The sequence below is a fragment of the Thalia democratica genome, chromosome 4, assembly GCF_965202585.1.
Source record: "Thalia democratica chromosome 4, ktThaDemo2.hap1.1, whole genome shotgun sequence".
In the NCBI taxonomy this organism is placed as follows: Eukaryota; Metazoa; Chordata; class Thaliacea; order Salpida; family Salpidae; genus Thalia; species Thalia democratica.
The window spans coordinates 40399608-40543786 of NC_139168.1; the positions used below are offsets into that span (position 1 = coordinate 40399608).

A 144179-nucleotide genomic window follows, 5' to 3' on the forward strand; every position below is an offset into this window, starting at 1 on the left:
TCTAGGAACTATGGCTTTTATATAAACTTTTTAATATTATTATGTAAGTTGACTTTTATAGTTCAATATTTGACAGAACAACTAAGTATCACATTAAATTCTTCTCTGCATTGATATTAAAATTACTGTACATTAAACAAAAAAAATAGTTAAAAAAAAAACAAAGTTGCTCTATATGACATACTACTTGTAACAACTAAAAATACTAAATGTTAAAACAAAAGTACTACAAGGTTCCTAATAAAACTTCAAAACAAAATCGAGAGATATCCATGGAAAAATAGCAAACTTCTAGGGAAACTATCAAAAAAAATTGTAAGATAAGTACATAGTAACAGAGAACAACTATATAAAGCTACTTTAAGGTCTGGATTGTGGTACACTTAATTTATTAGTACTACTCATCATAATTAAATTTTACCTTTTTTAAAAACTATCTAATAAATACTAGATTCTATTTGAGACTACTTTATATAAATCATATAAGACAGTTTGGGTGATGTATCTATTATAGAAAAGAACCACAAAACACTATTTTAACAACACTATTTTAAAAATAAGTTACCTTTATATATAACTTAGAATAAAAAAAAATTTTAATTATTTAAGTTTAAGTGAAAAATACTTTAAAACTTTAACAAATGTGAACTATAAAATGTTCAAAAACTTTAAAACAATTAAATATTGGTCAAATAATAATTATTTTACTTAAACCACAAAAATACACTAACAAATTTACATGCAGTTATATCTATACAATATTCCAATTCAAATTTTAAATTCTTTTAACAATACAATGTTTTACTTGCTTGAACCTAATCAAACGAGATCATCAGTTGAATAATATAAGTAAAAAAATTTTCATAAAAATTCAAGAAGACATTAGGCTAAACTTTGAATAAAAAACTAAAATAAAAAACTAAATAAATTTTATAGTTTGAACCTATAAATTTGGGAAAATCATAATGTTATCAGGTTAGTTTATGTTAATGTTTGATAAATGTAAGCTAATCAATAATATTATAATTTATATATATATATATACATAAATAATAATATTTAATATAAAAAGTACACTATACAATATGTGTCTAATTTTCAGTCTATAGGTCTTATACACCACACTAACTCATTGTAATATTTTAGTTCAATTACACGCTTCATTGGTTAGCTTATTTTGTAAAATTCAACAATCAATATTTAAACAATTAACATTAAAACAACGGAAGAGCAATATGAAAGACGCATTCCATTACACCACTTTTCATAATCTAGTGTCATAATCAAATGTCATAAATATCCAGCATTTGGATCTAGAACAACACAGTAAGATTTCTATCTCAACAAGTTTAAATATATGTATTTATGTGGGAACCAGTCACTTGCACAAGGGGAAACTTTTGCACAAGTGTCACTTTAGCATGAGGAGACACTTTTGCACACAGGGTCAAGTTTTTACAAGTGGACAATTTTGCAAAGCAACTATTTTGCACAAGCGCCACTTTAGCACAGAGTATCATTTTTCACAAGACTAAAATAAATATATAAAATAAAAAGAAAAAAAGTTACCAACCTAGGGTAAGGGTTAGTGGTAACAGTGATAGTAAAAATAAAGAAGAAGAAAGAAAAAACTACAAAATAAAACAAAATTAAAAAACAAGAAAAAATAAAACACAATAAACTAACAAAAAAACAAAATAGAAAAAAAATTACTGACCAAGGGTAAGAGTTACAGGGTTCGTGCGCGAAATTTTTTTCATTTAGCCTGACTGAGACCAATTTAGCCTGACATTTTTTAAAAGTAAGGAAAATCCCCTTTAAAAGTAATTTTAGGTATAAGGGGTTTTGATTAGTAGTATTGTAGTCTCCGACTTCAACCAGCTTTATCTCAAAAATTTTATGAGCTTTAAAAATCTGCAAAAAACAACTCATAGCTTACAATTACAAATCAATAAAATAAGACTAAATTGTGAAAAAGGTGATTGATTTGAACATAACAAATTCAGTGATAAGTTTTAAAATAAAAGTTATATCTAATCTATTACTAATGTAAAAATTTAAATTAATTACCATTAAATAATTATTAAAAAATATATTACTAAACACAACAGTTCAATTTAATTAAGCACTAAGTAAAACATTATAACCAGAATATTTATAATAAAACAACGCGCATTGTTGTGTTTTATTGAAATTTGAAATGAAACGCTTCACAAGTATTAAAACTCCAAGTAAAAAATGTTTATTATAGTATTTTGACTAATACTTAAAATTGATACATAATGATAAATCCTATGTTCTAAATAAATACAGTGATTGTTGATGTCATATCAGATTTAAATAGCTTACACTTAAATTCAAAAAAAGCTTTAATACTTGTTCTTGTAAAGAAAAGTGAATTGTACCTAAAACGTGTACTCCCACAAAACTTAGTACTAATATCTTAAAGCTAAGTTTTAGTGTTGTGAATATCTCTAATAACTTAAAACAAACCTTAAAATATATAAGAAAACTGCGAAGAGTTTTAATCTAAAAGTATTTATTTGGTATTAAGCCCTTAAATTAGAAATTGAAACAGTTCAACCAACTAAGCTCTTAAAACATAGCTGATGTAAACAAATTCAAACAAACAGCTAAGTATATAATCTACTAAAACAAAATTATTTAAATTCTTAAGATTTTTTTAGAGGTTCAACAAAAGGTTAAAAGCATTTATTTTTATAAACACTGACTGATTTTGTCTTTAATAAGTAAATTTATATTTAGAAATCAATTCACATCTCAACTTGATCTTAAAAAGATTTCTCAATTTTTTTTACCAAAAATCTTCAAGCATTTGAACTGAGAAAAACTGAGATTCAAATTTTGACCTCAAATTTTTAAATAAAAAAACTGATTTAGCCTGAAATTTTTCAACTTTTTTCAAAAAAACTGATTTAGCCTGACTTAGCCTGATTTAGCCTGAAGCGCACGAACCCTGGAGTTAGGAGTAACAATGATAGAAAAAAAATATTATATACCTAATAAAAATTACTAATAAAAAACAGGAAAATAAAAATATATATAAAAAAAAAATTATATAAACAAATATAAAAAAATACTGCTCTAGGGTAACAGGTAATAGTGATAGCAAAAAAAATTAAAGTTTATAAAAAATTTTCAACCTGTGCAAAAGTGACCCTCAGTGCTAAAGTGACACTGTGCAAAAGAGTCACCTCAAAAGTGACACCCAACCCATTTAATGTATCTAGAATTAGTTTTATTTTTATTTCAATACCATAAGATCCTTTGGTTATATAATGAAAAATCACATACCTATCATAGTGGTATTTTTTGACTTTTGAATTTTCTAAAACTATTTAATTGTGTCTCTCAAATGTTTACTAAAAATTATTCATGTCTTAGTCTACTATCAAAGTTTTATTGAAATCTTTATTTCAGTCAACATTTTTTAAATTATGGATAAAAAAGGAATTGTTTAATTGATTTTAGGAGACAACTAAAAAGAAGCAGATGAGAAGGCTGGACAAAAAAATTACTGTCCACTTTATCAATCAAAGTGTCCATTCTCTAACAGTAAAGACATGCAGAAAACAAATGACCTCTTAGCATACTAATGTTGTCAACAAAACACTTAACCAGAAGTATGTTACAACTTTTTAACTCTATCATTTTTTTGTTAAAAAATGATAAAGCACTATCAAAAACCCTCTTAACCTTTCAGAAAAAGTTTCAATATAAATTTTACTGTTTATGGTGTAATTTGTTAAATTGAACTTGAACTATGTTTAAGCTTGTTTTTTAATTTTTATCTGTTTTAATTGTTTGGTTTATTGAAGCAAAAGAAAATATACAAACTTAATGCGTGTTTTATTATGTGCATTGCACAACTGAAAAAAAAAGGATACTGTTTATCAAAATACATTTTTTGTTCTTATCCTGCCAATGGCCAACTCTACAAAAAAAAGCTTGCCCAACATGGTCAGATTAGTTGGGATGAACTGTACAAGTAAAAAATAACCTTGTGAGTAAAAAATAAATTCAAATTAAAAAACATCCCTAATAGTACAAAATTATTGAAAAGATACTGAAATGCTACTTTAAATGCCTTTTATATTAAATAAAACTCTGAATAATATTTTTTTGTTGTATTTACAATTGCTCTTATCTTTGATATATTTTGATATATAAAATTTGTTCCATATTCCAGGTTGATATAATTTGTAACTCCAGATTTTTCCTGGTATTTTTATAAATTTAGTTTAATTTTTTTTTTCTTTAATTTAAGTTCAAGGTTTTTTAATATTTTCAGATAAAAATGATTACCTTGTCTTATATAGTTGTTCCTTAGTTTTTTGACACTTTTACGATTTAGAAAAGCAATCAACTTTTGAGATAATAGCAATAAAAATTGGTGAGCTCAACAGGTTCTCTATGAAAGTTTCAAACTAAAAAGGAATAAAGACTATAATACTAAAATCCTAGACTTTTTTATTAAAATACAGCTTTTTCTAAACCATACTTTTATCTTTAACCAAGTTATTGCATATACAGTTATGAAAATTTTTATATTTTCTTCTATTGAAAACCTTTATGTTGAATTTTTTAAATATGAAGTCAATGCATTAGTATGAAGTAAGTAATCTTGATGTCGTAATACCATAAAAATAAATTTTAAAAACTGACACTTTTTTTTTTTTTTGATTAAGTTAATTGTTAAATATTATAACATAATGGTCTGCATAGTAGTAAGTAGTATGTATGGTTGCCACAGATCAAGCTGAGAAAAATTTCTATACTTTTCCTAACTTTTTCCTGACTTTTCTAAACCTAAACTCTTAAGTTAAACTCATTTTTAAATACATAATCAAACACTTGAAATTATATAAATCTTCTAATCTTATTTTTCTACAGGTTAAAACAACAGTTTTTTTGATGATTTCAATCATCTAACTTCCATTACATCACTTGAACCATATGTGTATGATAGATGTATTTGCAATAAACTTGCTTTGGAAATTAAATAATTTTGTAAATTTCTAGAAAAGTTTTGCAATTTTAGTCTGACTTTAAAGGATTTTTAATTAATTTTTCACTATTTGAAGGCTTTGGAAAATAAGGAAATTGTAAATTAATCTGACAAAATCTGACCTTTTTTTTTTTTGTCAGATTTCCTGACATTTTTACAAAAACCCTAATTTTTTCCTGACTTATGTCATTTTTTTTAGTTTTTCCTGACTTTTCCTGATTTCTTGACCGTGTGGCAACCCTGAGTATGTAAAAAAAATTTTAATTTAGATGTGTGGTTAATTTTGAAATATTAAAGTTCCAATCTAAAAGCAAGTATTTGTTACAATGTCATAATTACTGATATTTATGTATTCAATCTTTAAAGCCCAGTTTATGCAAGCAGAAAAAGTTTGTTTACCAAACTAGACTTTTTAAATCCTTATATTAGTAATTTTAACGTAATTAGTTTCTTGTTTAACTTTATTTTTAAGCATAGTTTTAATTTAAAATTTTTTCGCTTTTTTATTTAGATTGTTTTAGTTCTACCGAGTTTTATTAGTATACCAAATTTGTTTAACATTAGCACTTACTTAATTTTAACTTTTGATTATTACGTCATTTTATATCTTAAAACTTTAAACTTCAGTATAATTTTATTTCAATTTGTATTCATTCAAATTCAATAGGAAACAATTTCTGACGAGGCCTATTTGAAAGTACTTAAATAAATTTAAAATGAAATGTGTTCTGTTATATATTTTTAGTAAGTTATGCACCGGGAAAAAGCTCTTCAATTACTGATAGGTTGACTTTAATTTTTTATAATGTTACAAAATAGAGTTTAACAGTATGTAAAAAGTTAGCTTAACTATATGTGAAGTGCAGTAGTTTTTACAAAAATAAGTTTATTAATTAGAACTGTACTCTGATTAGAAGTATAAAAAATACATGTTCTTCATTTATAAACCTTTTTTTTAGTTATATGTTAACTGAATAATATTTAAACAATTCACCTAAAAAAAATTATCTTACTTTTCTTTTGTTTTTTATCTCAAGTTTTAATTATCTTTAAAAGGTTAATTTTTGTTAGTTTACAAATTAATTAATTTATTTTTGTTTATGTGTGCTGTTGGGTATTTTGAAATTCTAGTATGTTTCAAATGACTTGGATAAAAGTGGTCCTATTATTATTAGTTTATTGAACAACAAAAAAAGAAGCTCAAAATATTTGTTCCTAGGATCTGGTGCACTAAAAACCTTTTGGATACCTTTTAACGTCTTGTCCACAACATTTTGATGTACTATTTTGATGTAGAAGCATGGTATTCATTAAGCTGCTGAATTTTGCAACATAATCACTGAAATTATTGACTTGAGCGTCCCAGTATGTTTTTCCTGAATTTTGCAGAGAATGTTTTCTATTGGTAAGAAGTTAGAAGTTGATTCTAAGATGGAAAATTATGTAACTTTGTAACTATTGTTGGATCTCACAGATAATTGAAAGTATAAATGATGAAATAGTTATACTGGGACCAGTGTACATATTTTGTCATAAAAATTGTAATAAAAACTATTGAGGAACATCAAATTTCAATTTCATCCATTAAAAAAATTATACATCTTAAGTAAATTTTTTAAATGTTAAATTTTTGGTTTTAATATAACAATTAATAAGCAGATTGACTTGAAATGTTAACAATATAATACAAAAGTCTCCAATAGCATGTATAGAAATTAACAAAACTTTTTTTTTTATGTCCAGTAACTTTACCAAGATAAGGTTCTAGTTGAAAACAAGAACTATCTTATAATAGGAATATGTAGATTTTTAGTATTTGTTTTAATTTTCAAAAAAGCTTACAATGAAAAAACTAATTAAGCCTATGTTGAAAACTTATCATAAATATAACAAAATCTCAAAGGTAAATTAAAAATTTTACATAATCCAAATAGTTATTCATAGTTCATACTTTATTCTTTCAATTGACAGCCAACAATTATTAATTTTAAAAAAGGTTGGCCTTTAACTTTAAACTATACTTAAACTTAAACTTTTGCCCTGATAGTGTTTAGATATCATTTAACAGTGAAACTGTGTTTATTACTACTTGAAACAAAAAATAAACAAACAGCTGATTTTCACTACAGTCATGTCTTTACTATTAAGATACTTAATATAAAGAATAATCAAAATATTTTTTAAACATTTGTCTTACTCTTCCCTCTAGAACAATAAACATTTTTTAAACAATTAAGCAATAATATAATAATGAAAAGTTTAAAACAACATTTTTGTAAGTGTGTAGGATCCCTTTTTAACACAACTTTTTTTTATGCCAGGTCAATTTACATAAGTGTGAGCTTTCAAGTTTGTTGATCTTACTTTAACAAAGCTTTGCTTATATAGATTTAGGTACATTAAATATTTTGTAATCACAACATAGTTATGAAGAATTAAAAAATACAATTAAAAAAAAAAACCTGTTTTTTTTTTTAAGTACTACAATTTAAGCTTCCATGTAACTAGAATTAATGGGTACAGTAAGTACAATAAGTGAGAGAACTAATATACATTTTGTTTTATCTAAAAATAGTAAACAAAACTGGGTAATTTTTTCATTCATACAGATATAACTAACATTTGAAATTCTGAACGTTTAAAATAAACTAAATTACCAACGCGGAGTTACCTGATAATATCTTTAAGATTTATTTTTTTACTAAATTTTAATTTGGCTTAAATTATTAAATTAAAGATATTTACCTTATATTTAATTTTTGATATCAAATTTATCAATAATTAACGTCATAGACAAGAAGTCAAAAGGTATCCGTATTCCGTGGTGTGCGATTCGATAACTGAAATGTTCTTCGTGCACCAGGTCCTAGAATCAAATATTTTGAGCCTTTTGTTTTGTTCAATAAGCTAATAAAATCTAGACAATTAAGACCTGTCAGAAAATCAAACCAACCGAACTGTATTAAATACGTTTTTTTTATAAATGGTTTCCTTCTACAGTACTTTATATGTTTACAATTATAATGTAAAGTTTACAAATTAACATTTAGCTACGATTTACAGCAAAATGTTAATTTGTCACGAAAACTATTTACAAATGAAGTTTTTAGAAATATGGTAGACTAATACTACTTTAAGTGAATATTTTGTCAATGTTAGACATCTAAGGATATAATTTTCAAAAGCATTAAAAAGTAGTACTTTAAACAGCTATATTTAATTAAGTTTTGTTTTACCACTAAATGTTACACAAAAAATAGTACCATTGTTTTAAGAACACAAATTCACACTAAAACAAGTAAAAAAAATTAAACAGTTACTAATAATTTAGCTGATACTTTAATAAACAGAAAAGAGTTCCTCTACTTTTTTTTGCATTTATTGTAATTGTATTGTCGTGGTGTATAACAATTATATCCTTAAACTTCTAGTCTTGAATTTACTTATTTTTTATTCATTGTTTATCGTCAAAAATTGTTTATTTTCTGTTATTAAAATTTGTTTTTTTATTTATTTAGAATTTTTCAGTGTTACTGTAAATTAATTTGTTCTGGACAATGTTCTTAAACTGTATCCAAGTGGTGTACGACTCGATAACCAAAAGGTTCCTACGTACACCAGGATACTAGAAAAAAGTATTTTGAACGCTTTTTTTGTCCTTCAATAAATAATACATTCTAGTGAAAAATATAAATAAAAATAGAAGTAGAAAACTACTTTGGAATTTAGACGAATCCTTATAGATTTTAAAAAGTTGCTAGTTAGGGTATATTACATTCTTCACAATCACCTTAGCTGCCACTTTAACTTCTGCTCTTCAAAGCTTGAAGCTAGATAACATGTCTGTGAGGAAAGGTCAGTTTCCAATTAATAAGCAAATGTTACTAACACAAATATTTTTCAGATTTAATAACATTATATATTTAAAAATCGTGCCTAGAAATAAAAAGTTAAAGTTTTTGATTTTTTCATATGTAATATGTATGATTGCTATATATATAAAAAGTATTACTTATTATTTAAATATATTATTATTATAATAATATAATAATTATTATATATACATTATTATTATTATTATACTTATTATTTAAATAGTATTATTTAAATTAAAGACAGCTTTTATTTTACATTCATTATATTCTTAAAGTACTTTCAACTTCTCCTCAGCAAGCAAGTTGAATATAAAATGAAGTATAATGTATAAAGAAAAGAGTATTTTTTTAATGGTAACAAAACTATTTGACTAAATAAATATTTACTAATTACTAAGATTTTTAAAAACATATAAATATTTTAGAGACACAAATTTGTATATATAGACTTTTACTTATTTTACACTTTTAATAACTTGTTACTATAGTTTACTTAACAAGTATAATTGAACAATAAGTTTGTTCTAAAAAAAATAATTTCAAGCTCTAACTACTTTTCTAAAATCTTTAACTTGTTAAAATATGAAAATAATTCTTTTTTTTAATGTTTTTTTACATGAAGAAAACTGTTTAAACACTGGTCTTTATTGCATGTATTATGTAAGAAGTACAAATATTTTTTAACTTTCTCAGAAATTCTATAAGTATTTTAAAAATTTTATTATAATTTTTTATACTGTAAAGTCTTTAAATATATTTTTTTATCACTAAAAATATTATTAGTAATGGTAACTTTTGTATATATGATATTTATTAAAAGCTTAAAGTAAATTGTTTTTACAAGGCTGAAGTTTTATACAAATTCATATTACGGAAGCACAACCATATTGTCATTTTTTATATTATAAGTATGGATGACTGTTTCATCTCTTTAAAATCGTCTTATTTACATTGAAACAATGAAAATTTGAAACGTTGTTCTATGTTATCCATAGAACTAACTGATCTAAAAGATTTAACTCTCAATTTTAAAAGATAAAATAGTTAAGGTATTCTTAAAAACTTAAAAAAAATATTTAATGTTTAGTTTTCCGAGGTAACAACTAAAACAATTACTGTTACACCTCTTTAAAATCGCCCTTGTTACATTAAAGCAATGATTTTTTTACATATTGTTCTATAAGTGGTGAACTAACTGATCTAAATGGTGAATCTCTCAATTTTAAAAGATAAATTAATTAAATTGTTTATAAAAAATGTAAAATAAATTTAATGTTTAGTTTTCAGAGGTATACACTACAACAATGACTGTTACACCTCCTTGAAATCGCCTTAGTTTCATGAAACTTTGACATGTTGTAGAACTAACTAATCTAAAAAAATTAAATCTTAATTAAAAAAAAGATAAAATGGTTATAACTGTTCAAAATTTAGGTTTAATTGTTTGTTAACAAAAGATCCTAGTGAAGTAACTTCACTGGAATATAAATAAAAACAAATTATACAGTAATCTTCCTTTATTCTACCAACATATGTTTCTGTGTGTCAACGAATCAACACACTTCAACTGGGTTCTGTAAAAAATAATTACTGTAATGAGAGAATAGAAGCATAGAATAAAGTAGGTGTATACATGTTTTCATTAAATTAGGATATTTTCTACAGATAATAGTTATTAATAGGTGAAATACTTAATATTAAATCCGACTGTTATAAAACTATATGATATTTGTGATTATTTAGTCTAAAATAAGTAAAGTAAGCTAAATTACACAACAAAACATAACATAACCAAACAACTCACGTTAATAGGAAAGATAACTAATTCAAAATTTACTGTTGTTAACTAACAAAAAAAATACATTTGTTACAACTAATAATTTTGTCACAATGTAAATGAGGTTATTTAAACTATTTAATTTGTATTGTAAAGAACATTGATTTTGTTTTTATGTAATCTATTTTGAACAAAAATTAAACATCAACCATTAGTCAGTGAATCAACAAAAATTAATAAAATAAAACTTAACAACGCTGAATGCAATAAAAGTCACAGAAACTTGATGTAACATGTATATTATATATTGAATGTTTGTAATGATTGAATCAAAGTTATATAGAATTATGAAGCAGATTCAGTTCAAATGCAAAAATCAAAAATGAAAAAATTAAACTTTAAGGAAAAAATTAAACTTTAAAGACAAAACAAAACACAAAAACATAATTGTCATTGGGCTTACAATGTACTGACCGATAACTAATTTACAGCGAACACACATAAAATCATAATGACCTAAATTAAATATATATTGTATTCTATAATTAATAAAATAATTAATTGGTAAAGTAGGAGTCGGCTGTTTAATTTAGATATCCCATACAGGTATTTTTTATATTTAATAAGCAAACTGTGTCATATATGAAAGTTAAAATGCAAAACAACAAGGTAGTCATATGCTAAGTATAAACCTGTAGTAAAAAACCTACTAGCTCTCTTGGGCGTAGTAGGTAAAAAAGCACGGTTTATCTGTGATTTGAATACAGGCTTCCAATTAAACTTGGAACTTAGCATATAAAGTGTGAAGAATTATAGTCGGAGGGTAAAGTGAATATATGAAATTTCAGAGAATAGTTATAATGTTTATGAAAAATGTAATTTAAAAATAAGTTTAGTGTTTAGTTTTGGAAAACATGTTTAAAAGTAGAAAATTAGGAGATGATTGTATTTCCGTAATATGAATTTATATAAAACTTCAGCCTTGTATTGTTTTTTATAAAACTAACTAAAAAGTATTTTGTTTATAGCTTGTTTACCTGCTTAATACAAACACTTTAAAAAATACTTATTTTTGTATCTATAGAAGTTATAAATATATGATTAAATATAAATTTACTTGAGTGATTAAAAACATTTTATAAAAGTATTATTTAACATCTAATAAAATAATTTTAGTTTTTATAAATGTACTTAGATTAAAAAAATGTCAACATTGTTATTTTTTCCATATCTTCTTTTTTTTTCTTTCAAAGATGTTTTAGTTTATTAAAAATTATAGGAATTTTTATTGTTTCTGCTAAAAGAACTCCATTTGGAGCTTTTGGAGGAGCTTTGAAAGATGTTTCAGCAACAGAACTACAAGTAATTGCTAACAAAGCTGCTATTGAATCTGCTGGAATTAAGCCTGAAAATGTGGACTCAGTTTTTGTTGGAAATGTCATGCAAGTTAGAAATAATAGTAATCTTTGTAAAAATCTAACAGTTGTTTTTACTTAATACACACACCTATTTGAGATAAAAAGGCTTGATTTATTACATTATCATTTTTTTTACATAAATTTTTTAAATATTAGAGTTTAGGTTTAGTAAGCTATTTAAAGCTTTATTTAATTCGATTTACAATAAAAAATATTTATTTATTTGATGAGCTTTTGCTTTAAAACATAAAAATAGTAGTCCTTTTCATTGGTTTTCATATAAAATTTTTAAAATGTATGAACAAATTGTTATACAATCTGAATGAGTTAAATTGAGTATACAACTTTATTTAAGTTTACTATAAAAAGAAAACTTTAAGAATTTGTTAATTAATTTTTCCATCTACTCTTGTATGCATATCATATAACCTCTGGTTATAAATTGGTTGTATTTAATTACTTAAGGTTTTCATTGTATTTTTTAAGTTTATAAAAAGTATTTTTAATTTTGTTTCTCATATAGGAGTCTTTTTCCATGACTAAAGCAAAAAATTAAATTATGACCAAAAAATAATGAAAGTAAAATATTCAGAGCTCAGCAGATGCAGCTTATGTGGCTCGTCATTCTGCATTGAAAGCTGGAGTGCCTCAAAATGTTGCTGCTTTGACTGTGAATAGATTGTGTGGTTCAGGATTTCAATCTGTCATATCAGGACTTCAGGATCTTGAACTTGGTATTGGAGAAGTCTCGTTGTGTGGGGGCACTGAAAATATGAGTCAGGCACCTTATGCACTTAGAAATTCTAGGTTTGGCACTAAACTTGGAATGGATCTTAAGGTAGTTTATATATTGTATTCTGAACACCATAGTGCTGTTAATTTATAATACACAATAAAAATAACGATGCAAAACTGTTTAAGATTTTGTCAAGTTTTTCTGTATAAAACTCTGTAAATTTTATCTTGCTAGACAAAATGCTGACAATTTATATACAGTTTAATCAAGTTTTTTAAGGATACTAACCTTTTTTTCCTTTGCAATGTTAAAAATATTTTCAGTTACATTTTTGTTTAATTTGAAAAAGCTACATAGTTTTTTATTAGACTTATCATATTGTTAACATTTAAGACAGTTTTGTTTAAGTTGCTGTTCCTTGTTCTTTAAGAGTTGAAATATTTTCAAGGAACTGATTATGTTTTAAATTATTACATCTTTAACAATTTAACTTTGTATTCTTTAAAACTTTTTTAAGCATAGTAAACAACTAAGTTTAAGTTCGATTTGTTTTTATTTTATTTACCAACAAAGTTTATATAACAAATTAAATAAATAATTTATATAGAACTTGTTAAAACTTTTCTAATAAACTTTCCTATCTGAGTCATAAAGGAAATTATATGAAAAACAATCTTAGTGATTTAAACAAATTTGTTCAACTTTACAGTTAGAAGATACTCTGTGGGCAGGACTCACTGATATGTACATCAAGACTCCAATGGGTGTCACTGCTGAAAACTTAGCTGCAAAGTATGGGCTTACACGTGAAGATACAGATAGGTACGCACAGCAAACTCAACAACGTTGGGGTGCTGGTAAGTAAATTGCTATTACTGTTTGTTAAAAGTTAGCTCCATAATTTATCTTTTATATGTAGACTGGAATAAAGTAGAAGCTTTTTTTGAGTGGGGGCATATAAAATAAGTCCATTTTTAAAAAGTTACACTGTATAAACGTTTATTTTATGTGTTTTACTGTAAGCACTGATTTTTAATGTTTTGTTTTCACAATTCTAAGATTTGAGAAATCGCATTACTTAACAATGTTTTAAACTTTTTTAATCAATACAAAAAATATTTATTTTTGTTTCTGTCATTTTAAAATGTGTGATATTATTTCAAAGTAAAAGTTATAACTAATGAAATTAGAAATAGAAAGCTACATACAATTTTTTTGTTTTTTACTACTAATATTTGTGTTGTTCTTTGATTTTTAAATTTAACTAGAATTTAAACTTTGCCAAAAATTCAAACTTAGTATCATAATTTAACTTGTTTTGTTTTTAGGTAAAAATTTATTTTAACTATAAGCTTTCGTATAAAGCATTTGTGCAGGATTTTAAATTTTAATAGCGATTGAAAGCACAAGATTGTTCAAATTTTCAATAATTACGTCACAATTACAATAAGCTACACTAAATTCAATTAAATTTTAAGCTCACTTCATTAATTACACTTTTGCTTAAGCAATGTTTACTCTGTAAATTAACTAGAAGAAAAAAGAAAGCTACATACAGCTTTGATTATTATTATTATTATTGTTGTTATATTGATTTTAAAACTTAGCTAAAAATTTAAACTTCTACTAAAACTCAGTCTTAATATTAAAATTTGATTTGTTTAGTTTCCTAAGTAAAAATTTTCAGTAATAATTTGGTTTTATTTTAATTTAATTGTTTAAAAGCTATTTTCCATGACTGTCACATATCTTTTTTTAGATTTATTTAAGCACTGACGAGGTCTTTGACCGAAACTTAGTTTGTAAAATAAATTTTTGAAAGAATAATTATACTAATGAAATTAGTTTAACATTCTGAAGCTTTTGGTCATTATGTTGGTATTAAAGCCTTAAAAATTATCTCATTTTTTTATTTTTATGTTTATAAATATACTTTTTTTATATATCAATATGGTGACCTTAACCATAGTTTTATCATACTTTCAATTTGCGTCTATTTATTTCTTCAGATAATATTTATTTTACTTAGCTTATAATTAAATATTAAAGTAAATGTATAAAAGGTAAAATACTATAAGAATTAAAAAAAAAATTAGTAAGTTTACATTGTAATGACTTCAGTATTTTTTTGTATTACAAAATTTTTAATCCACTGCATATTTAATTTGTCACTTAAATATGTACAAATTTAAAACAAACTTCAATTTGTTTAGCTTTTTACTATTTTCGTTTTATATAACTTTACTATCTATACGAATGCTACTGTACTAAAAGTCTGAAAATTAAAAAAAAATTGATCAGTCTGTTAATAGTTGTATGTATACTGTAAATTTTTATCTAGATCATTTCCAAATCTAATTATTTGTCTTCTCATCGAACACATCTACACAATCCTAATCGATTCTCACACCTGCAACCATCCGAATTATCTCGCATTTGATCCTATCCAAATTTATTACCATAATTTTTTTTTTTATATAATTATGCCACTTTCAATAAAAATTAATTCAAACGTTTAAGAAGTTAAGTGGTATGTAAATGAATTGAAAAATTTATTTTGTATTAGAATTAAAAAAAGCAACTTTTCTTTTTTCAAGTCTTGTTCAATTGCATTAGTTGTACAAATGCTGTTTGGTTAGAAATGAAACTTACTTTCATATTTGGTTACCTGTGTTTAGAATATTCTTATTTCTATATTTTTTTAAAGTATGAAAGATTAAAAACACAATATATTATTAAATTCTAACCGAATGTATGCAAATCTTGGAAGCTTATTAAGGTAACTGTATTTTAATATTTGGAATCTAAAATACATAAGTCTTTAATTGAAGTTTGTCTAAGTAAGTTCAAAAATCTATAACTTGATTAAGAGCATAGAAGGGGTCAAACATTTATTTTTACAAAAACTAACATTGGCTCTTATTTGAAAGCATAGGAGTATATATTACAAGATGGTTTTCATACAACCGAAAAAATCCAATACAACCGTATGGAATCTAAAGTTTTCAAGTCCTATTTTCCTGGAATTTTGAAAAATTAATTAAAAATCTACCTTTTCTTCATTTTTTAAGCTATTGACTTCAAATCTTCAGAAAAATTATTTGCATTATATGAAAAAGTCCTATTGTAACGATTAAAAAAAAAAAAAAATTATGACTAAAAGAAAGAAAAAAAAAACAGTATTTTTTTTTAAATATTGTACTCGGAATTTTTAAAGCTCCCAAAATAGAATTATTTATCATTAAGTTGTGATTAAACTGAGAAAGTTTGAGAAAGATTGCTCAAAAACTGTAGGAGAGTAAGTAAGTGACACAATATATGCTTTACATCTAAAACTTTTCACAGCACAGAAAGCAGGGAAATTCGACAGTGAAATATGTCCCGTTGAAATAAAAACACGCAAAGGAGTGAAGCAGTTTCTAGTTGACGAGCATCCCAGACCGGATGTCACATTGGAACAACTGGCAAAACTTCCTCCTGTGTTCAAGAAGGGAGGCACTGTTTCTGCAGGAAATGCAAGCGTTAGTTTGTTACTTGTTTTTGAATATAAATACTTGAATATACAAAACATATTATGAAAAATATAATTATGAAAGGTTTACAAAACTGTAAAAACATTTTAAAACAATATAAAATTGTTTTTGTTTAGTTTGTTGATAATATAAGAGTATAACAAAATTATTGTTATTGTTTTAATTTGTAAAAACTTGTTATTATTAAAAAAATCTATTGTTTTACAAAATTTGTTTAAACTATTTTTTAAAACAACTAAATGTTGTTAAATATTTTCAGTTAAAACTACCTCTATTCTACTTAACATATAATACAAATTAATGTTAAATATACAAACTTGTGTAGTTGTTTACGAAATTGTAACTCATAATATTTGTGTATCAATCGCTTTTCTTAATTTTTAAAACTTAAAATAATTAAAAAATATTAAAAGCAACTAAATAACTAAAGAAGAATATTAAAGTGAAAATTTAATATAAAACAGATAATAAGTTCAAATATAGATCCAACATTTAGGTATATTATTTATTTTTATTAAACAAGTTTAGAAAAATTAAAATTCTTAAATAACATAGATTTTTTGTTCAAAGTAAAAAGTCTTGTTGTTATGTTATAACAAAGCTTTATCGTGTACTTATTTGTTTGCTTAACTTACGTTTGTTATAGTCTGAGTACAAAGGTTATTGATAAACAATAAATTTTAAAAGTATGTGTGTATTTTGATATATTTGTTTATTTGCAGTTTTGATTTTTTTTTAGATTATTTAAAATAAGTAAACTGCGAATAACTTAAAGAAACATTAAATGAAATAACTTTTTTAAATGTAGAAATAATTTTTGTGTCGGTAAATACTTATTTCTTCAGTAATAGTTGAATATATGTAAATTTAAAGTTTATAACTGTTTGATAAACTTACAAACAAGTTCTTTGTATATTATTATTTTAAAGGTTTACTTTAAAAGTTATCATTAACCTATTTAAAAGTTAGCTTTAAATAAGCAATATTAATCAAAATGTTAAGTGATTTGTTTGTTATAAAGTTGTATGATTTGTAGGGAGTTTGCGACGGAGCATCAGCAGTTATCATAGCAACTGAGGAAGCAGTTAACAAGCATGGGCTGACCCCGTTAGCAAGAGTTGTTTCCTACAACTCGGTGGGATGCGACCCAAGCATAATGGGTATTGGGCCAGTACCAGCAATTAACAATGCTTTGGAAGCTGCTGGAAAAAAAATAACAGACATGGATTTATGTGATGTAAGATTTGGAAAAATATTGGATAATCTTTAAAAAACAAACTTGTTTATTGAAAATGTTAACTTCGTTGTATAATATGAAAACTGTTCGTTGATTGACGACTGCAAGTTTTTCGGTTACGACTGACTGATGAATTTAAATAAAAACAAAACTTAGGTCTAAGTGTACCAAGAGCTTGTGGTCTGACGATTCAAGTGAATCTAACTAAACTTGTTTAAAAAAAATTGAATTTGGTTTTTCAAACATGCTCACCTGAAAAATATTTTTATAGGCAACAACATATAAGCAAATGCTGGTATTAAAAATTGGTACCAAACCTTATTTATATACATAAGTTAACCTTTTTCTTGTCTAACAATTAAGGTTTTTCAAAATGAAGTTCGTTTTTTGAACCTTAGGATATGCTTATCATTATTAACATCTTTGTTTTTATTTTCGAGTTTCAAATAACACATATTTGTGTAGAAAGTATACTATAACGAAAATAGCTTTAGTTAAGTATTATTTTTAACATGTACCAAATTTTACACATCAATAAATTAAGAAGTAACTTTGCAATCAATTTTTTTTTTACAAAGTTTAAATCATATTCAGCTGAAAAAAAACATAATAAATAGTTTGAATTCGATTAGGTTACGGCAACAATTTAAAACGTATATTACATTTATTGTTTTGTATCAAATATCTAAACATAATAAGATCTAAACATTAAAAAGTACTACTACAATATTTTCAAAAAACTTCTACTTTTATTTGACAGGTAAACGAAGCATTTGCGCCACAGTTTTTGTCAGTTCAGAAAGAATTAGGCCTCGATAACTCAATCACTAATGTTTGTGGTGGTGCGATTGCTCTTGGGCATCCTCTAGCGGCCAGTGGAAATAGAATAACTGCTCACCTTGCTCATATGATTAAGTAAGTTGTTTGGATCAGTGTTCAAAAATGACTTGGTTTTTTACCATTCAAAATTACACATTTCTAAAAGTTCAAAACTACTTGAAATCAATAGTTTTCAGAGTAACTATTTTGTTTACTTTGTTTTTATAGTCAAACGTATAACTAAATTTTTGAGTTTTTAGTTAGTGTATAAGCTTCATTAAAATGCTTTGTTTAATTCAATTCTCTAGTGCTATAGAATATATAGTTACTATTACAAAAAAAAAATTAGAATAAAATATTTCTTAGTCTACATTAGGGTTTCCCCAAAATTAATAAGCTAGCCCGTTTAGTGCGATGTTTAGTAACCTGGCGATTATTTTTAAAACTTCTGCCGAGAGAAGATTACAAAAATAAGTTTAGGAAACCCTGGTCTATATTTATTGGTTGCACTACTATTCAAATTCCGAAAATTTAAGTTTTTTAAAAACATCTTTGAAAATGCTTACGTAGGTCTAACTAATACCTACAATTTTTTATTTGCAAAATTTTAAGTATTTTTTGAGGTATTGAAAAATTAGTTTTACAGCACAGTAATTTTGATTAATTGTCAAAATATTTTTTTTATATGTTTTTTTTTAACTTTCATAATCTATCAATTAGACCTACGCAAACATTTTTATTCTTTCAAGTATATATTACCGTTTAAGTTGTGACTCTTTAAATATTAAAAGAAAATTGAATTGTGGGAATCAAATTATGTGTCGAATTAAAATTGTTACGTTATCATATTTATTCAGTTTCCAGAGTAAATAACTTGCTTTAGATATAAACAATAAATGTTAAGAATAATTACTAACATTATTTTTAATTTACATAATTCTTAAGTAAATTTCAAATACTATAAAGTTCTGTTCAAATATAAAATGTTTTGTAGTGAGCAAAAGTTGAAATATGCCGTCGGATCAGCATGCATAGGAGGTGGGCAGGGAATTGCCATTGTGCTGGAAGGATGCAAATAAATTCATTGTTTAGCTTAAATATTTAGTCAATTAATACCCTTATAATTCTTACAGTATACTTTTTGTTTTAAATTAATCATTGAATTGTTTTCTATAATATTCAATTGTAAAGTGTAGCAAAAAGTCTTAAATAATTAATTAACATTTTTTTTAGTCACTAAAAGTATAGTTTTATTTACAATATTTGTAGTTAAATTTTCATCAAGTATTCAGAATAAAATATTTTTTTATGAATTAGAGTTAGACTTTGATATATTTAGTATCATTAACATTTACAATTGATGTATCACTTGCTGGGATCATCTAAGTGTATATAGCTAGTTAATTCTCTATTTTTGTAGATTATAACACCTAAAATAGAATATTTTTTAAGATTACTTTTCATTTTCCAAATACTGTTTTCGGTGGTTTGGCGGCATTTTTACCACATGTATTTTTTATAAGTTGAATCAAGTAAAATGTTGTCTTTTTAACAATGAAAACTTTATATTTTACAGATACTATAATCTTAAACCTTCCACAAAAAAAAAAAAATTAGAAGTTTATTGAAAATTATAAAGAAACCAACGCTCAAAAGTTTTGGTCAAAGTAACTGTTGTATAAAACGAATTTTGTTCATCGAGCTACATACTAACTTTTTTTGTAATAAAACAAAGAAAAAATATTATTTAATATTAAAAACTTGTAGCGTTTTATATAAATAAAATATATAACAAGAATAAAAAATACATTAAAAGAGAAACAAAATCAATATGACAGTAAACTCAGAATAACTTAACACAAAAAAAAGTATAGAACATAAGAATTAAAAAAAACTATACATAAAGTTTGAATTTTCTTTTTATTAAGTCTTAATAATTTTATATTTATGACATTAATATTTAAGAATAATTACAAATACTGCTTGTACACAAAAAAAAAAAACTTAATTCCAGCTGAACATGCTTGAAGCCCACTCTTCTAAGGTAGTTTTTGTTGCTCCTAATGTTAGTACGCGCTGCCTCTCTGCTAAAAAATAATACTTATTATTTACTTAATTCTATCGAAAAAAATGTTAGATTTGTACTTGTAAATTGATACTAAAATGTTTTTAATATCTTAATTCCTAATAATCAGCTAGATATTATCTAAATTTGTCTTATCTAATCACGTTAGAAAAAAAGTTAATGGTAAAGACATAAATATTTCTTTAGTACGTACTTTGACGTTGGTAAAATTACAATGTGACAAATATAGTTTCAGTTTTTTTATTCTCAATTTTATTTTAGTCACCTGACTTCTATGATGACATTGATCAAGTCTAGATTGTTGCGAGTATTTATATGTTTTAATGTTGTACTTTGACTATTACTAGTATTTCTTTACACCTCCGAGTAAAGACAGGAAGAAAATATTTTCCCACGCGCTTAGATGTGGCGGCGTGAAAGCACACTCTTGGTTTACTGAAACAAATAGTAATGTTATTTGCAGTATTAATTTGTGAAATGCAAGTATTTAAAATATTTATTATTTTTTGATATAAAAATAGCTGCTTAGACTGTTAAAGACTTGCTTTAAACTTAAAAAAAAACGTTTATAGTTTGTTTTATGAAACTATTTTTTTAGTTTTTCTGAACATAACAGTTATTTTTTTAATTACAGAAACAACTAGAACATAACTGTTAATTATTTTTTAACAAAGAAAAATCTATTAGCCAGATGATTTTAGTTTCTTTCTTTACTGAGTTTTTTCAAAGCAGTTTTATTGGATTGGATACTTAGTTATAATGTTGAAGTGATAATTAATATGTAAATAAAAAAAGATGTTGTATTCTATGTAACTTAAGTTGTACATTGTATGTAAACATTAATTAATAAATCGTTTTATATTTAGTTGCTAAAACTTAAAAAGTAATTTTATAAGCGAAACGTTAAAACAGAAAAACTAAAAACCAAATAATACATTTTATTAGCTTGTATTGTCACGTATATTTGTAAAATATTAGTTTGTAACACAGACAAGAAAAAAAAATAATATGAAAAAGAAAACAATAATGATTTTAATAATAAAAACAGTATTTTAACAATTTTCTATGAACTTAACATGCAACTATTTATTTTTTTTGGCATTTTTATAACATTTCATCGCTTAATAGTTTAGCTTGAACAATTACTGTAAGGTTCACTGGGTAGTGCTAGAGGATAAACCTATAAAAATTTAGCTTTTTTTTTCAAAGTTATGGTAGCGTTTATCAAAAAGTACAAAAACTATTATTAACTTATAAATTTCTTTAACTTTTAAACTCTATTGTTGAGTGTTTTAATTTTCATAAAAACTTAATATTTTTAAAATATAACCCATTTAGAGATTTAAAAAACTTTTGCGCCACTTCTAACAATTTTCGCGAGAAAAACATCTCAAATTTTGTTATATTTACTTACGAATTTGAAAAACACTACGATCTTTTTTAGAAACATAACTTTAAGAGCTGAAAGTTTTTTTTTATGTTACCATAACTAGTAAATTCAAAAATAGTCTATACTTAGTTGGGTCGGTTCAGCTGCAGTAGTAAGGTTTTAGTTTTTTTTTTGAATTCATATTATTGTGCAACTGATGTACACTAATAACACAACAGTACATTAATAATATCAAAAATTAAAATGTGTTTGATTTGTTTAACTTTCGAACAAAATAAGTTAGGGATAGGGGTTTAGAATCTAAGCTTGTGTTTTACCTAATCAATTGTACCCATTTTTTTAATTGAGATCTTTAAAAACATGTAACAAAATAAGTCGATAAAAAACGATCTTAACACCTTTTTTTTAACACCTAATTTCAAAATTAAAAGAAGTCAAATTTAAGTCAATAAGAAGCGCTTTGATTTTGCTGCTGACCGTCCGTACTTTGTTTAGACGTTCTTAGTTTTCTTTTTATTTTGTAACTGTTCATTTTACTCTTCTAAATCTACCTATTTACTTCAGTACTTTATGGTTCAACGTAAATAGTTAGCTAAATATAGATTGTTTAAGTTTTCTCGATCAGGAGGGGCACGTTTTAGGTTTTTAAAGCGGAGTAGCATATTTTTTCTCGAAAACTACGTATTTTCTATATTAGCTAATAATAAAAAAATAAGAAACTGTTGTAAGTGTTTAGACAAATGCTATTTTTGATTTACAATATTATTGAGTATTCACAAAGTTGATCTTTAATTGTTAGTAGTCTTTTAAGTTTGTTTGTGTGCTTTTTTTTTCAAAAAGTTGTTTTATAAGCAGTATTTAAAACGTTAAGCGGTATCCAAATGGTGTACGACTCGATAACAAAAAAAATTTTTTGTGCACCAGGTCCTAGGACTAAATATTTTTAGCGTTTTTTTATCGTTTAATAAACAACATTGTGTCGCTTTTAATAAGCTAATCAGTATTAAACAATCGAAAATTAACATTATAGTCTCTAGTTTTAGAAACTAATGTAAGTAGACTTTGAAATAACACAAACTACTAGTTTAAACAAAATAAAAAAAAGTTTTAATTAACTTATATTTCTTAGGTGTGAACTTTGCAGATTAGGGTGCATCTGTTGCCCCTCAAAAATAAATAAATATTTGAGTAGCACAAAGAAACTTTTTTCAGCGTTTGTATCACATAAAAAAAACAACACAAAAAGTAGCTTGCTAGCTTTTACAACCGTGGCGCAATTTAAATTTTTCTGAAATCAACCCCTATGTAAATTGTTTGGAACCTTAAAAATTTAACTTTCAAAACTTTAGCTGCATATTTTTATACATGTAGCAATCATCACAAGAACAAATTCTTCGCGTTTAAAACGATTTAAAAAAAATTTAAAGGTAGAACTTATTGATTTTCTTAAAAAAAACTTAAAACTAATGAAAGATGATAAAAAAGTACAGAAAACTAAAAAAATGCCTCCATAAAAATTTCTTCAAAACGTCTTAAAACGCGTAGAATGTGTTTTTGTGATGATTGCTAATATGATGAAAATTTGCAGCTGAAAAATTGAAAGTCGAATTTTAAAGGTCCCGTAAAATTTACATAGGGGTTGTTTTCGAAAAAAGTGATTGCGCGACTGGTAAAGGCTAGGAAGCTAATATTTTTGTGTTGTTTGTTTGTGTGATTTCCCGCGCTAAAGATAGATTTCATTCGGAAACTCGAGGGTCGGGGCAACAGATGCACCCTGGTGCAAATGTTGTTAGTGTTTACTTATTGCTGGTTTAACAGTAAGTCAAAAAATTTATAAGTAGTTTACAAGAATTAAAAAGGTAAAAAGCTGAATAAATAATGTTTCTTTAATTTTAACAACACCTTTGGTATATTTTAACGAAAATTAAACAATTTTAAACAAATATTAAGTTGAAAAAAAAAACTAACCTTAGGTAACTTTAAGATAGTACATAATAACTTTTAAACAAAACTTTAAAGCTAAAATTACTAATTTCAAAAGGTCTAACTTAAGAAAAAAATAAATCTAACTTCGGAAAGTTACTATTTTAACCAAAAGTATTATTAAAGTGCTTTTAAACTATAAAACAACTTATAAAATTTTAAGTAAAAGCTAGTTTGTAGAAAGTGTTGAAATGTCACTATATTGATGTCGTGTAGTTAAAATGACGTGTTCAGTTTTTGTTAACTGTAAAATATAAAGTTGAAAAATTTGAAAAAAAAAAAAAAAAAAAAATTCTGCTAAATGATGGCTTAAATCTGTTCAAAATAGATTAAATTTAAGTTGTAACAAAGAAATATAACAAGAAATAACAAAAGTTTGATTTACAAAAATTATTCTCTACTAGTAAAAAAGTTTAGTTTGACACTTTAAATTTATGTAAATTGAACTAAAACTGGGCAAAGTAAGTGCAAAAACAATTTTTTTTAGTAATACACACAACGTTTTTAACTATAAATTCTGTAAAAGAGTTTTTACTTTTCACAAGCAGGCTTTAAAAAGTTATTGTTGTATTAGAATACTTATTATTTAAACTTATTTTAACTTTTTTCAAGTAGATTTGTCAAAAAGTTAATTGTTGTTATGCCACTTGTGCAATAAAGGATAATATCCTTAGTTTGTTTTGAATTAGAATTTTACAATAAAGTAATTAATGCATTTAGTTTTAACAAGCTTGTTTATGCCCCAGATCAAAAAAGTGAATTTTTTTTCACACAAACTGTTTACGTTTTGTCAGTTGTCACATTTATATAGTTTTTTAAATGTTATTCTTAGTATCAACACATAAAAGTTTAATATAAAAATAGAAACAAATATGATAAAGTAAGCAACAATTTGGATCAAATAACTTTTATATTGAATAAACTACTTTTTTTAATTTTTTTATCGGTCGCACAGGCACAGGAAACCTGTCTAACATGGAAAGTAAAGTAGAAGCGTAGTGAGTTTCAGGTTAGGTAAAATTCCCTTTTATATTGTTTACATAATTTTGATATTTATTTCCATGTTTACAAACTTATATTCAAATTGTATCTTTACCAGGGCCTAAATTGAAAGTGAAAATTTAATAATGTAGTTTATTAAACAACAAAAAAAAAACGCACAAAATTTTTGGTCCTAAGACGTGTTAAACGATACAAAGAACCTTTCGATTATTGAGCCTTGCACGACGGATATATTTTGTAAAATATAATAATTATTAGATAACTGTAATTATTATAATAATTATTATTATAAATTATATAATAATATATAATTAATAATAAATTATATATAAATTATAAAAGCTATTATAATAAATAAAATATATAATAATTTTTATATAACTGTAACTATTATACATTATAATAATATGCAAAATAAAATTAAAAAATAAATTGATTTATTAAACATTTAATTGCTTTAATAGTTTTTATAACATTGCATTTTAATGACTATAATATAACGAAAATTAAATATCTCAGTTTAATTTATAAATATTAAAACTTTAGCGGCATGCAACATTAAAACGTAAAATTAATATAAAATATTGCAATTTATATTATACAGTTTAAATTTAATTTGCTTATAATATAATATTAATATATATAAAAGAAATATACAAATTAAAGTATCTATGAAATGTATTTAATTGAATTTTTTTTTTACTTATTAAAATTTTACTATTTTTATGTAATGCGATTTAAATTTATAGTTTTAGAGAAATACATTAAAACTTTAGCTGCATAATACATTATATATTTGATTAAATTAAAATATTTCTGTTCAAAACTAATTTATTTAAAATATAGTGTTAATATGTATAAAAGATAAAAGTGAATTTAAATTTTACCTGGGGTACACCTTAATGAACAACTTACCATGAAAATAACAAATCAAAAATTAAAAACAACTTCCAATTAAAAACTCAGTGCAACTTTTCTAATTTTATCAAGAAAACAAAGTTTTTCACGTTTGCACTCAATCAAACGAAATCATCAGTGGAAAAAGTTATGTAGTTTTTTTTTTAATATAAACATGCAAGAAGGCATTAGGCTAAACTATTCATATAAAATATAAACCGTCAACCTTTGGTACAATATACTTTAACAAACTATATTTTATTGAAGTATATTAAAGGGGATAACATATACAAAGTACAATTAATACTATCTAAAAAATAAAGCTTAAATTATGTTTTTTAAAATTAAGTTCATAAAAGTCTTCACATGATGAAGATTACTTAAATGAAACTCAAACAACATTATTCAATGTATGATTCAATCTGGTACATTTACAGTGAATATATATTTACGTATTATACAATTTAATTCATATAAATCTTTAACTTTGAGTACACTATGTTTTAACCAAACTATATTTTGTTCAAGTTCTTTAAACATGACCACATTTATAAAAACAGTTAATATTATCAAAACTTTTGTTGTTGATGTTTCAGATAATTTCAAGTGTTTTTTAATGTGATCACTACTAATAAACTAAGTAAAACAAAAAGATTTCAAATTTTTTATAAAATATTTATCTTTTAAAGTTTTTTTTTTAATTCATGCTTTAAACCGAATTTATAATTATTAATTAAAATAAGGCATTAGTGATTTTAAAAGTTGTTCACAAAATGATAATAAATATAAACTAACTTATATTATTTGTATATTTAATAAAATATACTTATTTAAACTGCTTTATATAAACAGGGTTGCCACTCGTTTGAAAAAAAGAAATCCAGATTTTCCAAATTTCTTCAAGGTTTTTAAAAGTACACATTGTTGGGTCTATTTTTAGTTTTAAGCCAATTTCTTTATAAGAAACCGTGTTAAATAGTACAAAAATTTTGAAAAGATATTGTTAAGTTACTTTAAATGTGTTTTTTAATAAAACTTTTTTTTGATGATGTCAAAAAATCATATTTATATGATATATTTTTCGTGTCAAAGCGAAATTTTGCTACTGAAATTGTTAAAAATTCCAGGTTTTTCCAAATTATTTTTGCCTAAATTGTCGAATTCTAGGTTTTTCCAGGTAAAGTGGCAACCCTGTATAAATATTTTTTAATTGCAATATATCATAAAACATATGCTAAAATATCTAGTGAACAAAATTAAAAAAATTGAATTAAATTTATATTTATTATAACCTGTCTTTATTGATATTAAAAAATGTTTTAAAATAACAATTTGACGTAAACTAATTTACGTTATTTACTTATCAAATTTAAGATGTATGTTTAATATGCGTTGTATAATAATACTATATTGTTCGTTTCGTATTAACTTAAAGTGCAATATTGAGTTTTATTGCAATATGTTAATAGCAATACGATTATAAAACATTTGCAATTAAATATTTATTAGTTACATAAAATTGTATATTCATTTTGTATATAATTATTATGTTATTAGTATATTTTGTTTAAATTGCAACATTTTAGTATAATTAATTAGATAAAAAAACTAAACTTTCGTTCTATTTAAAGTGACAGAATTGAAATATGTAGTAAAAATTACGGGCAATTTAATTTTTAAAATAAGAACTTTAAATTGTTATTTCTTTTACATGTTAATATAATATAAAATATATTATACTAATATGTAAACTTTAATTTTAAATTTATGATTGGTATATAAATAATTTGAATATGAATTTGAAAAATTGAATATCAATATCAAAATGTAATATGTAACTATAAATTCTCCTTTGAAAAAGTTTTGATATTGAAAAAGCGTTTTTCTCTTAAGATGGCCATAAGATAGGGGTGTGGAGAAGGCTAATTTTAGCTTGATATTGATCAAAATCATTAATAATTCAGGAAATATTACCAATATTTTATATTTAAATGTAACAAAATTGTTTTTAATACGCTAAAATCTAAATTAATAGTTTACTTTCCACATATGATGATGTGACAAAACAGAGTGCTCGTATTCAAAAAATATTTTACACAACAAATAAGTTATGAACACAATGCAGCCTGAATTATCATGTAATAGTGTAAGGTAATCTAACTAAAAATTCCTTAGGATTAATTTTATTTTTGTACTACAAAATATAAATTTTTATACACTTTAATTATGATTGAAAATATATCAAGTATAATTTCAGCTTGATATTAGTTCAACATCATCCTAGCTAGGTAACTACTAATATTATAGTTTATAATCAATATAATTAATTCTGGTTATGGTTAACTTTAGGTGAGCACCAATACAAAATTGAAAATATAATACATTCAATGTCTAATTGAACCATAATTTTTGACTAAAATAATGATACTTTGTTTCAAACAATTTATATAAATACATAGAATGAAAACTAAAATAAAATATTATAGACTTAAATATTTGACTAATTTTGTTTAACAATATCATAATCAATATAAATTATGGGCTTTACACACGAATCGGGGCACACGCTTTTTAGCATTATTTGCAGGAACTTTTTTTCTAATTTATAAGATTATGCAATATACATTTACTAACAGGTCCAAATTTCTGTGATTTCAAAAAGTAAAGACGTCGTAAGGTACGCACTTTGAGAGGTACGCACCCGCGTAAGGTACGCACTATTAAAAAAAATTTTTTAGCTCTTCATAATTGGTTTGAGATACTTATTAAATGCTTAACATTTAAAAACTTTTTGCAATTACTATCAGAGACGAAGACAAACTCTTTAAAGCAAAGATAGAAAACTGTAACTACTAGTAACATTTCAACTACGTTTGACATTTTTATTATATCAAAATTTTATTGTTATTTTTATGAAACATGTAATTGACTTAAACCAAATAAATTTAAAAAAAAAAGTTTAGTAATATTTTTAGTGAAACCAACGTTTAGTCAAACTTGTACTAGAACTATTTTAAAAACAAAATTAATTTTTATTATCAGTAGATAAAAATAAGAATGCAACTATTGAAAATAAATTAAACTCTAAAATTTATCAACTTTTTTAAGTTTTAACTAACTAAGTTTAAATAACTTTTTAAGCTTAAACTACAGACCATTTTTTAAAATAAATATAAAAACAACTTGAAATTAACAATTAAAACTAATTAAGTATAACAAATATACTATATTTTTATAGTTAAGTTGCTACTTAAAGTTTTTGTTTAATTTTGTTTCTTTTTTCGTTTGCTTTGTTTGCCGAAAATTAAATTTTAAAAATATTAGATCGTTTTAAGAGTATTAAAATAGTTTCAAGTCAAGTTAGTTTTAAAATATTTGAACATTTCTTAAAAGTTAAACCTGGAAACTTCGAAATTATTTTTTCAAATATGATTATTTAAGTAAAGCTCAGCTATAAAAACCCGTTTCATGGCAATTAAGAGGCGACTGCTACGCTTTTTTTAGTTTTTTATTCGAAACAAAAGTAAAACATTGATGTTAACAATATTAAAAACGTGTATTAAAAAAAAGCCACTACAGAGATTGCTATTTTTTGCTTTATATAACAATAAAATTAGATTAACTTATTTTATTTTTTCTAAAAGTTTATGCATGCGTAAAATTTCTTGTTTATTTAAACTAAAACTTCGATAAATAGTTTAAACATTTAAAAAAAAACTATTGCACACAGTTTGTATGTGCTTAATAATACAATAAAACTTTCAATTTTACTTTCAAGCTATCAAGCTACTTTCATACTACTTTTAGTTTTTTAACTACTTTAGAATAAATATTATGTTTTGCTGAAGTCAAGTCAGTCAATATAGTAGTTACGCTTAAAATGTAAACTTAAGTTTCCAAAACAAGTATTTATGGACAGAAGCTGTTTTTAAACAAAAAAGGTTAAAGTTAATGTATTTTTAAGGCTAATTTTTTGATACAAGTAATAGTTCATTTTGAAATAAATAAAGATTTATATTTATAATCGTTTGTTAGTTTTTTACTTAGCTTAGAAATTCGGCTGAAGCTTATACTTTAATATATTGTTTACCTAACGTTATAAAACGCTTAAAAAACTTGGTCTAAATACCTGGAGTAAGATCAAACCTTTTGGTTATCGAGTCGTACACAACATGCTTACGTTTTTTAATCAACGGGCCGGATCTGGAAAAAATTAGACTTTTGCGGACCGGAGCATTTTAAACTAGCGAGTAACCGGATCCAATATCCGTATCCAGCCGAATAATGACTCGGGTTCTAATTTAAATATAAGTATTGGAACCGGCCGGAATCTAATTTTATGGAAACAGTTGATCGGTTTTTTTAATCCTTCATTTTTACAAAATTTCCCAAATCTAAGAACTTTAGATGTAGATTAAGACATGTCAGATTATAAATAATGTCTAAAAAATAGAACTGACATTGTAAATGACAAAGGTACGTATGTAAAATATTGTACTTAAAAAAAATGCTTAGGGTAATTTAACAAAAAGATATTCCAACTAAGTTAGAACAACATAAAATATTAGGACAAAATAGTGTAATTATTAGTACACATTAATTTATAAAATAATTTTTTAGCATATTTTTAAAGTGAGATTCTTATAATTTTGTTTTGTAAAAATATGACTCATATTTTTATAAAAACAATGTTATATTATTATTATATTGTAATATTATATTGTTAATGATTTAGTTAATATTTTGTTAATAAATTTGTTACACCCTTTTCGGGCCTGTCACTTCGCTCGCGGTCGCGGGTCGTTCATTTTCATTTGGGGCCGGATTCTAATTAAGCTTAAAAAACGGTCGGGGGCCGGTCATTTTCACTCTGCGGGCCGGATTCAGCTCGCGGGCTGTACGTTGCCCAACCCTATATTACGATATAATAAAATATTTTTTTTATCTTTAACGGATAGCACAAACAAAAATTCTGAATACTATATTTACTTGGTAAATTATAAACAAAATGTATACCAAAACTATTCTAACAACATTGAAATCAAATAAGAGTTAAAAAAACAGTCGTGCCCAAATAGGTGTATATATTGTTTGATTACAATAAACATGTGTACCCCGAATGAAGTCTTGATACAGATGTACAGTTAAATATGTTTAAGTTTACTGTTAACTGGTTTAAAACATATGTTAAACCTATTATAATAATTCTAAACAATTTATGGTATATGTCATTGTTTATTTTCACTTGTTTTACGATTCAGTGGTTAAAATTGTAAAACCTTAACTGTGTAAAAACATAAAACAACAACTGAACTCATTTGGTGTTAGTTTTTAAAATACTTATGTTAAATAAACTTGTGTTTCTATATTAGATCAGTTGTTGTATTATAGTTAAACTTGTACCGTTTTAATCAAGGTTATTTTCTGTCAGAAACTAATGAATCAAATTTGAAATTAAATTAAGTTGTTTATTTATTTAAAAAATGGTCTTTAGTTTAAACTTAAAAAGTTATTATATTTTATTCAAATTTGATAAATTTTAGAGTTTCATTTCTTTAAATATTTGCATTTTAGTCTACTGATAAATAAAAAAATTCTAATCTTAGACTAATTTAAACTTATTATCTTTTTTTTTTTTTTGTTTTTAATATAATACATGTTTAATGAAAGTAATAACATTTATTTATTTGACGATAAAGTTTTGATATAGTAAAAATGTCAAACGTAGTTGAAATGTTATTAGTAGTTACAGTTTTCTATCTTTGCTTTAAAGAGTTTGTCTTCGTCTCTGATAGTAATTGCAAAAAGTTTTTAAATGTTAAGCATTTAATAAGTATCTCAAACCAATTATGAAGAGCTAAAAAATTTTTTTTTATAGTGCGTACCTTACGCGGGTGCGTACCTCTCAAAGTGCGTACCTTACGACGTCTTTACTTTTTGAAATCACAGAAATTTGGACCTGTTAGTAAATGTATATTGCACAATCTTATAAATTAGAAAAAAAGTTCCTGCAAATAATGCTAAAAAGCGTGTGCCCCGATTCGTGTGTAAAACCAAATTATGTATTGATATAATCATTTTATATTGTAGAAAATAAGCAATTAAATATTTAAGTTTATTAGTTCATGATATATAAGTTTAACTTTATTCATGTATTTCTAAAAGATTAATTTTTAGCCTAAAATTGTGACTAAATAAGACATCAAATGTATTATAACTTCAGCTTGATATTGGTCTTCATCTAAAGTTAACCATAACCTTAACTCTTCCTATGTATTTATATAGCTTGTTTAAAACAAAGTACCTTTTAATATTAAACATCTAAGTCTAAAATTTTTAATTTTTAGATTGAAATTATGGTAAAAAAAGATATTGATTATTATTGAATTTCAGTTTAATATTGGTGCAACATAGTACTAGGCTAGGTAAATACTGGAAAATTTCCTAAAAAATTGATCTGTAACAAAACACTTTGAAAATAGTTACTCTGACCTGCAACAGTGTTACAAATATTTCTGTGAAAATTATTATTGATGTGTGGTCTGATGGCATAGGGGCCCTAATGACAACTTTAAAACTCTCTGAGTTGAACTGGAAAGTTGAAACCTAGTGGTTGACACATCTACAATAAAAAAATTTGTAGTATCTAATCTATTCAGAGAATTAAAGTGATTTTCAACTAATATCAAAACAAAATGTATATAACATTTGGTTATGCTCTTCAGGTCAGCACCAATATCAAAATGAAAATACATTTGATGTGTTATTTAACCATAGTTTTAGGCTAAAAAAACAATACTTTGTTTTAAACAAGCTATATAAATAAATAGAAAGAACTAAACTAATATATTATAAACTAAAATATTCAATCAATTATATTTTACAGTGTCATAATCAATATAAATTATTGAATTGATATAAACTAATTGTAATAATTAATTATAATAAATTGTAAAATAAATGCAATTAAATACTTTAGTTTATTAGTTTATGATATATAGATTAATTTTATTCATGTATTTACAAAAGATAAATTTTTATCCAAAAATTATGATTATATAAGACATCAAGTGTATTATAATTTCAGCTTGATATTGATAGTCAACATAAATTCTTGTATTGAAATAATCATTTAATAGTGTAAATTAAAAGCGATTAAACATTTAAGTTTTATTGGTTTAAGATAAATATGTTTAATTTTGTTTATTACTTTGCCTTAAATCATGCTTAAAAAACACATTGAACATAATACAATTTCAGATTGATATTGGTGAAACATCATTCTTGGTAATTACCAAACTGCAAATTAAAACCTAGTGGTTGACACATATACAAATAATTATTTAATTGTATCCTATTTCGAATTTGAAACAATTTTGTGTATGTAAGTGATAATTTAGAACACTTACATATGACTTATAGTAATATTACTATAACATTAGTAATAGTAAACATCACCATAACAGATAAAAAATTAGTAAAAACTAAACACAATATTCAAAACTCTTGTGTATAGCTATTTGTTTCTTATTTCTGTTTTTTTGTTAATTTCTAATTATTTGAATTTTGAGCACCTTTCTCTAGCTTGCATTTTTTCAACTGAAAGCGCAGTGTATTACTGACTAAAACTAAAAACAGACTGCGGGTACCCTTTAGTTGCCGTCTAAACATGCACCTGTTCTAGAGTCAAAATTCTAAAAACTAGTACAATTAAGGGTATTTTTATTTTTTGATTTTTGAGGGGTAGCTTTAAAATCTGCAAATAGAGTGCATATAATAGACTGAGATTTGACTTATATATATATTTTTATGATATTTTCATTTCAGATTATGAAATGTTTTAGTTTTTGATTTTTTGGTAAATGTTATAGTAATGTGGGTTAGGGATAAGGGTAAAGATTAAAAGAAAAAAAAATCTTGTTTTGATATATGCAAACTGTTTGCAGGTTTTTGAAGCTACCCCTAAAGTTATAGCAATTCAAAAATGCGCTATAGATGATGATAAAAACTTATAAAAAAAAATATTAAAAAATTTCTAAAAATAAAAGATAGTGTGTTAAAACTGATAAGTTTATATAGTTTATTTACAAAAAATAAGCTTATAAATTGACACTAAATACAATAAAACAAAAAAAGTATGCTTAAAAATAAATTAGATTTAAACAGGGTTTAAACTTGTTTGGCTAATTTCTTTTTAATTGGCCAAGTATGAACTTAAATGTTTAAAATTTCTAAAACATGTATAGAATCTGTTTATTTTGGAGCATATTGTAAAGTTGTAAATTTAGCATTTGGTTACATGATAATTCAAGTACAGTGCTTCCTCACTTATCCGATCCTCACTTATCCAGTTCCTGACTTACTGGTTCCTCACTTATCTGGCCAATTTTAGTCTAGAAATAAATCAATGTTAACTATAAATACATGTCTAATTTGATTTTAACAACTATGCAAGCAGTTTATAGTAACTTGTAAAAAAAACTTAATGTTGTAATTTAAATTTTTAGCCCTATACAAATTTAAGAATACCAAACCCAGGCTACTTTGAACATGCAGTTATTAATAGCAATGAAACCGGGTTGTATTTGAAAATGTTTCATTACTTTAGCATTGATACACATCTGGCTTTATAAAACAAAAACAGAAACTACACCAGAAAGTGTTTCACAACTTATCTGATTTGGTGAGTTTTATGCTAATAAACAAGAAAATAATGTAAGGCAAACCTTTATTCTTTCCTTTTTAAGAAAGAGTTCTAATATTAGTTAAACTGTTCAAGATGTAATTTGTTTTTGTTAAATTAGTTTTAAAATTTACAAAGTTTAGTTTTGCTTGTTTTTTGTTATTTATAATTCTTTGGTTTGTCAAAAAAGTTAAAATAAATTTAATTAACAGATTATTAAGTGTACGTTTTATTATATGCATTGTAAAATATTAATGAGATAGATTATTAAAAAAATATATTTTGTTCTTATTTGGCCAAATGTTTATCTAGCCTTATTTAAAAAAAAAAAAGCTTGACCAACATGGCCGGATAAGTAAGGAAGCACTGTTTAAACAAATCAAATATTTAAAAATAAATTATGGGCTAAACTCATAAAGTATTATATATATTCAAAAAAATGTATGTAGGTAGGTCTAACTATACCTACAAAAACTTTTTTTTATTAAAAAAGAATAAAAAATTTGCTTTATTTACAACTTATTAAAACCATACTTTGAAAAAAATTAAAAAAAATTAAAAGAATATGTTTGTAGGTATTAGTTAGGACTACATACACTTTTTTTTTCAAATTTACACTTCTTTCAGGGTAGCCACAAACCCTGAAAAAACCTTGAATTTGACAATTTAAGCTAAAAAACCTGAAATTTAAGAAATTTTGAAAAAAGCCACGAAAAACCTGGATTTTTAAACAATTTTTGCATGTTAAGTAGTAAAGTTTTGATTTGACACAAAAATATTTTTGTCATCATGAAGTTTTTATTTATCTAAAAACACATTGTAGTAGCTTTACAGTATCTCTTAAATGTTGTTATACTACTTAACACATTTTAAACTTAACTTTAAACAAAAGAGTAGAACCAAAATTAATACTTTCAAAAGTATGGAAGAAATTTCTCAAAAAAAAAGAAAGCATTTTAATTGTTTGAATTTATATAGTTGTGCACCTGGTATTTATAACTTTATTTATACTAAATATTAGAAAATGTCAGTTTTTGTCTGTTGAAATGCTCGAGAAGTTTCCAAAATAAATTATTTTTTTTAGTCTGAGTAGACCAATAAATTGTGAATTTCTTTTTAATAAGAACCTTATTTATGTAGTCAAATATGAATGCTTGCATAATTTCTTGAAAAAAGTTAGAACCTTTAGTTTCAAATAAATGACAAAAAAGATAGATTTTTAGTAAATTGACATTGATAGAATTTTTTTTACACAAATAGCAATATTGCCAAAGTTTGATTTTTTCCATGAAAAGTATTATAAAGTATAAAATTTTAGCTTTCATTTAAGGTCTAATGTAATAAGAATGTTAGATCCTCCTTAATGACCTTAATAACTGGGTTGCTACTCTTTAAGTCAAAGAAGTGTTCTGAGTTACCTTAAACTGTCCTGACTCCTGAATCATCCTGAGTTTTTTGAAATTCCTTTAAAAATTAATAAGTATTTATAAATCATTAAAAATTAAGCTCATCAACTAAATTTGTTGTAAATGAACAGAATATTGTAAATAACTAAATCTTATTTAAAATCTATAAAAAAAAACTTGCCTGAGATTTTCAGAAATATTGAAACTATCCTATTTTTTTAAACAAAACTACCCTGAGTCAGCTTGAGTTTAAAAAACTTCAAATTATTTAAATTTTATTGTTCTGAGTTATACAGGGATGCTACACACTCAGGATAACTCATAATATAATTTTTTACAAGTCTCAGGATAAATCAGTATATTTCAGAATAGCTCCGGATATTTTGAAATTATTTTATAAACTTAGGATGACTTAGATTAGTTTTGTTTTTTTCTATAAAAAAATTAGAATAGTTTTAAGATTTCTGAAAATATCAGGCCAGTTTTTCCAAGATTTTATATGAGATTTAGTTTCAGTATTTTGTTATTTTGTAATTAAGTTGTTAAAGAACTAGATATTTATTAGATTAGTAAAGTTAGATTTAATTAAGTATTTAAAAGAACTTGGGATGACTCAAAACAGTGTAACGTCACTCAGGACTTTTTTTTGGCAATTCAGGTCATACTGAGTCATCCTGAGATTTTCAATTTTTTTTAAATATCCTTCTTATGCTGAGTTTGTGGCAATCCTGTAATAATAGAAAGTCTCTGTGCACACCAAAGACTGAAGAAAAAATATTTAATTAAAAAAAAGCACTTATGTTATTATTTATTTATATTTTTGACCTGCCAAGGTAACTATCAGTAAAAGAACATTTAGAATAGATATAGATTAAAATATGGTTTTAAAATCTGGGCCTTCTATTAAATAAAATTTAAAATGTTTTATGCTGGGTTCTGTTTTCCAACACTTTGTTTTTGCACTTTGAGTGATAACCTTGTAAAATTGATTATACATTTTATGTTGATAAAATAAAGTAACTGTTTTGATACAAGTTTACTTACTAACTATTGTTTTGTGCAGTTTATATTTCAAAAGTAAACAGAATGGAAAAAAGAGAAGGGGAGAATAATACAAGTTATATTAATATGGTTAGTATTATATATTTAGGAATACTAAAAAATATACTACTAAGATTATTTTAGTTATTATAAAAAAAAAATTTAATATAATACTTTTTAAATTAAACTAAAATAGTTTCTCTTAAAAAAAAAAGTTTTAAGCAGTGTAAAAACAAAAAGTTGAGCTAATTAGTAGGGGTGGTGTGTAATGACATTTTAGGGACTGCTGAAAAGCATAAGGTATTATAGTTGTATTTCATATTTTAAATATTTTTGTGTTTTTAATATCAACTGATTTTTAAGTGTAAATACTGTATCATTTGAGATATATTATACCACTACTTTTGAAGTATTATCTGTTTATAGTTCAGCAAAGTATAACAGTAAACTTCTCATTTGCTTTCAGTTTTATTTAAACAGAGGGTAACTTTATTTAAAGATTAGTTTGCTTACCATAAAAATAAACATTCTACTAATATATTATTATTATTATAATCAATTCAAAATTTTAAATTTTATAACAAAACAATGTTTCACTCGCTTGAAGCAAATCGAACGAGATCATCAGTTTAATAAAATCTGTAATTTTTTTTACATAAACATGCAAGAAGACATTAGGCTAAACTTAAAATAAAAAACTAAGAAAAAAAAACAAATATAACTTATAGTTTAAAGCTATCAATTTAGGAAAATCATAATGTTTCCAGGTTAGTTTATGTTAATGTTTGAAAAATTTAAGCTACTTAATAATATTATAACTTTAAAACTTAAACAAATAAAAATACTTACATTTAGCAGGCTTGTATAATTTGTTAATTACAAAAAAAAAAAGAAAACAACTCTTGCAACTAAACCATTAGACTGAATTTACTGTTTAAAAAATTATTAACTATTGTATTGTGATGTAATTATAAATTATGCTTATAAAATCTAATGACATTATGAATTTAAAAGTTTGAAATTGGATTTTAATATTTGCTTGTACAAACCCAAATAGTGATTTATTTATCAAAAATTCTTAAGTTTTAAAATAAAGCCTTTTAAAATATACACATGAACATATTAATTCGTTCCTTTTATTTAAAGAAGCAATACTGTCAGCGTTTAATATTTTCATCTTCTAATATGTACAGGCCATGCAGATTCTCTGCGGATTCCTTATTTGGCCAATGTTGTGTAAAAATTTCCATTTAATGTTGTAATTAGTGTTATCATATTTTAATTTTCAAATATATTTGGATAGTTCGGTGCTGTTTTCCTTGTGGACTTTCATTTCTCTGATAGGGCCATACCACCTTGTTTTAAAAGGTTGCCAGTGCTTCCCACATATTCCTTTATTTCTTTTTTGTGGTAACCGTAGCTTTATAAGTTTTTGGTTAGGCATTTGTTTTTGAGTGGGCATAGGTTTTTGTTTCTGCAATTGGAGATTGACTCTTCTGTGTTAGTATTTTAAATTTTTCTATATTATTTTAAGTTTTTTATTATTTCCTTGAATTAACATTTTTATATTGCTCATGCAATTATACGACAACTTGCTATTGTTTTTATTTATTAACTTGTTTAGACTGTTGTTTTGTTGAAAATGCTTGTTTATTAAGGGCATAGGGGGGGGGGGGAGGGGGTAAACACCCTTTTTTGGTTTTTGATCTTATTTTATATAGTTTTTGCTAAGCTACAAGATGCTTTTTACAGATTTAAAAAATTCAAAATAATTTTTGAGATATAGCCGGTCAAAATCGGAGGCAACAATAGGAACCTTATGGGAGGCGCAAACTAAAATGGCAAATAACTAGAAATCACTAAAAATCTATCTCCTCCTACGTTTTTTGAGATTACTACCTCAAACTTTCAGGAAATGTTCCTTGCAATATTTAGAAAATTCTGTCTGAACAGAATTTAAAAAAAATAAAAAATAAAAATTTTATAACAAAAAAGCTAAAAAAAAACTGTTTTTTTAGTTTTTTTTTTATATAAAATTTTAATTTTTTGATTTTTTAAAACTTCCTTCTGACAGAATTTTCCAAATATATCAAGGAACATTTCCTGAAAATTTGAGGTAGTTATCTCAAAAAACGTAGGAGAAAATAGATTTTTAGTAAAATAGTCTATTTTTGCAGTTTTAGTTTGCGCCTCCCATAAGGAACCTGTTGCTGCCTCCGACTTTGACCGGCTATATCTCAAAAATTATTTTGAATTTGTAAAATCTGTAAAAAGCATCTTGTAGCTTAGTAAAAACTATATAAAATAAGATAAAAAACCAAAAAAGGGTGTTTAACCCCCCCCCCCCCCCCTATGCCCTTAATTTAATTTTTTTTCCTGCATTTGTCTTTACTGATTTGCAAAAGTGGATTGAAATGACTTACTTTTCTTGGTCTGTTTCTTTCCTTTTTTTGTTTCTTAAAATCTTCCTTATAAATCAGTTTGTGTATAAAATTTAATTTGACTAACGCGTTTTGGTATGTGCATATACTGTGGTCAAAAATATTTTAGTTTTTATATAATTTAATTAGTCTGTTTTCTATCATTGCTGGTAAGTTTTTAAAATGATTTTAGGATGATAGGAATTTCTATTGATGTATATAGTTTCTGTGTTTTCTTTTTTGTAAGGTTTAAATAAGTCGTTTGTGAAGTCCAATGTTATGTCTATAAAGTTGCATATAGTTGTATCAGTATCTATTGTTATTTTAAAACCAACTTATTATTATTAATATTATTATTATTGTTATTATCAGCATTATTATTGTTGTTATTAATATTACTATTATTATTTTTATTATTATTATTATTTAATAATGATTTTTGTCAACCTATAATGCTGAAATTTTATTGATAACACTGGCTGTAAAAATTTTACTTTTAAGGCCATATGGGAGTTTAAATCATTTTTTAAATAATTTGATGTTATTTCATTAAGTTTTAACTAAGTTACCAGTTGCTTTTTACAGATTTTTTAAATTCGTAATAGTTTTTGAGATACAGTCGGTCAAAGTCAAAGACTATAATAAGTTCAGTATGGGAGGTGCAAACAAAAAAGTCCAAAAAAAGACTATTTTACTAAAAATAATCTATATTTACCTATGTTTTTTTGGATAGTTACCATAAACTTTTAGGAAATGTTCCTTAAAATATTTAGAAAATTTTGTCGTAACAAAAAAAAAAAACATAAAAATAAAAATTTTATAACAAAAAAAGTTGTACAGCTTTTTTCCGGTGCATAACTTACTAAAAATATATAACAGAATACATTTCATTTTCTTTAAATTTATTTAAGTACTTTCAAGTAGGACTCGTCAGAAATAGTTTCCTACTGAATTGGAATGAATACAAATTGAAATAAAATTATACTGCAGTTTAAAGTTTTAAGATATAAAATGATGTAATAATCAAATGTTAAAAATTAAATAAGTGCTAATGCTAAACAAATTTGGTATACTAATAAAACTCGGTAGAATTAAAACAATCTAAATAAAGAAGCGATAAAAATTTTAAATAAAAACTATGCTTAAAAATAAAGTTTAACAAGAAACAAATTACTTTAAAATTACTAATATAAGAATTTAAAAAGTCTAGTTTGGTAAACGAACTTTTTCTGCTTACATAAAATTGGCCTTAAAGATTGAATACATAAGGCTTCCAGAATATGCAATTGAAAAGAGTTCTCCGCTCTCACTAAGACTGAAAAATTGTCCTTTTTATAATTTTTAACACACTCAGGATTGTCCAACAAATGTTGCCCAATTGCCGAGAAGTATTTTTTAGTTGGTTTCTCAGAACGGCCATCAAACCACTTTTTCAAGACTTTTGGAACATGTTGATCGATTTTTACATGAAACCTTTGAGATGTTTTTCCCACGTAGTCACTACCACAGTGACAACTAAATTTATAGATGATGTTACTTTTTTCATTGGTGGGAGAAACATCTTTGTAAATTCCACTTAGAGGTCGATCAGTATACAAAACTGTTCTTAAATGAACAGAGCTGAAAACTTGGCTTATTTCCTCTGAAATTTTCTTAGAAAACCTCTCAGAAATATTTCCAAGGTAAGGAAGTTTTAAGTATACTGGACACTTCTGAGGGCCAATCATTTTTAAAGCTGTTGAACTTCTAGCTCTTGTTATAACTTTCGAAACTAAGTTACCTGGATAACCAAGCGAAAGGAAAGTGTTTTGAAGTGTTTTCAAGTCGCCTTCAAGAAAGCAAGGAGAACAAAGTCTGGTGAAACGCTTCACCATACCCGTTAAAACTCCTTACTTCTGCTTGACTGGACCAAAAGATGCCCAATTTTAGAACGTTAATTACATTTGTATTTAAAACTTTAGTAGATAAATTTATAATGTTGCCAATTTTATCATTAGTCACACCAAATCTTTTCTTTTTCAAAAACCTTAACGATTTATCATGTTTATTTAACCTTTTCAACTTTTCTTTTTTATCAATATAACTTAAATGTCTCAGATATCTTAATTTATCTAGTAGAGAAATCCATAAATCAATATCAACAAGGTTTTGTTGGTATGAAAATTTAATGTTTTTAATTAGCTTTGAGTTTTTGTTGATTTCGTCATTTAAAAAGAACTTTTCTATTTTTGGGCTTATTTTAAGTTTAGATTTATCTATTCTAAATTTTATGAAAGAAGGAATTACCTTATTTTGAATGCATTTGTTAAGAAACTCATTTTGAAGAACTAGGTTTCGGATTTTTCTTCTTTTCTTTAGGAGTTCATCTAATTCTTTAAGATTTGGTGTGACTAATGATAATATTGGCAACATTTTAAATTTATCTACTAAAGTTTTAAATTGAATTTATCAAATGAAATTAACGTTCTAAAATTGGGTTTAAAGTTTTCAATACCAAAAAGAAACATAAGTCGTGAGGTAGTCTTTAGTAATTTTGAATCTTTGTCAGCACAGTTAAACCATCATAAGCCTGTAAGTACTGAAGCTCATAACAGTTTAGATGCCAAACTTTGTGATTTTGCACATAGTTATAGTGGTACACAAACTGATTTAGGTGATTTCAGAATGATTAAGAATTGCATAAAAGAGCTTAAACAACTTAAAAATGACAAAAACATTATTATCACAAAACCGGATAAAGGTTCTGGTGTTGTAATTTTAAATTCTTCTGATTATGTTAGTAAAATGGAAAATATATTAAACGATTGCACTAAATTCAAACATATAGGTTCTGTAAACTCTTTTAATTTCACAGCACGCATTGAACTTTCTTATCAAAGGAAAATGTTAGGTTGGTACAAAACTAAATTCATTAGTGAAATTACGTATAATTCAATCAGACCGGTAGGCTCACAACGTCCGAAACTGTATGGTCTTCCTAAAGTTCATAAAAATGATTGCCTTATAAGGCCAATTTTATCAATGATAGGTTCGCCAAAAAATGATTTGGCAAAATTCTTAGTAAAAACACTTGCACAAGTTTTACACAAATTTTCAAATTACTCTCTTAAAGATTCTTTCCAATTTATAGAAAAAATTAGTCTAATTCCTCGTTCCAAAGTCAAGAGTAGCTATATGATTTTATACGATATCAAAAGCTTGTTCACTAATATTCCAGTAGTGGAGGTTATTGAAATTTGCTTAAAGGTATTGTATCATTCCGATTTAAAACACCCTCAGATGCCGGAATTTGTGTGTAAAGAAATGTTACACATGGCTGTGTTAGGTGTTGAGTTTAGTTTTGATAGTAAAATGTATAAACAAATAGATGGGGTTGCAATGGGTTCACCTTTAGGTCCTATCTTGGCTAATATTTTTGTTGGTTACCTAGAAAGTAAGTTATTTTTGAACTGTAAAAGTCCTCTCATGTATAGTCGATACGTAGATGATACTTTTGTTATGTTTGAAAATAGACAAGAGAGCTCCAGTTTTCTTAATGATGTTAATAATCTTCACAAAAATCTCAGTTTTACAAAAGAAGAAGAACACAACAATTTGTTAAACTTTTTAGATGTTTGTGTTCAACGATCAGTTGAGGGGGAACTTTTAACTAAAATTCATCGTAAATTAAATTCAGAAGCATTATATGTTCCATGGGCATCTTTTGGTCCATTCAAGCAGAAGTAAGGAGTTTTAACGGGTATGGTGAAGCGTTTCACCAGACTTTGTTCTCCTTGCTTTCTTGAAGGCGACTTGAAAACACTTCAAAACACTTTCCTTTCGCTTGGTTATCCAGGTAACTTAGTTTCGAAAGTTATAACAAGAGCTAGAAGTTCAACAGCTTTAAAAATGATTGGCCCTCAGAAGTGTCCAGTATACTTAAAACTTCCTTACCTTGGAAATATTTCTGAGAGGTTTTCTAAGAAAATTTCAGAGGAAATAAGCCAAGTTTTCAGCTCTGTTCATTTAAGAACAGTTTTGTATACTGATCGACCTCTAAGTGGAATTTACAAAGATGTTTCTCCCACCAATGAAAAAAGTAACATCATCTATAAATTTAGTTGTCACTGTGGTAGTGACTACGTGGGAAAAACATCTCAAAGGTTTCATGTAAAAATCGATCAACATGTTCCAAAAGTCTTGAAAAAGTGGTTTGATGGCTGTTCTGAGAAACCAACTAAAAAATACTTCTCGGCGATTGGGCAACATTTGTTGGACAATCCTGAGTGTGTTAAAAATTATAAAAAGGACAATTTTTCAGTCTTAGTGAGAGCGGAGAACTCTTTTCAATTGCATATTCTGGAAGCCTTATGTATTCAATCTTTAAGGCCCATTTTATGTAAGCAGAAAAAGTTCGTTTACCAAACTAGACTTTTAAAATCCTTATATTAGTAATTTTAAAGTAATTTGTTTCTTGTTAAACTTTATTTTTAAGCATAGTTTTTATTTAAAATTTTTATCGCTTCTTTATTTAGATTGTTTTAATTCTACCGAGTTTTATTAGTATACCAAATTTGTTTAGCATTAGCACTTATTTAATTTTTAACATTTGATTATTACATCATTTTATATCTTAAAACTTTAAACTGCAGTATAATTTTATTTCAATTTGTATTCATTCCAATTCAGTAGGAAACTATTTCTGACGAGTCCTACTTGAAAGTACTTAAATAAATTTAAAGAAAATGAAATGTATTCTGTTATATATTTTTAGTAAAAAAAGTTGTATAAATTAACATAGTTTAGTGTAGGATAACACAGAATAGGTTTTTAGTAATTTCTAGTTATTCACCATTTTAACTTGCGCTTCCCATAAGGAACTTATTGTAGTCTTTGACCGGCTATATCTTAGAAATTATTTTTAATTTTTTTAAGCTGTAAAGAGCAACTTGTAGCTGAAGTTGAAACTGAACGAAATAAGATCAAACTGGTTAAAAATTGATTTTTCCCTCTATGCCCAAAACTGATTGAATATGTCTACAGAATTAGTATTATCTGAGATTTTGATATTAGAATTTATATTATTAATAGAAAGTTCAAACTAGGTTTTAAATGATATAATAAATAATTTCTTTTTATTTCACAAATTACAGCACGAAAGACCACCAGTAACAGATTTTGTCCTTGGTGATACATTCACTTTTCCATCATGTAAGTTTACCAATTCTATTAAATTGCCTTTTTACAAATAGTTATAAGTTTAGTTTAAAAAAATATTATCGAGAATATTTATCACAAAATCAAATATTTAGTTGTATTTTGTTTAGTTTTATGGTTTGATAGGAAAGTTTTTAATGATTAATTTTTTTGTCACAGATCAGCAATCGGAGGATGAATCCAGAAATGAGGTAAATACTTTTCTCTTTTAGTTCATTCAAGTAAAATGTTTAAAGATTTCATAATGTACAAATTTTTATAGAAGCTTTTGTTTAATTTCTTTTACCTATTTTAGCTCAAAACCTAGTTACAACATATATTTTAAAATTCAACAATCAAGCTGTGATTTTATTAAATATAAATTAATTAGATAAACTTTCTCTTTTATTTACTATAGTGATGTAAATACTTAAAAATATTATAGCAGTCTTAAAGTATTTGTTTTTAAGTTAAATGATACTAAATGTTACTTGATGATGTTGGTTTTTAATAATTGACTTAAATGTTTTATTCTGTTTTAGCAACTTTTAATTTTTTCTGTATTTGTTTACAAAAGATTAGTTGTTTTAACTGTATTTATAAAAAAAGAATATATAAATATTTTTAAGTTCAATTTAGTTTAGCTTTGCGGTTTTAAGAAAAACAAATTAGTTTTTGAAAGTTACTCTTTTTATTTTTTATTTTCACAAATGTATTCGAAATATTACTATATGTCTTATCAACTGATAACATTAAATTATCACTTAGTAGACAGTTTGAAAAAATGTGTTTAAGGTACTACGACATTTAAATATAAGACTTAAGATTTACAAAAATACAAACACTAACATGTTGTATTTGAAACTGAGTAAAAATATGTAAGTTAGTTAATTGTCAATAGTTTTGCTTTTTCATTTAATGTTATTTGTGTATTTAACTTGGGCCTTTCTTCCTTGATTAACATTGATTCCAGGTGGTACATTTTTACTCTTCTTACATTCTATAGACTTTGAAGTTTTGTACAATAACAGTGTTTTGGCAGTGTGTACAGTTAAACAGGTGGTTGAATATTGCGCTTTTTTTTTGTCTGTACCACAGTGGTCTGTAAACCGTCAGAAAACTTGTCTCTATGTCTATCCAGTTTAAGAGATACTCTGGTCTACGTAGCAGGTGCATCTATAAATCATCATTTGTGTCAAATATTTCCAAGCATATTATTTTGTTGCTTAAGAAGTCAGAAACTTTTTTGTCGGTGTAGACCGGTTTAATTACAACAACGTATCTTTGAAATATAGATAATGTACATTTTTGGAATTGTATTGTAAAATAAACAATGTGAACAAAGTGAAATAAGAGAAAATTTTGATATCTGACTTCTTTTTATTTTTCATGTTAATCTCTTATTTTTTTTTTGAGTATTGAACTGACGATTTTATGAACTTCAAAGAATTCGTTAACTTAAGACCCTATATGATTTTGTAGATTCTTGATTAATGTTTAAAAAATGGTAAAATGTAAGCATATATTTATTGTTATCAAACTTCTAAAATAAAATTTATTAAAAGTTTGTCAAACTAAGTTTCGAAGATTTTGGACAAATACTACTACTAGTTTATTGCATTACTAGGCCTGTGTCTATTGGTTTTCTATAAACATTTGTGTGTAATTGGCTTGATAGCTGCTTTACTTCAGTGTTTAGAAACCTTGAAACGGTTTAAATATTAGTAATGGACTTGGTGTAAACTTAAAAGAAGATTGCTTAAAAAATGAAAGAGAAGAAAGATTTTCATGTAAAACAGATTTTTTTCTAGTTTTGGTTTGCTCCTTCTATTAATGAACCTATTGAGTTCACTGCATTTGATCATTTATATCTCAAAGATACTTTGAGTTTTCTTAATCGGTTAAAATTTTCTGGTAGCAAAGATAGAACTCTACAAAAAAAGGTCAGCTTGTAAAAAACAAGTTTTGAACTTCAGATAAATTTTATTTCAAAAAGTTGTATCATAGACTAAAGTTTTCTTTGTTGTAAGATGAGTATTTTTTATTGTTTAAATAAAAATTACTTGATTTATATGAGTATGGTAAATCAGAAACAGTTTTTCTGTCAGTTTCTTTAAACAGATTTCAAATTAAACTGATTTTGCACCAGACGAGCAAGTTTTTCTGACTTTGTGGTGTTGGTTTTGCTCTATGTAGATGCTAATTCATTTTGAAATTTTTAACAAAAAAATTCAGAAAAAGTTTTCTATGCAGACAAACATTGAATATGTTTCACTTCTAACTTAGTCCAAAGTCAAAACTTTAAAGGTCTCATACTTAAATAATGTAATAGTTATGTTGTTTACATGTTCAAATGCTGATGCTCAAATAGATATACATTAGGGTGCTTATAAAAATACAACCTTTGAGTTTTCAGCTACCTTTTTACATATGGCAATTATCACAGTAACATCTTTTGCAAAACTTTAGCTGTTAAAAAAAACTTTAAGCAATTGCTTTTTGTTTTTCTAAAAACAACCCTAGTGCAAACTGTATATAACCAAAAAATGCTTTATTAGAGATTTTATCACAAAAACACTTTGTGCACATTTTAAGACAATTTGAATAGAGTTTTACAGAGGCCTTTTTTGATTTTTAGTTATTTTTTATCACTTTTTTTTTTTTTTTTTTTAAAATATAAGAAGTGCCTCTGTAAAACTTACTTCAAATTGTCTTAAGTTACGCACAATGCCTTTTTCTGATAATTGCCACATGTGGAGCATTTTATAACTAAAAACTCTTAAGGTCATATTTTTTAGGTCACATACAGTTTGCATTGGGGTTGTTTTCAGAAAGTCAAAAAGTGCTAGCATAAATTGAGCAGAAAACTCAAACGTCGCACTTTTTGTAAGCATCCTATTATACAGGTCAAACCTCCAGACACTGTTAGTAATGATAATCAGGGAACATGTTCCAAAAAAACTTTTGAATAATTTAAAATATTAACCAAAGTCCATTGAAATTACAACTAAAAATGCTCAAAAACAACATCAATAGCTGAGCACTTGATTAAAAACCCAATTTGTGCAAAGATTTACAGTGAAGCAAGTTTGAGTGTATTTAGAATTTTAATGCTTTTGATATATTTAATTTGAAACTATACTTAAACATTACAAGCCAACTTTATGCAAACAAAAATAATTCAATTATTCTATTTCTCTATTTATTAAGATATTTTGTTGTACTTTAATTTTAATTGTCTTATATATATATTTTTTGATTAATTTTCTTATGTTGTTGATTGTATTACAAAGCTGTATAAGTTAAAATTTATTTATTTTACTGAAATTATATACACTGATGGAAATTGTTGATATACATTTTTGTTGTTGGTAATTTTTTTGTTTTATCTTGTATCAATGTATTTGAATTGCAGATCTCTGTCAAAATTTTTCAATTTATGTTGTTTTGGATACTAACTTGTTTTCACTAACTTCTATTTTTTCTTGTAAATTCTTGAGTCAATGCTGACCCATTTTTATACAAATTATTTTGTTTCACTATTTATCACCTGAGTTGAATTTATTTAGAATTGTTTTCTAAAGTTGTTTTCTAAAAATCAAAGCATATAACATTTATCATCTGACTTTAAATTAGAGCTTAATTTTTATAAAGTTTTAAAAATCTTTGTAGTTTTTTCTCTTAATTATTTTAATATGGTTTGGTATATTTGCTTTTTAAGAGTTTTTATCTAATCGTGTGTAATCAATAAAATAAGTTATTAATTAATTGTTTATTATAAGTAGACATAGTGTTTCTCGCTGGTTTTAAATTTCTCTAATCCGGCTACCTTTAGGCTTTTAGAAAAAATTTGAGTTGTTTTATGTTGTTTTTAATTAAAGAGAACTAATGTTTTTTCATAGATGGAGTTTGTGCTAGAAAGAAGAAGAGAACCAGATCTAAACATTGGAAGGCTTCAGATGCCTGCGTATGACAGAACTATGTCGATTACATGGCAAGCACTCCGGAGTTTGAGACCCAACCGAAGGATTAGAGACGATGCATTAGAATTCTATATTCATCTCCTGTTAAAAAAACAAGTTATTTTTTGAATTTTTTGGTGAAATGCACAATGCTTCATACTTCATTTTTAGCAACTAGAATAAAATAATATTTTTTGATGACATCTAGTAAATGTTACAGTTTAAAAATAATCAACAACTTATTTTGGCAAGTTTTAAACACTGCCATATTTCCTCAAGTTTAAGAAACTGTTTGTTAAAATATACTTTAAATACTAAAGTAAAATGTTAGGTTCTTTTAAAGATTTTTTTGTTTCAATTTTTGAATTGAATTTTTTTTAAATTTAGTTCATTTGTATATCATATTGTGTTTAACTTTGTGTTTTCATTTAAATTATGTTTTTATATATATAATTAATCTTAAAGTGTTGAATATAAGTTTATTTTCTTTTTCTCTTTTTGTGTGTCCTGTTTAAGTGGCTCAGGTTTTGATGCCTGAGTCCAACATTGCACAATAATCAATATAATAATAATAATTAAATAATTTAAAAGGGTACAAGCTCTTTACAAAACTTAAAGGGTTTATAATAGATAATTAAAAAATATTCTTCAACAGAAAAAGCTGTGCTTTATGGACAACAATGTTGTGAAAATGATCCTGAATAATGATCAAGCAAAGTTCGATAGAACAACAATGAGAAAGGTATAAATAGTTTAAACCACCTTTTAAAAGTATAAAGTTTTCAGTAACCTGTCTAGAAAAAAATCAGCTATCTATGTCAATAAAACTTTAAATAGGTTATTTATAAACTCATAAGTTTTTCATACTTTTTACTAAAGACTATATTAAATATGCAAAGAATATGTAAAAGTTGCATAGATCTTTAGTAAAACTACTTAAGTAATTTTTTAGTAATTTTTTGTACCTGTTGAAATTAGAAACATAAAACTCATTTGTATATATTTTCTAATAAAAATTTTAATTTCAATATAGTTCTTAGTCAATTCTAGTTTAAGATAAGTTTTCAAAAATTAAAGTATTATTTTTATAAAGGTTTATTATTAAATTATAATTTTTATATTTTGTTTAGAAAAAACAGTTATTCAATCTTATATACTAATTTACAAATAAAACACAATTATTTATTTAATATTTTTAAAAATTTGTATACATAGGTTCAAAAAATTAGTTTTAAAATAAAATTTAAAACACTTACAAAAGTATTTAATTGAAGGTAAATTTCGACAATTATGAAGGTTGTTTGGGATTTGTCAATCTTACTGGTGATCATTGGACTTTGTTTGTAAGTAAACATATATGTTGTTGTTTTCAAATTGAAACTTTTATAAACAAATTTTTTGAATTATTTGTAAGTTTTAATTATAAACATAATATACTAAAAAAGTTTTAGTTTATAAATTCAAAGTAAAGTGATATATATTTCAAAAAACTATATATTAAGAAAATTACAATTTTAAGGATTATGTAAACAAATTAGTCAATAAGCAATTTTGAGTTTGCATGGAGTCTTATTTTACAAATCACCGCTAGATGATGAACCAAACACGCAAGAAAATCATGTTGTTGGATTCGTTGTACGTATTCAAAGACCAAGAGGTCGTTGCCGATCGTCTGAAAAAGTGGTTTCAGGTGAGAAATCAGAAGTTGGGCGGCAGGGACCCCCGTTGGACTGCAACCGATTGGAAGCTGGTCCACTGCCACAACAACCCGCAGCCGGACACTCACTCGTGCGGTGTATTTGTATGCATCGTTAGTTTGAAGTTTTTTAATTTTTTTTGTTACCTTGATGACATTAGAATCAGGAAAAATAATTATGTAGTCACATTTATATTGAAAACGTGCTGAATGACTGATTTTTAAGTTTTTTCAAAAGACTAAACTGTTTTATTTGTAATTTTTTTTTTCGGTGGTTGTTTAGAACTCAACTTATTGGTTTTAGCTCATTGATTATTTGATTTTTATTACTGTAACATATATATTTTTTAATTTGTTTATTTTTAAATATACAAAAAAAAATTTAAAGAGTAGATTCTGTAAGTTATTCTTAAAAATAATCATTACCTTCAAACTTTCTTTAAGTAATTTTCGAAAAAATGTATTTTTCAACTCTAATAACGTTTTATTTTTATTATATTTACGTACTATTTGTAGCGTTACTTTATTTAAAAGTAGTTATTTGAAAATATTAAATAAGAACTTTAATAATCTGTTTTTAAAATTTTACTTAATCTCGTGATATAGAAAAAATCAATTTATACTATTAAGCTTAAAGTTTTAAGTCATGTTTATTGATAAGAAAAATTTGAAGTGATAAAAGTACTATTTCAAAACTAATTTTGATTATGAAAAAATGTTTAACAATATTGTAATAATCAATAAAAAAAAGCTTGGAAAATGATACCAAACTATTAGAGTACAGTTTTACGACGTTGGGGATTTTATATGGTTATCTTATGATAGCACAAGCTTTTGTTTAATTTTATTTGTATGACGACGTTTTGCTGAAAAACAGCTCTTCAGATACAAAAAAAAAGTTGAAAATCAATACAGAGTGATGAAATAAAACTAAAAATGAAGTATAAAATTTAGTAAAGCAATAATATTTTGTTAAAAATAAGCTATAGTACTTTTAAAGTGAGAAATAATATACAAAAGCTATAATATTTTTTAAGTAACAAAAAAACTAAATTCAATGGTGAGTTGTAAAATTTTAAAAATTTATGTTATAAATGACAATTTTTACATAAAGTGACTTATGACTACCTTGTATTTAAAGACAAAGCTAATAAAGATAAATACCAAAACATAAAAAGTTATAAAAACAAGACACTTAACTATACAGGTGGCAAGATACATGTGCGATATATTTCCCAAGATTCCACGCAGCTTTCACTTCGACATGAGCCTCAACTCCATGATGGCCGCCAGACACGACTGCATCCTCAAGTGCCTCATGTGCTCTGGTTCGTTTTAAACTATGAACGAATCATTTTATAGCTACTTGTTTAACTTATCTTATTTATTCAAAGCAAGTTTTCCAACTTTACTTAGTTGTGTCTTCAGACTGACCGTTTTTCGTTATCAAAAATATTTTCCAAAGTATTACTAGTAGGAATTATTACAGATTTGTTAAATACTTAGTTATTTAATATTACTTAAAAAATTATACATTAAAATGAAGCTAATGTTTCAAAATTTTTGCATATATTAATTTCTGTTACATAGTATTGTATAAAGTCTAGAGCAGGGGTCGGCAGGCAGTTGGTGCTCGCGGGCCAAATTTCAAGTTTCAAAAAACTTCGCGGGCCGCAGTTTTAGTTTTAGTTACATTTAAATAATCTTCTGGTTTTAGTTTTAGTCACACTTTTAGTTAACTTTTATTAAGTTTATTATTTGGATTTGCTTTTATTTTTACATAGACAATATATTAAAAAAAAAAGGATTTACATTTACATTGACTATTATATTTAATTCTTAATAAACTATGTACTATTTTTTTCAGTTAATAGTTTAACTTAATATTTACTTAACTTTTTATAAAAACCAAGCTTGAATTACTTTATGAGTGACTTTTATACATTCTTTTATGTTATCAACTAATTTTTCATATAAAAAACTGTTAATTACTGAAAATAAATTTTAAGTTTTTAAAAATTTGCACTCTTTTAAAAATTCAGTAATTAGTTTACATCAAAATAAAACCTATTTTTATTGAAGAAACCTAAAACTGGTTTTTTACATAATTATTGCTCGAATTCTTTATTACTAATTAACTAGTTTATTACATAGTTGTCACTTTAACAACTAAAAATGTTTGAGTAATATAAAACCAGTCTAAGTTTACTAAAAGTTAAAAAAGCTTAAAAATAGCTGTTAATCAAGCTTAAATAACTAACTAAAATATTATCATTATTAAAAAGTACAAAATATGTACGTAGCCTAGAATAAATTACAATAAATAAATTACACTACAATCATAAAACTATTATGAGTATTGATAGATTTACTTAAAGTACTTGAAAAATAAATTTCACACAGACCTGAGTTTTCAACAATGTCTTAAACAGGTTTAATTTAGTCTGAGTACACAAATTTCTAAACTAGGCATTTTTTTTGCAATCCTGTTTATAACAAAGTTTACAAAAAAAACGAAGTTTATTAACAGATTAAATATAAACAAAAAAATAAACGTTATAAATCAGCTTGAATGTATATTTAAGTTTTTTAAATATTTATAACGAGAAAATGAAAAATTATTAACCCTTTAATAAAAAGAAGTTTTTTTTCAGCATTATAACAAATCTTTATCGCAATAAAAATTTTGCATTTATAAATAGTAAATGTGAAATATAAGACGAACTATAAAAATATAAAAACGTTGGTTAGGTTAGGAGTTATTGCAAGAAACGAAAAAATGCTTACTCCAGTTTTAACAAAGCGCATGATTATCTTCAGTAACTACAGACTGATCAGAAAATTTTTTCAAGGCATTTATAAAGTAGCAAAAGTAATTAATAAAAAGGAGATACCGTTTGAACTGAAAACATTTTAAAACATTTGTCTTAGCAACTTAACTTGGTACTACAAAAAAAAACAAGTTATCTATGAAATGTGGTGCCATATAATGACACTTGAAACAAAGTCAAAACTTTTGGAGTTTCAGATAAACAAACCTTTGAAACATAAAACTAATAACAGATTTTGACTTTTTAGATGCAAATAAAACCCACAAACTTTTTTTTTTCTAAAATTTTTTAACCTTCAATAGTTATAAATTAAATTTAGATTCTAAAAAACTTACACAAAAAAAATTAAGTTAAAGTCTAACGCACATTTACAATCAAAGTTTTCTGCGTGCAATAGCTTGATTGAAGTTGTTATTTTTTTTGTAAAATAAGTTGTATCCTAAGTTATCAAATAACGCAAAAAAAGGCAAAAGAATTAATAATGAAATTAATGAAGGGAAGGATCATTTGAATCACATGCGAAAAAATTATATTGTTCATTTCTGCATCTGTAGCTTTAAAAGAAAAAAAAACATTTAAAACTCTTTTTTCTTTATCTCAATTTCCAGGTTTTTGTAAGCAAATTGTCAAATTCAAGGTATTACGTCAACACTGATTGTTCACACTTATAAATTAATATAAATAATATTTCAAAGTATAGCAGCTGCAAGACTTAAAATATATTATAATCATAACAACAACTGTGAGTATAACAAAACATAAATCATAAGTTTGTTTGCCACTTTTCAAAGCAAAAAAGTTTTGAATGAGTGCCAAAAGCTAGCCTGATAACTTAGATTTAAATTTTAGAACAAAAAAAGCAATTCAAGGTAAATACTAAAAAAATGTCTAAATTAGCCTGAAATTTGAAAAACATTCAATGACTGACTTAGTCCAGTATTGTGGCAAAGTTAAGTTGCTTTATTGCTTGAATTTGAACTATTTTGATTAATAACTTTTAAATTTATTAAATTTACCATCACTAAATATAATATATCTTAAATACGTAGTTACAAAAAATAGCATATATGTATATTAGGGTGGAAAGCAAAGAAATAAATTCGATCTACCAAAAACTTTTGTTTGAAAAATGAAACTGTATACCTACCAATTTACATAACAAATAAATTTTTATTTTTGCATATATACTGTTTTAAAAGTGTTTGTAAACACTAAGATTTTCAAGTAGAAAAGAAATATATATATGATTAAACTTCACTTAATTTAACTTAAGTATTTATAAAAATGGTGTAAAAAATGGTTCTAAACATCTATGTACATTGGTGTTTATAGCAATTAATTTAAATTGCACACAATCCTTCTAAAATTTAATATGTTTTAAATGGAAAATAAAATAAACCTATTTATTATCATGCTATTTCAAATGTTTTTGTGCACACTTAAATATAAATTACTGTGATAAAACATTTATAAAAGAATTTAGGTACTAATTACATGTTAAACAAAATACCTGAACTATACAGAAAGAAATTTTAGTTAAGTACTGTGCATTACATGGAAAGCATTTGCGTTTAGTTTGTTATATAAATAACTAAATAAATGTTATATAAACAACCTACTGCATCCAAGCACTTCTTTTTTAAGCTAAAAATTTACAGATGCAATATGAAAGTTATTGTGAAACTGATAGAAAATCACTTGTCAAATGCTAATCTGTCTTTTTAACAATTTCAAGTAAAAGCAATATATTTTTTTAGTTGTTTTAAAATGTTATTCAGGGACTTAAAACGATATTAATCAATCTAAACCAAATTCCCGAAAAAAAATTCACCAAAATTTATTTTTGCTCAGCGGGCCATATTTAGTAGCTCGCGGGCCGCAGAAATTTCTCTCGCGGGCCGCATTCCATTCAAAAAAACAACGTGCTCGCGGGCCGCAGATTTACCCTTCGCGGGCCGCATTTGGCCCGCGGGCCGCAGTTTGCCGACCCCTGGTCTAGAGGCTCCCTATTTTTTCAAAAATTTTTGTAAATTGCGTTAAATTTTTAAGTAAATACTTTTGTATTAAAGAAATTTGTGTTAAGGTGGTTTAATAGTATTTGATAATATACAAATAACTAGAAGTTATTTTGAGCTACCAAGAAAAATCTTGAAAAAAAAGATTAGATTGAATTTTATTTTAAAGTTTTTAACTTTCAAATGTAAAAAAAATAATTGTATATTTTATTTTTAACCTAGCAAAATATATTTATCTGTATACTAAATGTGATAAAAACTTATAAAAATTATGATTAAGACCTCACTTAGTTGATTAACATGCCAATAATTTTCATTCTATCTTTAGTAGCAATCCTGTATTTTTTGGTATATAAGTGATGTTACCTTACTTCTACTAAATAATATCGATTAGCTTTATGTGTTGATTTTACGCGTATTTTTTTCATATGTAAGATAAACATTACAGATAGATATTTTGGCATGTAGAAAGGTAAAATTTAAAGTATAAACCAGCGATTCTTAACCTTGGGTAAACTTACCCCTTTAGGTAAATTCCGTTGTTTTAGGGGTATTTTTTTTTATTACAAGTTATGTAAATTATTGTTTTTTATAATTTTTTAGTTTATAGTAAGTATTTAAATGTAATTTTGTAAAATATTTTTTTTTAAATTTTAAATTTGTTTTTGGTCTGGAAATTTTTAATTTTCTCATAAGTGATTTTTTTCCAAAGCTCTTAAAATATTGTCTTTAAAACAGCCGTAGTCTTTGACATAAATATTCTTGTAAATTTTCAGTAGCCAAGCTCATTTTGAGTATTATTTCAGTAATTTCATAATTTAAACAGTTTTACTTTTAGAATAATGAATTTTAGTATAGTCAAGAACATAACAAAATTGTATATTATTTAGAACTTTATTTTTTTACAACATAAAGTAGCACTACAGTAAATTTTCAATAATTAAAATACATTTTACCTTAAATTTACTTTTTTAAGTAAAAAACAAGAAAAATTGTACTTTCAAAAACCTGAAAGAAGTTTTAGTTTATGTAATTTTTTTAAAGTTCACTAATATATCAAACTTCGAAATAATTCTAGATTATGTTATCATTTGTTTTGTTTTTGCTTTAAAATTTTATATTCATATTTTTTTAATGAATAAATAAATCACTATATATATTTTTTTTAAACTAAGAAATAAAAGTCATCAATTTTTCAGATCGCAAAGATACCTACTGCGTCTACTGTCATTCTGATATGGATCCTAAAGCGTCGGTGGTTAGTGGAATCTTTTTATTCTTTTTTAAGTAATTTATACTGAAGTTGCTTTTACTAGTCGTTAGTTCTATAAGTTTTCATTTCATTGCAAAACTAAATATTATAGCGCTTTAACAATGGTGTTTTATGATAACACGAACAACAATATCACAATGACAACATTATAAATAGATGAAATGCGAAGTGAGCTATTGCGGTAGAGTCTACAAAACAGAGTGCCTGAAAAATTATCAACCAGATAAGAATGAAGACAGTTATGAATGCGAGTTCTGCTTGAAGCCCACGCTTAAAAAAGTACGCTAAAGAACAGAGAGCTTTACAGGTAAGTAATTTGTTTGTATTTTCGTATTTTATTTATGTGGTTTTTATACTTTTACAATATTTTTGTTTGTTTTTCATAATTCAGATGTATATAGTTTTGTTTTCGTGCACTGTTTCATCACGAACTGATTTATCAAGTTATAAACAATAAAGTATAAAAAAAAGTTTTCAAAAAATGTTGAACTAGAAGAAAATAAAGTAAAAGTGTAACAGATATTTTTACCAAAAATTCATACAAACTACTTTCATTTAAAAATACTGAATAAAGTTAACAAAAAAAAAACTTGCCAAGTTTGTGTTTAGTTAAAACACAATTATTAAATTTTACTTATTGAATACATTTTATTCTACTTTTGAAAGTCTGTTAATGATTTTACAATTACGAAAATTAATAATAAGCAGTTTCATGTTTTAAATTATAATGTCGTTAATTATAGTTAGCAATGATTGTTTTGATTTATAATAAAAGTTCTTTAAACACAGGTAAAGGTGGAAAAGCTGCTGTTTTATTTTAAACAATTTATACTTTCTAAAATTCCCCCTTTTTTAAAGCTAAAATATTTTAGTATTACATTTAAAAGTTCGTTAATATTGATGAATGTTATGTGATTTAGGTAATACTTATCTTACTAAAAACTCTCTTTTTTTTTGTTTTTTTTTTCTAAAAATTGTAAATTTTAGTGCAGTTTTAGTCTTGTTTTCTATGAATTTCGTTTTATTAAAATGTAGTTAATACAAAATTTGTTAATAATAATAACTCATAAAATTAAAACTATAAGGAACTCATAGTTAAAAAAACTAAAATTGTTATAAAAAAATTTTTTTAATTTAATTTTTAATTGATGAGTAATGTGTTATCAATTAGTACAGGTATTATTTAAATATATGTAACTGCAAGTGACTTACTTGTATTATTTTTGATTTATTTATAAATTTTTACACCATAAATTTATTTGTTTGTTTACGGTAGTAATTTTGTTATTAAATATAAGTTCTAAGGAGATAACTATGCTAAAAAAATGTAGAACTAGAACATGTTGTAGTCAAACGATCTGTATACAAAAGTTTTGTAGGACTAAATTTAAAACATGCTTCTTTGCTAATTTTTAAATGTATTTTTTTGATGTATCAACTTTTTATTAAAATAAAACAATTGCGCTAAGCTTCAGTATATTAATGTATATTCATTTTCAATAAACTACCGGCTGTGTATCAAGATTTTATTTATTTTAATAATATAAAATGTTTAGCGTGGGATACCATTTATTTAATTTTTTAATAGCTGCGTATTTTTCATAATTGTATATGCTTGTTTTTTATTCAAACTTTGTCCTACTTTATGGTGAGTCAAATATGCATACACGAACTAAATAGACTTAAAATATTATAGTTATGCATTAAGGAATAATTCTCTGTAAACAGTAGAGGTTGACAGTTTTATAAATGTTCGTTTATAATTACTGCCTTAAAATTTGAAGTGAATATTTTTTTAGTTCTATTTTATCTACGTGAAAACTATTTATTTATTTTTTTTTACTTATGTGCGCAAGTTTTTTTAGTAAACAAGTTTTAGTTGGTACTATGTTTTTGAGCATATGAACTGCCATTTTTTTAGCATAAGCAAACCATGTAAGTTCTGTTGTATGTGCTGGTCTAAACAGAAAATAATATAACTTGTTTTATTTAAAGTTTTCGTTTTCTGCTATAATAGAGAAATTCAAAATTGCCGAACGCTTCTAGTTTTTACCAGTTTAACTGGTGGTTGATAATAATCTGAAAGTTTATTGATCTGCAAATTTTAATTAACATAGTTTTTTAATTAAGAAAAGTTTTCTTGGTATAAATAGGCAGTATTTTGTATTTTTACATTTTTAATAATAAGTAACTCAAAGTTAAATACCGGTTTTTTATTATAGAAAGTTTTATATAAACTTAGAAAACAAAAAAATAATGGCATTTTTTTAAAGAACCACCAGTTTTTTTAAGTTAAGAATTTAATTTTTTAGCTGCCTAACTTTTTTGTTATAAAATCTTTAGTAAGATATAGCTAAAAAGTAAAAGCATAGTATAACTTAAGATAACTTAAGTTTTTTCAACCCCAAAAAGGTAATTAAGTTTTTTAATGTTGTGAAAAACTCTTCTCTGATATATAAAAATATTCACAATTTTAAATGCATCTAATGCATGTGCAAGAATAGCGAAGGTACAAAAGTTTTTTTTTCAACTTGTTTTCATTAATTGTTAAAATAAGAATCATATAAGATATTTAATATACAAGAATAAGTTTCTTTTTGTAAAAATCATAGGATTAATATTGAACTATTTAACATAACAATTTTATAAAATTACTAAAAATTGTTTTTTGTAAGCAGCTTTTGTACCATGTTTTAATTATCCAGTTTTTGATAGTTTTTACAAAACTTGAAATAATTAAAAAGTACTTTACTATTTATTAAAGTGTGGAGTCAAAGTTACTAATTGACGCTTCTTGATTATTTTTAAATTCTAGAATTATTAATCAAAAAGATAAATTAAAACGCACAGCTACATAACACAATTTTTACCTACACTTAGCTCCAGTTCACTACGTGTTACTTTTAAAACAGTCTTTTATCTAGAAATAATTCGTCAAATTTTTTTTTTGTCTACATTATCAAATTACTTATGATTTTTTCAAATAGTTGTTTTTACTGCAACAACATTAAAGTTTTATTTAGTGTACGATAATCAAGAAAATACTAATAAGTGTTAACAATTTTGTTATAAAATATAAACAATTAGTATTTAAATCCTAAAATTTAATTAATTGATATTGTAAATAAAACTCTGACAGTAAGTTAGGTTCTATACTTAATTTAGTTTTTTTCAGAGATCTATAAAAACTAGTTTAATCCAAAAACTATTTGACTGAATCAAACTAGAAAATTAGGTAACAAGTTAGATATCAAAAATTAGTTACAAAATGTACTATTTAATGAAAAAAATTTTAAATATAACTTAGCTTTGATAAATTTTTAGTATTTAGCTCTGTTTATATTTATTACTCTAAGTAATTTTATATATCTAAAACTAAAAGCAAGATCTTTTTTAATTAAAAATATTAACCATAAGTACTTTTTGAGGAAATTGAAATGGAGCAAATTATTTCAAGCTACGTCCATAATTTTATAGCAACTGTTTTTAAGATAAAGAACCGATCAAAAGCATAATCAATTTGAAGCTTTTAAAACGTCTTTTGTGCTTTATAATGTATACAAGTTAAATTAAAGTGATATCTTAAAAGTTTTAAGGTCAATAAAATCAAGAACAGTAGAACCAAGGAAATTTTAAAGTATAGACTTTAAACGATTTTTATTAGTTAACAAAGAAATATGAGAGTCAAAAGAAACTAAAAGTATCAAAAACCAAACTTCTTGTTTTATATATACTTTAATTTTTTAACAAAAATAGTACTGCTTTGTATTCAAATAAACGACACAAACTTATTTTCTAATATTAAAACGTGCCACATACACATGCTGATTAATACATTATTCTATTTTAATGTAAGTTTAATAGTTTGTCGGATTAAAAAAATGTTGTGTGTTTTTTAAAGAGAGAGTATTTTTTTAGAATTTCAAACGTAGCAAACTTTTTTAAGTTTACGCTTTAAAACTTATTTTAAAAAGTGTTTATAATCTAGCGTAAACACACTACAACTGAGCACTGTAAAAAATAAATACCGTAAGGAAAGGATAGAAGCTAAAGTAGGCGTATATAAGTGTTTATTAGAATAAGAATAATAACTATAAATTTTTGTAGATCAATGGTTAATAATTGATACATAATGTTAAATCCAACTGTTGTAAAACTATAAAACATTTGTAATTACTAAATCTAAATTATGATAAAATACAGGAAAATACAAAATTAAAATAACAAATCAAAACATTAACCACTCACATGAAAGATGAAGAAATACTAATTCATAAGACTAGACAGTCCTTAAGTATTTGAAAAAACAATTAAAAATTACGTCAAAACATTATGCTCTAATACATTAACGTTAAAAAATTCATTTGATTTGTATTTCAAGATAATATTATGTATATATTATATGATGTTAATATTATATTTTATAGCTTAGTTAAACACAGCAGTAGTTGATAAGTGTGTTTTGAAAAATATTTTCTACTTAACAAAACATTGCAATGAATTTGTCGACCGGTTTTATTTTAAGATAATTAATTTATTCTTTATTTCGAAAAAAAAAACAGTCAGGCACTTTAATTCAAAAAACTAATACACAATTAGTTTAAATAAATATTAAGTAATCTATTTTAAACAAAAAGAAGTAAAACAACACACATTAATAACTGAATAAATAAATTGAAGTTGAATAGGCACGAAATATTATATACTTATCATTAAATTATAGTTTAAAGTAAAAAAATTTATAGAAGCTTTTATACTTCTAAAATGTTTATAATGATTAAAGCTAAATTACAACATAAGTAAAGTTAGATACAACTCAAAGTAACAAATTAAAAAATTAAAACACTTACACGCAGACCCGAAAGACACCAAAGCAAAAAACTAAAATTGTTATTAAACATTCAAAGCCCTGACCAATAATTAAGTTACAACACTGTACATAAAAACACCACAACTTAAATTGCATATACGTTACACATTAAGTAAAATAGTTAATTATTACTTAGAAAAGAACATTCGGGTGCTAAAATTAAATAAATCTTACAAAGATGTTTAACTATACAATAAATTACGAGTTTGTGTTTAATATGATCAATGTTTAATAAAATGTAAAATAACAAGGTAGTTATGTGCTAAGTATAAACCTGCAATAAAAAATCCTTTCACCGATCTATTGGGCGTAGTAGGTAACAAAGCACGGTTTATCTGTGATTTGATTACAGGATTCCAATCAAACTTGGAACTTAACACACAAAAGAACATGAAAAATATATAATTTAGTATGAGGCAAAAAAACAGGTTTGATAATGAATAGTGACATGAATAAAAATATATATGTATATAAAAAAAATAACCTTATTAAATATTATTATTTTTATTATCAAATTGAAAATATTAAACGCTTAATACTAATAACAAAATTATTCAATTAAAAAAAAAAGTTGTATTTGATAACCAAAAGGTTCTTTGTGCACCAGGTCCTAAAACCAAGTATTTTGAGCGTCTTTTTTTTTTGTTGTTCAATAAACTATAAACTACCTAACTTTACATATGTTTAAATTTAGATTTAACAATTGTAAACACTTTATAAATATATATAACCCAAAGCTTCTACAATTTTAATTAATTTGAAGCATAATTAAATGATATGTATACAAAATTTCGTGCCACTTTAATTTAAAACTTTTAATGAATTTATTAATTCAGTAATTAGTGTTTGTTATTTTACTTCTTTTTTTTTTACAATAGATTATATATTTAAAACAATTGTTTTGTTTTTTTTAATTGAAATGCCTGACTGTTTTTATAGGCATAAAAAATAAACAATGTATCTTGCAAGGCAAACTAAATGAGTGTTTTTATTATTAATTTATTAGAGCATAATATTTTGACGTAATTACTAAATATTTTTTCGAATATATAACGACAGTTTAGTCTTATGAATTAGTATTTCTTTAACTTTCATGTGAGTGGTTAACGTTTTGATTTGTTATTTTAATTTTGTATTTTCCTTTACTTTATCATAATTTAGATTTAGTAATTACAAATATTTTATAGTTGTATAATAGTCGGGTTTAATATTATGTATTGTATCTATTGTTAACCATTAATCTACAACTATCTATAGTAATTACTATTGTTCTAATAAACACGTATAAACGCATACTTTAGCTTTTATTCATTTCCTACAGTATTTATTTTTTTAAGAGCTCCGTTAAAGTGTGTTAACTTATTAACACACAGAAACAAGTGTTAGTTTAATAAATAAAAAAGTACTGCTTAAATTTGTTATATTATACATTCCAGTGAACTTGTTTTGCTTGGGTATTTATTAGCATAAGATTAACTTTAAATTTCGAAGAGGTAATGATATCTAAATTAACATTTTGCTTTTTGCTACAAAACATTTAAAATAAACTTAAGATTTAAGTTCAATGACACAGAAATAGTTGTATTTGTAAATAACTATAATTATTAAGCAAAATAAACTGGTCATTGTTGAAAGCAAAAATAAATTTTGTTTAAGAAACAAAAAAAGTTAAGTGTTTTTTTAATGTTATTTATCATCTATTTACCCAGAAATAAATTTTTTTATCATTAAGTTTTAAAACTTTTCAAAAAAGTATTAAGAACTAACTGTAGGCATTAAAACCATCACAAATATGTAAATAAGTTTAGTTTATAAACTATAGGTTTGATTCTTAGTTCTAGAAAAGATGTTAAAAACTATACAAGTGATGTGCGACTCGATAACCGAAATGTTTTATCGTGCACAAGGTCCTTGGACCAAATGTTTTGAGCGCTTTTATTTTTGTCTTTAAATAAACAATATGTCATATTATGCTAAAAATAAAAGTGTCTACTTCGTAAAAGGAGAACAAATATATTTTTTAATTTTTCAAAAATTTATTTTACAAACTTATATCGCCTAAATACTTCGTCAATACTTAAAACAAAACTATTTAAAAAATATATTTACATTTATCGAAAATAAATCATTGATTAAGTAATTAGTTAGAACATAAACAAATACAAAACTAGATAATTCAAACCAAACAAACTGTTATTTTGGAATACGGGTCAAATATGCACGAAGAGACACTTTTGCACGAAGGGAAATTTTTGCACGAAGAAACTTTTGTACGAAGGGTCACTTTTGTACGAGGGATAACTTTTGCACGAAGAGTCAATTTGCACGAGAGTAACAAAAAATAAATAAATAAAATAGTAATAAAAGTTAAAAAGATAATCTAAGAAAAGAAAAAAGTTACCGGCCGAGGGTAAGGGTTAGGGGTACCAGTGATAATAAAAATGAATTACAAAAGTAAAAATAAAATAAATAAAAACTAGAAAAAAAAAATTACCGACCGAGGGTAAGGGTAAGGGGTAATAGTGATAGTAAATAAAAATATAATAAATTAAAGATATTTAAAAAAATTAAACTGTTTAAACTCGTGCAAAAGTGTCTTCATGCATAATTAACCCTTTGTGCAAAAGTGTATTCGTGCATATTAGACTCCTATCCGTATTTTGATATAAAAGCCAAGTTAGTATTTTAGTAACTATTTAAGTAAATGATAATTTTAGAATCCATAGCTTTAAATTAGGAGCTTTAAGATTATAAAGTTAGTTTATTTTTTTAAGTTGCATGCCTACGGTCAAAAAATTTTTATACAATAAGTCTGTTTTTAGAGATACTAGGGGGACCGGGTCAAATATGTACGAAGACACTTTTGGACGAAAGGTTATTTTTTCACGAGGGGTCACTTTTGTTTAGAGGGCCATTTTTGCACGAGAGTAAAAAAATAAAAAACATTATAAAAAAACCAAGAAAAAAAAGCAAAATAAGTTACTGAATAAGGGTTAGGGTTAGGGATAACCGTGATAGTGTGATAGTAAAAATAAGGATAAAAACATAACTAATAGAAATTGAAAAATAAAAAAAAAACACGAAAAATAAATAAAAATAAATTAGTTAGAAAAAAAATTATTTACCGAGGGTAAGGGTCAGAGGTAACAGTGATAGTAAAAAAAAAAACGACTTATAAAAACTACTTATAAAAAAAAGATTAATTAAAAACTAAACTAAAAGAAGAAAAAAACATACTGACCGAGGTTTAGGGGTAACAGTTGTGGTAAAAATAAAAAAAAATAAAAGAAAGAAAAATTTATTTAACTTAGTAAAAAAAAAATAAAAAAATTCAACACGTGCAAAAGTGAACCCTCGTGCAAAAGCGTCTTCCCGCTAAAGTGTCCCTTCGTGCATATTTGACTCCTACCCTAAACTAGGTAACTTTAAAAAAAATAGTATCTAAAAAAATCTGCTTAAAATTTAAAATGTTTGTGTTACTTTGTAAAATGCATATAAATTAAGGTATAGTTTAGTTGTCAAGAGATAAAAAAACTGAACAAAATAAAACATAGTTGTTTTTTCTAAACTTTCGATTATAAATTACTTTTAATAACTTTCACATTATTAAAAAAAAATTAAGAGCTGACAAGATTTTTAAGCTTGCTTGCTAAATTAACTGATGAAAAAAATAGACAGTAAAAATTATAAACAATAGTTTTAGCATAACAACAAATAAAACCAACTTATAGTTTGTTAAAAAGACAATAAATTTCAATTTTTGTTGCAACTTTTTTAAATATTGTTAATAAATTTTGTATATGTTTGTTTTTACAAACTTGGCGTTTAAATTTATACAAACTTTAAGATTAGAAAAAAATACTTTTTTATCAATAAGCTGTATATATTTTATTTAAACATTTTATTTTTTTTTAATTATGGACAAGTCCTGCCCTGGACAAGGCATTAAAAGGTATCCGTGGTGTACGACTCGATAATCGAAAGGTTCTTCGTGCATCAGGTCCTAGGACCAAATATTTTGAACGTTTTTTTATCATTCAATAAACTTAAAAAGTTCAATTTTAAAGTTTTTTGTAAAACCTATTTTCATTAAACAAGCAAAATCCAGACCATAAAGTTAATACTTTTGAAGTAATTACTTATAGTGTTTAAAAAACAACATGATTTTAAATTAGTGAAAATGTTTTCTTTTAAGTAAAATTTTAAAAAGTTAGTAGTTTTTTTTTCTTGTAACTGTTATATTACTCATAACTATTAATGCATAATATTTACAAACATTTTAGTGATTGTAACTTATCAAGATTTAAAAAGAAACATTTTATCAAATAGTAGTTTACGTGTGTACTACTTTTAGGACTTACGTTTTTATTTATAAAAATGTTGTAAAAATTTTAATAAGCTGTGCACACTTTATAGCTTAAGTTGTAAGCAATAGTTCAAATAATTAAAGTATGTATTTTAAATTATTTTTATGAAACTGTTGATTTAATCAACTTTAAATGTCTAAATAAAAATTTCCATTAAAGACATATTAAGAATATTTGTATTTCCTATAGTTTTAAAAAGTATATAACTATTTAAAAACTATAAAAAAACTTTATTTTTCATTTCAGAATGCACATACTGTAATAAATATTATATGTATTTACAAATCATTTTGAATAAAAAGAAGTATTTATAAGTAACTTGATAAAATTTAATTGATCGGATGGATATTTTCGTAGCAGAATAAGTTTGATTATATTGTTTCTTTAATACTTAAACTTCTTAAAGGTAAGCATGATAATGAGATTTTGTTTCTATTTTTTTTGATTTAAAAATATTTAATGACTTATTTAGTATGAAAAAAAACACTAATAGAAAAAAATATAGTTTCAGCTTAACTTTCGCAACGACTGTTTGTCTTAGAGCACTATCCTTTTAAAGTAAATATACTTTGTCGTTTCTAAGCATTTTTTTTTCAAATAAAAGCTTTTCATTTATTACTGTTGCTGATTATAAGGTGTTTTCAAAAAATTTTAAGAATAACGTAGAACTTTAACTTTGTTATTTTATATTATAATAAGTTTGTTTTGTATACTCCAACTTGCTTAAGTGTAGTATAAAATGAAAGTATCAAAAAAGAAATAAATATAAGCTAAAGTGTTAATTTTTTTTTATAGAATGAATTTTTAAAAACTTAACATAAACTAAATATAATTAGTTTAATTCTAATAATCGCTTAGATTTTAGAAGTCGAGCAAAATGTTTTACTCTAACAAGTTTTAAGAATTTACTTAGTTTTTTTTAAACCTAACTGTTTAGTATGACTTGATATAACTGTTAATAGAGTTTTAAGTATATACAAACTTTTAAAGTATTTACCGATCGCCTTTAATATTCTTTAATTTAAATATATGTTAATTAGAAAAGTTGTTTTACTACTCAATTCATAGAACTTGTTTAGGGTTCTGTTACTAGACGTTTAAAATACATTAAGCTTAGTTCTAAAACACAATAATTTGTTTTAAGCAAAACTACACAAAAAATAGCAACGTAAAAATTTTAAGCATTTTAGTTAAACATATCTTTTGTATGATATAACAACTGAAACAATTAGTTAATTCAATTAATTATTTTTGATAAAAAAGGAGTATATGATGTATATTCGTTAATATATTATAATTTTTCTTGAGTATTAAAAAAAAAATTAGTAAAATATTTTTTTAAGTTTAAAAACTAAACCAAAAATGAAGATAAAAGTGCTAGAAGTTGTTGGACTTTTAATTATGACAGCTGCAGTAGCAGTGTTTGTCGTTTCAGAAGTAACTTCATATTGGTATCTTATTAAGTTAGTTATTTTGAAGTACATTGTTAAGTTTTCTTATAAACTAACTTAGCTATAATATTACACTGTAAAAAAAGCGTTTTACTACCAAAGGTTAAAGTATGTGAAAAGAAAGACTTTTTCTTTAACTATTGCAGTATTGTAAAGGCAGGGTCTTTAAAAGTATGTCAGTGAGCAATAAATATTAAAAAAGTAAAACAGGTGGCGATTTGAAGTTAGTGTCGATTTTATATTTTGCAATTATAAGTTAGTTACTTTTGGCTTTTTAGTTGCTGGCGTGTAATTCAAAAATAGATAAGTACGTTTTTCTTATAAACGCAACGATATTTGAAGAATATAAAACATCAATAGACAGTTTTAATTTTTGCACTATCTTTTGAAGTCGTTGCTTATTGAATTATAAATGGTTTGTATAATTTTTGTACTTTCGTTAGATATTAAACTCAAGGCTGTACTAAGTACACAGAAACTAATTGCTAACAAAATAAATATATTTTGTGAAAAATAAAACACGTTTGAAATCTTTTTTTTTTGTCTTTTTTTGTAATAAACTTTTGAATCTTTTCAAGTAGCTAAATTGTTTTAAATTTTATACTTAAGCTTGATATATTCAAGTAAAATATGTTTGGTCAAGGGGGTAATTCTTACTTTCTAACCTAAAAAACTGGCGATTGATTTAATGAGTTTTGAAAACCTTTGTTAAATGTGATTTAAACAGCTGGTATAGGCTGAATTGGTTAGTTCTTCAAGTTTAGTGTACATAGACTGACAGTTTAATGAAAAATAACAAACTTAAAAAAACATAAACGGGAAAATCAGGTATGAACTTAAAAAAAGAAAAAGTTAAATTGGTTACTTTTTATTGCAAAAAAACATTGTAAACTAAAAATTATTGATGCATTAAAAAAACCCTAATATTTAAGAATGTAAGTTTTTTGAAACAAAACAGGTTTTGTAAAACGTATTTCGTTTTATACAAAAATCTATTCCTATAACGAAATTTATATTAACCGTTTCTAGTGTTTTAATTAAATTATTTTTACCTACATTTTTTAAACAACATTTTTTTAAAGTTATTTATGTTTATAATTACAAGTTTTTAAGCAATTGATGTATAAAAATTTATATGTACAGTTTTAGGTTTTATTATTACTTAATTTTACATAAAAAACGGTATAAAATTATGCAAATAAATATCGATTAGAATAAAGCTATAAACTAAACTTTATGGTATTTCTTTAAGAATAACTAAATGAAAAAATATTAAGCTTAGAAACGTTTTGTTTTAAATAACAACATAAATAAAGTTTTTAACAAATTGTAACAACAATAATTAATAAAGTTATAAGCTTAATTTCAGTAAACAATTCTTGTTAAAATACGGTTTTTATCACATTTCGCAAGGCGCAAGTTTATATAAAGGAAATGGAAGTTTTAAAATAACAATAAGAGAGGATTATCTTCAGGTGCCACCTTAAAATTTCCAGACATCGACTGAATTGCTCATTGCGGTTTTATCTTACAAACGTTTGAATACACACACTATTTGTATTAAAATATCCAACCATGTAAATATGAATGTTTTTGACTGAAAAAAAGAAATAAGTTAAGTTTTGTTGGCTGACTGATAAATACTTTATACTGTTATACAACTTAATAATTGTACAATAAGAATTTTTTTAGTATAAAGTAAGATATTTAAACTTAGTAGCGCCACAAACTTTTATCTTATCTAAATAAGTCTAAGTGTTAAAAATAAATTTTCGGTCTAATTATCGGAGAAAATAAAGTATGTGGAATCTTTTTTTTTTGTTAAAGTTATGTAATTATGTAAAAACTTACAGTATTCGAAACTTAATTTCCTACTTTTTTAAATCTAAAACCTGTTTTGTAGAAATATATACTTGAGTGTTTATGTGAGCTCGGTATTAAAGAAAAATTATTCAAACTTATTTCAAATTATTCATTTTTAAATCCTAATTTTAACCAATAAAATAGTTTTAAAAGTTATATAGCTATCACTGAATCAGACTTTACAAACATAGACTTTTAAAAGTTTAAGATTATTACATAAAATTTGTATATAAAACGATAAGTATCTTTGTTTGTTAATTAAAATAATGTTTTAAATTAAAAACAATTTTTTGGACAATATAGATAAATGTAAATAAACAAAAAGTTACTCCTTTTTTTTCACTTTTATTTCAAAGTATCTTGTTTAAGAATACTTCGAAGATAAAAAATTAGTTTCACGTCTGTTGATGCTTTCATACTTCAAGTTTAGGTAATTTCTTTCCAAACTGAAGCTGCTCTTACTTCTTATAAAAAAAAACTAAAATTTGTTTATATGTAAGTATTATAGAACTCTACTATGAATATCTTTATTAGTTTACCGTAACATTATATTGTTTTAATTATAGACAATATTTTTATAGCCAAACAACCCAGGATACTCACTTTGGATTTTGGCAAACTTGTAATGAGACTTCAAGTAGTAGCATTACTTCTTGTAAGAGTATGGGTCAGTAATTAAACTAATTTTATTATAAGAATTAGTAACAAGTTAAACTTTACTAGCTCAAGGTTTCATTGTATAAACTGCAAAATTCTTTAATATTTGTTTTCTATTAATGAAAAAAAAAAAACAAATGGTTTTATATACATCGAAGAAAAAATAGTTTTTAGTAAAAGAATATTTTCATTTAAATTAGATTAAAAAATTGAAAAAAAAAGAAATGAGCATTGGATTTTCGATTAAAAAGTTTTAGTTTAAAAATAAAAGTTTCTTAATTTCTAAAGTCACTGAGAAAAATATTACAATATAAATAAAACTTGAATAATGAAAAACTAAATGATAGTTAAGTAACTTTATAAAATATATTTAGGTTGGGCTTTTTTCGACGTGTCAGACAACTACGTTTCATGGCAACTCATGGCATGCAAAGTGTTATTTATTGTATCTAACGGTTTTCTAGGAATCGGTTTTCTTTGTCTTATTATTTCACTTTTCTTATCTGCCAAGAGCCGCGGACCATCAGTAATAGCCGAAGGTTGTATGTACTTACTCGCTGGTAAGTTAACTTTTTAATCCCGTGTTGTTAAATTATTAACCGTCGTCTTTATTTGTAAAAATTTCTGAAAGTTTAATAAAAAAGACTAAGTAACATATTCAGTTTACTCTAATCCTAAATGTAACGTGTTTGAAAAGCGTCAAGACGCTGACTTGATAAAATAAACTAGCTTATTTGTTTTTTAGTTTCTAAATTTTGCTAAATATTGCTAAATATTGCTAGCTCTGATTATTGTTATTCAAAAAATACACTTATTGTGTACTTAGTTTCTCTGAGAAATTCTAAACTTACTTAGGTTTAAGTATTGACATGTAAAAAGTATCAAACTATTTGTCACCATTATGCATATAATATATACTCAAAAAAGACAATTTAGTTAAAACACACAATACTCAACATTTCTTTTAAAGTAATAACATGTTTTTTATTTAACAAAAACAATTTAAGATAGTGACCATTATATTACACAAAAATTTTAAAAATATTTACAGCGCTAGATAATAAAAGTTTAGTAGCACTTGTATTTCTATAAACAAATAAAAAAAAATGGTAAAAATTCAAAGTACAGTATTATTTAATTACTTAATCAGTTTTTTCATAAATTACAAAAATCTGATATTTATGGTTTACTGAAACTTGACCATTTTTTTTATTACTAAAACTGATTCTTAATGCTTCGATAAAAGTTTTACATTAATCAAGTATAATAACTTATTTGTAGTTCTTGCTACTTTTTTACCATAGACTAACTGTTGTTAAACATTCTGTTTTTATAAACACTAGCTCCAAAGAAACACTTATAAATTCTGAAAATAATATTTGTTCATTGTAAAAACAATAACTTAACTATAGTATGTCGTGGACAAGACGTTAGAAGGTATCCGTGGTGTGCGACTCAATAACCGAAAGGGTTTTTCGTGCACCAGTCTTAGAACAAAATATTTTGAGCGCATTTTTTGTCGTTCAATAAACTATACACATAACACAAGTATTACATTTGATATTTGTAGGACTATCTGGATTATCTGGATGCGGTGTGTTCACAATATACCCAACAGAAGACATAGACTCGAGGTTCGGAACAAACTCGTGGAATGGATTCGCATACTCTTACATACTAGGATGGGTCGCGTCTGGTCTTGCTCTGGTCGGAGGTATTGTGGTTATTGTGGCTGGAAGCAAAATAAAGTCGACCGCTGTAAGTTATACATGTTATGATATTTTATATCTGAGTGTTTAAAAACTGTTTTATTTTGTGAAGTTCTATGACTAACCTAAACATTTTAATCTCTTAGTTTGCGCTTATAAAAAAGTTTTTTATTTGAAATTGAAAAAAGTTTCATTAAAATATGTAATAATAACAGTATTATGACAAAATATTTCAGTTTTTTAAGATAGTGTTTATAAATTTTATACAGTATAACTTACGCATCTAAATAAAATAAATTTTGTTTTCTAAATCTTAAAAAATAATGATAAACATAACTTTTTCGTTTTATTTAAATTTTTTAAAACTAAAATTTTAGATGGTAATGATTGTACTTTTTTGCAGTCAAAAATAAACCCTGGATACGACTCAGATGATGAATGAATAAACTGAGTGGTATAAATTAAATTTGATGCTTTTAACACTAAATATTTTTATTTTTGTCAATCTTTTTGGTTAATTAAATAAAGTTCCAAAGCTTGTAATTTTTTTTTTATCCATAAACTTGTACCATAATTAATCAAAATAATTAGTTTTACTCATAGTTCTATATACAAAAAAAAAATAATACTTTTCTAACTATATTTTTTATATATACATGTTAAGTTGTTCTAAAAAAACAATTTGCTTTTATTAAATCATAATAAATTGGCCCGTTAACTAATTTAAAATAATTATAAATTATAGTTTTGTTTTTGAAAAATAGTGATAAAAATCCATTACAACTGGAAATATTCCATTGAAGCAGATTTATTAAAAAGCTTTGTTTATCAAAAAAAAACTTCTATAACACTTAATTTAGAAAGATTTGTGATACAAATCTAAAAAGCTATTTAAACTTAAAACTTAGTTATTTTTATTTTAAAAGCGTTTGAAAAATACTTTAAATTTAATATTACAGTTTAATTAGTTATTTGGTTAATTCTTTTTATGCAAAGTTTTTTTTTTTGCACATTTTTAACTCTAAGTCAAGTGAAAAACAAAAAATTAAAAACTACGGCTACTAGTAATTGTATACACTATGTAACAAAAAAACAAACTGATTCAATAGTTATAATATAAAAAGACTCTTATGCACGTTTTTTTAGTAAAGATTTGAAATTTTAATTTTATATTAAGTAGTTAAAAATACTCAATATATACATTTTTTGTTGTACGAAAAAAAAAAGATTTTATATTTACAACTACTAAGCATCTACAAGCTGTTGCAAGCAACAATGAATAAAAAACCAGTGAAATTAGACTTGTTTTTGGTTTTAAATATACTACTAAAAAAGCATGCAGCAAAAATAATCTTAGAAAACAATTATTTCAAGTCTGACAAGTTTTGCTCTTTTAGGAATATTTTCAAATCTATTCAAAAACGTTTTAATTTATTTTTAAGCTATGTGATACATAATTTCGAAAGCATTAAAAACAAGAACACCTGATTTAGTTCAGTGATTCGGGTACACTATTAGTAGTGACATATACATTTATTGTTTTAATAAGAGATTTAGTAATTTTCTATGCATACATGTAGACTGTTAAACATGTTATCCTTAAAATCATTGTGGTTTAGATTTAGTCCTATTTGCAAAGGCAATAGAAAAAAAATTTAAATTTAAAAGGTTTAGAAACTTTTTCTAAAAATGGTACCTATCAGTGTTTTAGGCTTAAATTTCAGTTAAAACATTTGATGTTTTTGTACAGAACATATTAGGCTGGTATTTTATTTGAAAAAGACTTCGATTTTAGTTTATTTTTTGTTATAAGGGTAAACTATAACGTAGCTTAATATATTACAAACACCAAAAACAAATTTTTTGTTATAGTTTTAACCCAAATTTATAATCTACAAACTGTTTGTAGAATATAAAAACTAATATACCTAAAAACTTTAAAAACTGTCTAAATATGGTTTGATAAATATATGATGTAAAACTTGTTAAAAATTTGTCTCTAATTTTTTTATTAAAAAATCAAATTCTAATTTTTTTTTTTTCTTTATATTTAAAAGCATTAAAATGCACTATGATGACAGATAGTGTTATTTTAAAATGATTAAAAAAGCGTATAAAAATTTGGCGATACTTTAACCTTTTTTTTTGCATTAGTACAGGAAGTTCAATAAAATTGAAAAAAAGAATATGTTATAAAACTACTAAAAATAAAATAAGTGTCTTTTTAGATGTAACAAAGAGGTACTTTCACTAAATGGTTTTGAAAATTACCAAGTATGTACTACTTTTTAAAGTTTTCAGTATAAGATTATAATTTAAACGTTTAAATTTGCACAACGTTTTAAACAAAACATTTAAACAAATAAAAATGATTTATTTAAACATACACTAGGTTTTAATTTCTTTATTATTGTTTTTAATTTACTTTAGCCTCAATTACAATACTGTTTTGAAAAGTTTAAATAAACGGTTTATTTATGGAGCTCATTCATTAACTAATATACACCAAAAACGCTGTATAGATTAAAATCCGTTAATTTCGTTTGTTTAATCAATTCACATTCGAACTATTTTGTACTCGATTACTTTAATTTGAGCTAATTCAATTAAGATCATCATACGACAACTTTTTATCAACTTGAATTATGCAGTAATTGTTTAAGTTTCCTTAACTTATAGCGTAATATTTGTTTTATGATTATTTTAAAAAAGTTAAATTACTATCAAACAAAAGTTTAGAGAGTTGTTTAACATTAGATAGTTTTTATACATAATTTGTCTAATTATTAACAACTTTTATATTAGTGTGAAATATTACACTTTAAAAAACATACCGAAACTAATTAAAAAAAAAGTATTTAAAAAATACAAAAACACATTTATGCAACTAATTTAACTAAATGTTTATCAAAAAGATTTTTTAGATAAAAATAGCTTTACTAGGACTAAAAAAAGTTTTAGAACTCAATATTTTATATAAACCAATATGACATGATGAAAATATAAAGAACGTAAAAACATAAAAATCTGATTAAAAATTTTGCACTTGAAAAAAAGTTTACCAGTAGCTTTTGTATATTTTGCAGGTTAATATCTTTAAATTATATATTCTTAACCATTGTAGACGCTTTTTTTTCACTTTTTTTACAAATACTTCTTGCCAAAATTTGTCTTCCATACTAAAATTAAACAATGAAACTAAAAAGTAATTAAAACTCACCTATTTTACGTTTATTCTACAGAACTTTAATAGCTAATACTTATCGATGAAAAACATAGTTTCAAGTTAGACTTCTGCTATTTTGTTTAAATTACAACCGTGATAACAAATCTTTTCCAAACTTTGTTTGGACTACAAAGCACTCGAAAGCAATTAGGAACAGAAATAAGTTCTCAGAACCATTTAGCTGTTGTTTTTGTTATAAATCCTAATTGATGTTGTTGTTTTAAACTTTGTTTCTTCTTTTGTTCCAGCAAATTAGTATCAAAAAGCTTGTCGTTAATAAAAGCGAATAAAAACTGTTATTACGTGGAAAGACAAGAAAGTTTATTTTTTACTATAAAAATAAAGCTTCAAATGTAAATAAAGTAGTTCAAAAATCATTCTAAAAAACTCATATAATTTTAAATAATTTTTTTATAAAATATTAAAGAGTGTGTGGTATTACTTTGTTCATGTTTTCAAAAAGTTCTGTAAAAATTTTCTTTTATATGAAGATTAAAATACACAAAATTTTGTTTTACTAGGTTTCACGCTTTTTTATTTCTCCTTAACATTGTTTTTGAAAATAGTGTATTTAACAAGCATTAAAATTGTTTGAATCTATATTAAATGCTGAAAAATAAAATAGAAAAAAATATGTTTTCTATTAAGTTTACTTTTGTTATTAAATAAATTACTTACATATTATCAAAACTAACTTGAATTAAAAAAGTATGCATAATTTGCAGTGCTAATTAAATACAACATACTTTGTAATCTATTAAGACTACAAAATATCAAAAAAAGAAGAGCAAACAGTATCAACTATAAGATGAAAAAAAAAGACAAAAACTTGTTGCAGTTTTTGTTTTTATGACAGTTTATTGCAGTATCTTCTTAAGCCTTTTAAAACGTTTGAAGATCATCTTTAAAAAAAAAAAAGTATAAATGAAAAACTTTATTTAAGTTACATCTACTATTTTTATGGTATTATTACCCGTTGATTAGAGAGTTTTTATATGTTTGTTTGCTGTTGTAAAAAGCAACCCCCAAAAACAATATAATCAAAGTATATAAAAGTTTTAAAATATGTTTAAGTTTTTTAAAAGTTTTTGTTGACAATGCTAAGCACATTGTCATTAATTTCAGTACACAATAGCTTAGTACAGAGGTCGGCAACCTTTTATAAGTAACAGATTGAATTTTTAAGATTTTTTTATACGGCTAGTTTAATAGAAAATATTTTTTGCAGGCCAACGTAATCTAAAGTGTACACTAAATTGATTGAGTTAAACTCTTTAGAAAAAAAGTAATGGAATGAACATAAATACATAACAATTGTTAGTCGCTATTGAACCACTACACATTTATGAATAAGTTAAATAATCTTTTTTTAGCAAGTAATTTTCAAGCATAAAAATACGTCGCGATCCGCAGCTTCCTGCCAGGCGACCATATCTCGTCGACTTGTGATTTAAAACACTATAAAGTTATAGTTTTGATTATTAATAGTAACAAGTAACTTGTTTGAAAACGTTGCTGAAGCATAAAAATATTTTTCAGTAAGTTTAAAAGTTTTTAGATGGTAGTTTCCTAAGAGTAGTAATTAAGAGTTTCATAAACTCACTTTCACAATCGCCCATTTGGATGAAACTTAAAAACAATCGCTTTTTTTTATTAGATATCGCCTCATTACTAGTTAATTACCCATTAATTTTTTGCCTCATTACTAGTTTTTGGACCCTGACTGCCCCAAAGTGCCCGATTTCGCCTGCTTTGGGGAATCCTGGTAAAAACTGACTGTTTTATTTAAAGTTTAAAACATTTTAAGAAAATATGTTAAAGTATCTTGAAAGTTTATATGATTGATTTGTTTTAGGAAGCCAACCATCAAACATGTTTTTATTAAGTTCTGTATAGATTATATGTTTTTTTAAGAACAAAATTTTAATACGTTTACTGATTTGTGGTTAAGATAAGACATCTAAAAAGAAAGGTGACAACGTAGTTTTTAGTAGATAATTTAATTAAGATATTTGTTTTGCTTGCTAAAGTAAAAAACGTAAATGTAATTGAAAAATGTCTCGTTAACTTCCGCATATCAAATCGCTTTGCAATCAAAAGTTCCAGCGCGGTTTAGCACAAATATTTGTTATAGTTTTTTCACTACAAATACTACTTATGAAAAAAATCTTTAAATTTTTTTAGAACTTATAATGTAGAACTATATAGTAGCTTAGCTACAAAATAGAATTTGAGTTAAATTTTTTTTAATTTTTATTTTATCAATTAAAAGATCGAATCTTTGTAAAATTGGTAACTAAACTTAACAATTTTTTCAAAATCTATGCATTTTTGTGCTTAAAAATGGAATAAATACTATATTAACTATAAGCATTTATTAATTATTAAAATTAAACAACCCATAAAAATTTTTATGTCTTAAACAAAGTAGCGAAAAAGTAATCTAAAAGAAACACTTCAAAATAGAATACTCATAGAGTTTAGTTTATTACTAAAATTTATTTTGTTATTAAATGTTATGTTTGCTATGAAAAGCTCATTTGTACTGTACTTAAACCACTTTATGCACAAATTAAAAAAATCTGGCTAGAATAATTTATATTTGTCTGAGAAATTTTTCCAAAAATTTCTATACAGTAGAGTATTTTTGTTTTATAAATCTATAAGTTACACAAAATAAAACTTTTAAGTTTTTATTTTGTTAGTATTTCTAAACTCTGCATAACTAAACTAATTAGCTTTAAATTTAATTTCAGATACCTGTTAATACTATTTTCGTGTGACTATAAGGTCTCAAAAAACTAAAGTAAGGAAACGAATTGTAATGTTTTGAATTAGAACTTGGAAAAACAAACTTCTAAATCTAAAAAACCTTTAAAACAGTTGTAGCTGTTATTTATTAAATCAAAAAAAAAGTTCTAAAAGTTTTTGAGTTTTAATATTTTTTAACACTTGTAAATTTATAAGTGATTAAAAACTTTTAGTTTTTAAATTAATGGAGAGATAAACAAGCGTCAGTTTTAAAAATAGGTTATATACATTATTAATAGTTTATTTATACATATTAATAGTATAGTTTTATTCCTTTATCTATAGTTAATTTATATGTCTAAGTTGAAATTATTACGATTAAGTTTTTTTTTTAAGTTATTAGATTTAGTTTAAGCTGGTACAAGTTTTTAGAAATGGTTTTTTAAAGATGAGGTAAAAACTTATTTTATTAAGTAAGAAAAACAATGTTTAAAATAAGTATGCTTTTTTAAAACAACTGGTGTAAAGAAAACCTCTCGGTGATTGAGCTACACACCACTCAATAACTGTAGTTGTTTAAGGTACGTAAATTAAAACTATTTAGAATATTTTTTAAATTTAAAAACATATTTCAAAGAAAAGACTTATTAGAAGTTAACAAAAGTAGTAAGTGACATAACCAGGGGCACCATGTAGGATGGAGCGTTGGAAAATATGCTACAACTGAAAAACTAAAATAAAATAATTCAATGTTGTAAAAGTGTTCAAATAATTAATTAGCTTTCAATAATTTTTTTTTGTGATTTAATTATTTTTATTCCACTAACATGTTTTATAAAAATATATAATTTCGAGTTTTTTCAATACTTGTGAATTTTCCACACCCCGAAAAAAAATACCACGCGTCGCCACTGTACACAACTAATTATTAGTCAAACAAAAAAAAATTATAAAGTTATATATCTACAAACACTCAGGAGTTTATTTTTTACATTTATTAACAAAACAACAACTTAGCGTTTTCACAAAAAAAGTAAACTATAATCTTTAAAAAATAGTAAACATACATATAATTTTATTGTTGGTAATGGTAAATATAAGATCGAAACATCGTCCAGATCAAATAAACTGTGAAAAAATCATGTATACCTCTTTGAAATAGTTTTGAAATTTTAGAACATCCTCACCTGTGTTTTTAATATACCTCAACCCAAAATAAAATAACTTTAACAAAATGACAACACAAAAATACTTAAACTGAAACCGTATTAGTACAATAACTTAAAACAAGATATATAAACAGAAATAAATTACAGTTATCAAATAAAAGATTTTTGTTATTTTATAAGATGTAATAAAAATATGATGAAAAATAACTACTATCTAAACTGAGCCTTTTTCATCTGTGCCCAATGCTTGAAGTAAGTTAACTATATTTTTTTTATAACTTTAGTATAAAATATATTTTTTTTAACAATAAAAAAAAAGTTAAACAGAGCTATAACAATAAATTATGTACATAAAAACTTAAGGTGTCTTTAATATAAAAATTTAAGTAGAGATAAAAATATGCTTTAGCTTAAGAATTTAACTCATGTATAGCTCCATAATGTATAAAACAACAACAAAAAGTTTCTATTTTCAATGATATTGTTATATTTTGGAAAAACTTAAAAAAACTAAAACAGTTTAAAAATCAAAATATCACATACAGCCAGTATTCGTTGCTAAAGTGAATAAGTCTTGTGTATTATACTTTCGTTCGTACTTTTTTAATACAGACCAAAGTGCAATGTTTTAATAAAGTTGCAATATCAACAACTTAAAAGCACATAGTTAGTAATAATTACAGGTTTAATTAGTAAAGTTGTAGTAAACACTAATTTAGTGCCGCTTTAAATCAAATCGAACGATAGTTTAAATTAATGAAAACTGCTGATGATGTTTAAATCAAAAATTTTGTGAAATGTGCTTTTTCTGTGTTAATGTAAAAAACTATAGCAGCTAAAACATCACATTTGGTATCAAAGTAATAATATTTTGTTTTTTCTCAAAAGTTAATAATTTAACCAAATTATTTTCAAACAATGGAAAAAGAAATCAATTTTCTCGAACTTAAACATTTCCTAGTGATGATTTTAGTACTTATTTTACTTTGAAAATGTTAGCTTGTTGTGTTAATCTTATGTTTTTTGTTTTTAAATACTTTTGTCTATACTCCTTTCTTCACATATTCTTAGATATTTTGTCTGGTAATAACTTCAAAAGTTTATACTCACTAAAACATTAAACTACTAAAAAAAGTATCTAACCAAAACCTACTTTACACAGCTAAAGTAAACTTTTATACAGATTAGTTTATTAGCCTTGAATAGCAAAAACACAAAAACACAGTCAGACTTCATTCAAAAATATGTAAGTGGAATATATTAAGTATTCTTAAAAGGCCAGATACCATAAAAGAAAGTAATTTGTTAAAATTAGAGTAACTTTAGTTTTATAGCTCATCGTAAAAACTAAAAAAAATTGATTAACATGTTCAATAATATTCATTAAACTTTTTACAGATTATTAACTTTATAGTTTTCTGTTTAAGCATTTATATAAAATGCTACATATAAATTTGTATAATTATTTAATGGAATTTAGCAGTTTCGGTTTTTAATAGTTCTTAGCGATCAATTTTGCTAGGCACGAAACGAAGGTAATGGACACGGGAATAGCAGTTGTAACTTATATACTTACTTGATAAATATAACAACTTGTTTATTTTATCAGCTTAACCACTAAGTATTATACCAAACCAGGGAAATTGACCATATTATAAGCGTCAGTTTTTTTTTTCTTACCTACTATTGTGAAAACGATTTTTTTTTTGTGTTAAAGAAACTAAACATAAGGTTATAAAAAGAGCCAATACATTTTTAATTTTTTTTATCAAATATAAAATGTATACCTAGTTAAACATTTATACAACTAATTAAAATGTACAATTTATTAAAATATTTATAAAACAAAACAATTGTACATCACATAAGAATTATGTGAAATGTACCTTAATCAAAATTTTTTTCTCTTATTTCTAGAGTTCCTTTCTTTGTACAATAGTAAAGCTTTTAAAACATATAGTACTTTTTACATATTGTAAAATGATAAAAATATATTATAACTAATTTATTTTCTTTAAATAAAATCACTAAGTTCACTTATAATAAAATACCTTTAACTTTTAAGTTAACAAACTTAATTCCGAAAATTTTAAAATAAAAATTAACTAAGACTAAACCATTACATAGTATTTCCTCTACACCTTAGATAAAACACAAAAGTTTTTACTTCACCACCTTGCGGTACCTTCAAATAAAAACTATGAAACTTTTCAAAATCACAAAAATGTCAGCGATTACTTAAGTTTAGCTTTAATTATAAAAAACGTTATCAAGCCTTATTCATATTTAACATTATTAGTTTTACTAAGATTTAAGTAGAATTTATAAACTTGTACAATATTTTGATTATCATGTTTTAACATGCATGAATAAGTTTTTAAATAACATTATAGATAAGCAATATTGTTATTTGCAGTTTACTATTTTGCTATACTTGAAAAGATCATAATTATTTTTTTCACTGAAACCTGGTAGTAAATAATTTGCACATTATCATTTGTGTTTTAACTTACATAACGTTTTAATATCTAATTATCTTAAAATTTTCAAACGAAATTAATCTTTTGAAACAAAAAAATCTTTTTCATTCAAAAAGTTAATAATTGAAACACAAGAGGAAAACAATTAACTAAATTTTTCAATGCTGTGTTAATTAGTTTGAAGTGCTTTAGAACTTCATACATTTTTCGGAAATCAAACAAAACGGCAAGTTAACAAAGTTAACATGCAACCAGCCTTACGTCATAAAAGGTGTACATTTAAGCGCGAGAGACCGAAATGAGATTTTTAGGGAAGTAAAGTTGCTAAGTCGAAAAAGTAATGTTCTCCGCTCATTCACAGAAAGACTGGTTTTTATTTGGTTTACCGAGTTAGTGGAAATTTATACAGTATTGTAAGGAAGTTTAAAATACTTAAAAAAATTACAGAATTGTTAACTAATTATTCAAGTATTGAAATTAAAAAATGTATAGAAAAAATCTTTAATTAGCTTTAGTTTTTAAAAGTGGTTAGAAATTGTTTACGAAGATTTTTCTAAACTGAAAGGTTTAAATAAAACTTGTTTAGCTGGATACTAAATAGTTATACGTACAACAGGTTGAGAAATAATTATTTAAACAATAAGAACGCTATTCTAAATATGATAATAAACTACCCCCGTTTTATCAACTATTTAAGTATAGTTTAGGTTTTCATGTAGGTTAGTATAAACTTTTGGATTTACTTGTATCTGAATGGTTTTTATCATAGTCATCCAGTTCATTTGAAGTTTATTTTAAAAACTTGCAGTAAGGTATTTGTTGTTAAATTGTAGTAATTGTAGTAAGTAAAGGTTTTAATTAAATTACGAAAAGGTTATTCGATAGTTTTGTTAAGTTTTTATTGTAATTGTGGTATAAGTTATACTTTCAGTGTTTAGTTTTCTCAAGCGAAAATTTTTGTGAGCAAATTTCAGTAAATTTAAAGGTGTTACGATCCTTATTTAGTTTAGTTTAAATAGTCTTACATCTTAAAACCTAACTAAATTTAAAATATTTAGTGCTGATTAAAATTTCATGTGGTATCTAAAATTTTGAAGTTGCAGCTATTAGAACAAAATGTTACTGTACTTGTTGATAGTTTATATTGTATTTCTTAAAAGCATCCGAAACGTATGCCTTGAGGGCTCAAGCACATAGGATATTAGAATGTACGCAAACCAAATGTATTTACTCAAAGTTGCACACAATTCACTAATTACAGTTTTGCCTTTGCTTATAGTCGTTAAAGAAGTCTAGCTGTGAAGCAAAAGGTCATTAGCTTGCACAAGGTGCTGTTATGCGTACCATTCCGAACTAATGTCCGCATGCCAAAAAGCTCCTCCCTAGCAGCTTTGGACGACAGTCACGGTCGAGCAAGCTTAAACGAACAAAGGCCGAATATTAGGTAGTTATGTTGTTAAAGAGACTGTTTTACCACGCCTTACTACTTTTAAATGCTTTTCTTGTGGCAGGCTGTGTTGCTTGTGAGAGCTGCATTTCTTAGCTTATTTTCAAAATTACAAATGAAAATAATGTCTGCTATTTTTTATAGTCATTTTAGAGAAATTGTTTACATTCTGTAGTGCATTTTAAAATTTAGTTCTAGATTATTTTACGAATAAAAAGCTATTTTTAATTCATGAAAGTAGTTATAAAAATCACATTGAAAATATATTACTTCAGTTTTATACTTTTGAAATCTATAAATATTGTATTTGATTTACCTTAGAGCAGTTATATACTAGAGAAGTGGTTATTAAGTAAGTTGGAAACAGTTTTATGTTAAAAAAATTCATAAAATAAAGTTTTACAATAAAAGCTTATATTGATTAACATAAAAATTCATAAAAATGTTCAAACCGTTTGTTTAGTGTTCAGTACTAATAGTTCCTGGAAAAAATTCTTGAGAAAGTTTTCATTATGATTTAAGCTTTTTTTCAAACTTACAAAGTATTTTTTAAGTTTTTTTTATAGCACAAGAGAACTTTAAACGATACTAAAATACTATCTAACGAGGCTTTCTTATTGACTTATAAAAAACTTTAAATTGATAGTATTTGAAGCGTAACATGAAGAATCATATTTGTTAAATTGTGACGTCACAATAACTGAGTGATTGAGTACGCTAGTGGCAGCTACACAAATAAAACTGAGTCACACACAGTGGTATTGATGTTTGGTTTACTCACGTCTGTAAGTTTTAGTTTTTAAGCAACTGTGCACAGTCGATTGATCTTTAGATCTATAACAAATAGTTGTATACATGTGTATGGTTTTAATTTATTAAAATGAACACCTGGCGACACTTTTTAGTCATCACTGTTGAAATTATATCCTGTTTATTGTTTTTATATATATAAAATAACATTGTTTGTTTAATGCCTGTAACAAATGTTTAATCAAGTTAAAAGGGACAAAGTTAAAATTTTTGTTACATTACAAACAGCTACTGTTTTTACAGGTTAGCAAGGTGTAAGAATAAATACAGAAAGTAATATCATTTACACCTTTAAATAGTACTCTTAAATGATCGATCATAAAAACTAATAACGCTCTGTTACTTTAAACTGAATAAAATATTTTTAAAACCTACTATCATACTGTAATAATAAGAATAAAAATTAACAAATGTATTCTATTTATGGTATGTACTTATATTTATAATTGTTTATTTATTTAATGACTAATTAACTTCATTTTTCTTATAAAAACCCTTTTTTATAATCTCCACATATTTTTATAACTCTTTGTAATGTTTTTCTCATTTAGTCTTAACAAACCTATGATGGTTTACAGTAGAGTAAAGGTAACATAACTTAAAAGAAATTATAATCTAACCACATAATTAAAAAGAAACAAAAAGCAGAATTTTAACATTCCTAGCACTAAAACAATACGAGGTCATTGCAGTTACCAAAAATATTTGTAGTTTGTTGTGTTTAAAAAGTTCTTTCTGTTTTAACTCTACTAAACTTTAAGCTAACGTTTTTAAACTAAACTTGTTTTGGATGTATCTCACAGCAGTGATTTACACACTTTTAAAAATGTTTAACGATGTTAATAAAAACAAGTTCTCTCCACATTTAAATTTAAAAAGTGTAGACTACTATTCAAACCAAATTATTTAAATGTTTAAGTATCTTAATTAATAAATAATATTTTAAAAACTGTTAATTTATATAATTTTTAGTTTTTTATAGCACAAAAAAAAAGAAGGTTGTATAAAATAATTTTTTCACCTTACAAAACTTTCTGTGCACTGGAAAATGATTTCTATAAACATTAGTGTGCACAGGTGCACACCTTGATTGCCACTACTTTAGAGTATGTATTATGACAAAATTTTCACCAGGTAATTGGTTTATTGCATTTTAGAACTATATTGTTTTACCAATTAACAAGCATTTTATTTTAAATTTTACACATTAATAATAAAGCAACAGTATTTTTTTTAGTTGGCCTAGTACAAAAAAAGTCCAAAAAAAATGTACGTGTTAATCAATAAAGTTCTGAATTTAATTCGACAGAAATATTTTTTAAATATTTTATTCAAAAAATATTTTTATTTACTTTGAATGCGTAACAAAATTGAGGAAAATTAACAAAGAAAATAATCCTTTTTTTTTAATATCTTAGGTTTAAAAAAGCTTTTTCTATTGTGATTGCAGCAGCAGTACATTAATAATTAACGAGCCGAGCCGGCGAATTTTACACGAAAGTTTTGTTTTGCGCCAAGTTTTCGGTCTGTCCAAAACGTCAGGCTCCGAGCGCTAACAACTTCTAAAAGGGTAAACGAGTTGATTAATAAATTTATTCGCTTTCCTACTTAACAGAAAGACTAACTTCTGCTCTTTCGTTTGTTACAAAGCTTTATGTTTATCGTTAAATCCTACTCGACAGGTTTTTAACAGGCATTATGAATCATTTTAAATATTTTCGTTTGTTCCCAGCTAAACGTTGTCACTATTTAAAACTTTGTTGTTAAAGTCATCTTAAATTTGTTTGTATGAAACTTCGTTTTAGAATAAATTCAAATTAAAGTGATGTTTATAAAACTTTATAAACTTTAGACATAATAGTATTTGCACAGAACGTTATTTTTTATTATAATTTCTTATAATAGTTATTCTAGTCTTTTAAAGTAACATTAAAGATTTATGGAAATCAAACTGATTGTTGTATTTAACCGATCCTTAACTTTACTAATGTTTAATTTCATTTACACAATGAGATAATAACAACTGATTGATTTATTAGAACTTTTTTATTTTTAAAAGTAAAGTATTCAATAACTTTCAAAGTGTTGCTAATTAAAATTAAATTGTTTGAAAAGAAATAGAACTTATAAATATTTAAGATAAAACAATTAATATTATGTTTCATAAATTGATATAAAACATGAAAATTACTATGTAAATTCTTATGTTAAAATTTATATCTAAAAGCTTTTCTTAGCTGTTCATCAAGGTTTTACTTCACGTATACTAAAACTTATTTTACTGCGTTTAACAAACTGAATAAAAATTGCAAAATAGTATTAAAATGACATGTTGAAGTACTTTTTCGTAGCCCTCACAGCATTTCCCTGCTGAGACAGTGGCTTTTGTTAGGAGAAAAAACAAAATGTTTGTGCAATTCGGACTACGTACACGAAGATTTCAAACAAAAGTCGCAGTATTTCGATTGTTTGACTTAATGTCAGCGCCGCACCACTATTATAATCATCTTTAGGTTTGAGAGATATCAAGTCGCTTTTCGTTGGTTTGAGCAAGTATTAGAAATTATTTTAGAAGTAAATAGTTTTGGATGCTAAAGTTTGAGTTTTTACAAGTTAAAAACTTTTATAGTATTACTATTTAGTTTAAACAAGTCTACACTACTTTTTGATAAATAAGTACTTTTTGTGTTTTTAAAGGCTTAGATTAGGATTATTATGTAGTCGATACAGCATTATTTTAACATAGAAAAAGTTATTCATAAGAAAATCTTCATTATTTTAATTTAAATGCTTTGTTTGCTATATATCGAAAGGCAAATAAAAAAAAAATATATATATAGGCAAACTATTTTTATTTGTTTACCAGCTATTTGTTTTTTTTTTAGTAAAGACATTGAAGTTTATGAACTAGTTTAATATATTTTGTAAAGATTTTTTAAAAGCTTAGTTAGGAACTAGTTTTTTTTAGATTTAGATCGTTAAAATTAAAAGTATACTTTTTAGTTGTACGTTTTTAAGCAAAACGTTTTTTTTTAGTCATAAAAGTTAGGGCTGTAGTCTATAAACTAAAAAAGGAGTCAGCATAAATTTGAACTTTTTTTACTGAAAATTTATCCTCATAACTTTTAAAAGAAGTCATAAAAGACTCACTTTATAGCTAAAGTTGTATGAAAACTCTTTGTTATATTGAAATGATCTCCAAAAGCTTTAAATAAAGAGTTGTTTAAATGGTAACAAAGAAATTTACTAAAGTTTAAATAATCCAAATTTTAATTCCATCAAAGCTATCATAAAGTTAAAAGTTTTTTTTAATTACTTTAGGGTAGTATCTTAAATATAGGCAATATAAGCTTAAAACAAGAGTTTAAAAAAAGTGAACAGAAATGCTATTTTAAAGTGCTTTTGATTTTTATTCACTGCATCATGTATACTTATAAAAGTGACGAAAAAGAAATTTCAGATAAAGGAGATGTGATTCAAAATAGATCTAGACTGGAAACAGTTGAAATGACATGTAGTAGGGTTGATGAACTAATGTGGGAATGTGCAAGACAGGTCACTCTCTTGTTTACATGACTAATTTCACGATCACACTAATTTTTGAAACATGTAGTTTTTAAGCTCATACTTTTTTGCTTAAGTTGTACAAGCTAATAATAATTAAAAATTTTACCATTAAGGTAATGTTGAGAAAAAATTGTTCATAAGTAGTTAAACAACTTACCTCGGATTAGCTAAATAATACATGTTACTGAAAATGTAGTAAAAATGTGTTTTATGATTTCGAAAACTTTTTCCTAAAAATTCCGTTTAAACAAAACTTAAAACTTCTTTAAAGTGATACTTACACTTCAAAAGTAAATTTACTATTTAAGCACGAAAACAGATAAAAAAGGAAGGCTGCATCGATTAAAATGTTCTTTTTCACACCAGGTCTATTGATAATATTTAAAACTGTCAAATTTCCTTCTTATATTTGTAAAGATGGACTTATTCTTGTGTGTTCGAAAAACTACAGTAGATTATAATGTTTGATCGACTTTTTTCACGACAAGTATGATTCAGTGTATAATAAATTGTGCTTTTTAATAATTCGACTAAGAGAAACTAAACACGAACAAAAAAATTTCTAACTTCAAATTAGAAACAAATCGTAATTTTGTACAATTTTTATGAAATGGCAGTGATAAATTGAATGAAGAATCAGTGATGTGTGAAAGTTTGCACGCATGGAGAAGTCTCTACTGGTTATCTGCTAATTGTGCACTTCACACAAACACTCTGCTTATTTGTGTTTTTCTTAATACTTGTCACTTAGCAGAGTTGTTTGTTTTAAGCAGATATTTTATTTTATTTTTTGGTGCTGAGGTTTCTACAGCTAACATAATAATAATATAATTCGACAATAATTATATTTTTAATATTTTTGTTATCAAACAAGGTTATCTTTTGTTAGTTTAGTTGTTTAAATGTAAAACTAGTTACAAAACTAAAACAAATTCTAAAAGAGCATTTTTGAAAGTGAGTAGGAAAATAATGAAGTAGATTCATAGCTATTAAACTGCTTTCTAACTACTTTTCTACTCATAAATTTTAAAATTGTAAGAAGTATTTAGTAAAAAACATACTATTTTTTCAATTGTAACCTTTATACTTTTTTACAGGTTGATTAACGGTTAAGATTATAACTTTTTTTAGTTGCTAAAAGCGGGCCCACAAAAAACCCGCATTTAAGCCTAGAATATTCAACAGAAGAATCTACAAAGGGAAGTAAGTTTAATCAAGTTTACTTTTTTAATACAAAAATTTATAGAACTAGGAAAAAAAAAACATATTTCATATACGTTTTTAAACATTCTGTTTAGTTTCTTTTTTATAGCGTTTATGTTTGGCTTTTTACCGTTTAAACTGCAATTTGTTGAGGTAAGTTAAAGTAAAAATAATTACAAGCGAGAATAATCACACTAATTAAGAATACTTAAGCGCTTTTTAACGAATCTGTGACCGTGAGAACTATTAACCTTGGCAAACAAAAGTCTGTTTACTTTAACATATTCAAAACTAGCTCTAACTTTATTGTGCGTTTTATATTCAACAGAGTCAGATTTCTTTAAAGCTATTATGCAAGTCAACGCTGTCAGAAATTACGATAAGACTATCCCTTTTTTAGTGATCAAACAAACTTATAAATAAAGACTTAAGTTTTTTGCTGGTTAAAGTAGATTTTTACAATTTAGACTTCAAAAACTTGTATCAAACTTGTCGAAAAGTACATCAGAAAAAGCACGGTTTTAGTAAAACGTAAAGTTCGAATCTAATAAAGGTTAACATAAGTCAAGCAATCCTTACTAAAATAAAAATTACTTAAGTGTTTCCACCTATAATCTGACTTGATGATAGTGTAATTTACTATTTAGCATTTAGCGTAAGTTACAACATGAGTATTTTTTAAGTACCAAAATGAGAAGCAGTTAATTATCATTAAGTACATTTTTATATCTAGAAGATTTTTTTAAATCGTATTTATGTGTTATTATTTGTCTACAACAAATTATAACTACAAATATTAAATTTTTTGTAAATTAATCGAGCTTGCAATAAGCACAAATACAAAGCTTGCGTTTTTTAATTTGAAGTAAGAGTATTTATACTGCACACAAAACTGACAACTTAACTTGTTTGTTTCAGGTCATCGAAAGACGCAGCAATGGATCGTCTGGCAATCGTTACAATTGTTATTGTTGCCTTAGTTGCACCCCTTCTCAAGGCTCAAGGTAATGTCTTATGTTAATCTTGTAGTTATACGGTTCAAAAAATTTATTTGTGATAGTTTAATTTATTGTGTTTTTAGTTGTAAAAATTGTAAACTTATTACTACAATTAGGGAAATAAAATTTTAGTTATAAATTATGACTGTTAAAAGTGCTTAGTTTTCCCTGTCATTACTTAGAAATATTGAGTTTTTTTTTGTTGTTTAAATTGTGGTAAAATGTTTATTTGTTTTTATATCGGTTTCCTATTACTTTTAACGAACATCAAGAGTAGGATGATTATTTTTTTAAAGACAACATCCTTTTGTGTTTGATGTTTATTGGTGAACCAGTTTTTATAATGTATAGTTTATTTTCAATTTTTTCCACGTACTAAGACTTTTTAAAGTTAGAAAAAAACATTGGTAACAGTATAAGATGGCAATGAAATTAGACGAATCATAAGAAAAACAAGTATTAAAAACGCATAAAGCTTACATTAGTTGTGAGATCAAGGAAGGTATATAAAGTAAATAAAATTCTTGATTCGTTCAACTCTGATAGCAAGTTTTCAAAACGTTCTGTTTTTAAAGTTGTTTGTAATTTAATTGTCACGCAGTCTTACCGCAGCGGTCTGATCAACCTGATAGTTTGTTTACACGAGAATTAGTTAAGGGAAAAAGCGATAAAGTGAACACAAAGTTTTATTGCACGGCGTCACATGACTGTCAAAAGTTGTTGAGTTCGCTGTTTGACAGATTAGCACTTTCACACTCCCACAACCAACCAAAAGCTTTTTTGTGTTATTAAAAAAAAAACTTCACCGTTCACATCAAAAAACAAACAAAGTCGGTGCTGATTGAGAATGGCTGGGTTTCCAGTCTCGTGTTTCTTTTAGAGCGAAAAAGTTTCAATGATAAGACGTGACTTTTGTAAAGTTTTAAATAAGCAACACGCTCAAGTGTTGAGTGAAACGCTAGCAGTGAATGAAACATAAGCATTTTAATTGTTACTGTTTTACTTTTTTTCATCCAACGTGTGCAGCCTAAAGATAACTGTTATTTTAATTGGTTGATTGCTCTATAGATTAAGATAAAAACTACACATTACTAAAATTCGCTTTGTTAGTAACTTTTTATATACAAACACTAATGAAGATTTTCAAAGCGGTAAATGGTTATTTATTACTTTTTGTCAAAATGGTTTTTAAATCTAACGTTTTTAGTATATTAAAAACAAAGTTAATTTTGTCTCTTTTCGAGAAAAAATTTAACATTTTCATACTTAGATTAATATAACTTTAGTAGCCGAAGGCAATGCGAAACTACTAAGGCAAAACAGAAGCATCTCTGGTTGCAAGTTTAGGCCACACCCTTTGACTTTTGATTCGACTCTTAGAACAAGTTATTCAAATAAATGAATAACTAAATTTCATTTCTTTAATAATAATTAATGCTAACTTTAACCTATGTAAAGACCAATAACTATTTTTTTCAATTTCTAATACTCTTGGTCTGCATTCACGTAAAAGCGTAAAAACTTAAGCTCACTTTATGATGATAGAGTTTAGTCTTATTAACTGAAAAAGCCAGCAGTTACACATAACCTCTGCTAAATCAACATTTAAGGCAGGCCGCAGCGCATGTTGCGCAACTGATAAGTTTAAGTAGCTGAAAATGTCAAGCCTTTTTATTATGATTAAAACGGTCGGCAGCAGCGCACTACACAGAAAACTCTCAAAACTCAATCAATTAACAAGATGGATCGAGATAAGAATACAGCTGCATCAGTCAGCGGCGTGCTACCTTTTTACACGGGGGGAGGTTTTCGCGTAATTATCACATGCAGTTTCAAATTACTCATTGTGCATTTTTGCGGGAAACCAATTTATTTACTCAAGTGCTTAAGCAAAGTACAGGACGGATTAATTCGTAAGCCACCCACTTTGTGAATTGAATCATTTTGTCGTTTTTTTGGCCTAAAGCCTTCTTGATAAAAAATGCAATTAAAAAGTTTTCCAAGCTATCTTAGAGATACTTTAGACGAAAAAGCGTATAAACGTACATTAAATTAATATAAAAACTTTTGATTTACTTTGTATCTTAATTTACGTACATGAAAAGAAAAAACATTTATTTTTGTAAGCGTGTGCTCTTTTGTAAACTTCAAAAAGTTTGTTTTAATATTTGTCACATTTGCAAAGTCTGTATCTAATACGTTATATTAACGATGCGGCACGCTTTTTCGACCGCTGCTTCCTTTAAAGCTCACCGCAGTACGAAAAGCTGCTCTTCAACAGCTTTATTTCGGTTGTTAAAAAGGGCGCAACAAGGAATAATTTTTCTAAGTGTCCGTGAATATCGTTAGTTCTTGTCTAAGAACAGCACTCGAAGCTTTTCAAGAGGTTTAAAGATCAGCTATGCCTTGGCTTTCAACAGATAGTATAACTTTATTTGGCGATGTAAATGTTTTTAATACGTCTGCTTGTTGAACGTTTTGTGTATTAAGTCTTTTAAGACTGGTTTGGTTTGATATTGGTATTAAATCGAAAATTATTTTAAGTTTCCATTTTAAAGTTTTTAAAACAATGTGGAAACTGGTGATAAAAAACACACTAAAAAGTCTCAAATAAAAATTGTCTTATAATAAATTTCGAATAATGTATTATTTTTATTTGATTTAGTTTCACATACAGTTTGTAAAACAGTTTAAGCTTATATGATAGTTGTGTGCACAAGGTACAATAAACAAACGAGTACAATCAAAACAAAGATTCAAGCAGGTTTAACACAACATTAAAAGAAAAAAACTTTATGGTTTCCTGCGTCGTCGTCCGTCTACGAGGAACAGATTTTTGCCTTTTAGCGAAAACTTTTCGAAGTTTATCACACTTGAAACCTTATTGCGCTTGTTTGATAATGTTTTGCTCGTTAAGTGTTGTATTGGGTAAACTTTTGTCTTTACATTTTAAAATTTATTAGATTGTTTCTACATATAAGGTAAAAAACATAAGTGAAATTATTTCAAAAGTTGACATGTTTTATTGGTTTAATTAGTATGCAATACCGTAGAAACACATAAAGTGATACTTTCTAACTTCTAGTTTTATAGTTAAGGTCATACTAAAAGAAATCTTAAAAATTTTGCGCATTTATTTTCGCTTGCTTTTACAAAATCTATAGCGAATTAAAAAAAAATAAAACTCTTACGAAATCTTACGTATGACGATACAGAACTAAAACGTTTCTTTTCAGCCCAAAAAACTGCTTCAGCTAGGTTGGTGGCAAAAGCAGTAGACTAGCCATAAAACAAACTTTAATAAAACGTTAAATGCAGCAATCTCTTTTATTCGCTCGCGTGGAATGATAATGATATTCATTTTTTTACATACTTGTGCTTTCTATTGTTACGTCACAAAAACCACGACTTTGGGTTCTTTTGTACCTATTTGTCGCCTGAAACGTAACCTACACGTTTTTAATAGCTACACATGTTTGAAAAGCCCACCTTTTGTCCCGTATCAGTAATATTTGTCGACGTGCTTTTAACCTTTTCTTTGTTGTGTCAATCTTTTGTAAGTGTTTTATAAATTTGTGAATTGCTGAATGGGACACATTATCTCCCTGTGTTTGTCTTTCAATTATAACTATTTTCTTAAAATTAGAAATTTTTTATATATTTTTATTGATTAAAATTATTTATTTTTTTGTTGATGTTTATTTTTTGTTGAATATAATTATTATTGTTTTCTTGTGTGTCCTGTTTAAGTGTCTCAGGTTTTGATGACTGAGTCTCCAACATCGCACAACAAACAATATAATAATAGTTAAATAAGATTTAAATGTTTTTATTGATTTCTATGTTTTTAAAAAATAGTATTTTTTGTTTCTGAATAAAAATGTTAAGCAGTGTTTGTAACTATGTACTTTTTGAATGCTTAAAACCTACAAATATAATCTAGATAAATAATCAAAACATAAATCACGATATTTTGAAACGAATTGCTGTATAAGACTTTAAAGGCTAAATTTACTATTTTTCTTTAAAAAATTTGTGCATCAAAAAAAAATTATTAATAAATATCTTCAAATAATTAATAATTAAGTATGGCAATAAACTTTTAAGTTAAACAATTTATTGTTTTTTTTTATAATTTTAAGTTTAGTGTTTGTTTTTAACAAAAATCAAAAGTTAAACATTTTTGGAAGCCTTTTGACTATAAAGTATCATTTATAACAACTGAATATGTGCTAAATAAAAACAAGGTTTTTTTATAAATCATAGATTATGAAAATAAAACAATATTTTATATTAAGTAAGTTTATTATAATACAACAGTTCCTTATACTTTCAATTTTTGCCAGAATATCTTAAAACTTAGTTTTTGTAAAACTTTAATGTAAAACTTAACTTTTACTATAACACTAAACATTTTTTGTGTTGAAATATAATAAACTTTACAACATTGCAGGTGTTCTTAACAGTTTTTATCTTTATAAAAATGATTAACTTAGATACAAACAAACAACTTATTCTAACGCTTAAAAAACAACGTGTATTAAGTGTAATCTAAAAGACTAAGATTTGAACTCAACTGATGTTAAATTTTATAAAACAATGCTTACAATAGCACAAAGTGTTAGTAATTAAACCGGTGCTCAGGGGTCGACTCCTCAGTACCTCCGCCCACGACCACAGAGAAAAATGCTCGAGCCACGAGGGCCACGTCGCGGTTCGGAGCCACATCGTCGATGCAGTGCCAAGTCGAGCATTGCTTGTTCGACTACCACAAGCACGTCAGCAACACGACGCAAACGAGCAAGCGGTGCGCCATGCTCCAAAGACTTAAAGACTGCATGAACAGGAAGGCCGAGCACTGCAGGAGAACCGACAGAAGGTTTGCCTTCATCGACGAAAAGAGGCTGGAGAGCGTGAAGAGCTACAAGTGCGAGGAGCTGGAAGCAAAAAAAGGTCTATTGTGATGTCATAGTAAAATCGTTTGTGATGTCAGAGTGTCGAAACTGCAATTTGCCCCCTACGACAACTCTGACTATAGTGCGAGACGTCAATACGGCATGAACTCATTCGACTTTGACGGCTCTATCTAGCAAAAATAACACTCGGTCTCTCATAAAGCTTCTGTGGACTTTTAACATACTCGTTTCTCAGACTGATTTTTCGAATTTTTCATGCCAAGTCAAGCATTGTTGTTTGCAGTCAACACTAGTCTTAACCATTTAACAAAATTATGTCTTTCTTTCACAGCTACTTTTCTAAAACATTTTTACTTATATTTTTACTTAGCTTTTATACTTACACATACTTCTGCATGACTTTTCATTAATGGTGATAATTAAACAGCATAATTGTTTTAAGTTATAAGGTTTAAGGATATAGTTTTTTTTCTAAAATTTTTATTTTTATCAACGCATGTAAGTGAACCTAATTTAACTATTAAATGTGTTTGAAAATAAAACACTTTTACTTTCCAATAAATAAAATACTTCTGAAGTTTAAGACTTAATTAAAAAACAAAATAATAATTTAAGTTAATATCACTTGATTTTGCTTGCTAAATTTTGTAAAAAACGATTGCCTTAACTTTCAACTAAAGTCTGTGAAAGACGAAAAACAATTTGAATCATTATTTTAATAGTTTGAAGTTGTATCATAGAAACAATTTTTGTTCTTGTTTTAACAATATAAAGTTACCTTTTTAAAATACTTTTTGCAAGTAAAATAAATAGAATACGCCTGATTTTAGTACTTTAACTAAACTTTGTTTGTATAGAAAGTAGTTAAGTTTATTTATCATTTGTATAAAAAATAAAAATGTTGCACCTTATCAGACAGCAGTTGAAACATAACTGCATTATCTGTCTAGTTTTAATCTTATAGTTAGAACTCATAAAGGTCTATTCAAATTAACTTTACGTAACTTTTTAAAGGAAAAAATCACCTTAAAAATTGTTATGAATTTGTAGAAGTTTTTATACATTACATATAAAGTTTTATATTTTTTGAAAAACTAAAGAAAACTCAAATTTTAAGTCTATAAAATATTTTAATCGTAACAAAATACTTATAGTTCCTTAGTGTATTGTTATTATATTTTCAATGTAAAAAAAACAGAAATGAAAGATATGATGTTTTACGACAACATTATGATATTTGGAAAGAAATTTGGTGTTGTTGCAACACAAGGCAACTCAGAAGAACTTCCAGCATACAAATTTTCAGAATCTACCAACATGAGTTTGACACATTTTATATACTTTAACACTCCTTTAAAAGTTTATAAAATTGTTTATATAGTTTATACTTTTTTTACTAAGTACAGTTACATAAGTTATTTTTTATACAAAAGTTATACCTAGATTTTTTAAAAACTACTATAAATGAATAAACAATTTCCACCTTTAAAGCTGTCTGTTGATTAAAATCTATACATACATGAATCAGTAGCTACTAAATTACTATAATTTTTCACGCGTTAGATTTGATCATTTATGAGCAACTTTTTTCCTTTGCAAAGTTTAACTAAGAACTTAACTGATTAAAGTTGTTTCTGTTTTATCTTAATTTGTTTATTATTAGGAGAGCTCACAAACAAGTGGTTTGAAGGTAGCCGCCTACCAAACGAATTCAGCATCATAGCAACAGTCCGACCCTCAACCAGAGAAGGTGGTTATTTGTTTTCCTTCGTTAACTCAGAAGGAAACAAAGTTCTGTTCGGACTTGAAACGGCCTATGCCGATGAAGAAAAAATGGTAGTGAGATTACACATGAACCACATCTACGAGTTCACAGTAAGTTTCATGATAAAAGTTAGAAATTGTTTTTCCATCAACTTTTTATTAAATGTAGCTTTCAAGCGCTCTTAGTATTTTCAAACGTGTCCTAAGGTAACATACATTTTTGTTTTAATTAAGTTTTGTTGATAAATTTAAATTGATTTTCAAATCAATTGATATATATAATATTTTGATTAAGTTGTTACATCTTAGCTAGTTGCATTAATAATTTAAAAGACTGCAATAGTTAAAGACTTTATTAATTTTTTTATTTTATCTCTGAATATTTATTAAAAAGTTAAACCTTACAGAACAACTAAAATAAATTAATGTTATAGTTATAGTTAAGAGAGTTAAAGTTTTGTTTTTGAGGTTAGTCAAACTAGGATTCGGAAAGTTTTAACTTTAGCTAAATTAATAAATTTTAGGTCGATAACTTTGCTATGGAATGGACAAACATTTCCATCAAAGTTGATTCCGATTATGTTGACTTGTGGATTAATTGCTACCACCAGGAAAAGCAACGTAACTTGGAACCATACGACATGGTGGACTTTAGAGAGGCTACTTACGTTGCAATTGGATATTCTGGAATGTCGTCTTCCGCAAGAAACTTTGCTGTGAGTTTTATATTTCACAGTTTTGGTTCAATAAAAATAAAATTGTTGTAACTTGATTAAAAATTTGTTAGTGCAAAATATCTCATTAATGTGGTATAAAGTAGTTTTTATGCTTTTGTTGAAAACTGATGAGTAACCAAAAGTATAATTTTTGTTTATTAATGATATGTGATACAGTTGCATTAAACGTTATTTGAGTAGTGTAAAAAAATAAAACCTAGAAAAACTTCCAGTATGTTAGAATTTTAAATTTGAGAGTTTTTTTGAATTTTTTTAACATTTATTTTTGGGTTAGTTTTAGTTACTAAGTTCTTAAAACTAAATTAAGCAATACATACTACTTAAAATGCACAATAGTCAGCTACTAAATAACCTAAATTTTGCAAAAAAAAAAAATTTATGTTTTTGAATTCCATCTTTTAGATTCAGATTAAGAACAATTCTAAAAACTGTTCTAATATATGTCTATTGTATTTTTAATAACTATACAAAAAAAGGTTTGTGAAAGTAACTATTAAAATGAGTATTATAAAACAAAAATTGTAATCAAAATAGTTTAACTGTTATTATTTTATAATTGTTTTAAATGTAATAATATTCTACTATAAGTCTTAAACATTTTATTACTTACATTTAACTTTTAAGCTTCAAAAATTTTTAATAACACTTTATTCTAACAGGGTGCCGTCCAAGAACTTATAGTAATGATGAACGACGACTCTGCAAAGGAAACTTGCATGCGCGTGAATTTGGAAAGACAAAAAAACATGGCAGAAGACGAGGAGGAAGTAAGCGGAAGTGGAAGTGGTGATGGATCTCTGTGGGTGACCGATGACGAAGATGATGAAGTAAGTGACATTTTTAGACATAAGCATGCCACAAAATCTATGATCCAGTATTTTGAGCTAGGAGTTTGTTTACTTGTTACAAAATATGTTTTTCTTTATCAGCTTTACTTTAACATGACTGTAGTTAATAAAATTTGAGTTAAAATATAGTTTTAAAAAATATATTATCTAAAAACTGTACGTACGCTGATTAGGAGCATTGAAGATATTATCTATTTAGTACTTAAATTTCAATACTATAAAAACATAAAATCTTTTAAATGTTAGCATAAGACTGTTTAAGTTTTTAAACACAAAACTTCTACTATTTAATTCTGCTCTGCAGGTTGAATCAAGATCTAATGTCGTTTCAACTACTACTGAACCCCCAACCACTACAACAACAACTGCTGCTACTACAACAACAACAACTACTACTACTACTGAAATGACTACCACAACCAAAGAGGAGAAATCGTGGAATGAAAAGTTCTGGGACAATCTGTCACCTAAAACTGAGACCTTAAAACCAGTTACTGAGGCAACGACAACAAAACCGGAAATTGTCACCGAAGAGTTTGAATTTTATACGGAAGAGCCCGAAGTCGTTGAACCCGAGGTACGCTATGTGCCAGGACCTAAAGGTCCAAAGGGAGATCAAGGTGCGATTTTTTTTTTTTTTTAGTTTTAATCGAGTATTTAAAAAAATTCTAAGTTATTTTCTTGGATCAAAATTTATTTATGTAAAAATGCAACTACTTTTTCAAGCTTGTGTCTGAACAAAAACTGTTCAAGTTGTTTTATCACGAACTAACTAAACTTAAATAAGTTTTGATTAACAAATTTCACGCAAAAACATTTGAATGTACAAAACTAACTTTGCCTGAACAATAATTTTTAAAATTCTAGCACAAAGTATTTAGTATGAATAATAAGCTCATTAAAAAGTAATAAAATCTAGCATTTAGCCTTAAATTTAGCATATAGCTAAAATTTAACGAAGTTTAATTTAATGAAGTTTAAAGTTTAAAGTTCAGCTTTTTTCAGTCTTTATTTCTCTAACAAAGAATATGTCATAAAATAAATATCATTTGCATGTTTATAAAAGGTTTTAGTAAATGTTACAGCAATAAAAATAATATTTTTATCAAAGTTATTCATTGTTTGTTTACTTTTTAAAAATGTTGACTATTTTTTCATTCTGAGCATCAATAACGTTTTAGCTAGACTATAGAGTTGATTCATTAAAAGTTGTGCGTTTTAAATGATTGCTAACTCTTGCTTTTTGCTTTGCTTGATATTCAGGGATGAAAGGTGCTAGAGGAAGACAAGGTGAGCCAGGAACTTCAGTTGTTGGGAGGACAGGTTTATAAAGCATGTTTTTATAACGCAGTTTTCATATAAAAAGTCTAATGTTTGCTTTTAGATTCTTATATTGAGTAATTTAAAGTTATTTCTGATAACATTATTGAACTTTATAGAACTAGAACTTAAAGCAATTAAACTTAGCTGTTTTTTAACTTTACCATAAACGTTAAAAAATTAACAAGCAAAAAATTTTTATAAAAACTTATTATTATATCTAGAAACTTTTGACTTGATGTAAAAACGTTTTTTCAAAAAAAAAATCAATAGCTGATAATAGGTATTTATTATACTGAAGCATATTCAGTTTTAAAGTTATATAACATAGCTTATTAGTAGCTCGTACTTATTTCAAGCATGCACTTTTACTTCATTTTTTTTTAAAGCTTGTTAATTTATGCTCTTATTTAAACTGCTAATTATTCATATGTTAAACGTAAATTTCACGATAGGTGATCAAGGCGAAAAGGGAGAAAAGGGTGAAGCTGGTAATGATGGTGAGCAAGGAAATGTCGGACCGCAGGGTGTCCAGGGCCAAAAGGGAGACAGAGGAGAACAAGGACCCGAAGGAAAAGATGTGTGTATTTGATATAATATAGGTCTCAATAGTTTTTGTTTATGCCCGTAATTTTTAGGGCAAAGACGGTGTAGGAATTCCTGGGAGGGACGGTGAATCAGGAATGAAGGGCGAAAAAGGCGATGCCACTGTGATCGAAGGTGAAATGGGACAGAAGGTAAGTTATGTTTACAATAAGTTGAATTTATGTTTGCAGCAAAAACAAAAACTTTTGGTTTTTAAAGTTTAAGATTTTTTGTTTATACCTTTTAATAAAAAAGGGTGAAAGGGGAGATCAAGGTGAACCTGGTGCTGACGGAAAAGACGGGCTGCAAGGTGCTAAAGGAGAAGTCGGAGAAAAGGTACAGCTGTGTTTAATGTTAATTAGATTGAAATATTTATGTATAAAAAAATTAGAAAAATAACTTAATTAAAAATCAGTTTTACGTTTTATAATAATATAAATAAAAACAGTCAGTTAAAAAAATTTTAAGTAACGCTAAATTATCGATGTATGTTTTGCTTTTATTAACTTTTACGCAACATAAATATTACTACATTACGTTTCCGTCTTAGTCAGCTTTGACTAGATACATTCAAAAATCACTTGTTAAAAGCTTAAAAAGCTCATCGAAAAGCAAAAAGCCAAAGCTTAAAAAATACCGCAAACTATTATGCAAGATAATAATCCCAGCTCCCTCAGTTCGCGGTTTATTCGCTGTTATTTAACATCAGTGGACGTTAAAAATACCGACGACCACTTTCGCCCGGCGGCAAAAATAAAATAATGTTTGTAACGCATGAAAACGAAACAAAGACTAACTTTAAAAAAATAAAATTAGGGTGAATTTTATTTTGTGATCAAAGTATTCTTTGCATTTTCAAAGTCTTGTTTATAAATCAATTAAAAGTTATTATTTTTAAGTTTTTTTTTTAGATATCATAATACCGATAGGTAATTTGTAAATGACATATTTCTCATAAGTAGCTACGTAAAACAGTTTTTTATTAATTTCTATATAGTTACGTAAAACCAGTATGGTATTTTAGAGTTTTCTAAATAATTTTTAGTACTAACAAACTCAATTAACGCTGTAAACATATCTAAAGTTGTACTTATTTATAATTTGCTTATTTTAATTATTTTTACAGGGTTCTCGCGGAAAACCAGGACAAAATGTGAGTTCGAAACAAAAAATTTTAAATTTGTGGTTTACAAAAAATTCAGATATAAGTTAAAGCTAAAGAGACATGTATAAAATTTCAGCGGTCTAAAGCAAGTATTTCTTTTGTAACTTCCCATATCTTTAGCAACCTCAATAACTTAAAAATAATTTACATATAATGAATAAAACTATTTAACTGGCTATGAAATCAAGTGAAAATATATTATGTAAGAAATTTCGGTTCAGATTTAATTTTGTTTTATAAAATGGCATTAAAGCATAATCATTAATGCAAGTTTAAGATTGAACTAATTAGCGATACCTTGATATAGTATATATTAATCGCACGCTTACATGAAATTTTCAATTTTCAGTCTCACGAGACTAACCTTAGCAAAGAGCTTAACCGGTTTTCTATAAATATCGGTTACTAATAACAATGTAACTATGTTAATAATTTCTGCATTCTGCAATTTTAAATCACTAAAAACTAAATCTAATTGATAAAAGTAAGATTTTTTTTAGTATTTGACTAAAAATGCTAGTAATCAGACTTATTGTTTGTACAGTTTAAGTATGTTTTTTTTATGCAGAATCTATAAGTATAGATACATTACTGTAGTTTAGTGTTTTGTATTTTATACAGCATAATCAAATCTAGGTCAAGATATTTTTTCCCGTTTTTACATCTATGTGTATAATTAATATTATATAATTTACTTTCCAAAAACGACTGTTACTAAATTGTCATTTGATCGCAAAGCATTCTAAGTTTTTTTCAAGTAAAAATAAATGTTTATAGTTTTTAGTTTGTAACAGAAATGAACTAAATAGTTTTACTTTTTATTTTTCTTTTTCTTTTACATTAAACCACTCTAAGCCGCAAGTTGACTTTTGAAATATTTTGACCCTAAAGTTTCTAAATAAAACAACATTAACAAGGGAGAAGACGGTATGGGATTCAAGGGCGAGCCAGGAGTAAGAGGTCCCAAGGGAGAAGCAGGCGCAGCTCAGGTCATATCAGGAGCCGATGGAGAAACGGTACTTAGCTTTTTTATTTAAAACTAATAAATAGTGTGTTTTACAAAAATCAATAAACTTAAAAAAAATTGTTTTTTGTAAAACAAAGTAAGATTTAATATTTTTAAACTTAACTTTCTAGTTTATATGCACTATTAAGTGTTTATATTTGACGTAATAGTTCATAATTTAAATAGTACCTTCTTAAACTCATTGTTTAAACTTTAACGATATCATTAAGTATATAAAATAACTAAAATTTTTTAGGGTCCGCAAGGAGAAAAGGGAGAAAAGGTAGTTATTATATTGTTTTATTACAAAACAAAAACTGTAAACTTTTCACCTAAAGATTACCTAATTCTAAAACTTATTTATAAAATAAACAATAACTAAACACACAAAAAACTTTACGCCTGCTATTAACATCAGAAGAAAGTAAGTATTTGACTGTTTGTAATTTCTTGTCGTAAAGTTAATTGTTGCACTTTTTCTAATTGTCTACTTTCAAATCATCGGTTGAGAGCTGTGTTTAGAAACAATATATTAAATAGTGTACTTTTCATTAACTTTAACTTAAATGCAAATTTGAAAAAGTAAATTTTAACTTTCTTTAGCAAAGTAATTGTAATTATGATACATGATTAAAAAGCAACGTAACTTTTCTTTTTCATTTTTAAAGTTTTTCTATAAAACCATTTATGTTAATTAAATAAAGTTGAAAAAAAGTTTAATTATATAAAATGTGTAGTATAATCTCATGCAAATATTAAGGGTGACTCCGGAATGCCAGGAAAAGATGGTGAGGATGGTGAAGACGGTGAAGATGGAGAAGATGTTAGTTTGAATTTGCTACATTTATTAGATGCGGTTAGATACACATTTGTGTATATTTAAAGAAATAAATGTTTTTCAATTGTCTTGTTTGACTAAAACGTTTTACTTTTTCTAGTCTGCCGTTGCAAAAACTTGTCAAGCGATAGCCTTTATTATATTTCTAACTTTTTACAGATAAGAATTTTTTAACTTTAACCTGTTAATTTTTGAATATTAAAAGAAAGTATCATAATTGACAAAGTTTATAATTCATTGCATAATAAAATTATCCTAGAAATGCCACCATTTTGGAAACAATTCTTTATAAACTTTTTCTTTTATAATCTATTTGTTGCAATTTGATAAATAAACCAGCCTAGTTAATTAAATAGCAATGATAAACTTGTAATTTTATAACTTAATTCTAAAAGGGTGAAGATGGTAAAACTATCATAGGACCACAAGGACCAAGAGGTCCACCGGTTAGTTTTCTCTTCCAAAATTTTATAGTTTGCTCTGAAATTTTTATGGACTGCAATTTATTTTAATAAATAAATTCTGTTTAATTCGCCTAAAATTTTAAACTAAACATTTTAATAAAGTTCAGATGTAAAAAATTTTTGTAACCTAAATATTTGGATTTTTTTTACAATTAATAACCGCTTATAAAAGCTGTTAAAATTTCAAATGTTTACTATTAACTTTGAACGTTTTTTTTAAAGTTTTTTTATTTAAAGCAACAATAACCTATAATTTTTTTAAACTTTACTACGTCAATATTTTATTAGGGAATGGGATTTGATGACCTTGAGGCATCTGGAATTGAAGACTTAATGGTTCGTTGTTTAAAAATTAAATACATACTGTAAGAAAGTAATCTATCTTAAATTCTAACTTTTTACAGGGACCTCAGGGACTTAAGGGAGAACCTGGACTTCCAGGAAAGTCAGTCGAAGGACCTCAAGGTGAATCAGGAATGCCTGGAAAAGATGGTAAGGACGGAAAAGATGGCGAACAAGGGCAAAAGGGAGACCGCGGTGAAAATGTTAGATAGTTTGTATCATACTGTTTAGTTTAGATTAAAGGGTGTTTTTAAATTGAAACGTACCTAATGTTTACCATACAATACAAAATTGCGTAGTTCGTTTTTTTAAATTAAAAAACATTTCAAAGGGTGAAAAAGGAGAAGCTGGACCTCGAGGAAAAGAAGGCAGTATGGTAAGAAATACTGAGACAATTAAATAATGGAGAAATTTATTTCACTCAAAAATTAAAGTTTTAAAAATAATTACATGTACAACACGTTTACGATAAATGAAAATTATATCAATAAAAAATGTTTCAACAGTTTCGATTCTCTTTATAGCTTTCATAACAATTAATACGAATTATAACACAACAGTAGCAGTATTGTTGTTTTAGCATTATTGAAATCATTAAATTTGTGTTAATTTAAAGTAGTATTTAGAAATTAGTTATGTATTAAAAGAAATAAGTAATTTTACATAACTACTTTTATTATTCATAGTATACTACTGTTAAGTTAACTTACCAGAATATTTGTAGGGACCTATGGGACCATCAGGTATTATGGGCGAAAAAGGTGAACAGGGTGAAATGGGTCCAAGAGGACGTCCTGGTGTTTGTTTGGGTGATGTTGAAATCGGAGGTTAGTTGGTAATAATTTTTTTTTATTAATATGTTTTAAACCATTTGTAGAAGCCTGTATAGCTTTTACTTTTCAATGGTAAAATGACAAACTTACAAACTATCTTAATAACTCATATAGCTTGTTAAAAATGAAGAGTTGCTCATTTTACTTACAAAAATTATAATAATTATCATATATAATTTAAGCTAACAAAGTTTTCTGCAACATTATATTTATCTAATACGGTTAAACTTCTTTATACCACGTTGTAAGGTTTTTTATACAAGTTGTATATTTTGAAATATACTTGAGTATACAATTTTTAAAGCGATAAGTATTCATACGTATGTGGAGGTATACGATTTCTTCTTTTTTAAAAATACTAAAGTGTCAAACTTCATAAATTTTATAGTTTTTATTGTTTCTTTTTGTTTGCTTAAGTTTCATTAGTCCGGGTAAGATTTAGCTTGTGAAAAGACTTTATTTTTTTAAAGTTAGAAAAAAATCGAAATGAATGCTTTATCAAACTGCTTGAACTGTTTTTACCTTTTTCTTAAGTTTTGAATCTGTTGATAAAAATGTCATTATAAACTTTAACTTTGATTAAATCAAAGACATACAATTTATGCAAAAAATAATTACAGTTCAGTTTAGTACAATTTTATAAATAAATTAAATTATCTTAGATTTAAAGAAAGCAATATGCGTAAATTTTGTGCAAACTGAAACTTAATAAGTATAAATAATATTTAAAAGATGATGAAGACTTTGACAACTTGGATGGAAGTGGGGTGTCTTCGACGAGGTGTCGCTCAAAACCAGGACCACAAGGAGAGCCAGGACTTCCAGGAAAGAATGGAATAGATGGAAAAGATGGCAAACAAGTATGTCAATTATTTGTATACCACTACATTTTTATTTAAAACGTTTATTTACTTTAAACATGCACATGTAAAAAAGTGTTGAAATTGCTGTATTTTTTATCATATAAATAACTCAAACTTATAGGGACATAAAGGAGAAGCTGGATCGCAAGGAGAACCAGGTGAAAGGGGTCAAGCTGGTGCCCGTGGTAAAAACGGAGCTCCAGGTGCTCAAGGTATCCAAGGGCAATCCGGTGAACAAGGACCTCGTGGATTCCCAGTTAGTAACAAAATTGAAGCAACTTTATTACTAGCTTGAACAAAAATTTATTGGCTTTTTTAGGTATAGAGTATAAATTAAACTATTTCAAAACAATCATTTAATTAGTTATTTATTAAATTACATATATAATTTGAAAAAGACTACAAATTACTGTAAAAATCAGTCTTAAACTAAAAAAGATTTAGATATAAATTAAAATTTTATATCTTAATATCAAAATATAAGTTTTAAAGCTAAGACTATAAAAACAAACTTTAATTTTTATTTATTTCGTATTACATATATATATATAACAAAGTCGAGTTCCCGCTATTTTTTTATAGAACATGGTCAGTATAAAATTACAATTATTTTTTTGCAATAAACAACAGTGTAGAATTTATTATAGTCTTATAAGATAACCTTATAAATGTCGTTCTACAACATTTTTTCATAAAACTAGTAACTAACTTTTAGCATTAAAGTTTGTTTACTATAAACATAGGTAGACTAACATTTATCATCTGGTGAACGTAAAATGTCTGGAACTATATCATAGAAATTTAATCTTATCAACATGGTGTTCTTGTAAAATCTCAGACAACATGACAATCTTTTGAAGTTTAACATTTTCTCGATATCAAAGCGACAAAGGATAAAACACGCAAATTCAAGACCGAGCAAACATTCACGAAACGCTTATTTATCTATGTAACCCATAGAAGACTTTTAGAATTCCATTAAAACTTTTTTTTTGCACGCGTTATTTCTGCCTCTAATTCTCTAATTTGGTATTCCCTTCTGGCTATCTTTTGCTCTACCGTTGCTCTTTTGCGGTCATTTACTCTTTTAAATTGAAAGTAATTTTTATTTTAAAAAAATTAAACTTATTGTATGACCTAAGATTTAAAATAAAAAGTTGATATAAGCTGTTTGCATCAAGTGTTGAAATGCTAAGCATAAGATAGTTAAGTAATAATTTAAAATACTTTAACAGTTAGATTCTATGAACTAAGATCTACATACACACCATAATTCTTTAACTTTTAGAGTTTTGGTTAGTATAGTAACTGAATTAAGTTTCTATTACAATTAATAAAGTTCTTTAAGCAAAAAGTTTTGATGTTACTCGTAGTATTACTAGTTTTTTAACAATTTTCAATGTATATTTTGTTTGATCTGATTGATATATCAAAAGCTTAAAAACTTTTTTTTTTTTTAGGGAAAAGATGGCGAAGACGGTGAAATGGGACCAAAAGTAAGTTTTTTTTTTTACTTTCATACATGTTTATCTATTTAATGTTTTTATCACAGTCGCTATATAAGGTTTATGCGGATCTGCACGATTTATCTATCTGCTAAAACTGACTTATTTAAAACAACGCATTGCAGAAACTTTGTTTATTCTCAGAACTAATAGTAACATTTAAATACTTTACAAAGGGACCCAGAGGTGAACAGGGTGAAACTGGACCAGCCGGTAAGGACGGTAAAGATGGTGAGGATGGCGAGAAAGGAGAGTCAGGTGCCATGGGTCCACCTGTGAGTTTGTTAATATTTTCAACACAAACGAAAGTTCTCAAAGTTTCTACCTGAGTTTAATTCAGTTTATTTATGTTAAAAAATGACTTAATTACTTAAAGGGACCACCAGGTCAAGTTGTTGAAGTTGGAGCCCTGGACGGTGCAGCAATTGAGGGTCTTCCAGGCCAAAAGGGACAAAAGGGTGAGCCTGCGTCAATACTAGGCAAGAATGGAAAACTAGCCAAGCCGATCGCATCATTATTGCATCACAAACGTTATCACGGAAAGAAGGTTTCTGATTGACTAGTTACTATCAATATAATCCGAAAAACTGTATACAGCTGTTAATTTTTATTCACTTTAAATTTTATTTGTAGTACGAACTTTTAATACGATTTAAGTAAAATATTTTTATCCAGTCATTCATAGTTATAACTGTTTACACAGGGAGAACCTGGCATGCCCGGTAAAAATGGCGAGCAAGGTGAAATGGGAGCACCCGGAAGAAGGGTAAATGATTTTTTTATTAAAAACTATCGATAAAATTAATTTGTTCAAAGTTTTTAAGTTCACAAGTCAAAAAAAGCGTTTTTTCATCTTTATGATTTATATAAAAAACACAAAAAAAAATTCTATTTCAAACAAATTTCTCAACTTTATACAGGGACAAGACGGAGCTCAGGGTCAACAGGGTCTGCAAGGACTTGAAGGACCCCAAGGACCTCAAGTAAGTCGATATTTATTTGTGTTTGAAAATTTAAATGAGATTTATTAAAATACTTTCAAATTTAATGTTTTTTTTTTCAGCTTATTAACTTTCATTATGATATTTTAAACACATGGTTTACAAAAGACTTTTGTTAGCAAATTATTTTTATAGGGTCCTGCAGGAGCTGATGGCGAAGATGGTGCTGATGGTGAGAAGGGGGAAAAGGGCGACGTAGGAGCTGCAGGCAAGCACGGAAGAAATGGAAAAGATGGAAAAGATGTAAGTCGTTAGAAATAATACCGCGTATAAACTAAAAATTAAGTGACTACAATGGATAATTAATCTAATAATTTTTTTATATATAACATAGATGCAAGTAAAGTATACTTAATAAAGTTCTGAATCTTGTAAACTTCATATCAATTAAGACTCTTCCAGAGATTTAAACGAAATTTTATCATTCTAATTTTATTTATTGTTTATTACAGGGAGAAAAGGGTGAACAAGGTCTTCAAGGTATACCTGGTGCTCCAGGAAGAGATGCCGGTTTGTTTGTTTTTTATATACTCTTGATACTTACTTAGCTAAGTACTTTTTATTTGTTTTAAAAAGAAAAATTATAAGTTTACTTGTGTTTGAGTAGTTTAGGATAAACCTATTATATTTTTGCTGTGATTTTTATGTTGTACAATTCTAGTATAAAATCTGAAAAATTTTATATTTGTATTATCTTTGAATTATTTTTATTAATTTAAAACAAAACACTGTTATTTAAACATAACTATTAAGACTTCAATTATGTAAATTTTAAAAGATATGAGCAGATTTTTCTTATCATTTTATCTACATTTAAGTTATGTCCATTACAATTTTATTGTCTTTGATTTTTTTTTTAGATTTATTTTTCCACCTCTTTGTAAACTTTTAAATAAAACTTTAAATAAGTTATAAAAATACTAATTTTGTAAAAGTTTTGTTTAAAACGATAACTAAGTTTTTGTTTTTTGTTGTAGATGTAAGCGAAGCAAGATTTAGTTCTATGAGCTTCCAAACATATGACGATCTTATGGACAACTTTGAGGTATTTGTTTAAAAAAATACATTAAGATAACTAAAGTCTCGTTTATCTAGTATTAAAACAGCTTAAGTTGTAAACACAAAAACCAGTTTTAGATACTAGTATTAAGTAGAAGTGTTTTGAAAACTTAAATTATTAAAAATTGCTATTGCTTTTATGATAGAAAGTTTTATATTATAAGTTAAGTAATTAAAATCGATATTATTAAGTCTAAAGTTACAACTAAGTTTACAGAAACTTTAAGTAAAGTACATGTGAAATGCAAAAGTTGGTTAATTTTCACTTAATCAAACAAATTAGACACATGCAGTTTAAACATTGAGCACTTAATTCAAAGAAAACCCGCCACATTCGACATAACCGATATCTATAAGCAAACAAGCAAACAATGTTTTAAAAAGTTTTCTCTTTAAAAAGTTTGGACTAAAGAATTTGAACAACATAAACTTTATATCTTTTATCTGTTATTCAAACAACTTTCTGTCTGTTAATAAGAATTATATGTTAAACTTACTAAGAATACTTATAAATCCTAAATTTCAATTATAAAACTCTTAGTATTCAACTTAATTTACTAATATTATTTATATAAATCAAAATTTAATCATCAAATTAGTTATCATAGAAAAAAGTTATGTTGACTAAACCTATTTTAAAATAAAAAAAATCAAATTTTAAAATAAACTCTATAGCTGAGCGTACTATAGTTAAATATAAGGTATTTAGTTTTTTAATACAACGCCGATTTCCTTCTACCTCACATTTCTCTTATAAAACTCATAATTTCTAATCAAAAAGGTTTAGTAAAACATGAAGTTTAATTGAATAAGTAAAATATCAGTCATTTAAATAAATATCAGATCTTTTAGTAACAAGTCGAAGTTTTATGAACTTAACAAGCAATTATGATAAACTTAGTTTAAATAAATTATGTGTACAATCTTCAGCACTTATTAATTTACAAACGTTAAGAAAACTTCTGTATTAACTAATCCGTAAATTCTTTTTTTTCGTCTATTTTTAGGCAATAGTACGTTTATTTACTATCTAACAATAAAGTCTGCAACTAGAATTAAACATTTCTAAACAAATTTAGGAAGTAGAAGAAGGAACCTTCGGATATGTCCTGTCTAACCAAAGACTTTTCTTGAAAACTAGATTCGGGTGGGCGCAAATCCAACTTGGAAGACCAAGAATGCCAGCTGGGGTATGGAAAAATACTTTTAGATATTACTTTTAACTTTTAGTTTAAACAAACACAAGCTAAATTTAAAACTTACAGCATAACGAGTTCGATGAAGAAAAGATAACAACAACAACCGAACCAACCACCCCATCGAGAAGACCGCGACCAATTCGCACAACCACCACCGAAGCTCCTACCACGACGACCACGCTCGCGCCCACAACCACCACCAGGAGACCGGTTGTGGTGCCATCCGTTGACAATGGTGAAGGACTTCACATGGTCGCGCTCAACTACCCCATCAGAGGGTACCTAAAAGGTATTTCAGGAGCCGACTCCAGTTGTTACAGGCAAGCAAGACGTGCCGGACTTAAAGGAACTTACAGGTAAATTTTGTTTTTTATTTAAATAAACAGTTAGTTTTTTTCAATATGTATTTAAGATACGCTAAATATATAATAATTGAAGATAGATTGAAGCAAGGTTTTGTTTCGAGTAACTTTTTTTAACTAATTGTTTTAATATTCTTAAGCGTGATATGGTTTTCAGACAACCGATTTTGTTTATACAATTAGTTTTCTAAAAGTTTTGAATATTCTTAATAAGTTAAATATCCTGATTTTTAATTTAAACTTCTACGACTTAAACAAACAAACTATCCTCAAAAACTTAACTGTTAGCCCTCTAAAGTTATATCTATATTCAAAAACAGACAGTAGAAGTATATTTTACTTCTCACAACTATATTGTTTTCTTTCATATTAGACTATTTGTAGAGTAGGATGGTCTCATGCACGAAGATTAATTACAATGAAACATTTTTTAGTTTGTTTTATGTCTGTAATTTTGTATTGCAATGTTTGCTTAATATAAGCAGCTTAAGATAAAACTAACTTTGTGTAAGAGTCGACCGCTATACTCTTGGATTAATTAAAACTTTAATTTGCACGCATATCTATTTCTTTTTTGAAATCAATTTTATCTCGGAATTTTAAAAGTTGTATAACTCAAAAAATTGTGTACAATAAGACATTTGGATATTTTCTCAAACATTATAGTTAATACCGTTAAAACTAGAGATCATACATTTTTTCTCTTACTTTCAAAACATAAATGAGTAAAACTTAAACAACTTAAAGCAATAGTTTACTCAAAATTATAAATTTTAAGCAACCACTGTTGTGTTATAAGAATAGTCTAAAATAAAAGTTTAGATTTAAGTTTCATAAAGTTTTACTGTTTGACATGAAATAAACACTAACTTTTACAGTTTTACTACCAAATAAAAAGTATATTTTGTGTTTTTATGGTAGCCAGGTTTTTTGTTTTTTGAATGACATTGAAAATTATATCTGAAAATATAAGTACACAAAATTTTTTTTTTTATATTTAATGGTAATTCGTTTTATAACAGAGCTTTCCTATCATCACGTGATCAAGATGTCAGATCTATTGTATCTAGAAGATCTCAAAACGACTTCCCTATCTTGAATATTAACGTTTGATTTTTTTTTTGTTTATTCCAGATAAAAAATCATTTATATCTTTTGAGATAATAGTTTTTAAACAAAAACTACCATGAACATTACTACTTCATCTATTAATTTTATCATTAAGTTTAAGTTAGTTTTAATGCCTAAATTATAGGGAGATGTGTTGTTTAACTCATGGAAAGAGATATTCCAATACAAAGGATCTTCTGTTGATCCCAACCTCATCTATTCTTTCGAGAAGAGACAAGTAATGAATGATGCTAGATGGTCAGTTTGACTTTTTGTTAACTACAATTTTTTTATAGTTGTTTACTAGCCCGTTAATTACAATATTATTTTTTGCTTAAGTTTCTTAAACTTAGATATTTATAAAACCAAATACACTGCAATACCACCTGTAACTTTTCTTCAGGCCACTGAAGATAGTCTTGCACGGATCTTACGAAGACGGCACAATGTCGAGGATGCACAACTGCGCTAACTGGCTGACCGCAAACAACGCTGTCACCGGTCTTGCATCTGACCTTTCAACCGGAAAACTCCTCGACCAGCGACCATACTCCTGCGAGTCTTCCTTCATAGTCCTCTGCGTGGAAAACACAGTTTCATCTTCAGACTACAACCGCTAGTTATAACGTAAAGAAACTTTTCGACCAAGCTTATACTTTTGCACCGTAGGAGGTGCATTCTTTGTATAGTAAGGAGTTTTTAGAAAAGCTTTAACCATCACCGAAAATTGAGAAGTGTCCTTCCTTATACGGCCTGCGACTTTCCTTCTCTTTTGCGTTAAGCAGCTTTAAAATTGTTGTTTTTAAACTAAAACTTAACAAACTGTTTCTCTCTAAACTCAATTACACTTATTTTACACCTATTAATTATTGATCTCAATTGATGTTTTTTATTCAAAAGGTGTCTTCAGACGTTAAAGAACCGTCACATTTAGTAGACTTATATTTTCGCTATTTAAAAAAATCAGCATCTATACAGCGTAACTGTTTTTATGATTTAAGAGCTTTTAACCATACAACAAATTTATTTTTTTAGTAAAACTATAATAATAAATTGTTTACACGTTGATAATTTTATTGAACTATTCAAAAACATTTTGAAGAAAATCAACTTGCATCTTGCAGTCAAGAAACAAAAAATTTAATGTTTTTGAAATTCTGTTTGAAAATTAATCTATTTTGGCCGTTGTTTTCTTTTTTATTTTGCCATTTTTTATTTTGTTTGTTTACTTGTGTACTCTTTTGGTTTGTCACACACTACTACATATATTTACTGTCATAACAAAGAACAACACTAGCTGGCTAAGTGAGCAAAAACTAATTTGGTTATAATTTTGATAGTTTGTCTTACCATGGCGTGTTTTAGGTCACATTATACATAAGTTGCTTACTAGTAGCCAAGTTTAGTCATGTAAAATATTTTCGGTATTGTTAGTTATATTTAATTTAATCATTAAACACTTAATTAAATAAACCTAAATTTGTAACTTAATTCATCTAAAGTTTCTTACTAGTAAATTTCCTTTTTTTGAGCTTATATTTTATTTACACTGAAACTATCTATTGTCTTGTTACTTTCATTGAACAAAATTGACTTTTTTTTTCACTTTTTAAGAAAAAGTTATAGTAATAAACTGAAATAATATACTATGTTATTATTATTAATGCATTAAATATGAAATATACTAAAATTGGACAGCTTATTAAAATTAACTATGAGATTTATCATAAAAATTTCAATACAACTTTAAAAACTAAAAAAAAACTAAAGATTTTTTGTATTGCTAATCTTGTGAGGTGTTTAACATTAAACATTGCTAACCAAATTACTTAAACTTATACAAGTACACAATGATTTACAAGTACTTATTGGCAAAAAAAGGATTTAAACTATAAAGTAAGCAAGATTCTGTTTGATTAAAAAACTTTCAGTAAATTGTAAATGAGTTTATGATAATAAAGGGCTAAAGTAGCTACCAAATGTATAACTTCTCTATAACCTAATTTTTATATCTTTTTAGTAAGAGCATAGGTAAATTTTATTAAATATTGTGCAATAGTGAAAAAATGAAAAAAAAAATCCTCCAAAATGTTTTTTAAACTTCTGTAAGAGCTACAGAAACGGAGCCTTGTTATAAATTAGTAGCGAGACGAAAACGCCCTTCGACGAATTTGGAATAATTAGAATGCCTAAGCTGCATTAGACTTCTCTTGTTAGCAATTGCAGCTTTCTTCTTTTCCACTTCCTGCTCACTTTGTGCAGATGACCTCTAAGAAAAAAAAAAAAAGAATTCCTGTGCACTCAAAAAAGATGAAAGCAAACCTCAGAATGATGTAACCTTCCCTAAACTTTTGCAGTGTGCGCACGCAGCAACACTAATCAGCGGCGCTGCTGACTGCATACTTTCTGTTGCTTAAACATTGTAGTTACCTCAAGTAGGTATTTTTAATTTTAAGTGACATGTTTTATCTGCTTTAATAAGTTTCCTTTTTTGTTTTATGTACTACACCTTTACTTTTTTTATTTTTGAATTTTTTATAAAAAGTGTATTAAATCACTGCTCTGTTTAAATACACAAGTGTATGCTCCTTGAGTGTTACTAGTTACTTGAAAAAATATATAAGTTTGCAATTAATCAAAAAATAAACAAAAAAAGTTCATAGTACTTTGTTAAGTTATAAGCAACTACTTCATTTTAGATACGGGATTGATTTTATACGCTTAACTAGTTTTAGGAAAAATATCGAGTTTAAATTTTACTCAAACTGTTTATGCGTTTATTAAAACAAATGCGTCATTTGGTCGCGACGGAATAGCTGTTCCGTCAAAATTGTAATAAAACTTTGACAAAATTTTCGAAAGACTTTAATTTATTTTTAAGGTTCTGTCAACTGACGTACAAATACATCATTTTTTTTTTTCTATTCTAGCGTTTTATTAAACTACAGCTTCAAGCAATTTCATTGTTAGAATATTCTAGATATATAATTCATCTTGTGCTGTTTGTAGCGTATAAAACTTAAAGCGATAAATTTCAAAATTATAAGGCTTAATAGATTGTATAAGTTGCTTACAGGACGTTTTTTTTTCTTTAGACTTAAAACTCTAAATAAAATCATACCAATTTCAATAAGTGTAAAAAACACAACATAGCGACTATTATGATTAGTTCTCATTTAAACTTTTTAAATAAACAGCAACTTTTTAAACTTTACCGAGCATCATAACAATAAAAAGGTTATTTAAAAGTAAGGAATATTTAAAAATATATTGTACTTATTCAAATACTTCATTTCTAAAGTATTAATGGATTCCTAGCTTTTCAGCTTAAAAAAATGTAAATCAACCCCTAAAAAAGTAAACTTTTAGTTGAGTTCTTTAATTGCAACTTTAACTTGTACTATTTTCTTTTTACGTATGAAAAATACTAAAAAGTTAAAAAAAACATTGTTTTAGTACATAAATAAATGTAAAACAGTTTTAATTGCTTATTATGCTTTAAAAGTATATTTAAAAATAACCAGAATAATAGTTAGTTTAACCAAGTTTTGAATATAGAAATAATAATATTTATTATTTAAGTATTTTCAATTATTCAGTTTTTTTTTAATTTAATTATTTATAATATTTTAGTTTTCATAAACAAAAGAACTAGTCTTAATCTTTATATAAAAAAAGTATTTTTTAAAAGACGAACTTTTATAAATGGTCTATTTTACTAGAAAGATTACGATCATAACGCAGTTTTACATACCATTTTTTTTTGCTGGTATGTCTTCCATAATACAAATTTTATGACTCTGAAATTTAGAAAAATACACTTGAAAAGCATAAATTCTAGGTTATTATTCAGTATTTATTTCGGCCATCATCAACAAAGTTGAGATGTTTTATGCCATCGATAATAAACAATGAACTTCACTGCACGATCCACAACAACAGCATCCGAGACAATCCTACGACCGGTTTCGTCCTAATTAGGACTCATCAGGCAGGAATAGTCGCGAGAAACCGCTGTTGTGATCTAACCAAGCGGGCTTAAGTAGGAAGTACTGAAGCGACCGTAGTCAGTACTTCGTACTTAATCCCGCTTGGTTAGATCACAACAGCGGTTTCTCGCGACTATTCCTGCCTGATGAGTCCTAATTAGGACAAAACCGGTCGTAGGATTGTCTCGGATGCTGTTGTTGTTGATCGTGCGGTGAAGTTCATTGTTTTTTATAGGTTATTATTCGAAACATTAAAATTTTTCAGTACTTCTCCTTCAGCAAAACTCTCAATTTTCTTTTTAAACTTTACCACATAATATAGAAATAAATTTACAAAGATTAGTACTTTAAAAAAAAATGCAAAACAATATGTGTTTAAATAAACATAAATTAGCTGCAGTTTTCCGCCCCTACTCTTCAGTATCTTGAAAAAAGTTTCGCTTAATTAAAACTTTTATACTTCATGAAAAGAATATTTACCTAAGTATAAGATTTCACTTAACTTCGTAGAAGATAAATATACTTTGTATAAAACATTACTTAGACCTTTTTTTAAGATATTATTTTATAGCCTTTAAGCTTGTTTTGTTTTCATGCCTTTTAAATTTCTTAATAAATAAGTTCTACACTGATCTTCTGTTAACTAGTTGTTACCAGTACAAAATAACCTGTTTTTATACTTCAGACTTTTTAAATTATAAATTGAAGTAAAAGCACGATAGCAAAAAATATATTATTGTTGCCATTTCTATCGAATGAATATGTTTTTCTTAATACTGTTAGTAAAAAAAAATCATGTGCTGGATACCACTTATAAACTTCATAACAATTTTTTTTAAATAGTTTACAAATGCTACTAATAAAGTCAAATCTTAATTTCCAATACCAAGTTTTCCAATTGAATTTTTTTAAGTATTTTAATATAAAATCTCTACAAAGAAGAAAAAGTGTTAGTTGATATTCTTTATTAAAATTATTTGTTTAAACCTAAACAAAGTTGTAGATGAAATTTGAATAATAAGTGTTTTAAAAGTAATGAAAATTTACTAAGAAAGTAATAATTAAAAAAAAATTTAGTTGATATGAAAAATTATAGAGAGATAGGTATTTCTATTAACTTAAATTTTTTCATACCTTTTATAACGTTTTATATTAATCCATAAATAACTTTTTTTAATAAGTGTGCACTTTAAATATAAGTGTATAAATAAATAAAAAATTTGAATTGTACAACTCTAAACAGTCTGAATGATCAAAAGTTTAAAACTATTCTTACACAAAAAAAAACTACTTTTTCAAAGCTGTGAAATTATTTAAATTAACTTAATTATTTATAAATTACATTTTAGCATATTTCTTGATTCAAATATACATGTATATACATATATATCTGTTAAATGAAAAAATTTAAAAATTGCAAATCACTGTAATTTACTTTTAAGCGTTTTTTCCTCTCTAGAACGTTAGCATTTTATTATTATCTGTTTTAGTACTTTTTAGAAATAATATTTAAAACTACGACAAATATTGTTAAAAATATCGATTGATAGTATTATGATATTCTTTTATGCTTTTTTTTCGGATCTTAAACACTGTTTAGGTTGCATAAAATCAGTAAATACATAAAAACATAGTACTGGCAAGTATGATACTTTTAAAAACTATAGGAATTCAAAGTTTACTTTGTAGTTTTGTCAGCATTATCACTAGTTATCTACCGAATCCTCGATCCGTTGACAATGCTTACAGAACTTGACTAATTATGAAAAAGTTTCAAACAAATTTTAAAACATGTTCTCTAAATCTCGTTTTTACATGCGTCGAAGTTTGACCTACATTGTTTTTTGAGAATCATCACTAAAATGTAAATACTACACAACAAGTTTATATCAAATTAATACATACAGAGATATTTATGAGTATTTATGTTTGAGATTTTTTGCAGTTAGCTACTTGACAAAGTAAAAACAAAAAAAATAAAGCTGTTTTAAAACTATATACTTAACAATTTATATTAGGTTGCTAAAAAAACAAAAAAAAACTCTTGTATTAAACTAATACAAAAACATTTTGTTGTATGCAATACTTTATTGAGTCGCTGCTCATTAAACTAGAACATAACTACGGAATCCGAAAAAGATTATTGTACCATTAAAATGTGATTTCAAATTAAAAACCTAAGAATAGGAAGATTGGTTCGCTGGTCATAAACGAACGTTTAAGAAAATTAGTAGAAAGCATAATCTTCATTTGTCAGGTGTGGTAAGTTTGTTTTCACAGGTAAGGGAACAAGACAAAATTTAATTGGAGCATAGTTCATAAAATCATTCATACTCCAAATGGTGTAAGCATAATCTGCTAGAAATGCAATTTAGAAAGAGATTCAATCGCACTAGAAGATAGATAACTAATTATGAATAATAGACATTATTTTCTGAACATCTCTCACACAACATCCGATTCATCTTCAAATAACAACCCACCTACTTATTTGCTTTTGTTATACAGTTTAACAAACAATATGCATTATTACATATATATATTACGTATTTTATATTTTAATTATCCCATCGTGGTATCATCTTTTAAACCTCCTTGAAAACTTGTATTTTAAAAAACGAACCGTGATTCAAATCAGGTTAAAGTAATGATACCAAATTTGGATAAAGTCATAAATTCACTAAGGGAGACTTTTGCAAGAAGACACTTTTGCACGAAGATAATTGTTCTCGAAGACACTTTTGCACGGGTTGAAACTTTTTTTTATTAGTAATTATTTTTTTACTATCACTTTTACCCGTAACCCTTACCATTGGTAGGTATCTTTTTTCTTATTTTTTTGGTATAACTGTAATACCTAGCCCTTACCTTTGATCGGTAATTTTTTTAAACAAAATTTATTTGTACTCTTGTGCAAAATTATCACTCGTGCAAAATTGACTCTTTGTGTAAAAGTTTCTTCGTGCAAAAGTGACCCTTCGTGAATATTTTACCGTTTGTGCAAAAGTGTCTTCGTGCATATTTGACCCGTTCCCACCAAGTTTATAACAATTTATGTCGTTTCATTTACTTCATTGTTTATTGAACGATATAAAAGCACTCAAAAATTTTGGTCTATTTATTACTTTTATTTTTTAATTTGTTTTATAGCTATGACTTGATTCTTTTTTTTAATTTCTATAAAGTAATTCCGGTCATTTATAAACATGCTAACACAAAAAGTTTTAAGTTTTTAAAAAAGATGTTTAGTGTAGTTTGACAAAACTTTTACTGTAATTTTTATGGTTACATGAGACTATTTAAATTACGATAATTAAAATTCTAAAATATTAATTATTTTTAAATCTTTTAAAAGGCCACCTTTTAAAAAGTAATTCATATTTCAAAAAATAACAAAAACACTCATGTAGGTCTAGTTAATAAGATTATGATAATGAAAAAAATAACAATATTTATTAAATTATTAAAAATTTTCTATATTTAACACTTATTTTAGCCATATCTTAAAAAATATTTAAAGTTTGAAAATTATATCAGTTTTTCATGTATATCTAATTCATAATATTAATATTTTTTTAATATTTACTAGAAGAGATAGTTAAAATAATTAGACTTTATATAGTTTGAATTGTCAGAATTTGAATAGTCGTGTACCTAACTTTTATCTAACTAAAAATTTTATTACACAGTTGCAAACTTCTGGATATTAAGTATTTTATGGTCGACAAACTGCGGTCCGCGAGCATGTTTTTTTATAGAACTTGGCTCATGAAAGGTAAAACTGCAGGCTTTGAATACGAAAACTTAACCAGCAAAAGAAAATTTTCAAACTTTAACTAGATTTTCTTATGTTTAAAGTGATAAAATTAAATAAAAAGTTTATGATTCTGTTCGTTTGAAATTCGAAACCTACACTTGGTATTTCGAGTCTCACATAAAAATTACAAACTAAATCTCGAAGTGCGGCCCGCGAATATTTTTATTTTCGAAGTTTGGCTCCCGACCACCAAATGCCTGCCATACCTGGTCTATATTTATTTGGAGATTTTTTGTTGACTATATTTCACAATGTTTTGTAATTTTTAAATTTATTTTTTAACACCTAATGCATAAAGTAAGTATTTATTTTAAGTTTGTACTTTTGTTCTTGATAACACATTAAATTTAATTATTTTCAACGATTTTTTTACTTTTTTTTTAATTTAAAATGTATTTTTATCGTAAAAATATCTAAAAAATACATTCATAATTTTGCATTTTCTTAATTATATGCTAATGTCTTACATACTCCATAAAGCTTTTTATATCATATGAGCATCGGAATTGAAGTACCTTAAGTCAATAAAGTATTGCGTACAAAAGAATTATTTTTTATTTTTGAATGAGCTCCGTTCGTTTGGATCTCTAGACTCTATAATTCAACGCTTTGTTAAGTTATTTCTTCTATAAAACTATAAACAAATTTAACATAATATTCCTCAACACTTTTGTTTGTTGATGTAAAGCAGGGGTCGGCAAACTGCGGCCCACTAGGTATTTTCGGTTTAAAAAAAGTCTTTCTTAGGCCGTTTAAAAAAAAAAGTTTTTTGTGGTACAAACATACAATTACGCTCTAAATTCAATAATTTATAGTTACCAGTGCTAATATTTTGTTTATTTTTTCACATTTTTTGTTTAAAAATTTGTTTTTTAATTAGTAATTTATAATAAAATTTATAATTATTAATACAACTATATAAAACTGCCGGTCCCTGATTTATAGTATTGTTTTATAATGCCATTACGTTTTTAATATTTTCGGTTTGTAAAGCACCATAAATTAAATTCGACAAAATAACAACTTCTTATCAAAAGTATTATTAAATTGCAACGTATTTTTTCATGCTAATTAGGTTAAAGATCATGGTTAATCGGGTTTAAAAAGGACATAATAATGAAAAATTGTAAAAAAAGAATTTTATTTAACATGAACTTATTTTTTACCTCTGTTTATGAAAATTAATTGAAAGTAAAAAAAACACAAATTGAAACTTAGTAAGATTCTTAAAACAAAAAAAAAGTAAATTAATAGATTTTTCAAAAGCAACTCCTATTTTTGAATGCAATTGCTGCTCTTTTTTTTTGTTATACTCGATTGTTAAATTCCTTTATTTAACTTTTTTTCATCTTTGTCACAATGTCTAAACGCGTAAGACTAATAATTTCACCAACAAGTGTTCTGTTTTTGTCTCTATGCTTTTAAATCTTGTCTAACATAAAACACCTTCGATTCAAACCAAAATAAGTTCTACTTGTTTTTAAAAAAAGCTACTTTTTTTTAGTTTAAAATAATCACAGTCTTTCAGTTATTAATGAAAATTAAATTAAGTTGTTATCACAAACTTTCGATATTTTTTTAATTTTTATACAAATTTTTACCTCTTAAACTTTGTGACACTTGAAACTGATACTTAAAAGTTGCACCGTTTTATGCCAATTTATGATAACAGATCAACTTGAGCTAATTCTAACAGGGTACAGTGCTAAAATTATTGTTATTTTATTTACTGATATTCTTTTAATTTCTTTTTAATTTTTGTTACTGACTATTTAATTTTTTGAAATTTGTTGCTTATTTTCACAGATCATGCTATATCAGTGCATTTACTTGTTACAAAGTGTTACTAAAACAAAAAGGCTCTTTTTTTTTGAGTATTTGTAATTTCGAACTCTTTGCAACCTTTCTTTGTTGTTTAAGTAAGCTAAACTGTCTTTAATTCAATTTTAATTGTATTAATTTATAATTCATAAACTTTATTTTGCAAAAAGTTAATTGTTTTTTAAGCTTATAAAAGAATTGAAACTTTAATACTACTATTTATTAAACACTAAAATTATAATTGCTCTTCTTTTTTTTTAATTATAAATTATTAATAAACTAAACACAAACACAATTAAAATAAAGAGTATAGTTATTTAGATTTTTTTTTCTAAGTCAAGATAAAGATTATAAAGTATACAAACTTTTCTCGTTTAAACATTACGTACAATCAAAAGTATAAAAAAGAAAAAACTACACAGTAACAAAACAGTAAAATGATTGTAAAGTGTGGAAATATTTATTTATATAATAACAGAGAAACGCTAGCTATTTACGAAGGTTTTACAAATGTGAAAAAAAATTAAGTTTAAAAAATATTTTGAGGCTGTCAGAAAAAAGATTAAATTCAAAAAAACTGTTTTGACCGAAATGTCATTATAAGAATAATAAAATTTACTTTTTATTTTAAAGGTCTGCTTAAATTTAAACTTGAAAGTAGTATAACTAAAAATTAAGTGTGTTATTTTTTATAATTTTTTAAAGAAAGATCTTTTTTTTATAAAATACAAAGTTTTACAGTAGTTTTTTTTTTTTTGTTAACTTTGCTAAAGCAAAATAACAAAACGTTTTTAAAGTTTTTGAAGGTTAATAACGATTGCAATTTAATTGTTTTTAAAAAACTATAAGCTTTATTGTGTTTTCATAAAGTTAAATGATTACTCTAACTAGCAATAGACCAATTACAGAAAACTTAGCGATTTACATGATCATTAAAAAAGTTTGTGTATACAAAAATTACAACTCAATAAGTTTGAGGTCTGTAAAGCTCACGTAATGCTTAACAGCAAAAACTTGACTTCCACAACGTGAAAGATTTTACCTGTTGGGGTAATTTCTGCTACAATTGGCAATAAATAGTAAGCTGGTTGAAAATTAAATAGGTAATAGTTAATAAAAGGGCTATATATAATATAGGAGAGGAGCGATTATTGTTAAAGTTTCTTTCAAAAGGGCAAATACAAAAATGAGTTAGGAAAACCTGGTTTTAGACCAGCTTCTTTTACTTATTTTTTTAATGTGTTTTTATTAGGTACTGTAAGTAAAAAGATAACGTACGCACTTTAAGGGGTACGCAGTATGCACCCACATAAGGTACAAACTAAGCCTAGAAAATGAGTGTACTTGAACTCAAAACTATAAAAAAAAGTATTAAGTTGAGCTAATTGAAATTAAACAAACAAAAAATAGTCCTTATCAAGTTTGTGGAATTATAACTAGTAAAAAAAATGGTTTCTCAATCTATTTAAATCATGTTTTTATCAAAAAAAAGACATTATTTTACATGAAAAGGGTTAAATTTGTCGCAAAACTGTAAGGTACACAATTACACATTTTAATGTAAGGTTCACACTTTTTCCTAGGTTCATGATGCGTTGCGTATCTTAAAAAATGACCAAAAGGTCTTTTTGTACGCTAGGTCCTGGACCAAAAATTCTTTGAGCGTTTTTTTTTTGTCGTTAAAAAATTATTATTATCGATGTCTCTACTGTAACTAAATGCTGTTTCAATACTTAGAAAAAAACATAAAAAGATATTACTGGAAATTTTAAACTGTCAAATTTAACAAATCGAAAAATAAAACTACCTATATATAAGCTTTGCTTTAATATACGGTTGTATAATCATGTAATTAAGTATAATAAAAAGATTAAAATAGTAATTTTTGTTCAAATTTTTTTTGGAAGTTTATATGAAAGTTATATACGTTAGTTTTTAAGCTGAACTACTTTAGAAAATAACCATTAGAAAGTTTATCTAGTTAATTTCAGTTTTATTTTAAAGTTTATTGTTTTCAATTTAAAACTTGAATTGTAAAACCCAAAATGTATATGGAATGATGTGGTTCATCAAATTTCAATACTTTAATAAATTATTATTATTAAAACTAAAAATACTATAACTCTTAAAACTCTGAAAACTAACTATGTGAGTTAAGAGGATATCTGTTTATTTATTTTTTATAGAGATAACTCTATTTTTATAATAAAATGTTTATGATTTTTTGTTACCAATAAAGCCTAGGTCCAATATGTTCTTAAACACCACTCCATATCTAACTTTATATGTTTAGGAATGCAATTTAGTTTATTCATTAAATATTTAATAAACACCAACCAGCATGTAAGGCTAAAGACTCATTTTGTTGATCATTTTACATTTCATTTATAAATATAAACAATGAACTTCACCGCACAATCAACAAAATGTTTGTGGTGTGAAGGTGTAGAGGTCTTAATAAGTTACACACAATTCAAATTTAAGATTATCAAAAAACCATATCACACAAAATAAAAATATTATTAAAATTTTAAACCCTTAAAATTGATTTGTTACCTAATGTTGTACATCTATCCAAATGACATAATAAACTGTAAAGTTGTAAATTCTTAGATCAAAACTAGCATCCAACAAGTTATAAAAGTAAAATAAAACGTTTATTTGTTTTAAAGGGTTGCCACACATTCAGGGAAACTCAGGTAATTTTCAAATTATAGAAAATCTGTATTTTGGGAGATTTGTATTTTTTTTACTCAGAGAAACTCAGGGCAGTTTTGATTATATATAAAAATTTAAGGGAACATTTTTTCTAGACCTAGAACAAGATTTAGTTAATCCAGTTTCAATATTTTATTAAAAAAAATTATTTTATTTAGAAATTTTTTAGCCTTGCAGCTAGTTCTTCAATATTTTTAGAATTAACATTGTAATTTTTTTATAAATGATAAAATTTTATTATTTGAAAAAAACTCAGGGAAGTTTAAGGTTTTCCAGGGAAGTTTCTGGTCACTCAGGGAAGATTTTTTGACTCAAAGAGTGGCAACCCTGGTAATGTTATGTTTTGAGCTTGTTTTATTAAATAGTTATATTTTTTTTTGGTAATTACCTAGAATGATGTTGCACCAATATCAAAATGAAAGTATATTATATTTGATGTTATTTTTAACCATGTTTTTGGCTAAAAATTTTATTTTATAAATACATAAATAAAATTAAACTTATTAAATAAACTAATAAAACTTAAGTATTTAATTGCTTTTATTTAACATTATAAAGGGATTATAACAATACAATAACTTATATTGATTACAATATTGTAAAATAAAGTTGATTAAATATTTTAGTTTATCATAGATAAATTTAAATCTTGCTATGTATTTATATAGCTTGTTTAAGATTGTCTTTTTAGATTAGGGGTGGGCAGCATACGGCCTGCAGGCCGGATCCGGCCCCCGGAGTCAAAATTACCGGCCCTAAACCTTTTTTAAATTGAAATGGAGTCCGGCCCACGGACAAAATTTATCCTGCCCGCAAGTGGATGATCCGGCCTGCTAGGAATTTTCAAAATTTATATGAAATCCTACAAGCCAATGTAAATATTACAAAATTTGTACAAAACCTATTTTAAATTATTTTCACAAAATAAACTGTAAGAATTTAACCTGAAAGCGTTTTTAAAAATGGCTTTTTATTTTTGTAGTAATAAAAATACTCTTTTGTTATAGCACCTTGTTCTGTTTCAAGTCAGTTGAATTAATTTCTTTCTCAAATTATCCAAAAAAATTGTTTGCTGAACTAACTTTGATGATCTTACCTATCATAATGATTTTCATAAAAAATGACATGTAAAAAATTGATGTCTTTCCCAGATGTGTAGTGAGTTGTTCCTATTAATGTTAAGAAAAGTAGTTTTTAATAACATTGACACCTACTTTAAGTAAAAGTAAAACTGCTCAACTTTACATTTTAGAAAAATATTCCAAATTGAGACTACAGTTTGCACTCTTTTCTGCTATTGATATTTTAATTAAGGAATTTTCGATTAATTAAATAGTTAAGTTTAATGATGACCAACTGATGACAATATTTCAAAACAATATCTCATTAACTTTAAGTATGATTTGTTTAGGAAATTTATTTGTGTATCAGGGTTCGTGCGCATCAGGCTAAATCAGTTTTTTTGAAAAATGTTGAAAAACGTCAGTTTGAATCAGTTTTTTTGTTTAAAATTTAAGAATCTCAGTTTTTCTCAGTTCAAATGCTTGAAAATGTTTAATAAAAATAAATTGAGAAATCTTTTTAAGATAAAATTGAGATGTGAATTTATTTCTAAATAAAGGTTTAGTTATTAAAGACAAAATCAGTGAGTATTTGTAAAATTTTGTTGAATCTCTAAAATTTTTTAAGAATCTTCATTATTTTGTTTTGAGTAGGTTATATACGTCAAAATTATGAAAATTCATAAAAAACAATACAGTTTAAACATTACAGTTTAGTTCAACAACTTAGCTGTTTCTTTCAATTTTAATACTCATGTAAGCAATTCATTTTAAATTTTAATAAAACACGACAATGCACGTTGTTTTAATATAAATCTTCTGGTTATTATATTAATTTAAAACTTGTCACTGAATTTGTTATGTTAAGGCATAGGTGGGTAAATACCTTTTTCACAGTTTAGTCTTATTTTATTGAGTTGTAACTAAACTATGAGTTGCTTTTTGCAGATTTTTAAAGCTCAAAATATTTTTGAGTTAAAGCTGGTTGAAGTCGGAGACTAAGTAGTACTAATCAAAACCCCAATACTTAAAATGACTTCTTAAGGGGATTTTCCTTACTTTGAAAAAATGTCAGGCTAAATTGGTTTCAGTCAGGCTAAATGAAAAAATTTCGCGCACGAACCCTGGTGTATGTTTGTAATAACAGTTTACAATCTAACAAAATTTTGAATGAATCTTTATAGGTTTTTTTTAAATCAAAAGATAGTAATTTAATATTGCAATGTTAGTTAACTTCTGAATAATATTATTAATGTAGCCTTGAGCCAAGGATTACCAAAATTAGATAATTTTGAATAGCTTAAAATTTTAATGTTTTAGTTTGAAATCTTAGGCTCGAGTAACTTTTAGTAAGTAAATTATTGTTTTTATAAAACTAAATAGTAATAATTCGGTCCAGAGTTGTAATAAATATAGAATTATGAGTACTTAATAAAAATTAACTTAAACTTTTATACTTGAGAACCTTGATAATTAATAAATTGATTCAAAATTTTAAAACACCAGATCAATTAGCATCCAGCCGGGTCCAAGTCTTTTGAAATTAGTTCTATTTGGATACAAAACCTTGTCTAAAATTTAGCTGGATCCGGGTAACATTTTTGAATAAAGATCCAGATCTAAAAAAGGATCCAACTGAATCCGGTAGATCACTTACACAAAATGCTCCGGCCCGCTGTGGACTAATTTTTTTGGATCCGGCCCGTCAATTATTTGCGATGCCCACCCCTATTTTAGATTAAACATATTAGGCTTAAAACATTGATTTTTAGCATATAATTATGGTTAAAAACGACATTGAATATAATATTTTTTCAGTTTGATATTGGTGTAACATCATCCTAGGTAATTACCAATATTTTTTAAACAAATTATGAATATTTAGTTTCATTCACTTATAATACAATTTATAAAAGTATGCTTTTAATTGGGTGGCTTCAGATTTCAACTACTTTTTTGAATTGCTTGAAAATCATATTTTCTGAGTCAGCAAAATATTTTCAAACCTATTCTAATATTTTAAAACCTATGCTAATATTTTAAATATTTATACCCTTATCTCTAACCCACCTTACCTAAACATAAAAAAAATAGATCAAAAAATAAAGTTTTATTATTAAAAATAATATGAAAAAAATACTGACTTAGCAAATATGCAAATGGAGTACAGTACTTTCTTGCTCACTATTTGCACCCCATGAAAATAAAATTTGATTTTTCAAAAGTCTGGCTGGTAGTCTATTATAAATTATTGTTTTTATTTTTAACTGAAATGTTTAGCTATGAAACTAACTTACTTTTAAGAACAGGGGTCAGCAGGAATTAAGTGGTCTTAGGCAAGATTTTTAAGATGAAAATACTTGCAAACCTCAGTGGTAGCTATAGTTATTATTTTTCTTAACAGACCCAAAATATTCAGTATAAATATCAAATTTCTAATAGATATACTTTTTTATTTTCTTGCACTCTATTTTAATTCCCAGAGTATGAAGTGTACATTTTAAAATTTAATTTTGCTAAAAAAAACATTTAATAGTAAATAGTTTAAGCAGTTTCATAAAGGTTAATCTTAAATTACAAAAAAAAAGTTCTATAGGTGGCCTTAACTGTATTTCCCAACTTTACAGATTTTTATGATAAGTATGTTTATAGTTTGTTTTCCAAATTGTTATTAAAAAATTTAGTCCTAAAAAAATTAATTGTATAGTCCCAATTTCTAAAATCTTAAAGCAATCAAAATAATAAAGTATCAGAAGAAATAATGAAGTATTCTTAATTCATTAAATAACCTTAAAATTGATGTCTCAGTCATCTATGATAAAAATAAATTTTAGAAAAAGTAGAAATATTCAGTCATTTTTTATAAATGAAAAAACCCAATACTTACAGTCAATTTTTTATTTACTTAAGTCTTATGTTTTTTTACCATTAAAAAAAAAAACTTCATGAACTTAATTTAAAAAAATATATAAACAGTTAGAAACAAAACAGTCTTTCAAAAGTTATAATATTGTTTAATCATTGTTTTTTAAATAAATGGGAAATAAAATTATTTTGAAATTTAGTTAAGTTTTTTTACAGACATTAAGTTATGATATTTCTTAAAAAACCAAAAGTGATTTTAAATTTTCAAAAAGTTTTGTGTAGATCTTGCTCTAACAAAGTAGTCTATTCAGGAATTCAACCAACTGGAATTCCTCACATTGGCAATTATCTTGGAGCAATTAAAAAATGGGTTAATTTGCAAAAAGAACCAGAAACTACAAATATTTACAGTGTAGTAGATCTGCATTCAATTACAATTCCTAAACAAAAAGATTTACTTCAAAAGCACACGTGTGAAATGATAGCATGTCTTCTAGCTTGTGGTATTGATCCAAAAAAAGCTATTTTGTACAGACAGTCAGATGTACCAGAGCATACTTTGCTATCATGGGTTTTGAGTAGTTTTGTCCCCATTTCTAGACTTAAAAGATTTCCACAGTGGAAAGAAAAATCAAAGCAGTTTAGTGATAGTTTATCATTGTTTTCATATCCTGTACTACAGTCTGCTGATATTTTATTATATGGTACTACTCATGTACCAGTAGGAGATGATCAAGCTGTACACATTCATTTGACAAATGAAATTGTAGACAAATTTAACAGCTTTCATGGTGATTTGTTTAAAAAGGTCAAAATTATCTCTGCTGATTCTGATTGCACAAGAGTTTTTAACTTGAAAGATGCTAAATCAAAAATGAGCAAATCTTCATTTAGTGATATGCATCGTATTAACATTACAGATTCTGATGATGTAATAAGGAAAAAAATAAAAAAAAGTGTTACTGACTGTGTCTCAGAAGTTACTTATAACCCAAAAGAAAGACCAGGTGTTTCAAATTTGATTAGAATTCATAGTGGTTTTTCTGGACTTTCGTTTGAAGAAATTGTTAAAAATGTTTCTAAGCAAGACACAGGACAATATAAAGAAGTAGTAGCTAGTTGTGTGGTTGAACATATTAGACCAATTAAAGATGAATACAACTATTTAATAAATGACCAAAACTATTTAAATGAAATACTTAAACTAGGTGCTGAAAAAGCACAAGTTATTGCTGATAAGACATGGCAGCAAGTATGTTCAAAAGTAGGCTTAAAACTATAGCAGTTATTACATTTAAAAAAAAGTTAGACAATATGTGTCTTTATATAGATGAAATTAAGAGCTCCAAATTAAGTGTGAAAACTATAAAATTTCTGATTCATATTTAAATAAAATGTAGCCTTAACATAAATTTTGTATGTGAAGTATTAGCATGTTAGCATGATTTAACTTTAGAGTGGTTATTAGTTGAAAAATAAACAGAACATGCATTTGTTTAAAAATTTGCATAAATAAATATTAATTCTATCTAACATTTTAATTCTTACAGTAATGTGTATATATTTTTTTATCTACATAAACTATTAGTAAAAAAATAGGCAAGAATCAGTGAGCAAAATTTTTAATTTAACTTATTAAATTTCTAACGTGTAATATTTGTTTGTGAATTTATCACTTTTACATAAATAAAGAATATATTTATTTTTCTATCTAATAATGATAAAAAATTGAGCTATTACACTTCTTAATAATGGTTATGTAATTTAAGGTTTTGTTCATTAATAAAAATATTGTAGTTCAATTTCCTACAATATTTTCATTATTTGTTTTACACCATCACTTTCTTAACAAGTTTAATAAATAATTTTTACTAGTGAATTTTATCAATAATATAGAAAAGTTATGTAAATCACTTGCTAAAATTTATATACTAGGTAATTTCATTCTAAAATAATTCTTTAAGGCATAATAATATAAAATAATCTAGTTGTTTTGATCTAAAACATCAATTCTTAACCATTTTTCCGTTTCCAAATTACCCAATTAACATAAGAAAAAGTTTTGAGAAAAAAAAAACTAGCTTTAGTAAATCTTAAGCTCATTAGTTATAAAAAATTACAGAGTTTATTAACTAAAAAAATTATGGTCAAATACTAACTTATAAATAAAAAAGACAATTAATTTACATAACTTGTAATTAAGAAAATTTACCCTCTAAAACAACTTAATCATAAATGTTTTTAATTTTGGTAAAAGCTTCTTAAATTTTACACAAACTAAAACATTGAATTATAACATAATAAAACTTGTATACTAATTATTAGACTTTTTAGGTTATAGGAAATTCGTTTTATTTTTAAATCTATCTTTTGTTTTTTGCTGAACTTCAAAAGTATGGCTTCTAAACTTTTTAATTTCTAAATTGACTTTTTAAAAATTATAAGTTCTGCTACATAGAAATATATATCTCTGATAACAAAAATAAATTCAAAGAGGTTGTAAAAATAGTATAATGAAAAGAGTTGGAAACACGCAGTTGACCAAGCGAAAAACAGAAGCCACTCAAGCAGCTGCTGCTCTGAAAGCTGCTCAAAATGGTAATTCTTCTAGTGATGAAGAAATGTTAGCTGTTTATTTGTTTTTTAGAAGGGCTGCCACACACTCGGGATGACTTAAGATATAATAACTTATTTTATGATTCAGGCTGACTTAAAGTAATTTTGTTTAATATAAAACTCCGGGTAATTTTTAAAATTTCTTGGCCAGATTTTTTCTAGATCTTGATTGAGGTATAATTGATCCAGTTTTATATTTTGTTCTATATAATTATATTTATTAAAAGCATCAAACTTAGAAGCATCTGCATGTGATTTTCTTTTTATTATTTAGAATAAAAATGAACATAAGATATAAGTTGTTTGTGCCAGAGACAAAAACATTTTTTAAGATTTTATAAAACTCAGGATAGCTTAAGGTCATTCAGGACAGTTTTTGGTCAATCAGGATAGTTTTTTGACTCAAAAAGTGGCAACCCTGAAAATAAAATAAACCCATAAAATGAAGATTTACTTGAATTTTAATAAGTATTCAATTTTGAAATTCTAGTTGTTATATATTTTAATAATAGCAGGGTCGCCACTTTACCTGGAAACCTTGAAAAACCTGGAATTAGACAATTCAGACAAAAATAACCTAGAAAAAACTGGTATTTTTAATAATTTTAACATTCTATCGTATAATTAAGATTTTTTGTCATTTTCAAAAAAAAATTATTAAAAAACACATTTAAAATAACTTCACAGTATCTTTTCAATGTTTTTATACTATTTAAGATTCTTATCAAGTTTCTTATAAAGAAATTTACTTTAAACTAAAAATAGACCCAAAAATTTTAACTTTTAAAAACCTGGAAGAAATTTGGAAAACCTGGAAAAAAAATTGAAAAAAGGAGTGGCAACCCTGTATTAGAAAAATTATATTCTAAAATATCATATAACAATTTTTTAAATACATCTTTATGATCAAATTAACAATTTTTTCAAATTATTTAAAGTTTTAATAGGTTTAAAACAAAAAAAGAAACCAAACGTTCTTTTTCGATTTTGCAAGAAGTATTTTATTTTAATAATCAAACTCATTAAACAAAGTTTCAAGAACAAACTATGAAACCGAAAAAAAAAAATATTTTTGTATTTTGAAGACATCCAGTTTTGATTTATTCAAAACCTTTTTAAATTGTCTGTGCCAACGACCATAGCTTTGGTTATACAAGTAATTTTTTTATTAGTTTTAAAGCTCTAAATGCACTAGGACCTTGGCTCTCTCGCAACATAATTCCAGAATTTTTTTGTTATGGCCAACTGTGGAATGTAAACACTTACTGTGAATATTGTTTATAGAGACAATAAAAAAAAGTTCATAATTTCAAACATACTGAAATATAAATAAGTATGTATTATTATGAAGTGAATCAAATTGAATTAGTTCTAAAACAATCTTTCTACTTTTTTTATTTGTTAAAATACGGTATTCATTTATTTACACAACGTTTTCTAGTTATATTGCATTAAGTTTTTCAAAATCTTATTTTGTAATTACCAAATGTAACTTAGTTTAAAGGCATAATTTTGAAAACTGTTTTGTATTTCAAACTTTATAGTCAAAATTAAAATCAAAATCATAGTATTAAAAACTATGTAAGCACTATAAATTTATACAGTTTCATTATTAAAAAACTTTTGAAATTGGAAAAGCTAATACTTGTTCTACTATAAGTTTTACTACAACATCTAAATCAGCACGACTCTGTTTGGGCAATAAATAGAGTAATAGGCTGAAGGAGTCAGATAATGTTGAATTTCTGGGCAATAGGGGGTGATAATTAGTAAGATTGCTAACTTACACTAGATATTCTGGGATTTGTATTGAAGAGCTAAAAAACATCTTAGGTGCATTTTAAGGAAGATTAAAAACTTGAACTAGATATTCTGGGATTTGTAATGAGTGGGGGTGATCACTTTTAAGTTTCTTAAAAAAGGCAGTTGTAAAAGTTAATGAAACCCTGATCAACATCAACAACTAGGATGAATCCATCTTTTGAACAATATTGAGTTGTGGTTTTAGTACATAATATATTCATGTTATTTACTTAAAGCATGTTGTTTACTTATTGTATATATTATAATATATTTTTATACATTTTATATTAATAATGTATAAAATAGCTTCAAGTTTTTTGAAATCAATATTAAAGGTTTTTTTTTGTCTTTTATGTTTTGTAAACTTCTTTATAAGTACCTAGTCTTATTTTATTTATTGTATCACTAAAATAAAATAATATACTTGATTATACTTTATGAATAGGTATTAGGGTGCTTATAAATACGACAACATTTGATTTTTCAGCTGATTTTTTTTTACACTTAGAAAATACAATAAAAATACCTCGTACAAAATTTTAGATGATTTGAAGAAACTTTTGTGTTAGCCAAATTCTATTTTCTTTAAACCACCTTAATGCAAACTGTATAGGACCCAAAAAATGTGACCTTAGTATTTTTAGCAGGATTTTTTTAATACATGTGGCAATTATTACGTAAGCATATTGTGCACAGTTTAAGAGTGTTTAAAGAAGGCTTATGGAGGCACTTTTTGATTTTATGACTTTTTGTAAGTTTTTTTGAGTTTCAAGTTTTTTTTTTAAATTCAGCTGCCACCTTTTTTTTTAAGTTGTCTTAATGTCATAATGTGTTTTTGTAACAATTTCAACATGTAGAAAAAAACTCCAGCTTAAAACTCGGTTGAGGTATTTATAAACACCCTACTAGGTATATATATATATATATTTGAAAAAAAGTTCTATTAAATTAAATATTAATACTTATATTATTATATTATATTATTATTATTGTATATTATTATTATATTATTATATATTAATACTTATATTCAGAAAATTTAAAGCAATTTTCACAACTATTTCAGTGAACATTCAGACAAAGAAGTACGATTAACATTGACTGAAGAAGTTTTTTTACTTGCACTTAAAGATAAGGAAGGCTACACTTCATTCTGGAATGATTGCTTGTCTTCAGGTTTGTTTAATGTTTTTTTTTTATCTGCCTAGATGTACTAATTAAATATTTTTTTTTGAAAAAGTGTGCAACAAATCATTTAAATTTTAATGCTGAACTAGTGTTTTTGTTCTCAATTTTTCAAATTATTAGATTGCTAATATGTTTGTTGAAAACAATCAGAATGAAAAAAAATATGTTATATTTATACTTTAAACTACGAAAAACATTGTTATTAGTTTGCTTGAAATGTTATAATTCAATTATACTTATTTTATTTATATCATGTTAGGATTAATAATCAATTTTTATCTAATTGGAAAGTTAATTATTAAAGATTAATTATCTCACTACTTAATTATTTAAAACAGGATTGTTTTGTAATTAAATGAATACTTATTTATGACTTTTTTTTCTTTTAGTTTTACTTTGCTTTTATGTTGGGGAATAAAAATTCATGATAAAAAATACTAAAATGTTTACTTATATAATTTTTCAGTAACTCATAGCTTTTCCATTCCAGCAATTTTCGGACTAGAGCTCTTACTATGCTGTTTTGAAAATTAACAATAACTAAGATATAAAAATTAACTGAAGTATAGAGCATTTAATTTGATTGAGTATTAGTTACCATGTTTTATAATTTTTTGGGCTTATTTTTAGAATGTGTTTTCATAAAATATTTGTTGTTATAAAAAAAAAAATTATAAGCTATAACAGAAAAAAGAATATTGTATATTATACTTTTTAATAAAGAATAGAACAATATAAAAAGCAAAATAAGAATATTTGTAAGGTTTATTTTTGAAAGCTAGAAGTTCCTAAAAATAACTTTTGTTTAAATTTTATTGTAAAATTTTTGCAATGCAGTTATTTCAATTTTTTATTCAAGTACTCTTAGAGTATATGTTGCTTTATGTATTTTTTACTTAATTTTTACAGTCTAATCTTACTTATACACTATTTCACAAAAATAAGCTAATCTGCATATAAAGTGAAAATAAAAAAAAGGTAGCAACTTCATCAAACAGTATTAGTATATTTATAAGTATTTTTTATTGTAGTGTTTTTTTTCCAATCTTTGTTGTTTTCTTTAGCAGTAAAATAATAATAATTGAATAACCTTATTAATTTTTTTATGCTTTTTTATTTACATAAAAACTTCAAGTTTTTTATAAAAGTGTATTTTTCGTACCTACACAATTTTTATTTTAAAAGATTTCTCACAGTTTTTGTTAACTATCAAATATACCTAGATTTTATTACCAACCTTACTAAACCTTTTTTTGATATCAGCAATTAAGGCCATAGGGGGGTCCAACATTTTTTTTTTTTTACAAAAATTAACTTTGGCTTTTATATGAAAGCTTTAAGTACAAACTACAAGCCTGTTTTTATAGAATTCAAAAATATTATTTAACTTTTGAGATATTGTAACTTTAATACAAAGTTTCCGATACAAACGTATGGACCGCAAACTTTTCGGGGTCAATTTTCTCGGAAATTTAAAAATTCACTAAAAATCTATCTCCTCCTTCATTTTTCAAGCAATCTTCTTTAAATTTTCAGGAAATGTTACTTATAATAAAAGAAAAAAACGTTACTTGAGAATTTTAGTAATTTAAAAAAATAAAAATTTTATCACAAAAATAAAAAAATAAAAAGTTTTACAAAACTTTTTTTTAATTCCAAAGTAACGTTTTTTTGTTATTGTATAAAGATTAGACTGAAATTTTGAAGAAGATTGCTTGAAAAATGTAGGAGGAGATAGATAGATAGATTTTAAATGAAATAGTCTTTTTTCGCTGTTTTAGTTTTCCCTTCCCATAGGGAACCTATTATGCGGCCCGACTTTGACTGGTCATATCTCAAAAAATAATTCGAATTTTTTAAAACGATAAAAAGCATCTTGAAGCTTGGAAAAAACTCTATAAAATCAGATCAACTTGTAAAAAACATGGTTTACCCCCTATGGCCTTAATTGGTTTTTTGATTTTTTGTTTTTAGATAATTGAGTTTTTTCATAAAAAGGTAATATTTTAAAACTTTATGTCTATGAATAATTAACTGTACAACATAAAAATTTGAAAAAATACTTGGTAAAGCATTGAATTAAGTTAAAATTGTTATTAAATGAAACTTCTAAGTCAAAATGTTTCTATATAATTGTTATTATGGTTCTTTAACCATTTGGTAATGTTTGAACGGTATTTGTTTATATTCAGGATTTTTTTTTTGAAATACGTAATAAAACAAAATTTACTTGTACTTAAAGCCTATAATAAATTAAAGGTTTTTTATGTAAAAAAAATTTAATTTTACGCATAAATCGTACATTTGATACATTTTTTAAATGCAAATTTTTAGCAGAAAGTTATCTTTGTTAAGCTTTTTTACATAGAAAGTAGTCTTTTTATATTGTCTGAGCTATTTATTTAATGTACTTCAGTTTACTGTCTTTACTTTTTAAAGAAATATGGTTAACACTTATCCATATATGAATACTATATATAGTTTTGTACTAGATTGATTGCATTTAATGTATAAAAGGTTTACATAAATTATTATGCATCATAAGAAAGGTCACTAAAATACAGTTGTTTGGCTGTGGTTCAGATTACTATTTTTTGTTTATTTTCAAACCATTAAACACTTTCGTAGGATTACGTGGTTGCATTCTTGTTGAGTTAGCCTTGCGAGGTAGAATAACTCTGGAAAAGCAAGCTGCAAGAAGAAGAACTCTGCTTGTTCGCAAGGTGAATAAGTTGTTTTATAAAAAACGTGCATGTAGAGCTAATCTCAAACATTAATAACATAAATTCGAATTACTTAAAACTTTTATTTTTATCTAAGATAAAACTTAGTCAATGTATGTTAAATACTATAGATAAGTAGTATTAATGCTGTGAATAAAAAACATTAAACTTGAATATAGTATTCTAAGGTTAATACTTGTTAGTTAAGAGTTTTGTATTAACATTATATGATATGTTTTTAACAAGTATATTTAAAAGGTTTTGTTATAGGTATAAATACTTTTCTTAAAATTTTACTAACGTAGTAAATCTTAGTTTTATTTACTTTTTGATTACAAGTACAAAAACAAACTATTTTTTGTAGTTTCTATCAAGTTTATATGTTTGTTACTTAACACACATACAACGTTTAAAGCATTTTTTGTTTCTTATACAAATATCAGTATCTTAACTTGAGTTTATCTTTGAAGTAAATATTTAAAGATACTTATATACTACGGCCACTTTAATAAGTAAACTTTTTGATAAGCTTAAAGTAGTTGTTGCTTTTATCCTCAGGCTAAAATTTTTGCAAAAGTTGTTTTACTAGCTAAATACTTTTACAACCTTGATTTTCATCTTTTCCTTCTATACAGTTTTTATGAATCGCGTCTAAATTCAAAACAATGTTTATGAAATTATTTTATATATTACTTTATTATTACGTGTTAAACGTTAATATTAATTCAAATGATTTGTAAATTGCTGTTTTATTTTACATTTACTCAAAGTATTTGTAAAAAGTGTAGATGAAAATTATATTACTTGAATATTTTAAGTATTTTTTGTCCAATTTTGTTTACATTTAAAAAAAATTATTTAAGAAAACCCATGTTTTATTTTGATTACGAAAATTAGAGTTTTTGATATTTAGTAAAAATAATTTATATTGTAAATTATTCTTTATGTGTAATCAAAATAGTTTTAGTTTTTGTTAAATATGTTAAATGATTGATGAACTATTTAAACAGACTCTTTTTGTTTGCATACGATTGTGAATAAAAAATATGAAACAATAAAATTTGAAATTAGTTTTACATTGTTATGTAAACCAAATTTTAAAAATCAGTTAAAAGAATAATAATTTCCTAAAAAGTTTTTAAGCTAGCTATCTGTGACCATCATAATTAAAAAAGTATATGGACTTGATTAAAAAATTTTTTCTACTGAATCAGCTAAATAAAAAAGTCAAATGATTGTTTAGAACAATCTAGAAATTTTTATTGCACATATAAGTTTGAAACACTTTCAGGTTCATAACCCTTCTTCAATATACTAGTTTTTTTTACCAATTTATAAACTTTTCTCAACAATCGCCAATTTATATGTATATATATATATATATATATATATATATATTGGTTAAAGAACACCTTATAACTAAAAAACCTACTAGATAATTTTTTTAAACCTACTATTAATTTCTAAATTTTATTTTTTGTGTTTACTTGGTTGCCACACACTCAGGTAGTTTAAAACCTACGTAAAATTCAAGATTCAGGCTACTTTCGATACTTTTCTATATTTTTTTTTTATAACTTTATTTTTTCTTGAAAATTTAGCTTTTTATTCTGAATTTTATTTGTTTTGATATTATTATGACTTTCTTTAATTTCGAACCTAAATTAACTTCAGTTTTAAAATTAACTGCAAGTTATTCACAAACTCCAGACCAGTTTTTGGTCACTCAGGCTGTTTTTTTTTTTTTGCTTCAAAGATAAGCAACTGTGTGGTTGCTTGAAAATGAAGTATAACATTTTTACAAAGTGCATTTGTTTGTAGGTGATTTGCAAGAACGAGGCACCAACCGGTGATGTATTGTTAGACGAAGCACTGACGCATATAAAACAGTGCAGAGTGGAAGAAGGTGTTCAGGTAATAGTTTTTTACTAATATTGAAGTTTTTGCGGTCTGTCTTAGCTTTCGTTGAAAAACTGAAATATTTTGTTACAAAAATTTTCAAATAACACACATTGTGTTAGCCGTCTATAAAATATATTTTCGTGGAAGTTTTATACAGGGTTCATGCGCGTCAGGCTAAATCATTTTTTTTGAAAAAAGTTGAAAAACGTCAGGCTAAATCAGTTTTTTTAATTAAAAATTTGAGAATCTCAGTTCAAATGCTTGAAAATTGTTAGTTAAAATGAATTGAGAAATTTTTTTAAGATCAAATTGAAATGAGAATTCATTTCTAAATAAAGATTTAGTTATAAAAGACAAAATCAGTCAGTATTTGTAAAAATAAATGCTTAAGACCTTTTGTTGAATCTCTAAAAAAATTTAAGAATCTTCATTATTTTGTTTTGACTAGATTATATACGTCATAATTATGAAAATTCACCTTTTTCACAATTTAGTCTTGTATTGAGTTGTAACTAAGCTATGTGTTGCTTTTTGCAGATTTTTAAAACTCAAAATATTTTTGAGATAAAGCTGGTTGAAGTCGGAGACTACAATAGTATTAATCAACACCCCCCAATACCTAAAATGACTTCTAAGAGGATTTTCTTTACATTAAAAAAATGTCAGGCTAAATTGTTCTCAGTCAGGCTAAATGAAAAAAAATTCGCGTACGAGCCCTGTTTATAGAATTTCGTTCTCTATTTTAAAAGGAAAATCTTATTAATTAAAAAAAGTATTATACTTAATAAAATTAACTAAATGAAGCTTATATAAACTCATTAAATTTTATTTTGGGTATTTAGTTTTTATTTGTTATAGTTTACTTAAAATATTCGAAGATTTTTGTTTATAAAAAGTTACTATTCACTCCAGCCACTAAAGCTAGTTTGAAGTTTTATAAAAATCAGACTAATTTAATATTATGAGGACTTTTAAAAATTTAAGACAGTTAAAGAAAAATTTGTAAATCTGACACTTTATTCAATGGCTTTGAGTCATCATTTTTTGCTATTTTCTGACTAATACTTTTTCTATCATTTGTTTTGTCTTATACATTATTCAAACTTGACTAAAATAAATATTATTTTTAAGTTTTTGCTACTGCTGCTTTGAAAAACTTTTATTTTCTTAACTTTTAAACTTGTTTAGTCTTTTTGACTCGAACTTGTATATTTTAGCTCAAAAAGTGAACTGTTTTTTGTAAAAAGTTGATTTTTTTTCTCACAAAATAACTTGCAAGTTGTTTAGAAAATTACATAGGTAGTATAAAAATTTGTTTACTTATTATACTACATTTTAGATATAAAAGTAATATTACAGATACTAAAGGTTTGTGTAGGTTGCTGAATTTCGTCAAAGTTGTAAAATTTATTTCTATGTTTTTATTATTTTATTAAAAACAGATTTTTTTTACACAAAAACATATTAAACTTTTTAAATGACTAATGTCGCTAAACATTTTTTAATCAAAGATTTATTAATCAGAGAAATGTAAAAACTTTCCATACTATCAAAATTTTCTCAATCAATAGTAGGTTTTTTGTAAGTTCATGGCTAGTTAAAGCTGGCTTTTAATAAAAATAATATTTACTAGGTCTTTACTACGAAAACAATAAATATTTTTGAAATTTTTAGCTGCAAAACAGTTTTAAAAATAGTTATACGAATTTTAATGAAACATACTAAATAAGTTAAACATTAAAACTATTATTATTATTAACAAAGATGCACTAAAAAGTAAACAGCTTTAATTATATTTATTGTTAATTGACTAAGTTTCAAGATTTGCATATTTTTTATAAAATTCAAGTTAAGTATTAAAAATATAAACAGGGTTGCCACTTTACCTGGAAAAACCTGGAATTTGACTATTTAGGCAAAAAAACTAGAAAAACCTGGAATTTATGAAAATTTGAAAAAAAACCTGGAGTTTTAAAGAATTTTAACATGTTCAGTAGTAAAATTTCGGTTTGACTCAAAAAATTTATCATATATAATAAATATTCTGTGTTTTTTTTATTAAATAATACATTTTAAGTAGCTTTACAGTATCTTTTCAATATTTTTATACTATTGGACACAGTTTCTTACCTTAAATTTAACTTTACACTAAAAATAGACCCAAAAATGTGTACTTTTAAAAACCTGGAAAAAGTTTGAAAAATCTGGAAACAATTTTGAAAAAACGAGTGGCAACCCTGTATAAATGACGAAAAATGAAAATGCCTAGAACATTAATACGTAAAATGACCATAGTTTATCGAATTCAATTTTAATAATATTTTATAAACCATGTATTTCAAAGTTTTCCGTTGACTTTAACAAAAAAACTGTGTTTTCTGCATATATTATACGTGTATTTAAATTTTAATAATTTAAGAAAAAAGTTATAGCTTACAAGATTAAACCATATAAGGCAACATTGTAATGTAAGGTAAATATTTATTACTAAATTCAGTTGTTGGTGACCTGAATGCCAGGATAGTTTTGTAAAAGTTTCTCCCGTTTTCTGTTTTTATTTTTTATTTCTGTATAAACTTAAACATTTTAATGAGATTTGATTTCAAAGAGTTGACTACCATTAAATTATTTCTTAATATACTAGCTCTCTTTTTTTACGTGCAAGTTTGACAAAATTTAATATAGTCAAGAAATGTTAACCTAACCTATATACATATTGTATATATTATACTTAAGTGTATACAATTTATTGAGTGTATTTTTTGGTATTTGGTATTATTATTTCTTTATTGATTTTACATTTTTTATTAGCTTCTGATATAGTTTTTTTTTTTACAAATTAGTAAATTTTATAGTTAAATGTTTCACACTAATACCAGTTAAGATCTTTGATATAACTTTAAAACAAAAACAGAGCTGGGTCGACTTGCTATCAGGAGAGACTTGGAATCCGCTGAAACTTCACTATCAACTGAGAAATGTCAGGCAGCGAGTTGCAAAAAATCTTGTGGAGAAATCTGTGCTTACCACTGGTATTTCCCTCTTGATTATAATTTGTTATTAGTTTTTTGTATCATTTGTTAAATTATTATGAACCTAAATAAATGCTTTTCAAACTTTTTTATTTATCTAAAAGTAGTTAAATTAGCAGTAAATTTGTTTATTAGAAAACAATCTATAATATAAAAATCTGATAATTTCTTAGGTACCCAAAACTTTGTTTTATTCGATATGAAAACCCATCCTATACAAGATGAAGTATTCAAGTCAAAACTTGTTAAGAAAGTTCAAGAAGCAGTACTAAGCAAATGGCCAAACGATGTTACTAAAATGGATAAGTCTGTTTCTTTTTATTAACTTTATGCTTATTTATAAACTCTTTATATATAATATTCGGCGCATATCTTGTAATGGACTTTTATCTCCAATCAGCAATAATTTTGTAGTCGCGGAACAAGTATCGCCGCGGGTCGCAGTTGTAGTTTTAGTTTATCTACAAACATCAACATTTTTAAAGTCTCCCTTCAGTTATACATTTGACTTTTTTTTAATTTCCAATTCAAACCCAAGAATATTTTTAATATTTTAAAAATCCTAGACAAGTACTAATAAAAATGTCTAATTTAAGTTTCAAATCTCTCTAAATTGTACTTGAGATCTTTTTTTACTCTTCATTTCATATCGGAGAATATTTAGTATAAGCTTAAAAAGTTTATAAATTCGCGGGCTGGACTTTATTTTTGCAGACCTCAGTTATACCCTACATGTAGCCACATTTCCGCAGTTTGCCGATCCCTGATCTAGATCATTAATTTTCAAAATAAGAGGTCGATATCGCCTCCATTGGGAAATTGTTCATTTTGATTAAGAATTGATTCTGCATCATTGATTATTGTCCAAAAACTTAAGAAATCTTGATTTAAATACTTACTTTAAGACTTTAGAGTTTTTTTAATACAGTTGACAGTGAATTTATTAAGGTTACCACAAAACCTGGAATTTGACAAATTTTGAAAAGAAAAAACCTGGAATTTTGAACAAAAATCACTGGAAAACCTAAAATTTCTAATAATTTTTACATGCTAAGTAGTTAAATTTAGATTTGACTCGAAAAATCTGTTATATAGATAAAAATTTTGTCTTCATCAAATTTTTTTTATTAAAAAATAGATTTAAAGTAACTTTACAGTGTTTTTTATAATGTTGTTATACGGTTTAACACAGTTTTTTTACTTTAAACTTAATTTAAATCAAAAATAGACTTAGAAACGTCTACTTTTTAAAACCTGGAGAAAATTAGCCAAAAATCAGTGGCAACCCTGACTTATTATATAATCTTCATAGCTAATTGCTTTTGAAAATACTTTATCTTATTAATTAACCTTTTTTATCCTGCTTATTCTACTTTTTCTTTTAAAATTCTATTTTAGCACTTAGTTTGTTTTAGTTCATTAATTATATTTTTTCAAGTAATGATACGAAAATGACCATCAGAGGATCATAAATTTTTAAGATAAATGTAATAATCTAATGAACAATTTATAATAGGTTAAATAAATATATGATAATATATCTTAATAAAAATACTTCACAATACAAGAACTCCAAAATATAACTTAGTCATTATTATTTTCTTACTAAAAATAATTGGAAAGTATAAACTTTTAATTGGAATACTTGCAAAAGACTACTAAGGTAAATAAAATATAATGTTTGTGGAGTCCATTGATAATAGTCAACTAAAAGACTTAAGAATTATTAATATATTCAATCGAAAGTTATTATAACTTTACAACTGTATAATTTACGAGATTTATTACATGGATAGTAATTTTAATAATTACTTTTTTGTGATTAATAAAATGTACCATTTTCAAAGGAAATGTTACTTCCTGTTTTGTTTTAATTTTAAAGTAAAGATGATAGATAAGATTTTGTATTATAGTATTAAGACTTTAACTTTGTTAAAATTGCTATTACAGTTTAATGAAAACTTTTTTATCTTTAAGTATAAACTACAGTATCATTAAAAGATAGTAACAAACAATTATTAACTAAAATTAAGTAGTATCTTACATGATGTATCAGTGAATTAATAAACACACAGGCGTATGCTAGCACTCATTTATCTTGCCCATGCGTCAGACGTGCTAGAAAACGCGTTCCAACCTCTCAGTGACGAAGACTACGATGTTGCTATGAGACGGGTGAAGCAACTTCTCGAACTCGATCTCGAAGAGCAAGCTAACAATGGACATTTTAACGATTTATTCTGGGCAGTCGTGTCTGCCTTCTTGAAATAAGCATCCTGATTAGATATAATACAAATGCGTTTTTAAAGCAACGGAATATATATGTGCTAAAAAAAAGTTGACTAATGTAATAAGTTAGTCAAAAAATTTCTTATTAATACTTTCAAATGATAACTTAAGGCACCTATTTTGCTACACTATTTATCTCTTATAAAAATGCACTCAAGTATAATATTATTTTAAATCTTAAAACTTAACAAAAAAAGTATATAATTTTTATGCATATAGGTTTTTGACAGTTAGCAATTCCATATATTAATATTTGCTTGAGTTTAAGAAAAATTGTAATATGAAACTCTTTTTTTCGTTTATATGAAAGTTAAGTATGAAATAATTTTTCTAAACAAATTTGAATAAAGAAATTATTTGGATGCATTTGTTTCATGCACAAACTAATTTATTTTTCAGTATAAAGCGCTTCTGTTTTACTAATTAGCAAGTATTTTTTTATTCTTTCATAAGTATTTTTCTTGTAATAATTGTATGTTTTTCAATGTGTAGTAAGTACAAATAAAGATTTTTCGGATATTTTTTTTATTTTGAGTACCTTTAAACTTTTTTTTTGTAATTATCTTAAACTTGATTAAATATTGGCTAAATTTCAATCGTTCTTTTTTTTTCTTAATTTCATAACTAATAATTATTTTAAGTCTTTTTGTCTTTCATATATTCCATAACGTTTTAACGTGTATATGTCACAATGTTTCGGTTTGTATCATATTAAAACAAACCTTTCGGTTTATATTTCACTTAAAAAAAATTCACAGATTGCAGACCACTTGATAATCTATAAATTGATTACTTTTTTGAGACGTGTTACAGTTAACCTGGAATTATTTTAAGCTCATTGCCCGTTAACTATATCTTTAATGTTTCAAAATAGTCACTTTAAAAGAAAGTATAGCCACCTTATTTTACTTTGCTTACATAAAGTGTAATATACCGTACAAAAGTTTATAGGCATTCTCTACTTACTCTAAAGTGTAACCAACTTTTCTAATACGCAATTTTGTTTACATTGCTTGAAGCTTTTATTACATTTTTTTTTATATACAATTTGTTTTTATGACTTTTTATGTTAAACCGTACAATTTCTATTATACAAAAATATAACACTTAAAGTATAGGTTTTATTCAGCTTATTTATGATTATTATAAGTTTTGCCTTTTTCATAACAAATTGCACATAAAACTCTGATATTATTTCAAAAAAAAGTTCATAGTAAGTTAAACAGAGCTTTAAATAAAAGTTGTGCTTTTTTAAACATATTACTAAGATATTATGTTAAGTTAATAACAGTTTATGTGTTAATGTTCATTTTATATCACTTGAAATAAAAAAAATCTAATAAAACATAGTTGTTTTTATTTACTTCTGTAGTTTTATTATTTAAATTAACGCATTACAAATTATTATATTCTTAATAATTGATAAATGTTCACGTTTAAAGATTGTCTTTAAATTTATCTTCTTAGAAAGTTATTAGGTGTATTTACGTTTGTTTGTTAAATCTTACAAAAGAGTCTTTTTATTATTATAGTTTTTGGTATAAAGAAGTCACACAGTAATATATTTAATGCTAAAAATACGTTAC

The 144179-nt window shown here is 25.4% G+C and overlaps 5 protein-coding genes across 7 annotated transcripts; all 5 read left to right on the forward strand.

Moving 5' to 3' along the window:
* Window positions 1-8853: 8853 nt before the first annotated feature.
* Window positions 8854-19737, forward strand: LOC145835225 (3-ketoacyl-CoA thiolase, mitochondrial-like). Its single transcript, XM_082942785.1, has 8 exons — window positions 8854-8884; window positions 11961-12127; window positions 12692-12937; window positions 13545-13692; window positions 16181-16356; window positions 17405-17605; window positions 18366-18520; window positions 19419-19737. Exons 1-8 carry the CDS (start codon window positions 8869-8871, stop codon window positions 19501-19503), a joined length of 1194 nt encoding a protein of 397 aa, XP_082798911.1. The 5' UTR covers window positions 8854-8868; the 3' UTR covers window positions 19504-19737.
* Window positions 19738-36938: 17201 nt separating this feature from the next.
* On the forward strand, window positions 36939-57168 carry LOC145834808 (uncharacterized). The gene is made up of 11 exons (XM_082942320.1): window positions 36939-37002; window positions 44465-44522; window positions 44688-44719; window positions 48410-48586; window positions 49125-49211; window positions 49744-49812; window positions 50061-50279; window positions 51373-51493; window positions 56211-56269; window positions 56441-56591; window positions 57074-57168. Exons 1-10 carry the CDS (start codon window positions 36958-36960, stop codon window positions 56570-56572), a joined length of 999 nt encoding a protein of 332 aa, XP_082798446.1. The 5' UTR covers window positions 36939-36957; the 3' UTR covers window positions 56573-56591; window positions 57074-57168.
* A 30578-nt stretch (window positions 57169-87746) lies between these two features.
* LOC145833129 (uncharacterized) lies at window positions 87747-112415 on the forward strand. 3 transcript variants are annotated; one of them, XM_082940330.1, is made up of 36 exons: window positions 87747-87854; window positions 88773-88858; window positions 93497-93805; window positions 94967-95089; window positions 95432-95643; window positions 96057-96248; window positions 96929-97096; window positions 97422-97737; window positions 98381-98440; window positions 98893-99017; window positions 99076-99174; window positions 99278-99358; window positions 100149-100175; window positions 101105-101203; window positions 101450-101476; window positions 101954-102016; window positions 102427-102477; window positions 102784-102831; window positions 102900-103040; window positions 103169-103213; window positions 103562-103664; window positions 104403-104530; window positions 104655-104789; window positions 105994-106029; window positions 106215-106313; window positions 106415-106585; window positions 106742-106804; window positions 106959-107021; window positions 107175-107282; window positions 107492-107549; window positions 108017-108084; window positions 109178-109288; window positions 109364-109653; window positions 110682-110766; window positions 110915-111027; window positions 111173-112415. In XM_082940330.1, the coding sequence occupies exons 2-36, from the start codon at window positions 88792-88794 to the stop codon at window positions 111387-111389; spliced, it is 4101 nt and encodes a 1366-aa protein (XP_082796456.1). In that variant the 5' UTR covers window positions 87747-87854; window positions 88773-88791; the 3' UTR covers window positions 111390-112415. The 3 variants fall into 3 exon arrangements, with proteins under 3 accessions (XP_082796456.1, XP_082796457.1, XP_082796458.1); XM_082940331.1 differs by lacking the exon at window positions 98381-98440; XM_082940332.1 differs by lacking the exon at window positions 93497-93805.
* A 14844-nt stretch (window positions 112416-127259) lies between these two features.
* Window positions 127260-128767, forward strand: LOC145834162 (tryptophan--tRNA ligase, mitochondrial-like). The gene has a single exon (XM_082941526.1). It carries the CDS (start codon window positions 127267-127269, stop codon window positions 128320-128322), a length of 1056 nt encoding a protein of 351 aa, XP_082797652.1. The 5' UTR covers window positions 127260-127266; the 3' UTR covers window positions 128323-128767.
* Window positions 128768-129537: 770 nt separating this feature from the next.
* On the forward strand, window positions 129538-143832 carry LOC145833767 (Golgi phosphoprotein 3-like). The gene is made up of 7 exons (XM_082940942.1): window positions 129538-129663; window positions 132526-132635; window positions 135276-135370; window positions 137192-137284; window positions 140187-140304; window positions 140478-140610; window positions 142380-143832. The coding sequence occupies exons 1-7, from the start codon at window positions 129554-129556 to the stop codon at window positions 142573-142575; spliced, it is 855 nt and encodes a 284-aa protein (XP_082797068.1). The 5' UTR covers window positions 129538-129553; the 3' UTR covers window positions 142576-143832.
* The last annotated feature ends 347 nt before the right edge of the window (window positions 143833-144179 follow it).

Coding starts and splice junctions, on each gene's coding strand:
- LOC145835225 (XM_082942785.1), top strand. Junction 12,128..12,691: donor TTGTTGGAAATGTCATGCAA/GTTAGAAATAAT, acceptor TAAAATATTCAG/AGCTCAGCAGATGCAGCTTA. Junction 12,938..13,544: donor AACTTGGAATGGATCTTAAG/GTAGTTTATATA, acceptor TCAACTTTACAG/TTAGAAGATACTCTGTGGGC.
- LOC145834808 (XM_082942320.1), top strand. CDS start 36,958: ATGGAAAAAAGAGAAGGGGAGAATAATACAAGTTATATTAATATG. Junction 44,720..48,409: donor AGGATGAATCCAGAAATGAG/GTAAATACTTTT, acceptor GTTTTTTCATAG/ATGGAGTTTGTGCTAGAAAG. Junction 56,270..56,440: donor TGGATCCTAAAGCGTCGGTG/GTTAGTGGAATC, acceptor CATTATAAATAG/ATGAAATGCGAAGTGAGCTA.
- LOC145833129 (XM_082940330.1), top strand. CDS start 88,792: ATGGATCGTCTGGCAATCGTTACAATTGTTATTGTTGCCTTAGTTGCA. Junction 88,859..93,496: donor ACCCCTTCTCAAGGCTCAAG/GTAATGTCTTAT, acceptor ACCGGTGCTCAG/GGGTCGACTCCTCAGTACCT. Junction 103,665..104,402: donor GGGTGATGTTGAAATCGGAG/GTTAGTTGGTAA, acceptor AATATTTAAAAG/ATGATGAAGACTTTGACAAC.
- LOC145834162 (XM_082941526.1), top strand. CDS start 127,267: ATGATATTTCTTAAAAAACCAAAAGTGATTTTAAATTTTCAAAAAGTT.
- LOC145833767 (XM_082940942.1), top strand. CDS start 129,554: ATGAAAAGAGTTGGAAACACGCAGTTGACCAAGCGAAAAACAGAAGCC. Junction 135,371..137,191: donor GAACTCTGCTTGTTCGCAAG/GTGAATAAGTTG, acceptor ATTTGTTTGTAG/GTGATTTGCAAGAACGAGGC. Junction 140,611..142,379: donor GATGTTACTAAAATGGATAA/GTCTGTTTCTTT, acceptor ATAAACACACAG/GCGTATGCTAGCACTCATTT.